Source organism: Zophobas morio, unplaced genomic scaffold, assembly GCF_036711695.1.
Source record: "Zophobas morio isolate AGI-343-1 ecotype UQ-CSIRO unplaced genomic scaffold, CSIRO_AGI_Zmor_V1 ptg000002l, whole genome shotgun sequence".
In the NCBI taxonomy this organism is placed as follows: Eukaryota; Metazoa; Arthropoda; class Insecta; order Coleoptera; family Tenebrionidae; genus Zophobas; species Zophobas morio.
The window spans coordinates 7,790,083-7,934,261 of NW_026972107.1; the positions used below are offsets into that span (position 1 = coordinate 7,790,083).

The window sequence follows — 144,179 nt, forward strand, 5'->3', positions numbered from 1 at the left end:
CAAATTTTGATTAATTATTTGTCATGCTTCCGGTAACCTTAAAACGTTTGCAAGATTTCAGAGCATTCAGTTTTGCATTTTCAAAGTTAGACTGCAACATACAATTTAGAATTTTTCCCCGAAAATCTGGATGTCTGAGGTAAAATTTCAACACGGATTCTTAAATCACACCTCCAGAAGTATGTAATTCTATCAAAATTAAGAACCGTTTATTAGGCAAAAATTGTAAAATGACGTCATCATTTTTAGGGGGACATCAATGAAAAAATGCTGTATACAATTTTTTTTTTTAATGTGAATGCCTAGAGTAAAAACACGAATTTATAAATCACATGTGAAGAAGTATCTTATTTTGTAAAATTGAAATAGTGTTTACTATTATAAATTTTGGAGATGACGTTATCCTATTGTTGGTGGGGACGTTTATCCAAATACAAACAATCGGTCCAGTAGTTTCGGAGATTACTGTCTAATAAAAATACGGAAATCAATTTCGTACTCTAGGGGTTATGAAAACAAAAAGTAGTCGTCCAATGGATTCGATTACAATACTTCCTTAGCTTACGCTCAGGAAATAAAAATCTGGCAACCATCAGTGCAGAGCTCAACTCCTAATGCCCCAAAAGTGCTCTTCCCGTCAGGTCTAAACGGCAACGACCGTCTCCCCCATCGGATCAATTCTGCGCCACTTTCCTCCAAATTTACCCTTTTTAATAGAGCAGTCGTTATAATAGTAAAGCTCGTTTTAAAAAACGCTGCCATAAAAACTCTGGCTGCGAGCGAAAAATGCCTACTACGTGATATCCCACTGACACTGCACCAAGTTATAACACCAGTCCTAAACTATTTTATTACAAAGCACGCGCTTACCCTTATTACTTATGGCAGTGGAACCGAAATTCGCCGCCGCCGAGGTCGGGCCATTACTTGCCGCCGCTTTCGCACGCGGATCCGATTAAACAACGTTCAAAAATTCGAAAAGACCAACGGATCAATGGCGCGGACATCCGAAATGTCCAAAGTGGTCCCCTGGGGACGGACAGACACGAACATAGCGTACACGTCCTGTTCGGAACCATTTTTATCAAGACGTGACGTGAAGTTGATAAATAAACCCGCCGGAGACAAAGCCGGAGGATTTTACGACGACGAAACGTCGGATGAGGTTAAGCAATCAATTAGGACGTGGAATGCACTATTAATGACACATGCGGGCCAGAAATGAAGGAAGAGCGCCGTGGGGAGGATTAATGTATGTAATTACCAGGAACGAGCTACGAAATAAAATAAATAAAAGAGCGTCGCGACGCGTGCTTTTATTACTTCGGGACATATTCGAACAGCTTTGATCGGTTTTCGAATTCTAGCTAAAACTTTTAAGTTACACGTGTAGATCTTGACCGACCGAATCGAAAAACATCGCGGATTGATGGTTGTCATTCAAAATTTTCAAAATATTCGGCTTCAAAGCCAAATTTTTAAAATATCCCAAAATTGTCATATTTCGTTTTGTCGATTTGAAACAAATGGTAGGAATGTTTGATGGAAAATCATGAAGCAACTTTTTCAAAAATGAAATTTTCCATCCTTATGCAAATTTCGATCCATTTTTGACCATTTTCGAAATTTAACTAAATACCTTTTTACAGACTTTGGTCCACAGAATTCACTTCCGGCCTCATTTTTTCAATAACTGAAACCGTTTTTTTAGAATCGACCACTGAAATATCGCAATTTTTTGAAATTTCAAAAAAATTCTAAATTCACATCGGATATTTTGCAAATTGTACGGTTGTTTGAGGACTACACTCCAGAATTATTTTTAACTACACACCCTGCATATTTTTAGATATTTTGAATGACCTCTCCTCAAGCTTACAATCACAGTTTATTTTTGAGATTCTGGTGCGATGTTGCCACGTTATTCCAATTTTCTTAAACATTTTTAGTAATACAAGGGTGCGAAAAAGAAATCCCATTAAGATTATTTTTAACATCAGTGTTAACAATATTTTGGGGCTAAATGCGATTAAATTTTCAAGTACAGAGTGTGTAAAAAAAACAATTACTTATTACAATCTTCAAATATCGATATTTATTTTTTGCATTTTATTGTATTTTTTGTTCCCTTTCTTTTGTTGTCAAGTATTTTTTATATTTAAAGTTGATAGTTTTTTAATAGTGTAAGATACAGTAATAGAACACAGGTATCCTGTTTGCAAAAACTGAAATCTCGATATTTGAAAGTTGTAAAGTTTAAACTTTTCATAGACACTCAGTATATTAAAACTTGATTTAATTGACACTACAACAAAGCGCCTATTAAGTCCGGTGATGCATCTAAAGTTAAAAATTACAGACCGATTTTCCTCCTTTCCAATTTTTCTAAAATTTTCGAATTAATTCTACATTCTTATATCTATCCTGTGGAGAAAAGTTATATATCAGAGCATCAGCATGGTTTTTAAATTGTAGATCAACAACGACAAACGTTTAGCAAAAAAAACATTTAGAAAAATCAGTCTTAGCAAGAATTATCCCCGCCCACCCGCCCTTTTTTATGCAAATTTCAACCCATTTTTCACAGTTTTCGAAATTTAACTAAACACATTTTCTTATAGATTTCGGGCCGCCGCAGTCACTAACTCCAACCGTTTTCGCAGAACCGATCACTGAAAAATCGCAATTTTTAGAAATTTTTAAAAATTCGCATTTCATACCGTAACTTTCGAAAATATTGTTCCGTGACGATAAATCCGCTATATTTTTGGAGTCAGCACGTCAAAATCTATATCCCTGAATTTTCTGAAAATTCTTAGACAAATTTTTCAAAAATTAAATTTTCCACAATGTGTAAATTTCGACCCATTTCGAAACTTACCCATACATACATTCTCTTATTGATTCCTGATCGTAGAATTCACTTCTGGCCTCATTTTTTCGATAACTTAAACCATTTTTCCAGAATCGTCCACTGAAATATCGCAATTTTTTGAAATTTAAAAAAATTCTAAATTCACGCCGGATATTTTGAAAATGTTGATCCGTGACCAGAAACACGCTATAGTTTTGGGATCAGCACATCGAGATCTATATCCCAAAATTTTTTGAGAATTTTTAGACAACTTTTTCAAAAATGGAATTTTCCGGAATGTCCTTACGCAAATTTCGTCCCATTTTTGACCATTTTCGAAATTTAACTAAATACATTTTCTTGTATATTTCGGGCCGCAGAAGTCACTTCCGGCCTCGTTTCTTCGATAGCTGCAACCGTTTTTACAGAATCGACCATTGAAATATCGAAATTTTTTCAAATTTTCAGAACTTGGCCTTTCATACCAAATCTTTCGAAAATGTTGCTCCATGACCATAAGCACGCTACATTTTTGGTATCAGCACGTCGAAGTCTATATCCCAGAATTTTTTGGGAATTTTTAGGCAACTTTTTCGAAAATTATACTAAGTATTAAATACACTTCTGGAGGGCGAAACCAGCAAACGAACTTCCTCCTGGTAATTTTCATACAAAAATCTGTGGAAATTTTAAAATTTTCACGAAGTTATCGACAATTTCACAAAAATTCTGGCATATAAATCCCGATGAGCTGAATCAAAAACATATCGTGTTGATTATATTTTCGAAATATTCAGTTTCAAAGTAAAATTTTTAAAATTTTCCAAAATTCTGGTATCTGTATATTATGAAGTCTAAATATATTTCGAGAAGTCTAAATTAACCAAAAATTTTAGTGATTTTTGATACATTTAAGATTTTGGCAAAGTGTCGAAAATTGCATAAAAAATTTCTCGAATACAAACCCCGACGAGCTGAGTCGAAAAAATTTGCGTGTTCATGGTACTGATTTTAAATTTTCAAAATTTTCAACTTCAAAGTTGAAATTTTAAAATTTTCCAAAATCTTGATATTTCGTTTTGTCGATTGTAGACGAATTAAAGAAATGTTCGAAGGAAATAAGTCTAAATCGACTCCTGGATGTCGAAATGAACAAATGGAATTCTTTTGTAGTATTTGATAAGATAAGACTGATTTTGGTACTTTGGACATCTTCGACCACTTTTCAACTATTTTCTAAAATTAATTAAATACATTTTCTTCTAACTTTCTGTATCCAGAAGTTTTTTTCGGCTTCGTTTCTCCGGAAAATGCTATCGTTTTGTCAGCCAAAAATGAATCTATTTGAATCATTTCCATAGGCAGATTTGTGGAAAATAGAAGGTTTTGACGAAGTCGTCGAAAATTTCAAAATAATTTCTGAAATTCAAATCCTCATAAGCTGGATCGAAAAACATCTCGTGTTGATGGTACTGAATCAAAATTTTCGAAATATTCAGCTTCAGAGTCAAAATTTTAAAGATATCCCAAAATTGTCATACTGAGTTGTATTGATTCTAGAGAAATTGAAGGAATGTTTGAAGGAAAAAACCCTAAGCAAACTTCTGTAGGGCGAAATCCACAAATAAATCTCTTTTGATGATTTTCATACGAAGATTTGTGGAAAATTCACGATTTTGGCGACGTTGTCGAAAATTTCACAAACATTCTGGCGTATAAATCCCGATGAGCTGAATCAAAAAACATATCGTGTTAATTTTTTGTTTGTTTTGTTTGTGATAACATTTTTCAAAATTCTGATATCTGAACATTATGAAGTCTAAATATATTTTTAGAGGTCGAAATTAACCAAAAATGAATCTCTTTTAGTAATTTTCATACGGAAATCTGTAGAATATTTACCAGGTCGTCGAAAATTTCACAAAAAATTCCCGACGAGCTGAGTCGAAAAATATAGCGTGTTAATAGCACTGATTTAAAATTTTCTAAATATTCAACTTCAAAGTCAAAATTTTAAAATATGCATTTCAAAATTGTGATATTTCGTTTTGTCGATTGTAGACAAATTGAAGAAATGTTCAAAGGAAAGAAGTCTAAATCAACTTCTGGATATCGAAATGAACAAATGGATATTTTTGATAATTTTCACACTCAGATCTGTGGAAAATTTAAGATTTTGGTGAAGTCAAAAATTTCACAGAAAATTTTGAAAAATAAATACCGATGGACTGAATCGAAAACCGTAACGTGCTAATGGTCTCACGTGCTGATGCGAGATTTTGAAAATTCTCAGTTTCAAAGTCAGATTTAAAATTTACCAACATTGTTTTGGAAAAAAAGTAGTCTAGAATCGAAAACACTTCTGGAGGTCCAAATCTAGTAAAAATATCTTTCCGTAAATTTCGAAAGAGCTCGGAAAAATGTCAAAATTTTTGTAAGGAGGGAGTACACAAGTCACTTTTAGCCTCGTTTTTCAAAAAACTCCTATTTTTCCAGAATCGCCCAATGAAATATGTTAGTTAGTTTTGGGATTTAAAAAAAAGTAATTTCAAATCGAATGTTTCTACAATTATAAACCGGGACCAAAAATAAACTATATTCTTCGAATCAGTAGATAAAGATGTACATCCTAGAATTTTTTGTGTATTTTTATGCAACTTTTTCAAAAGCTCAATTTTTCAATGATGAAAAATTCGACCCTTTTTCGACCATTTTCAAAGCTTACCTAAAGATATTTTCTTGAAGTTTTCGGCCTTCAAAAGTTACTTTCAGAATCATTTTTATACCGTTTTTGCAGAATGGCTGAATGAAATATGACAACCTTTAGAATTAAAAAAAAATAATTTTAAATCGAATATTTCTGAAATCTAGACCCCGAGACCATAAGCACGTTATATTTTTCGAATCAGCACGTCTATATCTATATCTCAGATTTTTATTATGAATTTTTAGGCAACCTTTGCAAAAACTCAATTTTTCATTACTAATACTTACCAAGATAAGACTGATTTTGGCAAAGACATATTCCCTAAGAAAATAGAGGGTGGGTGGGCGGGGCTAGTATTTGATAAGATAAGACTGATTTTGGCACTTTTGACATGTTCGACCTTTTTTCAACTATTTTCGAAAATTAGTTGTATACATTTTCTTCTAAATTTCGATATCCAGAAGTCATTTTCAGCTTCGTTTCTTCGGAAATTTCTACAGTTTTTCCAAAATACAATTATTTTAAGAAAATAAATACTTGAGGTTCTTATAAATATTCACAGAAATGTTATTAGCCCCAAGCACCCACCCTGCCTCTTTTTCAATGATTAATTTTATCCAGCCTGAATGAAATGAATGATCTTATACTGAACAGAAATAAAATTAGTCGTTAGAATGAAAAGAGGGGGAGGGAAAATTTCGACCCTTTTTTGACCATTTTCAGAACTTACCGAAAGACATTTGCTTGTAGATTTCGGTGTCTATAAATTACTCTCGGCCTCATTTTTTCGATAACTCTTACCATTTTTCCAGAATCGTCCAATGAATTACGGGAATTTTTGAGCTTTCGAAAAAGTTATCAAAAAATCCACATAAAAATCTGGAATATAAATCTCGACGTCCCCGAGCAAGACTTTAGAACTACTGGGATTAAAAATCATTTTTTGAGCAAATGTCGAAAATTGTGGGAGTTTTCAAAAAATCAGTCGTCTAAGTTAATATTAAGTGACTTAATTAATAATTTACAATATACACAATTTAATACTTATCGTACAATTTTCGTGTAATTAGGGCAAGTTTTTTCCTACTTTTCAGATCAAAGTGTTAAAAAGTCGCTGTACCCTAGACTGCGCGGCACAATTTTTTTAGAACAATCATCTTATAATACACAAAACTGCTCAAATATTTCATCACAGCTAAAAAAAATTTAAGCTACATCCTTAGCACACACAACGGGATACTTGCGTACACGAAATTACCCCTAAACTACGCAAATATCGCCCCTTGTTAACGCGAGCAGACAGCTTAACTTTACTCACTAGTTCATACACTCCTCCAAAACCACAAGACGCTTTTATGAATTTTTCATCAAGAAATGTAACTCCCGCATTACAAAAATGGTTATCATATCACGCGAAATGCAAACTTCCCTAGAGGATCCTTCGGCGCGCCGGCCTCGTCAGTCTTGTAGTCTTCTTCATAATAATAATGTGAAATTAAACCCCGGTCTCAGCTTCCATAAAACGAAAATTACACACTTGTGCTAGTTCGCGTGCGTTCCGAAACTTTAAAATATAAATTAGATTCTTTATCTAACCGCACTTTTAATTTAAGTTTATAACAACTTCCGTATATCCTGCTGCAACCCTCTTGCTAAAGCACGAAACGGAATAATAGACTTGTAGCCGGTTTATGTTTTCGGCAAAGAAACTATAGTTGGCTGCCACTCACCAGAAACCATTTAATTTTAACGAGTGGGTTATATCTTTGAACTATAATAATTAGGAAGTTGATTAGTACGATGTAGCGCACACGTTTCCTTTGAAATAACTGACAGATTAATTCCAGGTTTAATGAATTCGATGAGAAATCCACTAACTAAATTTTGTAGGAATTGGAGAGTGCGTCCATGTTGGGTAGAATTCAACTTGTCATCAAATTTAGTTTTTAGTAAGGAAATTTGTCTTGAGCAAGCGGTGCCTGATGGATCGAAGGTGGTGTCAGTTACCTGTCCCATCAAGCACGAACAAGAACGTTTGCATCATGCAGAGATTACTCATCACATTTCGGGTGTTCCTTGATGGATTAATGAGTGAGAGAAGAACGACAACGTTAATTTATTTCGCGCTAATCTCGCAGAAAAAGTGCGTTTTTTCGGGCGACTAGTGTATTTAAATCTGTCGTTTAACTCAAACCCGTCCCACTTCCTCTCGTCGATTAATTTTTTGAATCGCACTAAGAAAAATAAAAATTCTCTGGCATTAGTACGCTAATCAAGAATAATGTTTAACATCCATTAGCCCTTCTTATGAAATAAGGCCGTTTGGGGAATCACGGCCGCCCTCGTTAACCCCCGATATTAATTACAGCAACCACACCCCGCTCGATTCGGCTACCGCAACATTTTTCCTCTCAATTTTTGTTGGACGAAGAATTCTCGACGAAAAGAAAAAGGGCCAAGTTTTTATGCATATTTCGAATAATTCGTTCAAAGTTCGACGTAATAAATTCCCACTGATTGCCATAGCTCGTACATTAATGGCTCCTGGGGGAAATAAAGTCGTTATACATATTGCCTTACAAATTAAAAAAGTTCGATATTGCCGACAAATTCGTGTGAAAGTTGTTTGGCGCAAGAACATGTCCCATGCTGATGGCGCTTCGAGTAAACAGAATAATAAGCAGATGGAGTAACGTCAAACGGGGCAAAAAGTAACATTGAAGACCTGATGTTTACGAAATCTGCTGAATTTATCAACAAAACATTAATCATTCGATCCCGTTTCCCGACTATCCCGATTCCGATGAATATTCAAGCACCCGCATTCGCGAAGGGACGCCGGAATACATATGTCATACGTATCACGATGCGTGGAAAGTCGCGAGTTGTTCACTCTGACGCCCTCTACCCAAGGATAGTTAAAGTTTAATTAATAACTGAATATGTACTACGGAATAACAAACTAAGTTATAATGAACATCGTCGACCAAACGCAGCTCTAATCTCACTAGAGATGACATTAGCAATGTCAAAACAAGAAAAAGAAGGACTGCCAACATATTTGACACAGTAATATCAATTTTCCCCAAAAACAATATAACAAAACAAATTCAACACTTTTGCTTAACCCTGTACAACATAATTAACTTCGCGACTACCCGTTCAAACTCTCATAAACATGCATATGCGACTAATAACTCGTAATTACAAATTTGAATTACGACGCTAGTTATAACTAGAGTTCCTAGGAGTCCAACATACGTCTTTTTAAACGATTTACGATTTACACAGCTTTACTGTCGCCCCCTGGCTGCCAAAAAGTAAACTCATAAAACAAAACAATCGCCGATTCTTTCTCACATCATTTTAAAAACTGAAAATAAATCCTCCCATCTTGCCTAAAACACATATATTTTTCATTCGCCGGATTCGCTACTTATTTTTGGCCGTTTGTTATGAAATATCATGAAAACAGGATCCACTAAAAAGAATGAATTTCATATTTATGCAAAAAAATTCGATGTTCTCCACACTCGGCATGCAAAACACACCATCAACGCGAAGAAGCGAGTCACGCAGTGTTGCCAACCGTATCGATTGCGTGCAGAAACTATTTTTTTTGTATAGGCGTTTCGATGTCAAGGATGTGGCTATATTTGTATTTTATGAACTTGTCGATTCCCGAATATGGGAAATTCTCGCGAAATAAGTTGTGTCTAGACCTGATTTATTTTAACAATCTGACGTGTGTTCGTTTTAAATTCATAGCAAGCGAGTTTCCATTCAGCCGCGAATTCTTTTAATGCTGCTTGTCATACTCCGAAATAACGAAATGTCAGCTTGTGAAAATAAACAAGTTGTAAATTCTAACTAACCAAATTTTATTTTTATCATTAACGCAATCACTTTGTTAAACTATATTTAATATTGCGTTATTATCTTAAGTTATATTTAGACATTGCCAAAATACTGCAGTGACCTTGACCGGATATAATTTATTTGCAATTTCGAAATTATTATGTCTGATTATAAACTAACAAAGATATGCAACTTTAGAAACAAATGAGATAAATGAGAAAGAATAATTACAAACACGTATCAATAACAATAAACAAAATTTGAATTTTCGTCCCCAGTCGTTTCGCTTCGTGCACTGTCGAAAAAGTACGTTTTGTACGTGCTCTAATACAAACTATTTTCAGATGTACAAACTCAACAAAAATAAATATTGATTATCTATCTATCTACAATTAACAAATTATCAATAATCAATTAACAGTCATATTTATAACAAAACAATTCTGGCCAAATTTATATCAGTACATCACTTCGTCTTTCTTAGGTCGACACCGATTCCATCGAATCTGCGCGAGTTCCTTGACCACGTGCCATTTGCTTGCTTGTAAACACCAAACCTAACCTAACTTCGTCTTATCCGGACTTTGTGACTTAAAAACCGCTAAAATGGGGCTGCAGCAAGGTAAGTTCGCCCATTTCTCACCGCCCCCTCTACTAACGCCTCTCTCCAGCTGATGTGGCCCTCTATATCGACGCCGCCGACGAAGCCCACGCCCGTCTACGCAACGCCGCCCCCACGAGCCCGCAGGAGCTGCCACATCTCAAATTAAGCGATTTCGCCACCAACAATATCCACTTCAATCTCGGCAATATCACGGTGTTGGAAATCAGCAATTGTGATCTGACTGAAATCCCCCACAACATACAAAAGTTAAACTTGAAACAATTGATTTTAACTCATAATAAGCTCAAGGAAGTTCCTAGTTGCTTGTATTCCGGGCTGAGTTCGCTTGAATTGTTAGATTTGTCGCATAATTTTCTCACGGATTTTCAAGTGGCGCCGGCGTGTAGAGAAGGTATTGTGAAATTGAAACTTTCGAATAACAAAATCCGGGATTTTCCGCAGTGGATTTTATCGTTGTCGTGTTTGAAACTGGAAGAAGTGTATTATAGTAGGAATTGTGTGGTTAAGTTGGATGTGAGTAGGGAATTAGGGATTAAAAAATTGGAGATGGGTAATTGTCAGTTGATGGATGTAGATTTTGTGTTTTTGAAGAGAATTAAGACGTTGGAGGCGCTGGATATTAGTAATGATACGTCGAGTCGGAATGAAAATAGGTTCAAGGATATCAATAAGTTGTTTAGTAGGACTAGGTGGCAGAAGTTGGCTTCGTTGAATTTAAACAACGTGACATTGTCCATTATTCCAAAAGGGTTATTTTGGCTTGTGTCGCTAAAGGAGCTGCATCTCGTCAACTGTTCCCTAAACTGGATACCTGAAGAAATAGAACATTTACATAACCTAAGAACTATAGACATTTCCGAAAATTTTATATGTTCGCTACCGAAGCAACTAACCTTGCTTGAAGAACTACGCGTTATTAAAGCGCATCATAATTATATTTCTTCAGTTAGCAGATTTCACGGAGACTTAGAAATTTTGGACTTATATGACAACCAGTTAGACTCGTTCACGCAATGTATAGATAACATAACATACATAGATTTAGAAAAAAATGCGTTTGACACATCGATTTTAAACCAACCTAAAAACTACTGTTTAAAACGAGATAAACTTCGCGAGGTGTTGAATTTCCACAACAGAATTAACGGTAAGATTGATTTACCAGAGGATGACCCAGAATCGTGTGATGAAGATTATACGTGTGATCTTTCCTTTGACGAGCCTGACAATAATCCACCACATTATTATCACATGGAAATTGAAGAGGAATGTTGGGATGAAGAAAAGCCCGAAGAAGTGGTACCTTCGGTTACAAACCCAGAAATAACACCCTCCGACGATGAGTGGAATGGAAAAGTAGAAATAATCTACAGGAAGAAATTAACAAACTTGAGTTTGCAATTCGATGCAGATGAAGACTGGATTTTTGCGGATGTTGAAGAAGCAACAAATTAACATTTAAATAAAAATTTTTTACTTATCCTTGTTTTGAATACATATATTTATTTTTTTAATTGGTGTGATACATAGTTCGTTGTGTTTTGTATAAATGTCACTTTTAGTCTTGTTATTTAATTTAGTCTGAGTAATAAATACATGCAGAATTTTTACTTACGCTTATGCATCTGATGAAAAAAACAAACTCCTAGTAGGCCGTGCAATTTGTTTTTAAAATAGTGGTGGCAACGCCTACTAGATCAGTTTTTTTTTTTTCATTTGGTACATAAAATACAGAAGATTAGTTTCACGCCTTTCACCAACAAAGTTGCAACACTGTCGTTCAAATTTTATAGACGGAGTTGCGTCATTATGCACACGCAAATTCCACGTGAAAAACGACGTCAAATAGTTGTAGAATATTCAAAATATCTGTAATCCTGTTCCGCATGTATTTCGTGGTTATTGATTATTTATGACCACCGCAGTGTGTAAACAACAAGGCTATACCGCTGGCTGAGGTCAAGTGATCGCATGTGGATGAGCCAAATCGACATTGAACCAACCAATGAGATGCGAGTTTTCAATTAATGTTAAACGTCTACTCGAAGTAGAGACGAAAGGTGTGAAGCGCCTGCACTTCCAATTGTTGCGAAAAAAAATCGAAATTTCTTTGACGTTTTCTAAGTACTACTCTATTTTGTTTAAAATTAGTGACTAAGACCAATACTGTGTTCATGAACGAGCCGGAAAAGTTCTGTAAACAAATTGACATAAACATCGTTATTATCATTAATGTTTGTGTTGTCAGTTTGGCAACATATCTAAAAAAATTTATGATACCTGATGTCGAATTCAAATTTGGACACCAGTAAGCACCAACTTCTCAGTGATGTTTAGGTGCACTCATCTCAAAATTGACAATAATTGTGAACTGACAATAATTCAGAACTGCCAACCCAAAAATTTTATTCAGTCATTAATAGTCACCCGGTATTTACTATAAATAATGTCAGATTTGTAGTTGGCCCGTAAAAAAATATCTATTTAATTCTGTTCATATTCTATATAATTATTTTAATTATTTTGAAGTGCACATGTAGAGGATTACAAAGTCAGAAAATTGGTCTAGGTTTATTAGATGGAAACGGGGACTTAATTTTTCGTACTCTACGAGTTATGAAATGTCGAGAAAACATGAAAGTAGCCGTTAGTCCGATGGACTCTATTACAATATTTCTGTAGTTTACGCTTGGGACGAAGCAAATTAACCGAATATTTTGTAGAACGGAAAAACGCAGAACAGGAAAAATGTAAGAAAGATTACAAGGTCACTTACGTCAGTAGAAGATTTTATCTAAACGCCTCTGAGATTCTTTTTTTCCCTTCACATACAAAACACTAAAATCCTCTGAGATTCATGCAAACTGTTTAAAAAAAATCACCGGAAGCCCCTGAGAATCTTTTTTTTTTCAAAAACGAAACGCAAGTGGCCCCCTAAATTCTTTCAATTTTTTTTAAAGACGAAACACCAGGAACCCTTAAGATTCCTTCAATCTTTTTCTCAAAAATAAAATACTTGAAATCCCTAAGATTCTTTTATTTTCATTCAAATACAAAACACTAGAGGCTCCCGAGATTCCATAAAAAAAATTCCGTAATGAAACACTGAGGCCCCTGAGATTCTCTCAAACTGTTTAAAAAAACCGAGACCCTCTGAGAATCGTTAATTTTACATTTCTTTTGAACAAAACACTAAAAGCCCCTGAGAATCTTTCAATCTTTATCTCAAAAACAAAACACCTAACATCCATTTTTTTTTCTTCAAATACAAAACATTAGAAGCCCCCGACATTCTATAAAAATTTTTCAGTAATGAAGCACTAAAGGTCCGTGAGATTCTTTCAAACTGTTGCAAAAAAACCTGGGAGCCTCTGAGAATTGTTAATTTTACATTTCTTTTTAACAAAACACTAAAGGCCCCTGAGATTCTTTCAAATTTTTTCAAAGGCGAAACACCAGACGCCCCTGAGATTCTTTCAATCTTCTTCTCAAAAACAAAACACCTGGAATCCCTAAGATCCTTTTTTTTTCTTCAAATACAAAACATTAGAAGTCCCCGACATTCTATAAAAAAAAAATCAGTAATGAAGCACTAGAGGTCCCTGAGATTTTTTCAAACTGTTTCAAAAAAACCTGGGAGCCTCTGAGAATCGTTAATTTTACATTTCTTTTTAACAAAACACTAAAGGCCCCTGAGATTCTTTCAAACTTCTTCTAAAACAAAAGCTCGGGGCATCAGGGTATCCTGCAATTTTTTTAACCAAACACTATAAGTTCCCAAGATTCTTACAAATTGTTTCAATAATGAAGTACTAGAACCTTTTGAGATACTTTCAAAGTGTTTCAAAAAAACTCGGGGTCCTTTGAGAATCTTTAATTTTACTTTTTTTTTAACAAAACACCAAAGTCCCCTGAGATTCTTCGAAATTTTTTTAAAAACGGGAGCCTTTGAGAATCTTCAAGTTTACCTATTTTTAACAGAATACTAAAGGCTCCTAAGATTCTTTCAAACTTTTTCTAAAACAAAAGATCAGGGCATCAGGGTATCCTGAGATTTTTTTAAACAAACGCTATAAGCCCCCGAAATTCTTACAAATTGTTTCAATAATGAACTAATAGAGGCCTTTGAGATACTTTCAAACTGTTTCAAAAAAACCCGGAAGCCTTTGAGAATCTTTAATTTTACTTTTTTTTAATAAAACACTAAAGGCCCCTGAGATTTTTTGAAATTTTTTCAAAGACGGGGGCCTTTGAGAATCTTCAATTTTACCTTTTTTGTTTAACAAAACACTAAAGGCTCCTAAGATTCTATCAAACTTTTTCTAAAACAAAAGATCAGGGCATCAGGATATCCTGAGATGTTTTTTAACCAAACACTATAAGCCCCCGAGATTCTTACAAATTGTTTCAATAATGAAGTACTAGAGGCCTTTGAGATACTTTCAAACTGTTTCAAAAAAACCCGGGAGCCTCTGATAATCTTTAATTTTACTTTTTTTTTAACAAAACACTAAAGGCCCCTGAGATTCTTTGAATTTTTTTCAAAGACGGGAGCCTTTGAGAATCCTCAATTTTACCTTTTTTTTCACAAAACACTGAAGGCTCCTAAGATTCTATCAAACTTTTTCTAAAACAAAAGATCAGGGCATTAAAATATCCTGATATTTTTTTTAACCAAACACTGTAAGCCCCCGAGATTCCTACAAATTGTTTCAATAATGAAGTACTAGAGGCCTTTGAGATACTTTCAAACTGTTTCAAAAAAAACCGGGAGCCTCTGATAATTTTTAATTTTACATTTCTTTTTAACAAAACACTAAAGGCCCCTGAGATTCTTTGAAATTTTTTCAAAGACGGGAGCCTTTGAGAATCTTCAAGTTTACCTTTTTTTTTAACAAAACACTAAAGGCTCCTAAGATTCTATCAAACTTTTTCTAAAACAAAAGATCAGGGCATTAAGATATCCTGAGATTTTTTTTAACCAAACACTATAAGCTCCCGAGATTCCTACAAATTGTTTCAATAATGAAGTATTAGAGGCCTTTCAGATACTTTCAAACAGTTTCAAAAAAACCCAGGAGTCTCTGAGAATCTTTAATTTTACTTTTTTTTAACAAAACACTAAAGGCCCCTGAGATTCTTTGAAATTTTTTCAAAGACAGGAGCCTTTGAGAATCCTCAATTTTACCTTTTTTTTTCACAAAACACTAAAGGCTCCTAAGATTCTATCAAACTTTTTCTAAAACAAAAGATCAGGGCATTAAGATATCCTGAGATTTTTTTTAACCAAACACTAAAGCTCCCGAGATTCCTACAAATTGTTTCAATAATGAAGTATTAGAGGCCTTTCAGATACTTTCAAACTGTTTCAAAAAACCCAGGAGTCTCTGAGAATCTTTAATTTTACTTTTTTTTAATAAAACACTAAAGGCCCCTGAGATTTTTTGAAATTTTTTCAAAGACGGGGGCCTTTGAGAATCTTCAATTTTACCTTTTTTGTTTAACAAAACACTAAAGGCTCCTAAGATTCTATCAAACTTTTTCTAAAACAAAAGATCAGGGCATCAGGATATCCTGAGATGTTTTTTAACCAAACACTATAAGCCCCCGAGATTCTTACAAATTGTTTCAATAATGAAGTACTAGAGGCCTTTGAGATACTTTCAAACTGTTTCAAAAAAACCCGGGAGCCTCTGATAATCTTTAATTTTACTTTTTTTTTAACAAAACACTAAAGGCCCCTGAGATTCTTTGAATTTTTTTCAAAGACGGGAGCCTTTGAGAATCCTCAATTTTACCTTTTTTTTCACAAAACACTGAAGGCTCCTAAGATTCTATCAAACTTTTTCTAAAACAAAAGATCAGGGCATTAAAATATCCTGATATTTTTTTTAACCAAACACTGTAAGCCCCCGAGATTCCTACAAATTGTTTCAATAATGAAGTACTAGAGGCCTTTGAGATACTTTCAAACTGTTTCAAAAAAAACCGGGAGCCTCTGATAATTTTTAATTTTACATTTCTTTTTAACAAAACACTAAAGGCCCCTGAGATTCTTTGAAATTTTTTCAAAGACGGGAGCCTTTGAGAATCTTCAAGTTTACCTTTTTTTTTAACAAAACACTAAAGGCTCCTAAGATTCTATCAAACTTTTTCTAAAACAAAAGATCAGGGCATTAAGATATCCTGAGATTTTTTTTAACCAAACACTATAAGCTCCCGAGATTCCTACAAATTGTTTCAATAATGAAGTATTAGAGGCCTTTCAGATACTTTCAAACAGTTTCAAAAAAACCCAGGAGTCTCTGAGAATCTTTAATTTTACTTTTTTTTAACAAAACACTAAAGGCCCCTGAGATTCTTTGAAATTTTTTCAAAGACAGGAGCCTTTGAGAATCCTCAATTTTACCTTTTTTTTTCACAAAACACTAAAGGCTCCTAAGATTCTATCAAACTTTTTCTAAAACAAAAGATCAGGGCATTAAGATATCCTGAGATTTTTTTTAACCAAACACTAAAGCTCCCGAGATTCCTACAAATTGTTTCAATAATGAAGTATTAGAGGCCTTTCAGATACTTTCAAACTGTTTCAAAAAACCCAGGAGTCTCTGAGAATCTTTAATTTTACTTTTTTTTAACAAAACACTAAAGGCCCCTGAGATTCTTTGAAATTTTTTCAAAGACGGGAGCCTTTGAGAATCTTCAATTTTACCTTTTTTTTTTAACAAAACACTAAAGGCTCCTAAGATTCCATCAAACTTTTTCTAAAACAAAAGATCAGGGCATTAAGATATCCTGAGATTTTTTTTAACCAAACACTATAAGCCCCCGAGATTCCTACAAATTGTTTCAATAATGAAGTACTAGAGGCCTTTGAGATACTTTCAAACTGTTTCAAAAAAAACCGGGAGCCTCTGATAATTTTTAATTTTACATTTCTTTTTAACAAAACACTAAAGGCCCCTGAGATTCTTTGAAATTTTTTCAAAGACGGGAGCCTTTGAGAATCTTCAAGTTTACCTTTTTTTTTAACAAAACACTAAAGGCTCCTAAGATTCTATCAAACTTTTTCTAAAACAAAAGATCAGGGCATTAAGATATCCTGAGATTTTTTTTAACCAAACACTATAAGCTCCCGAGATTCCTACAAATTGTTTCAATAATGAAGTATTAGAGGCCTTTCAGATACTTTCAAACAGTTTCAAAAAAACCCAGGAGTCTCTGAGAATCTTTAATTTTACTTTTTTTTAACAAAACACTAAAGGCCCCTGAGATTCTTTGAAATTTTTTCAAAGACAGGAGCCTTTGAGAATCCTCAATTTTACCTTTTTTTTTCACAAAACACTAAAGGCTCCTAAGATTCTATCAAACTTTTTCTAAAACAAAAGATCAGGGCATTAAGATATCCTGAGATTTTTTTTAACCAAACACTATAAGCTCTCGAGATTCCTACAAATTGTTTCAATAATGAAGTATTAGAGGCCTTTCAGATACTTTCAAACTGTTTCAAAAAAACCCGGGAGCCTCTGAGAATCTTTAATTTTACTTTTTTTTTTAACAAAACACTAAAGGCCCCTGAGATTCTTTGAAATTTTTTCAAAGACGGGAGCCTTTGAGAATCTTCAAGTTTACCTTTTTTTTAACAAAACACTAAAGGCTCCTAAGATTCTATCAAACTTTTTCTAAAACAAAAGATCAGGGCATTAAGATATCGTGAGATTTTTTTTAACCAAACACTATAAGCTCCCGAGATTCCTACAAATTGTTTCAATAATGAAGTATTAGAGGCCTTTCAGATACTTTCAAACTGTTTCAAAAAAACCCGGGAGCCTCTGAGAATCTTTAATTTTACTTTTTTTTTTAACAAAACACTAAAGGCCCCTGAGATTCTTTGAAATTTTTTCAAAGACGGGAGCCTTTGAGAATCTTCAAGTTTACCTTTTTTTTAACAAAACACTAAAGGCTCCTAAGATTCTATCAAACTTTTTCTAAAACAAAAGATCAGGGCATTAAGATATCCTGAGATTTTTTTTAACCAAACACTATAAGCTCCCGAGATTCCTACAAATTGTTTCAATAATGAAGTATTAGAGGCCTTTCAGATACTTTCAAACTGTTTCAAAAAAACCCGGGAGCCTCTGATAATCTTTAATTTTAGATTTCTTTTTAACAAAACACTAAAGGCCCCTGAGATTCTTTGAAATTTTTTCAAAGACGGGAGCCTTTGAGAATCTTCAAGTTTACCTTTTTTTTAACAAAACACTAAAGGCTCCTAAGATTCTATCAAACTTTTTCTAAAACAAAAGATCAGGGCATTAAGATATCCTGAGATTTTTTTTAACCAAACACTATAAGCTCTCGAGATTCCTACAAATTGTTTCAATAATGAAGTATTAGAGGCCTTTCAGATACTTTCAAACTGTTTCAAAAAAACCGGGAGCCTCTGACAATTTTTTATTTTACTTTTTTTTTTAACAAAATACTAAAGGCCCCTGAGATTCTTTCAAATTTTTTCTCAATAACAAAACACCAGGAAGCCCTAAGATTCTTTTTTTTTTCCTTCAAATACAAGAAGCCCCCGAGATTCTAAAAAATGGTTTCAGTAATGAAACACTAGAGGCCCCTGAGATTCTTTCAAACTGTTTCAAAAAAATCCGGGAGCCTCTGAGAATCTTTAAATTTACCTTTTTTTTAACAAAACACTAAAGGCCCCTGAGATTCTTTCAAACTTCTTCTAAAACAAAAGATCACGGCATCAGGGTATCCTGAGATTTTTTTAACCAAATGCCATAAGCCCCCGAGATTCTTACAAATTGTTTCAATAGTAAAGTACTAAAAACCTTTGAAATTATTTCAAACTGTTTTCAAAAACTAAACAAGAACCCCCTGAAAATCTGTCAAAGTTTTTCAAAAATAAAACTTATCGAACTCGTGACACTAAATTTTATTATGTTTAACTGCAATTTTCTCATCGCGTTTCTTACGTGCCCTTATATCAAAATTAACAACCGTCAACTAATATAATAACACTGCTGCCAATACTTTAGAGAGTTGTCAACACAAAAATTTGCTTCAATTGTTAATAGCTAGTCATCGGTAAATTTTTGTTTATGCAACCAACAATATAATTGGAAGTGATAATATGAGTTGAACGTATTTTAACATTTTCTTTTCATTCTATCAATATATTTTGTCCTAATTTCCGACGGTATCACTAGTCAAAATTAATGCCACGGACCGTTAATGGGTCAGTAAAAAAATATAAATTGTGGGCTTCTAAATAAAATGAAGTGTGGCAACGTTTAAAAGTAATGTCAAAAATAGAAAATCCGCAAAATTCAAAAAGATTAAAATTGTAATGGACCAAAGTGCAGTCCAAGATTTCTCAAACGAAATGCCAAAAATCGAAAACCCGGGAAATTTAAAGATGTAATCGAAAATTATGATCATCTAAAAACGGAGGACCTACTTGTGCTGTGAAAACAATATTGAGACATGCTTTTGTGCCCCTTGTTGAATTAAATATATTTTCGTGATGTTTGGTGTTCATTGGAATACAGTGTGTCCCCCAATAGAATTTACAACGGGGAAAAACGGATTTGTGATTTTCCAAAAAAAAATATTTATTTAAAAAAATCTGTATTATTTAAAAGTTTTTGTATGTGAAATATTTTGTGAAGTACAAATAAAAAAAATCTTATATATTCAATCCGGGGACATACTGTATATGTAAATTGATGAGTTTTCTTCCATAAATTAGCTTATTTTTTAAATAAAATAATAATAAAAATAAAGCAAGTCAGTAAAATTTGATGATACCAATGTTACATAACAGTTCACACTTGTCAGAAGTATGATGAGATTGATTTTATAAGTAAAAAAAGGCTGAACGCAGCCATCCCTGGCGGGGATCGAACCCACGACCTTTGGATTAGAAGTCCAACGCGCTATCCTCTGCGCCACAGGGACGATGTTCGGTCCACCGTCCCACCAGTTTAAGCGTGGAGACACGCATTTACCATAAAAAAAATTGATAACACGCACAAAAATAATCAAAAGGCCGAAAATAACCAACCGAGAAAACTCCCACCGCACCACTTTCAAATTACTCGTTCGCAACGAGCCCCTGTTCCGCTCCAGCGCGTTCGCTCCTTAGCTCCACATTTCCTGAGAATTTCACTCCTAAAATCCGTTATATCCCGTCAGCCCTCATCCTTCAGCCCAGGTGCGAAAATTGCCTTAACCGCGTTTTCCGCCGCAAAAAATCATGCAAATCTGCGTTGATTGACGTCCAGGATATTAGCCCCCAGCGGCGGCGCGTCCACCCCGGAAATGAAAGCGTTAATCCGAAACATCCCCAGGGCCGGCACCGAACCGAATGAATTCGGTTTCTTGTTCCATTGGCATGTTTACGTCTTGCCGTAATGGAGGTGTAAAGTTGAATCTAGGCAATAAAATACCTGAGATTAGCTACTTGGCCATGGCTGGAATTCGCAGCCTCATTGGTCCTCTGAGATTCACCTGGGCTATGGGTTGCTTTGCAATTAAGATCCCTGCAACTATAAATCTCGACTTGTCGCAGTGTGTCGTATTCACTACACGGGGGCATATTTGAGCCCACAAATATAGCAGTAATTCCCTACACAGGGTCTATAAACGTAACTGATTTATTTTTGTCATACTGTGAATTGGGTTTAGGACCATTTGTTGGGTGTTCCAGTCGAGTTAAAGTTACTATCAATAATATTTCTATATCAGTTCGACTTTGCTTTATAATATAACGTCAGTTTGGCAGTTCGGTTAGAACCCCTATTTCGATAAGGCGGCAAAAACCAAGACCTACTTGATTTTACATTTTATTTTAACTGTATAAAAAAATTAAAAAAATTGGTCGATGGTTATTTCGACAGAACATCCCTCACTTCTGAAGTGTAACCCAACAAATCTCGCCCTTTGGAAAATTACAAACATCGATAACCTCTATAAAATAAAAACCAGTATTTATTTTTTTGTTTCTTCAATTTTTCGAGTTTTTAATAGTATATTAAAGAACGAGTTTCATAAGGCAAATATTGAGGCACGAATCCAAGTTTATAGAACGAGCGGCGAAGCCGCGAGTTATATAAAGGATGAGTGCCTCAATGGCCTTATGAACGAGTTATTTATACTATTTTTTCTACCGCACACGTTTTTTCCCAAAGTTTAATTGAAATTTGCATTTTTTTTTAATCTGGGGACTTTTGTCGTGGTTGGTGATGGGTCGGTCTGACACTAACCACGAAATATTTGAGGTTCGAATTTTCACAACAACAATTGTAATTCGAACCAATTCGAGTTTTTGTAATTTAAAATTGGTTAAAATGTCTTGCGAAGAAGTTACGCGTCCGGAAACATGGAAAATTTTAAGTTTAGATTTGCCACTGACATTCACCTGAGATTTCTCGTCATTGCTACCAATCTTACCGATCTAAATTACACCAGATCTATTAAAGAACGCCTTTCCTCTATTAACGAACTGCTGTGACGTCATTTGCGTGCGTTAATAGCTCTATTAGAAAACCAAAAAACGTGGGCGGTAGAAAAATAAGTTTAAATTTTTCAGTTTTCCAACTTACGAATTTTTCAATTTTTGCTTTGCAATTTTTTGTTCGGGTTTTTTATTTTCTTTATAATTTCAATTATTCAATTTTTCAATGTTTCGATTTTATAATACATATTTTGTTTTATCGACTTTAATTTTTTCAATTTTTGGATTTGCGATTTTTCAATTTTTAATTTTTTTGTTTCTTCAGCTTTTAGATTTTGCAATTTCTCGAGTTTTTAATTAGTTTAAATTTTTCAGTTTTTCAATTTTCCATACTTTCGAATTTTTTAATTTATCGCTTTGAGTTTCTCTAGCTTTCAATTTATAATTTTTTTTGGATTTTTCAATTTTTCGCTTTTAAGTTTTCCGATTTTTCAATTTTAGTTTTGTAATTTTTCGGTTTTTCAACATTTTTCAGTTTATCGATTTTTCAATTTTTCCTTTCTTCAATTTTTGATTTGCGCTTTTTCTAGTTTTCATTTTAAATATAAAATATTAACTATAATTTTTAAAAAATCTTCACTTTTTCTATTTTACGATTTTAGAATTTTTACATTTTTCAATCACTGGATTTTTAGAAAACTTTTTCATTTATTCAATTTTTCAATGTTTCGCTTTTTAATTTTTCAGTTTTTCGTTACGTAACTTTTCAATTTTTCGATCTTTCAATGTTCTAGATTTTCGACTTTACAATTTTGATTATTTTTTTTTCGATTTGTAAATTTCTCGATGTTTAATTTTCCAATGTTTCAATTTTTCGTTTCTTCAGTTCTTCGATTTTACGCTTTTTCGATTGTGCAAATTTTTGTTTCTTCAGTTTTTCGATTTTTCAATTTTTTTTCGATTTTTCAGATTTTAATAATTTTTCAATTTTTCCGTTTTCCGATTTTTCAACATTTCGAATCAACGAAAATTAAAAATTGCAAAACTGTAAACTGAAAAATCAAAAATAAAAGCACGAAAATGTATAACATGAAAACTTTGAAACATCTAAAAATTGAAAATCAAGAACTTGAAAACTTGAAGAAACGAAAAATTGGAAAGATTAAAAAATTAGAAAATAAATATTGTAAAATCGAAATATTGACAATTAAAAAAATCGGAAAATCTGATAACTGAGAAATTCAAAGACTACAAAAAAAATATAAAAATTGGAAAGTCGAGGAAATGAAAAATCGAAGATTGAAAAATTATAAAATCGAAAAAAATAAAGGAAATGAAAAAACGAAAAAGTATAAAATGAGAACTTTGAAAAATCTAATTGAGAACAAGAACTTGAAAAACTGATGAAATGAAAAATTCAAAAGTCAAAAAATTAAAAATTCAGAAACTTTAAAATCCAAAAAGTACAAAATCGAAAAAACGAAATATGTATAGGAAGATCAAAATATTGAAAATGAAAAAAATCGGAAAATCGGATAACTGGAAATCCAAAAATTGCATAATTGAATAATTTAAAAATTGGAAAATCGACAAAATCAGAAATTGAAAATTTGGAAAATTGAATAAACAAAAAATTATAAAATCAAAAGAAACGTTGAAAAAAATGAAGGAAATGAAAAATCCAAAATTATAGAATGAGAACCTTGGAAAATCTAATTGGGAATTAAGAACTTGAAAAACTAATTAAACGAAAAATTCAAAAATCGAAAAATTAAAAGTTTAGAAACTTTAAAATCGAAAAAGTACAAAATCTAAAAGTACAAAATGTTGAAAATTAAAGAAATCTTAAAATCGGATAAGTGGAAATCCAAAAATTGCATAATTGAAAAATTTAAAAATTAGAAAATCGACAAAATCCAAAACTGAAAATTTGGAAAATTGAATAAACAAAAAATTATAAAATCAAAAGAAACGTTTAAAAAATCAAGGAAATGAAAAATCCAAAATTATAGAATGAGAACTTTGGAAAATCTAATTGGGAATCAAGAACTTGAAAAATTAATTATGTAAATGAAAAATTCAAAAATCGAAAAATTAAAAGTTCAGAAACTTTAAAATCGAAAAAGTACAAAATCCAAAAGTACAAAATGTTGAAAATTAAAGAAATCGGAAAATCGGATAACTGGAAATCCAAAAATTGTATAATTGAATAGTTTAAAAATTGGAAAATCGACAAAATCAGAAATTCAAAATTTGGAAAATTGAATAAACAAAAAATTATAAAATCAAAAGAAACATTGAAAAAATCAAGGAAATGAAAAATCCAAAAAGTATATAATGAGAGTTTTGAAAAATCTAATTGAGAATCAAGAACTTGAAAATTTAATTAAATGAAAAATTCAAAAATCGAAATATTGAAAATTAAAGAAATCGGAAAATCGGATAAGTGGAAATACAAAAATTACAAAATCGAATAGATTAAAATTTGGAAAATCGACAAAATCAAAAATTTTAAATTTGGAAAATTTTGAATAAACAAAAATTTATAAAATCAGAAGAGACATTGAAAAAATAAGGGAAATGAAAAATCAAAAAAATATAAAATGAGAACTTTGGAAAATCTAATTGGGAATTAAGAACTTGAAAAATTAATCAAACGAGAAATTCAAAAATCGAAAAATGAAAAATTCAAAAACTTTAAAATCTAAAAAGTAAAAAATCCAAAAACAGAAATATGTATTGTAAGATCGAAATATTAAAAATTAAAGAAATCGAAAAATCGGATAACTGGAAATCCAAAAATTGCAAAATTGAATAGTTTAAAACTTGGAAAATCGCCTAACTCAAAAATCGAAGATTGAAATTTTGGAAAATTGAATAAACAAAAATTCATAAAATTGAAAGAAACATTGAAAAAATAAAGGAAATGAAAAATCCAAAAAGTATAAAATTAGAACTTTGAAAAATCTAATTGGGAATCAAGAACTTAAAAAATTAATTAAACGAAAAATTCAAAATTCGAAATATTAAAAATTCTGAAACTTCAAAATTGAAAATGTACAAAATCGAAAAAACAAAATATGTATTGTAAGATCGAAATATTAAAAATTAAAGAAATCGAAAAATCGGATAACTGGAAATCCAAAAATTGCAAAATTGAATAGTTTAAAACTTGGAAAATCGGCTAACTCAATAATCGAAGATTGAAATTTTGGAAAATTGAATAAACAAAAATTCATAAAATTGAAAGAAACATTGAAAAAATAAAGGAAATGAAAAATCCAAAAAGTATAAAATTAGAACTTTGAAAAATCTAATTGGGAATCAAGAACTTAAAAAATTAATTAAACGAAAAATTCAAAATTCGAAATATTAAAAATTCTGAAACTTCAAAATTGAAAATGTACAAAATCGAAAAAACAAAATATATATTGTAAGATGGAAATATTGAAAATTAAAGAAATCGGAAAATCGGATAACTGGAAACCCAAAAATTGCAAAATTGAATAGTTTAAAAATTGGAAAACTGACAAAATCAAAAATCGAAACTTGAAAATTTGGAAAATTGAATTAACAAAAAAAATTATAAAATGAAAAGAAACATTGAAAAAATAAAGGAAATGAAAAATCGAAAATGTATAAAATGAGAACTTTGAAAAATCTAATTGTGAATCAAGAAGTTGAAAAATTGATGGAACGAAAAATTCAAAAATCGATAGATAAAAAATTCAGAAACTTTAAAATCAAAGAAACGAAATATGTATTGTTAAATCGAAATATTGAAAATTAAGGAAGTCAGATAACTAAGAGAAAATCAAAAACTGCATAATGAAACATTTTAAAATTGCAAAATCTAGGAATTAAAAATCAAAAATTGAAAATTTGAAAAATTAAATGAACAAAAAATTATAAAAATTAAAGGAACATTGAAAGATATAAATGAAATGAAAAAGTAGAAAACGAAAACTTTGAAAAATCTAATCACTAGAAATCAAGAAGCTGAAAAATTGAAGAAAAATTCAAAAATCGAAATATTAAAAATTGAAAAACTTAAAAATCGAAATAGACCAAAAAGAAAAAAAGGACGAAATATTGAAAATTAAAGAAATCAGAAAAGCGGAAAACTGTAAATCCAAAAATTGCAAATTGAAAAATTTTAAAATTGGAAAATCGAGGACCTGAAAAATTGAAGAGTGAAAATTTGAAAAATTGAATAAACGAAAAAGTATAAAATCGAAAGAAACATTGAAAAAATAATGGAAATGAAAAAACGAAAAATTGTGTTACAAAATCGAGAAAATGAAAAAAAAAATTTTTAAATCTTCCAGGTTTCGTTAATTACATGTTTTAAAATTCATCATTTTCGTTCAAAAAGTAAAGAAAAAAAAATACAGAAAAAAATTGAACAAAAAAAATTGGGCATGATAATTAATTTTCGTTTACAATATACAGACGAAATTACTTATTTTGTCAAAATTATGAATGGCCCACTATGAAAACAATAAACACTGTAGTGATCTAAAGTGAAGTCTGGCAACATTTAAGTGAAATGTCAAAATTCCAAAACCCGCCAAATTTAAAAATTGGGGAACGAAAAACTGATAAATCGAAAAATTGAGGAAAGGAAAAATTCTAATGTAATAAGAACTGCTTTCAACTTATATAATTATCCTTGAAAATCAGACTTACGAATTAAAGCATTTATGATGTAAAAAAAGATTTTCCTCGAAAATGGATGGAAGTAGTCAACGCAGCCGGTGATATTTCTGCCCAGGTATTATTTCTTACGTTGTTCATTAAATCTAAATACGCGCCTAATTATGATGTCACTTTATCTCCCGCTTCCCTTTATGTTAAAATGGCCCGGAAACACCGGAATCCACTTTCTTGAAGTTCCCAAGTATCACAGTGCGACTTATTCACCGGACCCACCCCCTGCTGTGGCAGTCGTGTGGTGTGGTGAAGTATAGTAAAAGGAAATTAAACGTCTAGCGATGGGGTAGCGAGATATGCGGGAAAGAAGGTAATTAAGTGAATATCTCAAAGGGAAGAACATCCCCTCCGAATAATCCAAATTACAAATCCGCCAAAAACAATTATTCGAGCGGAGAATTTGAAATATTTTATTTGCCATGTAGAGCCTGGAACGTCATAATGAAATAACGCAACTAGCACAAAAGTCTTTATAAAAGCTCCGGGAACGTTGTGGAACTAGTTCACGGAGTCAAAGCTTTAAAACTAAGCTGTGTAATCGACAAACATTTGTACAACTCTCACACAACTTTTATATCAACACAAAAGAGAACGAAAAAAAATTAAAACAATAAACAGTTCGTCTTGAAGCGGAACTATAAACAGCTCGGGTTTTTTTTTAACTGCTGCAGCGGGACCAAGTACGTAAATAAGACTTTGTAGGAAACGAAAGAGTTACTTTATAAAAGAATCGAATATCGTTTTCTTTATTTAGAACTGTTTATCTTGTGGTGACCGGTTTCTCTAAGTAACTAGGCATCTTCAGACATTTACAAATTAACAAGAATTGTCAAAGTTGAAAATACATTTAAATAACACCGTAAAGAGTCATAAAAGTCATGCAACAAAAAAATGTAAATATGTATGTACTAGAAATACCGTCATATTTATGGTTGACAGATAAAAATCATTTATTTTGTTATATTTAGAATTTAGAAGGATCAGGAATAATTTGGAAACGATCTAAATAGCACTGAAAAATTTGAAAGAATCTTGAGGATTCCTGACGGTGTCTTTGAAAAAAAACTGAAATTATTCTAAAAAGTCTAAAAGAGGCTGAAAGCATCCAGAGGCATTCGGAATAATCCGAAAGAATCCGACAAAAATGAAAATAATTTAAAAGAGAATCAAAAAGAATCCAAAAGGATTCGAAAGGAAAAATCGTAAAAAAATAAAAGAATCTGGGAAAATCTGAAGGAATCTGGGAAAATTTAAGGAAACCTGTAAGAAAATTTTGAAAGGATCTGGAAGCATCTGAAACGCTCTGAAAGGGTGAAAAATCCTAAGAGAATATGAGAGAATCTGAAAAAAAATTGAAAGAATCTGAGAGAATCTAATGGAATCTGAGAGAATCTGAGAGATTCTGAACGAATTTGAGAGAATCTGAAAGAATCTGGGGGAATCCTAAAGAATTTGAGAGAAATTGGGAGATTCGAAAAGAATCTGAGAGACTCGGACAGACTCTGAAGGGATCTGAAGAAATCTCAGAGAATCTGAGGAAACCTGTGAGAATCGGAAAAAAATTTAAGAAATCTGAAAGAATTTGAGAGAATGTAAGGGAAACTGAGAAAATCCGAGAGATTTCTGAATGATTCGGAAAGAATCAGAAGGAATCCGGAGGATTCTGAGGGAATCTGTGAGAATGTGAGAGAAATTGGGAGAAAAGAATTTGAAGCAATCTGAAGAAATTTGAGGATCCTGTGAAAATTTGAGAGAACCTCGGAGAATCTGGAAGAATTCAGAAAAATTCTAAAGAATCTAGAAAGGATTTGGAAGAGTCTGCAGAAATTTGAAAGGATCTGTAAGAATCTGAAGCGTCTGAATAAAAGTAAAATATTTGAAAGAATCCGAAAAAAATGGAAAGAATCTGAAACACAATAAAACATAATCCAAAAGAATCCGAAAGGAAGAATCGTGAAGAAAATGACAAAATCTAAAAGAATATGGCAGAATTTCTGAGAGAATCTCGAAGAATTTTGAAGAATCTACAAAAATCTGAAGGAAGCTAGAAATGTCTGCTGGGATTTGAAGAAATCTGGAAAAATTTGAAAGTGTCATCTGAAACAATCTGAAATGTAAAAAATTCTGGGGGAATATGACGGAATCTGAGAAAATCTGAAAAAAATTCAAAGAATCTTAGAGAAGAAAGAAATAATCTGAGAGATTCGGAAATAATCTAAAGGAATCTGAGACAATCTGAAGAAATCTAGGGAAATTTGAGAGAACCTCGAAGAATCTGGAAGAATTCAGAAAAATTTTAAAGAATCTAGAAAGGATTTGGAAGAGTCTGCAGAAATTTGAAAGGATCTGTAAGAATCTGAAACGTCTGAATAAAAGTGAAAAATTTGAAAGAATCTGAAAAAATAGAAAGAATCGTAAAGAAAACGAAAGAATCTAAAAGAATATGGGAGACTTTCTGAGAGAATCTCGAAGAATTTTGAAGAATCTAGAAAAATCTGAAAGAAGCTAGAAGTGTCTGCCGGGATTTGAAGAAATCTGGAAAAATTGGAAGCATCATCTGAAACGATCTGAAATGTAAAAAATTCTGAGAGAATATGAGGAAATCAGAGAAAATCTGAAAAAATTTCAACGAATCTTAGAGAAGAAAGAAATAATCTGAGAGATTCGGAAATAATCTGAAAGAATCTGAGACAATCTAAAAAAATCTGGGGGAATTTGAGAGAACCTCGAAGAATCTGGAAGAATTCAGAAAAAATTTAAAGAATCTAGAAAGGATTTGGAAGAGTCTGCAGAAATTTGAAAGGATCTGTAAGAATCTGAAACGTCTGAACAAAAGTGAAACATTTGAAAGAATCCGAAAAAAATGGAAAGAAGCTGAAACACAATCAGAAATATTCCAAAAGAATCCGAAAGGAAGAATCGTAAAGAAAATGAAAGAATCTATAAGAATATGGGAGACTTTCTGAGAGAATCTCGAAGAATTTTGAAGAATCTAGAAAAATCTGAAAGAAGCTAGAAGTATCTGCCGGGATTTGAAGAAATCTGGAAAAATTTGAAAGTATCATGTGAAACGATCTGAAATGTAAAAAATTCTGAGAGGATATGAGGGAATCAGAGAAAATCTGAAAAAATTTCAAAGAATCTTATAGAAGAAAGAAATAATCTGAGAGATTCGGAAATAATCTGATGGAATCTGAGACAATCTGAAAAAATCTGAGGGGAATCTGAGAGAAATTGGGAGATTCGGAAAGAATCTGAAGGGATCTGAAGGAATCTGAGGAAACCAGTGAGAATCTGTGGAGAATCTGAGGTAATTTGGGAGGATCTGAGAGTATCTCGAAAAATCTCGAATAATCTAGAAAAAGATTTTAGAAGAGTTGAAAGGATCTGAAAAGAACTGAACAATTTGAAATAGTTTTGACGATTCATGACGGTATTTTTGAAAAAATCTGAAAATATTTAAAAAAATCTGAAACAATCTAAAAAGATCCGAAATAATCCGAAAAAAATTGGAAGAATCTGAAGGAATCCAAAAGAATCCGAAAAGAAGAGTCTTACAGAAAATGGAAGAAACTGAAAGCATCACAAAGAATCTTGAAGAATTTGAGAGAATACGAAGCAAAGAATTGGAAAGAATCTGAAATGATCGGAAGAGATCGGAAGAAATCTGAAAGAATCTCAGGGAATCTAGACGAATCTACACAAACTTGGAATAATCTGGGAGCGTTTGAGAGAATTTGTGAGAGTTTGTAAAGATCTTAAAGGATCTAAAGTGATCTGGAAAAATTTGAAGGGATCTGTAAGGAGATGAACCATTCTAACGAAATCTGGAGGAATTTGAGAGATTGGAAAAGAATCTGAAGAATCAGAATCAGACAGTATCTGAGGAAACCTGTGGTGAATCTGAGAGAATATGAAAGTATCTCGAAAAATCTCGAATAAACTAGAAAAATCTGGAAGACTCAGGAAGAATTTGGAAGAGTCTATAGGGATCCGAAAGAATATGTGAACATTTGAAACGATCTAAATAAAATTGAAAAATTTGAAAGAATCTAGATCAATCCTGACGGTGTCTTTGAAAAAAATCTGAAATTATTCTAAAGAGTCTAAAACAGGCTGAAAGCATCCAGAGGCATTCGGAATAATCCGAAAGAATCCGAAAAAAATCAAAATTATTTAAAAAAAGAATCAAAAAGAATCCGAAAGAAAAAATCGTAAAAAAATAAAAGAATCGGGGAAAATCTGAAGGAATCTGGGAAACCTGAGAGAATCTGGGGAAACCTGTAAGAATTTGTGGAAGTCTGAGAGGATCTGAGAGTCTCTCGAAGAATCTAGAAAAATCTGGAAGAAATTAGAAGAGTTTGCAGCGATCTGAAGCTATCTGAAAAAATTTGAAAGGATTTGGAAGCATCTCAAACGCTCTGAAAGGTGAAAAATTCTAAAAGAATATAAGACAATCTGAAAAAAATTGAAAGAATCTGAGAGAATCTGAGGGAATCCTAGAGAATATGAGAGAAATTGGGACATTCGGAAAGAATCTGAGAGATTTGTACAGACTCTGAAGGGATCTGAAGAAATCTCAGAGAATCTGAGGAAACCTGTGAGAATCGGAAAAAAATTTAAGAAATCTGAAAGAATTTGAGAGAATGTAAGGGAAACTAAGTAAATCCGAGAGATTTAGAAAGAGTCTGAAGGAATCGGGAGAATTCTGAAGGAATCTGTGAGAATGTGAGAGAAATTGGGAGAATTGAAAAGAATTTGAAGTAATCTGAAGAAATTTGAGGATCCTGTGGGAATCTGAGAGAACCTCGAAGAATCTGGAAGAATTCAGAAAAATTTTAAAGAATCCAGAAAGGATTTGGAAGAGTCTGCAGAAATTTGAAAGGATCTGTAAGAATCTGAAACGTCTGAATAAAAGTGAAAATTTTGAAAGAATCCGAAAAAAATGGAAAGAATCTGAAACATAATCAGAAGTAATCCAAAAGAATCCGAAAGAAGAATCGTAAAGAAAACGAAAGAATCTAAAAGAATATGGGAGAATTTCTGAGAGAATCTCGAAGAATTTTGAAGAATCTAGAAAAATCTGAAAGAAGCTAAAAGTGTCTGCAGGGATTTGAAGAAATCTGGAAAAATTGGAAGCATCATCTGAAACGATCTGAAATGTAAATAATTCTGAGAGAATATGAAGAAATCAGAGAAAATCTGAAAAAATTTCAAAGAATCTTAGAGAAGAAAGAAATAATCTGAGAGATTCGGAAATAATCTGAAGGAATCTGAGACAATCTGAAAAAATCTGGAGGAATTTGAGAGAATTTTGGAGGATCTGAGAGTATCTCGAAAAATCTCGAATAATCTAGAAAAAGATTTGATAAGAGTTGAAAGGATCTCTAAAGACCTGAAACCTCTGGAAACAACTGGACAATTGGTAATAGTCTTGACGATTCCTGACGGTATTTTTGGAAAAATCTGAAAATATGAGAAAGAATGTGAAAGAGAGAATCAGAAAGAATCCAAAAGAATCCGAAAAGAAGAGTCGTAAAGAAAATGGAAGAATCTGAAAGCATCACAAAGAATCTTGAAGAATCTGAGGGAATATGAAGCAACGAATCGGAAAGAATCTGAATTGATAAAAGAGATAGGAAGAAATCTGAGAGAATCTCAGGGAATCTAGACAAACTTGGAAGAATCTGAGACCGTTTGAGAGAATTTAAAAAAAAAGTGAAGAAACGAAAAATTGAAAAATCGCAATTTTTTCTCAATATACCCTTTATTTTTGTGGTGTATGTTTGGCTTGTTTTTGGCTCAATTTGTTTTTAATTTTTTGCCCAATTTTTGCTTAATTTATTGTTCTCTTTTTTTATAGAATTCTTGGTCTATTTGTTTTGTTCGATTTGTTGTGCTATTGGTAATTTGATTTTGTCTTCACCTCTTCGATAAGACAACCTTTTCTGGCCACTCTATATCAGACTAATTAAAACTTAAATCGAAATACAGATTTAACGCTTGAAAAGTTACAATCTTGAAATTTACGAGCGCGACCTTATCAAAGTGAGTGAAAGACAGCTGGTTCGCTGGTTGTCAGACTTGCCAGCATTTATATTTTTTCAGGATTTTCAGCCCTTTGCATTAGCGTTGCTTTCGAAAGTCTAATAAAAAAGTCACTTGCAGGCGCAACCTCTAGAAATATTCCGAGCGAGGTGCGCTTTAGAAATTAATTTTTTTGAGTATCTAAGTAGTTCACATGCAGGCTACAGTGTTCGGGGCTTAATGCAGGTCTTTTAATAAATCTTAATTAGCGCGAAAAATTAATAAATTCCCCGTTAACGAGCGCCACATTAAATGGACGTATTCAGAGTACAAACTTCATTAAAATTTTACGCCCTTTCCCAGATCGGCCCAAACTAAACGCATTTTTAAAATTTATCAAACTGGCGTCATGCGTCGCGAGTGGGAGGACTTGTTCTTTTTAAATAACTCATCGGACGTCCGGATCCATATTCAGAAGGTAAACACAAAAACCTACTAAAAATTTTACGCGGGAGGGTCGGAATTTTTATTAAGGATTGATTAATTCATATAATTTTTATTGGCGCCTTTGCGATAAAAACAAATTGTGTAATAACAATAAATCGGGCTTTTTTATTACGAGTGAGGAACGTGGCGTTAACGCTGAAGCTGGATGGCTGTCGATGATAAAAGTCTAATTTTAGTAAATTGGGTTTTATGGTGCATTGGCCGCTAAATAAACATGACTGACAGCGATGTAAATAACGAAGTGTCATTTCCGGCTTGACCTACGACCTGGGAAACGCCACATCGCCCGAAATTCTACAACAAATATTTTCATGGAGAGTTCTGCTTTCGTGCGTTGCTGTGTAATTCGGAAAAATTAATAAATTGCGTCAAATATTTGCTCGGACCAATTTTGCGGGAAGTTGCAGAATGTTCGTACGTGAAAACACGACGAAATGGGTAAATCACGCCACGAAGGTTTTGATTTTGTTGGTTGGCTCAGTGTTGTTGCAATTTGATGCTAGTTTGTGTTTTCAGGGAGAAAAAAGTGACGCAAAACAACGCAGTAACAACAAAGTGTGGGTGGGTTTCGCATGGAACAGACGGCTTTCAAGGAATAAAAAATAAAATGCGTGTTTACGAAAACTTGTGAATTTTTTTTACCACATAAAATGTGTAACTAATTAAATTTATTTACATTTTTTGATTTTTCACACAATTTACGTACTGTTAAGCTGAAAATTGTACAATTGTTGTACTTATTTTTTGCAATATTTGAAATTTTTGGCAATTTATTTTTGCACTGAGCATTTTTCCATCCCTTTTCAAAAACATATTAATTCAGGATTATTTATTTTTCGGCGACCAGTTTCGTTTAATTAACAAGCCGCCTTCAGGTGTATACAAATTATCAACAATTATAAAATAAATACACATTATATTAACGTTGCAAACAATTATTTCTTTGACGATTCGTGATATCTGACCACATTTTTAAATTTGGCGGATTTTGGATTTTTTACATTTCAGTTAAATATTACCCGATCATTACAGTGTTTATTGTTTTCATAGTGGGCCACTGAAAATTTTGACAAAATAAATAATTTGGTCTATACCTATATTGACAACGAGAACTAATTATCATGCTCAAATTTTTTATTATTATTTTTTTTTGTTCGTTTGTTTCTATGGTTTTTATTTACTGTATTTTTTGTGGCAAATTTGCTCGGTTTTTCTTTATTTTTCTGTATTTTCTATTTGATTTTCTATCGTGTTTTTCTCGTATTTTGTAATTTTTTTGCTCGATTTTTTTTGTATTTTTTGAATGGATATTATTTTAAAACATGTCTTCCTTTTTTGATGATTCGTGATATTTGACCATATTTTTTTGACTTTCAGACTTTAATATTTCAGTCAACTTGCAATTTTCAATTCCTGGATTTTTCAACTTTTGAATTTTTTAGTTTTTGATTTTCAGTTTCTCGATTCTTATTATTTGGATTTTTCAATTTTTCGTTTTTGAATTGTTCGATTAGCAAAACTGTCGATTTGGAATTTTCTATTTTTAATTTTTCAGTTCTTTGGGTTTTTAGTTTTTTGATTCTCAATTTTTGGATATTTTAATATATTTTTTGAATTTTATATTTTTCACTTTTTCAATTTCAAATTTTCCGATTTTTAATTTTTCAATTTCTGGATTTTTAATTGTTTTATATTTCAATTTTTCGTTTCTTTACTTGGTCAATTTAAAAAAAATCCGATTTTTAATTTTTCGTTGCCTCAATTCTTCAATTTTCAGTTTTTTGACATTTCAAGTTCTCGATTTAAATTTTTCAATTTTTGGTTTTCTCACTTCTTCGATTTGCAATGTTTCAATTTTTTCATTCTTCAGTTTTTCAATTTCCCAATTTCTAGACCTTTTAATTTATTTTGCAGTTTTTAGATTTTTCACATTCTCGAATTTTAATCTTTGTATTTTTCATTTTTTTTATTTTTTCGATTTGCAGTATTACAACAAGCAGTTCGGCAAAAAAACGGACAAGAACATCGAGAAAAAGTTGAACAAAAAATCTAGAAAAAATCGAGCAAAAAACAGGAAATATAAAAAAAGTTCAACAAAAAATTGAGCAAAAAAATCCTACAGAAAATTGACAAAAAATGTAACAAAAAATTTTAAAAACGGTAAAAATCAAACAAAAATTGAACATCAAATCACATACAAAAATCGTACAAAAAATTGAACAAAGAAAAATCGAGATATATTTCCATTTTATTCTGTTCGAATTTTTAATTGAAGAAGCAAAAAAAACTCATGAAAAATCAATTCAAAATCGAGCACAAACGGAACAAAAAATCCAGAACAAAACAGTTAAAAAACGAAAAAATACAACAAAAATGTAGCAAAAAAGATAAAAATCGAAAAAAAATCATCAAAAAACAACGCATAAAAAATAGTAAAAATCGGGTAAAAAAAATCAATAAATAAATCTAACATTAAATTCACCAAAAAAACAAAAAAGAAAAATGAAAGAAAAAACTGAGTAAAAATAGAGCAAAAAATGGAACAAACTATAAAAAAAATTACGAAAAACCTCAAAGAAAAAGCAAAAATCGAGCATAAAACGGAGCAAAAAAATCGAACAAAAAAAATCGAAAAAAACTTAAGAAACACAACAAAAAACTCATGAAAAATGTAGTAAACAAAAAACTGAATAAAAAAAATTAAACAAAAAATCGAGCAAAAATGGAACAAAATAATCGAGATGTAACAAAAAATCTAGAAAAAATCGAGCAAGAAAACAAAAAAATACAAGAAAAAGTTCAACAAAAAAAAAATGAGCAAAAAAATCGAACCAAAAAATACACCAAAGCATTGAACAGAAAAAGCGAAAAAAAAAAAAACCCTACAGAAAATTCACAAAAAAACAAAAATCTAAAGAACGGTAAAAAATCAAAGAAAAATTTAACATAAAATCGTACAAAAAATGGAACAAAGAAGAAGATTTGAGATTTGTCTCCATTTTATTCTGTTCAATTTTTTAATCGAAGAAGCAAAAAAACCTCAAGAAAAATCTATCAAAAAACAAAATAAAAATGCAGCACAAAACCGATAAAAAAACGAAAGAAATAGAACAAAAAAATTAAGCAAAACAGAAAAAACGTATAAAAACGAGTAAAAATCGGGTAAAAAATCAATAAATAAATGTAACATAAAAGTCAGTAAAAAACTCAAGAAAAATCTAATAAATGTGGAAGAAGAAAAAACTTCAAAAAAATAGCAAAAAAAGGAACCAAAAATCGAGTACAAAACCGATCAAAAAAATCGAGCAAAAAAATTGAAAAAAATTTAGAAGTATACAACAAAAAACTCTTGAAAAATGTAGGAAAAAACTGAATAAAAAAAATTAAACAAAAAATCGAGCAAAAATTCAACAAAATCGAGATAAAATTACTAGAAAACATCGAGCAAAAAAACAGCAATTACAAGAAAAATTTCAACAAAAAAAAAAAAAACAAAAAATTGCACAAAAAAGCCAACCAAAATACAGTAAAGCATTGAACAGAAAAAGCGAAAAAAAATACAAAAAAAACCTACAGAAAATTGACAAAAAATCTAAGGAACGCTAAAAATTCAAACAAAAATTGAATATAAAATCGCATAAAAAAATCGTACAAAAAATGGAACAAAGATAAATCGAGATTTGTTTTCATTTTATACTGTTCGATTTTTTAATCCAAGAAGCAAAAAAAAGTCAAGAAAAATCCAGCAAAAATCAATTACAAATGGAACAAAAATTAGACCAAAAATGAGCAAAAAATGTAAGAAAAAATCGAGCAAAAAACAGAATCAAAAAAACTAATACAAAACAGATTTTAAAAAAACGAAAAAAATAGAACAAAAATTCGGCAAAAAATTGAAAACACATAACGAAAAATTCACAAAAAAAAGGGTAAAACATCGAAGAAATAATTGACCAAAGAAAACGCACAAAAAAAAGAGTAAAAATCTGGTAAAAAATCAGTAAATAAATGCTACATAAAATTCAACAAAAAACTCGAGGAAAATCTAATGACTATGGAAGAACAAACTAAGTCAAAAGAGAGCAAAAAATGAAATAAACCATCAAAAAAATCTAAGAAAAAACCTCAAAAATATAGCAAAAAAAAAAGGACCAAGAATCGAGTACAAAACGGACGAAAAAAAAAATCGAACCAAAAAAATCGAAAAAAAAATTGAAGAAGCCAAAAACTATAAAAAAAGTCAAAACAAAAAAATCGAGCAAAAACTGAACAAAATAATCGAGATAAAATTGAGCAAAAAAAATGCAGCAAAAAAATAGATAAAAAGTCTAAGAAACTTGTGAAACAAAATTGAACGAAAAATCGAGCAAAAAAACCACACAAGATCGAGCACAAAAGGAGGAAAATTGAACAAAAATGAGAGTAAAAAATTGAGCAAAAAATCGATGAAAAAAAAGGAAGAGGAAAGCAAAAATGGACAAAAATGGAACAAAAAATTCAAGAGGATCTGAAAGTTCCTTTAATAATGTGGACTGTTTAACAAACAATTGAAGAAAAAGTAAAGCAAAAAATGGAACAACAAATTAAAAAGCTTCCGACACAAAATTAAACAAAATATCTAAGAAAAATAAAGAATTGTGCAAAAAAATCGAAGTTTAATACAGAGTGTCCATAAATGTTGGCAGATCGAAGTGGTTAAGATAAAATTAAATTTCAGTTAATAGTTTGATGTGATAAAACGTTTTGAACTAATAGTTGAGTTTTTTCTGTTAAAAACCTACTTTCGAAATTAACCCCCGTCCCTCCGAGAGAGAAAACAGAAAGCTCCTTTATATCCCTCGTGAGCAACGTGCTGTAAATTAATTCCTGGCTTTCGCACGCGTCTCGGCCTTTATATTAAAGTAAGAATAATTTTCTATCCACACAGAACATTCCTTATTCCGCCCATGTAATCTCAGAGCATGCCCCCGTTATGTTTTTCAAATTTTTGCGATTACACCGACGGCAATAACCCCATACAGCCCCTCTTTGATCAACGCGCCACACGCCCAGATGAATCCAAATGAGTCCTGTAATTCAAAGCAGTAAAATTCCGGAGCCTCGGGAGCTGTTTTGGCGAATCCTTAATGCACCCAATCGATTCATCGGCATTTCTGTATTGTCTGTTTCCGAATCTCACCCTCCATTGTTTCGGCGCGTTATTTTAATCAGCGCCGCTCGCGAAAGAAGTCATCATTTTCAACTTTTAGCCTCTCTGGCTCACGGGCCCCCATGTGATTGCGCCAAATCCACCGAGTCGTGGAGTCTTATCTTAATGCATAATTCAACCCCTTGTCGCATCTCTGCGTCCTCACTTCCCCGGACTTGCTAGCGTTTATATTTTTTCTAGTTGTTTCAACCCCTTGCATTAGCGCGACTTCGAAGGCCGCAATAAAAAAGTCACCTGCAGACACAACACGTTTTCGACGTGAATTGTGCGGGGCTAAATAGGGAACGTGCGCGAACGTGAAATCGGGGAGAACGAAGGCCCAAATAATTCGAATGTATATACCCTTTTTTGAGTCTCCTACTCTTTATTAAATTTTTGATAGTTTTCCCCTTCTATTTTCTTTAGGAAATATTCCAGCACTTCGAGATTCGAGTTGATAATTGTATTGCTGGTTGCATACCCAAAAGATAGTACCGTCACGGACATATTTTTATTCAACGCTACGAAAGGAGAACAGTGTTCTTAAAACTTGGACTACTGCTTCATTTAGGTCAATTAAACACTTCCGTTCAATGAAAAATGAACATCCTTACGTTTCAAATATACAAAAATTTGTTTCATCTTGTAAATCAAGTACTTGGAAGTAATGTCCAGTGCATAAAATTTACATTTAAATTAACATTCTCCGTAAGTACCAGCCATCGTCTCCAAGTCACTACCAAGCCGCTTCTTCCACAAGCCTGCACTTCTCAGGTACCATCTCTGTCACTATCAGAACCTTCGATCCATTTCCAAACCTCCCTCGCCCCGCCCCTTCCCTTCAAATTTCAAACCACCACATTCCTCGAAAATTCCTTCTCCGTCCTCAATGTACCCTCCCGCACCCCTCCGCAGACTTTTGAGGTCAACTCTACTCGCGTTGTGGAATTCGTGTTGGGCCAGGCCCCAGCATTCATACCATACCCACTCCATTTCCCTGGTAGTGTTGACGTCTGCTCGACTTGAGTCAGTACCATCGGCCATGTTGACTTACGGACGCGTAGTACCCGCGTTGTCCCAGAAAACCCCCTCATCTTTGTGCCGCGACGCGCCCCAGTGAAGTGAACGCCCCTGCGCCGCCCCCAGTGTCCGTCGACCGCGAAAAAGGCCCCCAAATCAGCGTACGCCCGTCCAATATGTGAGTGCGCCACTTCGCTGACCTACATCGATTTAAAAGCCAGCAGAGTATGTAATGTACAGTTCGCGTTAAGAGGTTAAGGTGACATGTTGTAAACATGTCCAATAAGAAACAGCCGTTCGTATACAAGCCACCAGCGGACTCGGCCAACACTGCACCCCCGCGATACCAGCCGCCGCCGCTGCCCCCGACGACGGGCGGGCAAGCGGGCATACTGAAGCACCACCCGAAAGATGCCAAGCAGTACCCGCCCCCGAAGCTCCCAGAGAACGTGAGGGTGCCACAGCCGGGAAAACCGTATCCGTACTACCCCGAGCGGACCGTCACTCAGGTGCAGGTGAGGGCGCAGATTAAATACCCAAAGGTCACGGTACTGATAAGTGAGCGGTCCCAGATTTTATCAGAAGGTAGTACCTGTCATATTTTAATTTTTAATTATAATTTCTTGTAGTTTACCATTTGGAAAGGTGCTTGAAACAGACCAGAAATTGGGTCTCAGTTGCTTGAATGAGCCTATATCTGAGAATTTTAAAGTCATGGTAGACAGATTTTATTGACCGTACTATCACGCAGGTGCAGGTGAATGCTACCGCGCGTGATGCAAATTAAAGGTGTAAAGGTTAAAGTAATAATGGCATTAAATGGTTGAGCTTTCTTTTATGGATTAGATATAAATGAAAATATTTACCAAAAGGTACTACCTATTAAAATCTAACAAGATGGTACCTAATTATTGTAAATGTGCTGCGGTGTTTTAGATGATTTCTTACACACATTATGCAGTCGTTGACTTTGATAACTTCTTGTTTATAAATTTTATATTCACAGCACGAAAATTTTATGGTCGTACCGTCACGCAGATGCAGTTGAGTAGTACCGGGAGGGATGCAAATTAAACGTCCAAAGGTTAAAAAAACAATAATAAAGCTTGAGCTTTCTTTTATGCATCAGATATAGAGGAGAGTTTTTATCGCGTGGAGGTCCCACACTTTTTCTATTTCCTTCGTTTCCAACCGGATACCTAGAAAATTTTTTCGACCGCATCTTCACGCACATCTAGGTAAGACAGGATGCGGATTAAAACTACAAAGATCGAAGTCATGTAGTGAAGTTTTTTGTGAACGTTGGAAGTAAATAAATACAAGGAAAAAAATGGAAGATACAGCTGTTTGCCATAGTCTGGTTATTTTTATTCAATGCAGCATATGGAAAGTGGCACTTAACCTTCTCTGGACACTCTTGAACTCAACTGTAAAATTCACAAGCGAGTTTATGATGAATTGTTTAACATACTGTCACATAAAACTGTCCTGTTACTGCTCTAAATTTTTACACGATTCTTGGCAAACGTGATCGAAGCAGATCATAAATTATACAGCAAGTTTAATAAGATACGCGGACGTTTATAATTTTTAATTCAAAAGTAGACAAGCAGTTTTTCGAAGATCCTTAAGGGGACTCGCTAGAGGAAGTATTTTTTTTTTCCTTTTTCCTATGATAAAACGATATTAATACAGATATATTTACATCAAACTGCAGCTTTTTTCATGTTCTAAACCCCTGAAAACAGTTCATTCAACTAAAAAAATGTCACAGAGAAATATCTTAAAAAAAGCACCATTGTCCTCTTCCATTGTTTTTTCTATTTTTTGTATGTTAAACATCATAGAATCGCCTGAAAATCCTCACAGTGAGAAAGTAACGTATTTTAAAGGTCCCTGTCATATTAAATATGTGTTAGTAGTACAATGTATTTAAATAATAATGTCTTTATTAAAACCAAAATATATAAATTAATCAAAATACTACCCTAAAGTAATTATTAGCATTCTAGGCCTACCCGCCCTCTATTTTCTCAGAGGGATCTCATTTGCCAAAATCAGTCATATCTTAGCAAGTACTAGCCCCGCCCACCCACCCTCTCTTTTCTTAGAGGGTATGTCATTTGCCAAAATCGGTCTTTTATTTTAGCAGGTACTAGCCCCGCCCACCCACCCTATTTTTGTTAGAGGATATCTCATTTGCCATAATCAGTTTCATCTTGGCAGCTACTAGCCCCGCCCACCCACCCTCTCTTTTCTTAGAGGGTATGTCATTACCAAAATCAACTTTGAACTTGGTCTTTAGTGTTTAGTTGGTTATGCTTTAATTGATTTTTCTTTTGTTGGTTTTGTTTTTGTTTATAATTTCTAAATGTCTTACTAAATATTTTTTTTTTTGGTTTATTTATTATTGAAAAATAACAGCAAATCAACTTACGGTGGTTTTATGACCGATTCCCCATAATTGTCTTCCCTTTTACTCACGTCAGCTCAGGTAGATTTTAGGAAGATTTCTGGTTGCATTTAGGGAACAAATGGCGCCTAATTCAAACTAGCCTGTTGTCTGCGTTCCACCTTAACTCCGATCCAGGTCGGGCATTTACTAAGCCGACACCTTATCTCCGGTCCGACAAATACTCACCTTAATTCTAATTACACTTATTTAGTGTGAGAACCATGAAGGTAGGCGGGAACACATTCAGTTCATTTTGGATTAGGAAACGAAGTAAAAATTAATTTAATAATTGTATATTTGACTAATATTAGCGTTCATCAATTTACAAAATTTGCTATAAATTATAATATAATGCTCTTATGACTTATGAGAGACATTTTCTAAAATCGTATCTAGTTTTCATTATGTCTACTGCAATTTTTTCCCCATTTAGTTTCATATTTGTATATATTTCTTTCTATTTTAAAATTGGAATCTAAAAAAGGGCAGCTAAAATTTATGCAAAATTTACATTCGATAGTCTTATCAGTTTGGACCGGAGTTAAGGCGAGGGTTTAAGGTACGCCAGGTACCAGTGTAACGACATATGATTTTGGACCGGAGTTGATGGGCACCTGTTTTTTTTTTTTGTCCCTGGAATCGATTTTCATGCTTCCACAAAAAAACCGGGTGCTACAACTTGTGTCATTTCCCCAATTGTAAATAACTCCTCACCTGCTTTGAAACTTCGTAGATTATTATAAATAGTTTGGGACCGCTGACTTAGACCTGAAGCCTATCAATTTCTGCATCTCCAATAGTGCCAACAGTATCCAGTATCTACTTACCTAGATTACTGCATTACGACGAATACGATCCAACTGCTTTCAATCGATCGCTTCACTCTCTCTCTTTCCCCAGATCCACCAGCCGCGCCCCCTCGACGAGCCCGGCGTGCCCCAGGTGCAGCACCGGCCGCCCTTGCGCTACGACGACGAGTTCCTGCGCCCGGAGATGCTCAAGTTCGTGCGGAAACCCGACGACCCGCGCCTGGCCGACCCCAGGCACATGCAGAGCATCCTCGGCGAGCTGCGCGCCCTCAAGGAGGCCAACCAGCGCCTCGCCGACGACAACCAGGAGCTGCGCGACCTGTGCTGTTTCCTCGACGACGACCGCCAGAAGGGGCGCAAGCTGGCCCGCGAATGGCAGCGCTTCGGCCGCTACACCGCCAGCGTGATGCGGCAGGAGGTGTCCGCCTACCAGAACAAGCTCCGCGAGCTGGACAACAAGCAGCAGGAGCTGATCAAAGACAATCTCGAGTTGAAGGAGTTGTGTTTGTATCTGGACGAGGAGCGCGGCGGGAACGCGATCTGTCCGTCGTGCGGGAGTGCGCCGAGTGGCAATTTGAGGGATGACGGAGATGGGTCCAGTTCTAGCACCAACGCGGACGAGCCCGCTGTGCCGCAGCAGTTCACCACGGGGGGGAATCCGCCCAGGAGGTCTGCGAGCAGGGAGAGGATTCTCCACGAGAACCTGGCGAGGCAGCGGAACACGTTCAATGGTGGGGGTAATAGGTTACTTAAGCGGGTTTGGGGGTTTTGATTGGAGTAGTGTAGTTGTAAAGACCCACTTGAGGCAGGAAACGAGTCATTATGAAAAATATACTTTTAGTGTAAAAAAAGTGGGACGCGTGGATGCGGTGTTAATTATGAAAAAGTTTTATGGTTGTTTTATTCTACAAATTTTAATAAGGAAGTGATGAAAGTCGCACGTCGGGACATACTTTCTTCTTAAGGTTGATATCTTCCTGATGTCTATTAAAACAGCTAAGGTCTTGCGCATGTTCCATAGGCAACAAATCAGGAGATCAAGCTGGCCATGACAAAAGGGACAACCTAACAACTAGGTCTTGAAATATGTTTTCCATTTATCCTATGGACCCAAAGTTTACTGAACCTGAAATCGATCTCTTGTTTGTAATCATAAGTGGCAGTAGACGATCTTGACGTTCTCGACTAACTGTTCCAACAACTCTTGAAATGATAAACTTCTGTCTCATCCAAATAGTACCTTTAATTGACACAATTAATTGACTTGCAACAGAATGATGGGTTTTATGGTTAGAAAAATAAGACAAGTAAAAAAAAATAATTTTTATTTTCAACCTCTGGGGTGGGATTTTGTTTCTTGAACGAAGTGATAAATTTTCACTTGCGATAAATGTCATTGCGTGGCTTTTAAATGAAAAGTTGGCATTTATTCTTTGCATATAAGCTTATTAAATGCTCAAAAGTTTACAATTACCTTAATTTTAAGAACATATAACTCAGAATTACGATTTTGAACTTCTATTTTGACATAAATTTCGAGGTTATGTCTCCAAAATTTATCACTTCATTCAGAGTTACCGAGAAAATATCACTCCATGAAGACTTGATTTCGTGACAGAATCGAGAAATGTGACACAAATGTCGCACCAACTCAGCCTCTCAACCAATCAGCAAACGAGATTTTATCGCTATCGAGTTTTTTTCGATCGAGAAACAAAATCGCACCCCTGGTACATCTTTGAAAATTTCATTAATTACTACCACGCAATCGAAAAGAGAACGAATTAAAGTTGGCTGTGAGGTCAATTGTATAGGTCACTTCATTCTACCAGCTGACAGGTCTGCCACATGTCAACGTCAACAATTAAAGGCGTGGTTATGTGGCACCCAGTGACGAAGTGATTTGTTAAAGGTTATGTTGATTTACGTCAAATGGAAGACAGTAGCACCATCCAAAGCTTCATAGGCAACGCCAACTATAATTCATTTAATTTACGATCACACGGTACTTAAAGCAGCTACTGTAGAATAAAGAGACTATAAAACTTTTTCATAAGCATCTAGTCACATTTTTCTGTTAGTTTTACGGCCGGGATACAGTAAGTACGCCAATTACATGTTTAAGTCGGAAAATGTTGTTTTGATTGGAGGAAGTTGATCACGTGATCGGCAAATTGAGTGTTGTGTCCGACAACGGAGTCTAAGACAGTGATTTGCAAATACATACATTATTAATAAGGAGTTCGTGACGTCATATGCTCCACTGGAGTCCATGCACTAGATACGCGTTATGCAGTGTTGCACAATAGAAAAATGACGCTACAGTTTTGATAAAATAAGTTTTGTTGGAAAATGGACCAAATAGTCACATAGATGATTAACAAAAATTAATATTTTTAGTAATTTATACAGGGTGATGAAAATTGACGTATAAGTGTGATGGTACGTTTTTACGCAAAGTTTTGAAAATATTATATATCCCTAATTATTTTATTTATTGTCATTTTTGTTAACTTTCATCGGAATTATAGACTGTCAATTAAATTCACATTAAAAAGTCAGAATTATTAAGTTAATTCTTCAACTTTCGAGCTTATACGTCATTTTCTCATCACCCTGTATGTTGGCAACATTTAAAATTTTATGGTGATTTATGATCTTATTAGCCCTAAAGGGCGCTTATGTCAAAATCGACAATTGTAACTGACATCCTAACATTGCTGCCAATAATTCAGAATTGCCAATCCAAAAAAAAATTTTACTTATGACATGACCTGTATAAACAAAATGACATTTTACACTAGAGAGAAGCCTAAATTGTTTTTAACGAGTAATAGTTTAATAACAATAGATGAATTATATCCTCTGTGAACTGGTTGAACAATTGAAAGTTGTTCATAAATCCCACAAAATTTTCACTACTTTATTGATATGTCAAACATAAAAATAATGGTTAACTTTTACTAGAGAAAAGAGTTATTATTACTTGTACTAATAATAACTCTTAGGTAGGTTTCAAAATTAAAGGTGGATTTATAAACTTGTCGTTGACGTTGCCCTCGTAAGATAAATACGCAGCGAAGGTATGCGTCGTTTATATCATCCGTTGACATTGCCGTTGAAAGTTGGCACGCCGTTGGGGTGACGTTTGAAATGACCAACTTCTAACTTTCGCCGTTACATTGCCGTTGGGTTTTCAACCAATCAAATTGCGGTAGTGTGCCAAAAAAGATTAGGTATTATAACTGCAAGGACTTACATTTTGCCCTTTTTTCTTACTATGTGTATTGTGTAGTCCCCTTTTCACAACAAGAAAGGTAAAACATGTTTAAAATGGTATATTTTTGTAGGAGAGTATCGATTTTCCAATTAGGCTCCGCCCTTCGCTCTGACAACGAATGAAAAATTCATCACAAGTGAGCTTGGGATGGATATGGGTGGGGCTTAATTTTTGGCTTGTTTTTTTCTTAATATACATAGTATTCTTCGAACAACACGATACTCAAAAACATGTTTTTTACTTCTTGTAGAGAAATAAGGATTTTGCAATTAACCTCCGCCCTCTTGGCTCACGACGAATAAAAAAATCATCACAATTAAGATAGGGCGGGTGGGTGGGGCTTACGTTTTGCCGTTTTTTCTTAAAATGTGTAGTCATCTTTTCACAACAAGAAACGTAAAACATGTTTAAAATTTGCATAGGGAAATATTTATTTTGCAATTACGCTCCGCCCCTCGGAATGAAAAATTTATCGATCGGAACGAAGAGGTGGGGCTTCTCTTTTGGTTTTCTTTTTTAATTAATATATTTAGTTTTCTTAGTATAACACTATTACTTAAAAACATATTTGACATGGTAATTTCTCATAGAAAAATAAGGATTTTTTAAGCTTCGCCCCTCGGCTTACGACGAATAAAAAATATCATCCGAATTGCGATAGGGCGGGTGGGCGGAGCTTATATTTTGCCTTTTGTTTCTTAATATACATTGCCATCTTTTCGCAACAAGAAACTTGAAACATGGTTAAAATGATCCATTTTTGCAAGGAAATATGGCTTTTGCAATGGGGTGGAGCCTAATTGCAAAATCGATATCTCCTCATACAAATTTTCCATTTTAAATATGTTTTAAGTTTCATGTTGTGAAAAGAAGTATACACATGGTAAAACAAAAAGGAAAAATGTAAGCCCGCCCACCCGCCCTATCTCAATTGTGATGATTTTTTTTTATCCATGGCGAACCAAGGGGGCGGAGTTTAACTGCAAAAATACTTATTTCTTTACAAGAAATTAAAAGCATGTTTTTGAGTATCGTGTTGTTGAAACAATACTATAATGATTAGGAAAAAAAGACAAAATATATAACCCGCCCACCCACCCCGTCCCGATTGTGATTTTTTTTTTCTTAGAAACCTAAAGCACGTTTAAAATGGTAAATTTTTCGTAGAGGAATAAGGATTTTGCAGTTAAGCTCCGCCTTTCTAGCTCACGACGAATAAATAAAATCATCACAATTGAGAGAGGGTGAGTGGGCGGGGCTACATTTTGCCCTTTTTTCTTAGTATGTGTAGACTTATTTCGACAACGAGAAACTTAAAATATGTCTAAAATGGTAAATGTTCGTGAAAATCAACTTAAATTCGCCACTTTTTTTCTACATTCCCTTTAAATACGGCAAAAGTTGGACATCAAAGTTACTATCAACGGCAACTTGGTAACGGAGTTTATAAATGACAATTTTCAGCTCTAAAAGCACCGTTAGCGGGAACTACCACGTCAACAGAAAGTTTATAAACCCCACTTTAACCTAATAAACGTCAAAGTGACACTTTTCCTATGTAAATCTCAAAAGTCTATGCATAAAAAATTGTTTATATATCTTGCTTTACATAGAGGTTTGGCATTGGAATAAGTTGCGTTAACGACATTTCATACACAGGAGGTAATGTAAATTTCAAGATTTCGGTCAAATTTGGGAGAATTACGTATAAATGACTTTCTCTACACAGAAAAACATGTGTCTAGTGTCTAGTCGCAACGCTATGGGAAAAAATCAGGAGTGCTAATTGTGAAAATGCACGAAAACGAAACAGAATTAATGTTTTCTTATTTCAATTCACAAAACAATGTATTCAGAGTACAAGAAAACGGGATGTAAATTGTATGCAGTCTCAATTTCCGTAGTAAGATGCAAATATCCCAAAGGCCTTTGTTAATCTGTGTATACTACGTGCATCTGCATACGTTAATCGAAAGATAACGAAACAAATTGAGTAAATTTGCCACATCTAAGTTATAGCAGACGGTTCATAAATCTTACTCCGGAATTACATAGATAGCATATATGTTGAAAACATGATTTCGCAACATTTATCACTGCATTTTTAAGAATTTGCCGCTTCAGTGAGATAGGTACAAACTATCATCAGGCAGTTGCTTAAAAAGTTAGGTTATGATTGACATTAATAAAATTATGACAATTATCACACCGAGGCGGCAAAAGCGCCGTATAATAATGCCCAAATTTCGTACAAACTGGATGAACCGAGCAAACAGACGTACGAACTCCATACTCCAAGTGTATATAATCATAGACTACATCGAATGAATAGCAAATCCTATACAAAATTAACCTCCCACGAAACTTGCCCGCTTCGAGTTTCAAACAAACTAAAATTTTCATTTTCATCAGAATCGCGCCGAAATTAGCCCAACACACCAAATTAATAACGAATAAAACAAAGATGTCTTCGCCCGAGCGTACATTGCAGCAATTCACTTTCACACATCGCTTCCTCCAGTGAGAACCTTCTTTTCCCACTGCATTCTACCCATAATTACTCTCCCACAATCCGCGCTTCCGGAATCTCCAGTTCCGCGATGTAAACCCCGAATTATTCATACAACGACAACCCAAATTCTTGACCTTTTCATCCGTTTATCGTTATATCGCACTCCATAACCGAACGGGTTTTTTTTCCAGACCAAATAATGCAATACGTTCGGAATCTGGAACAGCGTGTCAAGCAGCTGGAGGAGGACAAACGGGCTCTCACGCACAAGATCAACCAGATCGCGGCGACGACCGGCGACCCGAGTCTGGCCATTCCCCCGGACGCGGGAGTCGGGGTGCTGAGTGGACGTCCAGAGGCCGTCGTGCGAGCTCTCCAGGTTCTCGAAGTGCGGGAACAGCTCGAGAGGGAGGGAAGAATGCCCGCTGAAAGGGCGGAGAACTTGTCTGACAGTACCTCTCAGGATATGGACGATGGGGAGAAAGCTCTTGTTAGGGAAATGTGCAACGTAAGTTGGTTTTTGCTTTGAGGGTCTTAAGGGGGCTGGGTCTGACGCGAGTTTATTTTATTGGGGTTGTCGGGAGGTTTCAAAGGTGCATCCACACAAAGGACTACGATCTTTAGTGGAACGCTCGCAACAGCGGCTGAAGTTCTATGATTTCGAGCTCTAAATTTACTAAAATCTAAAAGTATTTGGCCATTAAGGGTTCGGTTTTACCATATTTTGTAATTTGGTAGACCATTATTACTGTTAAAAATTAGTATAGGCGGGTTTGTTTGATTTACTTCCGTGCTAAAAGCACGATCGGTCGATAGAATGATTACCAATTTTAGTAAATGTACGATTTTTATTTGTTTTGTTATTAACACGTTCGCCGGCAAATCGGTCCCATGGCACTCCATATACTGCAAAACCGATTAGCGTTGTAATCCTTGGGGTCTATTTGGCGTTTGTTTAGGATATGATTTAATTCAGTTTGGTAGAAAAACGATGAAAACATAATTATACAAACTGCTTCACCTGGTTCAAACATAGTTTATATTGTACTTTGACATTTCGTGATTTGTCGCCGCATTGTGATGATGGACAATCAATATATTAATCTAATTTGCTTAAGCTTTTCCAGTGTGTTCGTGATAAGTAGGCAACCATTTATTAAGATCGCATGATAGAATGCTACCCAGCTTAAGAGTTATTTCAAAACTAGTAAAAATTGACCTACTCAGTTAAGTAGAGGATTTTCCGGACTCGTGAGACCAACATTAAAACAAAAATTACCCACAAAAACATCAATAAGCCTTTGTGAAACGTTTTTCAAACGAAAATTCTACTACTTAAAATGTAGATTTATACAATCAGTCTCTTTGTCGAAATTAAGCCACGAACGTGTAACAAATTATGCAACAAAAAGATGAAGTTGCGAAGTTCATTATTTAGGGCTCTTCGACCACCAACCTTACTAACAAAATTATAAATGTCTAGTGGCCAGTCAAACGCTGGTATGTGTAGTGGTACCTTAAGGCGTCGAAAAATCACTATGGAAATTTGATCCATTATCTATGCTAATGCGACAGTTTAGTTTGGCTGCTTTATTTAAATACAATCGCCTGTTATCTTGTATCTACATTTTGAGCTTGACTTATGAGAAATTACGTTTTTGAGATGTTTATTGTTAAGCCCATTTTAAGATTACCATTATTGTGTCAGTAAAGTGGCAGCGCTGATCTTGATCTTCTTCCGTAATCCTTGGAGTGTATGCTAAATTTAATTAAGAAACTGTACGATATGGAAATATTCTTGGCAATTCGACTAGAGGAACGACCAAATTTAATGTACTAGCTTGTCTTGATGTTTCCTACACACATAGTATTGTTTTAGTTACTCTGACTGAATACTGCAACATTTATAAATTTATCAGTGTCAATGCAGACGTCGCCATTTAATTGCATTTTTTATATACGCACAACTTTACTCGATAGTGGAGTTTAGGTCGAGCGTGTACTTGTGGGTTCTTACGTACTTACGTATGTATAGAACTGTAAATGATGAATGAAAAATGCGTGTTATTTAACGAGGAAGTTCGTGCTGTAGCAGTGGTAACACTGTGAAGGCAACTAAGTAGTGATTCAACTTATAATCCTGGGTAATAGCGTGTGGCTCTCCAAAGTGGACTAATGCATAGCGTGCAATCTGTACACTTTAAAATCTCTTCAAAGCCCTTTACCCTAAGACTCCGGTATTTTTGTTATATTCGATATATTATACATTGAATTTAAAGCCCCTTATTCAAGGTACTTAGAATGAGTACACTAAAGACCGTGTACTAAGTAAAACGCGACTGAATTTGTAAATTAACCTTAATATGTACAGTAAAGTGGGATTTATAAACTTGCTGTTGACGTTGCAGTTGATAGTAATTTACAAAAATTTACCATTTTAGACATATTTTAAGTTTCTTGTTGCCGAAATAAGTCTACACACATTAAGAAAAAAAGGCAAAATGTAGCCCCGCCCACCCACCCTATCTCAATTGTGATGATTTTTTTATTCGTCGTGAGCCAAAAAGGCGGAGCTTAACTGCAAAATCCTTATTTCTCTACGAAGAATGAAAAACATGTTTTTGAGTATCGTGTTGCTCAAAGAATACTATGTATATTAATAAAAAAATAAAGCCAATGATAAGGCCCCACCCATACCCGCCCCCAACTCAATTTTCATTCGTTGTCAGACCTAGGGGCGGCTCTTAATTGCAAGATCCATATTTGTCTACAAGAATTTACTATTTTAAACATGTTTTAAGTTTCTTGGTCTGAAAAGACGACTACGTATATTACGAAAAAAGGTAAATATATGCCCCGCCCACCCGCCCTATCTCAATTGTGATGATTTTTTTAATCAACTAGAGCCAAAGGGGCGGAATTTAACTGCAAGATCCGTATTATTTCTCTACAAGAAATTACCATGTAAGACATGTTTTTGAGATCGTGCTATTCAGAAAATACTATATACATTGTACATATATTAAGAAAAAATTAAAGCCAAAGGTTAAGTTGAAGTTTTCATTCGTTGGCAGACCTAGGGGCGGGGCCTAATTGTAAAATTCATGTTTCCCTAACAAAATCTACCATTTTAAACTAGTTTTAAGTTTCTAAGAATAAAAAAAACCATCACAATTGAGATGGGGGTGGGTGGGCGGGGTTTATATTTTGCCTTTTTTTCTTAATGTACATAATATTCTTCTTGTTGTAAAGAAATAAGTATTTTGCAGTTAAGCTCCGCCTCCTTGGCTCACGGCGAATGAAACAATCATTACAATTGAGATAGGGCGGGTGGGCGGGCTTACTTTTCGCCTTTTTGATTTAATATATGTTAATAATAAATTTGTATAAGGAAATATCGATTTTTTAGTTAGGCTTCGCCTCATAATTGCAAAATCCAAATTTCCTTCGAAAATCGTACCATTTTAGCCATGTTTCACGTTTCTTGTTGTGAAAAGGTGGCTATGTATATTAAGCAAAAAAAAAGGCAAAATATAAGCCCCGCCTATCTCGATTCTGATGATTTTTTTTATTTGTCGTAAGCCGAGGGGCGGAGCTTAATACAATATTTATTTTTCCACGAGAAATGTCATAGTGCGTCATTCAAAACAGAAAATTAAACAAAACAAATTGTCATTTATCAACTCCGTCGCTAAGTTGGCGTCGATAGTAATTTTGATGTTCAACTTTTGCCCCATTTAAAGGGGTAAGATTTAGGTTGATTACTCCAAAAATTTATCATTTTAGATATGTTTTAAGTTTCTTGTTTTCGAAATAAGTCTACTAAGAAAAAAAAAAAACAAAATGTAGCCCTCCCCCCATATATCAATTGTGATTTTTTTTTATTCGTTGTGAGTTTAACTGCAAAATCCTTATTTCTCTACGAGAAATTATTAAAAACATGTTTTTGAGTATCGTGTTGTTCAAAGAATACTGTGTACATTAAGAAAAAAATAAAGCCAACGATTCCCACCCCCAACTCAATTCTCAAAATTGTAATGAATTTTTCATTCGTTATCTAATCGAGGCCTTAATTGCAAGATCCATATGTATTTGTTTACAAGAATTTACCATTTTAAACGTGTTTTAAGTTTCTAAAAATAAAAAAATATATATCACAATTGAGATAGGGTGGGTGGGCGGGGTTTATATTTTGTTTTTTTTTTCTTACACAACACGATACTCAAACATGTTTTTAATTTCTTATAAAGAGATAAGTATTTTGCAGTTAAGCTCCGCCCCCTTGGTTCACGGCGAATAAAAAAAATCATTACAATTGAGACAGGGCGGGTGGGTGGGCTTACATTTTACCTTTTTGTTTTAACATGTGTAGATTTTTTTTCACAACATGAAACTTAAAACATAGAAAATTTGCATAAGGAAATATCCATACCATTTTAACCATGTTCTAAGTTTTTTGTTGTGAAAAGATGGCTATGTATATTACGAAAAAAAAGCCAAAATATAAGCCCCGCCCACCCGCCCTATCTCAATTCTGATGATAATTTTTATTCGTCCTAAGAGAAATTACCATGTGAAATATGTTCTTAAGTAATTGTGTTATACAAAGAAAACTAAATGTTATAATTAAAAAAGAAAACCAAAAGAGAAGCCCCACCCATTTACTATGTACAATTTTGAAGTGACGTCATCACATTATTTAGGGGGATGATTAGAGAATTTTTGGTTAGCGTTTTACCATCTAGATGATCTTCCTAATATAAATACAAAATTTGACGAAACAATCGGCCCAGTACTTGCGGAGATTATCTGTTTAATAAAAATCCGAACCGACGGCAGACAGGCAGACGGAAACAGGATATCTATTTCTTGGTACTCTAGGGGTCATGAGAGGTCGAGAAAATGTAAAAGTAAAGAGTCGGTCGACGGACTCGATTACAATACTGCCTTCGCTTACGCTCGGGCCCTACATCTTTTACATCTTTTGTTTCCAAAGCCTCCTCTTAATATGTATTTAAATTAAAAAAAAAAACATAGTAATAAAGAAACACTTCGAAGTTAGGAATTAGAATTACTGAAATGTATTTAATTTTTATTTAAATACAAATTACTACAACTAGTATTTTTTGTCCTAATATCTTCAGAACGGGTAGTGGATTGAAAGTTTGGACATTGACATTTATCGTTGTTAAATTGTATTAGAGCCATGAACAGTTACAAATTTTAAATAACACGAACTATGTATTTACACAAAATAAAACAGAAATGACGTGTCGAAGAATTCGCCACTTCACAGATTAGAAAACCGTTAATTAATTGGCTTTACACTAATAGCTCGACTGTAATTTCGAGTTCAATCGTGATGAATTTTTGTCCCCCCTACTTCGGACGATTTTCCTTCATATACTACTACAATTTGGTTGGTTGAAAACCCAACGTCAGCGACAAGTTTATAAATCGACCTTAGTTTGCGGAAAATGTCGCGATTCAAGCATACGAGCGCAGCGAGCTGTGAATTTCCTACCTTGCAATGACTAAAAGTTCCCTTGTATAATGGTCCAACTCTGACTTCGTTTTTATGGCACTGCAATCTCAAGTATTTTTATTGCAAGTATTAGGAACTCTATTGAAAAATCATCTTGAGGCCTATTGTGGAACACTTAACTTCTTCACAATAGAATGCAGTCATAAAAACGAACCAGCAGTTGGAACACTATACCTGAGTTCACAGCACTTTCAAATTGTATTTGAAGCTATTAAAACATTTTACTTATTTATCCAAAACAACTATTCAGTAAAATATAAGAAAATGATATAATTGAACCTCGCAAATTACGCAATAACAGCATTGTTGGATAAGTTTACACTCTAATATTACGAAAGCATGACAATGTAAGACACGATTAAATAAAACTACAAAACTGCATAGTTTAGCATTTATAAGGAATTGATTAACATTGAATTTCTGAGTAGAACACTCCTTTTTTCATTATAGACACTTCAAAGAACACTTAAAGTAAAAACTGTTCCAAAATTCGGTCACAGTCGAAGAAAACTTACAATGCACACAGTGGGAAAAGTACACCTTAAATTAAAAATATTTATTCTCGTCACGGAAGGAAATACGCTGCAAAATCCCCAACCTTGTAACAATCAGATGACGTAATGGCCAAGGTTTTTAAAGTGCAACTTACGGTACCCTTCTCTGAAAAAACTTGTTTTCTAAAGATTGAATTCTTTAGTTTTGGTCGTCACTTGTTATTGTATGCTTTATACATTCAGCGCAGTGTTACTTTACCTGCCACTTTTTGCGAAATACCGGTTGACTATTTAATATTTTGATGTTTTTTATTAAGTTGGCAACATTAATTCAGAGTTACCAACTGAAAATCAATAGTCACCCGTATTATATAACTGTCTCATTCAAAGTGTTTTTGTAGGTTGTCTGGCGAAAGTTGGAAGAAGGTCCCTCCTCCAGAAGATGAGCCGATTCTTGCCTAATCTTGCATAGTACAAGCGTCTTGCCATTGGAACGACGTTACACATCGAATTATGTATCTTGAAGAGTATTATTTTAAATATCTATTTATTTTTAATCTATTAGGCCCGTTCGAGGCGCCACCAAATTGGACTAAATTTGGGGCGAACGTGATGCGTCGCGTTCGTGTCAGATTTATTTATAAATTTCGTGTCGTGCCGAACGGGCCTTACAAGTACCTAATTTAGTGTGGTTGTAAGCATTGTTATTTTTGTACAGATTTTTTTGAAATAAAACTTTATCATATGACGCGCATTTTCACATCATCGCTAATTGTTTTATATTTAGAGCTTATTATCCTGAAGTAATTGTTGTTTACGATACCAAGACGATACCGCGACCTTCAACACGGAATTAGTGTTGTTTGTCGCGTTTTGGGTAATGTGTGCGATGAAGCGCTGGGGAGGTATGTACGCAGCCTTTTTCCTATGTAGTTTTTATTTTAAAATGACATATAAATCCTTAAAGTGTTACAACAAAACTAGGATCTTTGTTTTATACACAAAACACGGTACTAGCGGTGTGTACCCAAAAAAATAAAATAAAACAAACAAAAATAGGATGATCCTCGCGATGAAAGCATCAACACCCAATTACTTGAAAAAACGCACACAAATGGAAATGCCAAAAAATTACTCATTATAAATACCCCTTAAGTATTCAGTCATCATCAGTAACGATGACGGCGACTGCTCCTGCGGTAGTCGTCGTACCTCCGCGAGGACCTTTGATGTCTTCTACCATAGTCCCTCTCGTAGTAGTCACGGTCTCTGTCTCTGTGGCGTCTAGACCGATCGTAGCGTGAATCGTAACTAAAAATATTGATACCATAATGAGCACCATACTCTGACTCATACAGGGCCAAAAAGCTATGTCAGTTCCACACCAAGTCACCAAGTGGCATATATGGACACCCATCAAACAAATCCATATAATATGCTTAACCAAACCATATAAATTAATACCATGTGCCTGACAAATCACAAAACAACAATTAGGTAAAGAGTTTTGGTGCACTTCGAAGGAAACAGAAACGCCATCACGAGACAAAGCAATCTGCACACACGCCCTCCAAGCGGTGCCTCGGGCTCGGCTTGTAGGCCCGAACCGAAAAATCTCGGACGATCACCCAGTACATATCCGCATCTTCAACCTGACAACCCCGTTAAGGCGAAATTTGCACAAACACACAGATTGCCTTTCTTAAAAAAATCAGTTGCTAGTTGGGTTTCATTTTGCTACACGAGCCCGAACTGACTTATCAACCCGTGTTGCTAAATCAATTACCAATCACGTAAAACATCTCCAAGTGCATCAATATTCAACTCCAAACTCAAACACCCTACACTTCATACAGACCCGGATATACCGTATCTGTGTATCCGGAAACGGGCCTGTAAACCAAGCTTCACACGCACCCCGATGCTTTGTCCCGTAATCAAACAAGTGTATGTTTACCGTGAGTCTCGGTCCCGGTCCCTCTTATCTCCGCCGCCCCCGTTCAACTCCGGGCAGTCCCTGTAGAAGTGCCCCGAATACCCGCACTGATAGCACCGCATATTGCTATTAAAGAATCGTCTTCCGGATCCTCTGGTCCTGGGACGGGCGTGCGTCACCCGTATCCTGCTGCCTGCCACCTCCCTGCAACCCCAAACGTAACAACAGAAACACAACCCGCTCACCCTTACATCCCGTCGGTGGCCTTGAGGGCTGCGTTCGCCGCCTTCTTGTCCTTGAAGACCGCGAAGCCGAAGCAGGGCGTGCTGTTGGTCATCCACACCTAGTGGCGCAGAAGCGAGGAAAAATTTACAAGAAGTGTTGGCACTGAACCAGTTTAAACCGATTTTTTGCGGTTGCCAGTTCGTTCAAAGCACCAGTTGCGAAAGTCTGTAGACGTTATAAAAACTCTACAATAAGGCTCAGTTTTATTGAACACAACAAAGCGTACCTGGTTTATGGCTCTATAAAATATTGTAACAGATACGTTTAGGAATATTTTTTACGATAACCCGTGCGAGTAAAAGTAAAAATATTTTCCCGCTTAAATTTTGTACAAAAGTTTGCATTCCAGACTATTAAAGTTTCATTTTTCCATCTGGGGGTTTAATCACGGCTATGTTGGCAGCAGTCAGACCTAATGACACCAAAATAGACAAAGCTATTTTTTATGTTATAATCAAATTAGAAAATCAATAAAAAAGGTTTGGCTATTATTAGTTTTTTTATAGCAATTTCCATGTGTTTACCCCCACCTGTGCTGACATACTATAGATTTTGTTGATTACAGCGCCTCACACTGAACAAAAAAAAAATAGTAAAAAAGTAGTAGAAAGCTACATCAGCTATAAAAATATCCTCTTAATACACGATATCACTTATCCAAGGCTCGCAACAAACAACTTGTACAGAATAAAAATTAATCGGTCTGACTGGTTCTCTAAAACTAACCACATTTGAATCAATATCATCGAACTAACCTCTTTGAGCTCCCCAAACGGGGCAAAAACCTTCTCCAGGTCTGACTTCCTCACATCATCGCCTATGTCCGCGATGTGTAGCCTGTACCCGTCCGGCTCGCTACTCCTGCTGCGGGACCTCGAACGCGACTTGGAGTAGGTCGAGCGGCTCTGTTTGCTTTTGTTGCTGTTCTTGCTGCTGTTCGAGCTGCTTCTGCTGCGCCTCTTTTTTTCGATTGCCTCTGGTGACGGGGACTTTTCCTGCTCGTTGTCCCTCATTATCGCCGTCAGACACCACGAATGATAAACAACAGGCAGTTGTTTCCGGCGTGCCTAAAATGGCGGCCAGCGATTAGATTAATGGCGAAGGGGGCTCTACTCACCGTAATACTGGTTTTGAGGGGCTTCCTAGAGCCTGGGCTATCGATTTGATGTTATTGAAGGCGTAGGGGATTTTTTCGCGACGCCAGGAGACGCCACGTCCGAAATCCTTGAAAAACCCCAAGACGGCGGTGGCTAGAGTCACGGCGCACGCGGCAATAAACAATCGGTGACGTAAACAGCAGCGGCCTTGGAGTTATCTTGTCAACTGTCAAGGTTTTGATAAGGAAGGCTTCACGCTGGGTACTGGTTTGAGCCGGGTTGGATTGATAAATGCGTGACGAGCAATTGAATTGTGCGAAACTGCGGAGTAATCAGTAATTAGCGCGGGTATTGATGAGGCGAGCGGTCAGGGCCGGCTCCGGAAAAAATGTGTATAAAAATGTTCAGAAAATTATTAAATTGCTATATAAGAATGCTTTGTTACTGGCAATACCAATGTCATACCAATAATTACGTTGGGTGCAGTGTGCAGTATAAAAATATATATGATATGGGTCACAAAAATCCAGTCCGGGTGCAGTTTGGTTGGTAACAATGTCTTTTTACTTAGTTGGTCATTTAATTTAATTTGGTAATGTTGATAATGCTGCTAATTGGTGGATAAAAACTAAACTCTTTCACTCATTCTTAAACATGAATTGAAAAAATAAAGACAAATCAAACAGTAATATTAGTCTACAGTAGCGGTCATTTCTACGGAACCACTCGATAAAAAGTCAAGTTGGTAGCCCTGTCATCTAGTACTTTACGCCGAACGCGGTTGGTAGCGGTAGTTGATATGGCAATCGAAACTAGCACAACACGAATGTTTCGGTTGCCCTCAGTTATGCCGCACTGTATCCCGTGCAGACTGTATGTTCTGTTAATCTATTTATTAAAATAAAATATCTACATTGACAATGGGGCCATCTAACCTGTCAAATTTTTGACACATATGTTTTCCCCCAGAAACCCGTCAAGGTCACTTACACCAAACAAATTTTGAAAATTTACACTAGGGAGTGGTTCTATAGAAAAGACCGCGACTTTACACTCAAATTTAGGTTCGCAACAATGAATCATTTGGGCTGATTTTCCCACATAAATTTGGTGCCAGTAAATCCTAGGTGAAGATTCATTGCTGCAAACTTAAATGTGAGTACAGACAAATTTTAACATGATTTTGCAAAAGGTCTACTAAGATGTTGAAAACAAGAGTGACATTAATGATAGTTTGCAATGACACTAGTAACTAGTTATAATGACAATGACGTCACAAATATCACCAGAAACCATATTTACACATTACAATAAATAAAGACAGAAAATCGGCGGTTTCGTTTTGCTTACAACAGTCACATTAACACTGGGGAAATTTTTGTAGGTAGGTTAAAAATGGATATATGCAACTCGTGTCTATTACCACTGTGTATATAAGATATACTGATATTAAAACATGATCTAAGGTTAAAACCCGTTTTTAGTTAAATAAAACGCGTTTTCTCTAGTTAAAACTAGTTTTTACTAAATGCCTTCGTTACAACTAGAATTCAATGGTAATCAGTTAAAACTAGTCGTAACCAGACACAACGCGTTTTACTTTTTGTTTTATGTTTGTTTTCTGTTAAGATTGAAGCTATTTTTTACGTTCCTTTGTCTGATTATTTCAGTTACTTTAAATTAATATCCATTGTTGCCATAGCACTACTATTTTGTTTGGTGAGAACTAGTTTTAACTGATGACAGCAGTTTATTCTAGATGCAACAAAGGTATTCAGTAACAACTAGTTTTAACTAGAGAAAACACGTTTTCACTGAAAACGGGTTTTACTATTCATGTAGAGCCAATGAGGTGTAATTGTAAACATCGTCTCTCATCTCCAGACCAATGAAATGATTTATTAAGATGGAGCTTGTGCGAGTGGGAGGGGCATCAGATATATTGCTTTTTAAATATGATGCTCACGTCTGGTATACTTATTTAATAACAGCTTAATACCTTCAAGATTCTTTGTTTAACAACTGATTTATTTTCTCACCAACGGTTTAATGGATTTGCCTAAGATTCTAATAATATAATAATGTTATCGTTAATTAACAGTATTAAGAGTAGTCACTACAAAGAAGAGGGGGTGGGTGAGTGGGGCTGTTGCCTCTTTATAAAAGACTCATTATGGAAAAGTTAAACTTAGCCCCGCCCATCCACCCGTCCATTCTCTTTTTTTTCTTCTGAAACAAGAAATACATTTTTATACAAGAAATTACTTTTTTAGTTCTTTTACTTTGTTTTAAATCTTGGATTTTATCGCTTGTTAAAAATTCAATTCCCATTTTACAGTAAATAAAATAAGCCAGTCAGCGAAATAGGGAGATGAGATGGGCGGAGCTGAGTTTAGCTTTTTCTAAAGAGTCTTATAAGCAACCAGAAACCCCGCCCACCTACCCCCTCTTCATTCCAGAGACTACTCTTAATATTGTTCAGTTTCATCTTAGTAAGTTGTAGTCCCGCCCACCCGCCCTCTCTTTTCTTAGAGGGTATGTCATCTGCCAAAATCAGTTTTATCTTAGCAGATACTAGCCCCGCCCACCCACCCTCTGTTTTCTTAGAAGGAATCTTATTTGCCAAATCGGTCTTACTTTAGCAATAACTTGAATTTATTACATGTCACGATTGACATATCTGTCATACAACATACAACCACTTCCGTTGTGCCAACATTAAATGAAAAGCAAGAAAACTTCACATTTTTGTTTAAAAAGTACTGCCAACAGACCCAGTTATTTCTGATCGCGCGTTAGTAATATATATACAGGTTGATTAAATTTGCAAATTGTCAGTTTTCTCACCTCTATTTTTTTAGAAGGACATTTATTTGCCAAAATCAGTCTTATCTTAGCCGATGCTAGCCCCGCCCACCCGCCCTCTATTTTCTTACAGGGAATGTCATTTGCCTAAATCAATCTTATCTTAGCAGGTACTAGCTCCGCCCACCCGCCTTTCTTTCTTAGAGGAAATATCATTTGCCAAAATCAGTCTTAAGATGTACATATTATATACATTTATGTTTATAAAAGTGAATGTTTTCACATTTACTGTAATACAGTCGTTTCCAAAAAAATTTGGGCAAGATGAGCAAATTAGATTCTCGTAGATCCAGTGAGAATATGACTTTCATGCCAATGTCATTTGCCCGAAATTTTTACAATCGCGGCAAAAAAATCTTGGACGTTAATGTTACCTTTCAAGAAGTGTGAAACACCTTCAAGTATTATTACCTAATTTTTTTTTAGTTTTGTTATTTTTGACACTGCGGCCATGCTGACACTGGGTGTGACGTGATCAAACTTTTAAACTTTAAACGACAAAGTAATAATAAAGCATAAACTACATCAAAAATTTCAAAACAACAGAGAAATGACGTCCAAGATTTTCTAGCTCTAGCAATTCTGAAAGTATTATTTTGTGCTGCTATTGCCAAACCTGATTCAAATGCTTGCCTAATCAATGGCAAATTTTGACGTAAATTAAATGTCACTGTCAACCAATCTTAAGAAAAATTCATTGCCACCAACTGAAACAGTACTTAATGATCACACTGCAGTAACTTCACGTTTCTTAGGTTGTCAGCCAGCTTTTAAAACTCCACGAGGAGCTTTAATTGCTGATAATCAAATCTTTTGCGTTCTTGAAAACAATCTTAACAAACGCTAGCCTCAACTTGATTTGATATGTCAGAATAGTCACCAAAATAAATTACTAAAAGCCAGGTTTACAATTAAAAATCCATAGATACATTGTGGACTACCAAATTTTTCACTGTGGGTCGATTTTATACGGGTTTTCATTAATATCTAGTATCTAGTAGGCCATGGATTTTGAAAATGAGTTGGTACTGCGCATTGCTTAACCTGAAATTCTAATGTCGAGTGTCAAACAGAAAAGTAAAACATTTATAGCCCAACTTTTTGTATCAGTAACCAACAAAATTCCAAAATCACAGCACATGTTGTCCCTCAGGAGTCAATTACAGGTTTATTCGTCCAATCATATTGCGCGACTTTGACACCAAACGTCAAATTTTACAATTTTCACTAGTACCAACTTTCAAACAAAATGCATGGCCTTCTAGATATCAAACATTAATGAAAATCGTGTGTATTTATATGATATAAAAATAAGTGACAGCTGGAGCCCTTCTGATCAAGAGTGATTGATTTTTCTCATTATTTTGGCTTTATTGTTTAAATTCCCGGATGATGATTTACAACGAAGCAAATTGGGTTGGCAGTTCACAGTTGTCAATTTTGACATGACTGCGCGTAAAAACCAATGGGAAGATGGCAGCTACTAAATTCGATTTGACATAATAAAATTTTAAAAATGTTGCCAGCCTGACAGAAAAAAACATAAACATTGATAGCCACTCGATACTTTCTCTTCGATCAAGAACAAGAACGTTTTCCAAATACAGCAAGTATTCATATGCGTCTGGGTGTCTTAAAATTTTGGAGCCGGCCCTGTTGGCGGTGTTTACTCTCCTATCGGCACTCTAATCCCGTCCGTAGTCTCCGTAGCTTTAGCCACCTCCGGCCTTGGGCTTGAATCTGTCACCGTCAGCTGTCAAGAGCCCCCTACGCATAGTAAATAATTGATTAATAAATGTACCACAAAATCTGACTTAATCATCAAAATGGGTAACGCAGGCAGTGGCGGGGCGCCCCGCGAACGCCCAAAACCCGGCGAGGCGGCACCTTCATCACCCACAAAAGAAGGCCAGGCTTTCATCTTCGACAAAAAACCAGAGAACAAACTAGTGTTTCAAAGTTCGCAAGACGACGAGGAGCCCTATTTCACGCGCCCCGCTATGGTAGAGTACGAACACCAAAGGCCTCGCTCCAACACCGTGTCCGAAGGGACGAAAGTCAACACCAGTGATAAAACCCCCACAGTCTTCCGATGGGAGGGCGGCGGTAAGGACGTTTACGTCAGTGGCACATTCAACGAGTGGAAAACCATACCCATGGTGAAGAGCCACGGGGACTTCGTGACGATAATTGACCTGCCGGAGGGGGAGCACCAATACAAATTCTACGTGGACGGGGAGTGGAGGAACGATCCGGGGAACAAAACCGTGGAGGACCAAAGTGGGGTTAAGAACAACTTGATCACGGTGAAGAAGTCCGATTTTGAGGTGTTTCAAGCGTTGGATAAGGATAGCGAGACTGTTAATAACGCAGATCCGAGTCAGAAGGAGTTCTCGCAGGAGATACCAGCGAATAAACCGTGGGAGAAGGTCACGGGGCCCCCGATTCTACCTCCGCATTTATTGCAAGTCATTTTGAACAAGGACACACCGCTTTCGGTAAATTGATTGGGGTTGTGGTTTGGTTGTTTTGATTGTTGTTTTTTGCAGTGTGAACCTACGCTTCTGCCAGAACCTAACCATGTGATGCTGAACCACTTGTATGCCTTATCCATCAAAGACGGTGTTATGGTGCTCAGTGCCACCCATAGGTATCGCAAAAAATACGTCACCACGCTTCTCTACAAACCAATATAATTGTTATTTATATATATTTTTTTTATTAGGGTTGTATTAGTTGGTTTGCTTACAAACTTAATTTTCATTAACTTTGTGATAATGTAAAAACTATAGGTGTACATAAGTCTTTTATTAATCACGTAAAAAATTAAAACTACGAAGTATGTTTGGATCTTATATGTGTAAGAAGCGACACTTTCTGTGGAAAAGCCATGGGACAGTATTCACAAATGTAGGGCTTCTCATTGGTATGTTGCCTTGTGTGTACTTTGAGTGAGTAAGTACTGGTGAACCCTTTCATACAATAAACACACGAATAAGGCCTCTCTCCTGTATGACTGTGCATATGCTTTTTCATATCTCTAACTCTCTTACCACACAGCGTACACATGACTTTACCAATCTCCGGATCTGGAAAAACAAAAACTGAAACCCAGAACTTACCAAAATCAACCCCACCAACCTACATGACTCTTCATATGCCTCTTATACTCAGACTTTACTTTACACATCCTGCCACAAATCTCACATGTATAAATAACCCCCTTGTGAATCAACATGTGCCCCCTCAACGATTCTGAATTCTTAAAAATCTTCCCACAATCTTTACATTCAACAGGCTGCGCTAAATGCAGCTGAATATGTCTTTTCAAATTATCTGACCTAACCACCATGCCACAAACATTACACACACCAGGCGCCACATGTTCTGTCCTTTTATGACTATACAATTTGAACCTCGAAGGAAAAGTTTTATCACATATATTGCATTTGCACCTTTTCATGTCTGCCATCGCTTTTTTCACGCTTTCTTTCACATCAGTTTCACATTCTTGCTCATCTTGAGTCTGGCTTGAAGATTCGCTACTTGGGTCCAGTGGAGCCATTTCAACATAAAGTGGATCAAAATGCTCCTTTTTAACGATTGGTGTTTTGCTAGTTTCCGCGGCTTTTTGAGGACTGCTCTTTTTCAAGCGCTCTAAGGTGGCTGCACGTTCTTGCAGTTCTTTGTCGCTGTTAATTATCACTCTGCGAAAGTTATATAAAATGTTTACGTTTGTTATGCACTCCTGGCATATGTTGGAAGGGTAGTTGTCGTCCTTTATTACCTGTAAGCTCAATTTAATGGGCTTGTTTGAACGAAATTGAAATTTACCTGAATGGAGGCGATTGTTTCGATTTTGCTGATCAAGGTCGAATTGACATACAGGGGGGTTAAGTTAGTGGGGACCCGGAGACAGGTTCGGCATACGTTATCCATTTTATTATGCCGAATTTGGTTTTCAACGGTAAAAAAATAAAATACAAAAAAAATTGGTGGTGGAATGACATTTAACAGTTGACACTTGACAGGTGACTAGGGCTACCAACCTTAGCATATATTTTTTGAATACACATTGTTATGTACGAAAAAAATTGTTAAACTTATTAGTTTTAGGTCCTTTTATAAAGATGTGATAGTTTAAATAAATTAAATAACTTGATTATTTGAAAAATTAACACTGGAAGTTTCATTTTTAATTTACCCGCCATAAATTTGCAAATTCAAAGTTACTCTAGTGGCTGAATCATACAGTTTCTAATGTTATAAATAAAAGAAAAAGATAACTAAAGTGAGGCATATAAGGTGTAAGTTCACCTAAAATTTCAAGTAAGTTCAAGTTAATTAGGAATAATTAGCAATCGTTAACTTGCACTGTCATTTTGACATTTATAATTGGGTCACCAAATCCCAATTACAATTTAAATTTCGAAATGTAATAGCAGAATTAATGGTTTTAAAAACTAGTTGTTTGTAGAGGAGTCTGTAGCAACGAGCTCCGCTAAAATTTTAGTTGATTTATTAAATTTCAGGAAATAGGTAAAAAAATCAGTTTACAACAGTATTGTGGGTTGCCTATAGCCCAAATTAAAAAATAAGCATCTAAAAAAACACAAACTAAAACCATTGTTTAAACCAAGCACACAAATAAATAATGTAAAATATTGCAGTACTCTGCACCGTGTAGTTGTGTAATAAAAAATGAATGAATGGTAGAACATCTATAATTTCAGGACGTGACTTTTAGACTAAATGGTTGGTACCTTGGATTCGTTTAAACAACTCGTTTTTTTTTTATACATAAATTAATGTTTAATATTATTATATTTTGGAAAGGCACATAAAGCGTAAAGAAACAAACTAAAATTGTGTTGAATTATGATGGAAATATTTTGTGAAATAGAAAACAAAAGAATAAAAACGTATATTTTTTGAAAAATTTAAAACAGTCTTAAGGTTCTAGGCATCCCTGTTTGAAAGTGCTTTGCAGCTGCTAGCCCCGCCCGCCCACCCTTTTTTTTTTCTTAGAGGGCATGTTCGCCAAAATCAATTTTATCTTAGCAGGTACTAGCCCCGCCCACCCACCCTCTTTTTTCTTAGAGAATATGTCATTTGCCAAAATCGGTCTTATTTTTAGCAGCTACTAGCTCCGCCCACCCACCCTCTCTTTTCTTAGAAGGTATGTCATTTGTCAAAATCAATTTTATCTAGCCCCGCCCACCCACCCTCTCTTTTCTTAGAGGGTATGTAATTTGCCAAACTCAGTTTTATCTTAGCAGGTACTAGCCCCACCCGCCCACCCTCTCTTTTTTTTAGAGGCTATGTCATTTGCCAAAGTCAGTCTTATTTTAGCACCTAGGTACTAGCCCCGCCCACCTACCCTCTCTTTTCTTAGAGGATATCTCATTTGCCAAAATCAGTCTTATCTTAGCAGCTGCTAGATAGAATCGAAATGTCCAAGGTTTTTTGCGTTGCCTGCGTTGATAGTTGGGTTGATAAAGCCGAATAGCCACTTTTGATAGGTAATTTTGTTTTATTTTGTAATATTGTGTTTTAATTTATGTCACCTTGTCCTGTTATTGGGCTTTAAGCCGTTGGGCACTGTATTGAAATAAATAAATAAATAAATAAATAAATAAATAAATAAATAAATAAATAAATAAATAAATAAATAAATAAATAAATAAATAAATAAATAAATAAATAAATAAATAAATAAATAAATAAATAAATAACCCAGTAGTTACTTTTGACGCCATTTTCCTTATGAGGGCGTTAGTTACCTTTGAATGACAGTTCAAATTTGAATTTGATGCAGTTGTTGTTGGTATGTAATTTTTGTAATTTTGTAATAAAATACGATTAAAAAAAATGTTGTATACCATCTTGTTTAAACAGTGATACACATTTCACCTACCACGAATTCCCATCGCAGAAGCAGAGATTTTCTGCGTAGATAAAAAAGTATCACTCTTGGGGAAAATCTGAAAGGTTTGCATTCTTTAACTATTAAAAAATATTATAATTTGCTCTTTCTTCTTAATATACGTATATATCTTCTTTTCACAAGAAGAAACATAAAATATGTTCAAAACGGTAAACTTTTGTAGGGAAATATGTATTTTGCAATTAGGCTCCGCCCCTCTGTCTAACGACGAATGAAAAACATTTTTTTTTTCTTAATATCGGTATATAGTTTTCTGTAAACAACATAATAATTAAGCATGTTTTCAGTTTCTTATTGTTTTATCGGGAAAAGAAGTCTTCGTATATTAAGAAAAAATGTATAAAATATAAGCCCCGTCCGCCCACCCTCTCTCAATTGTGATGATTTTTTATTCATCGTGAGCGGAGGGCGGAGCTTAGCTGCAAAAACCTCATTTCTCTACAACAAATTAGCATGTAAAATATGTTCTTGAAAGAGTAAAATTTTGCAAAGAAATATGCATTTTGCAATTAAACTCCGCCGCTGGGTCAGCCAACGAATAAAAAAAATCATTACAAGCGAGATAGGGTGGGTGGGTGGGGCTTATATTTTGCCCTTTCTTCTTAATATACGTAGTCTTCTTTTCACAACAAGAAATTTAAACATGTTCAAAATTTTTGTATTGCATTTTGCAATTACGCTCCGCCTCTCGGTCTGACAACGAATAAAAAATTCATCACAATTGAGATCGGGACTTTTTTTGTTACATATAGTTTTATTTGAACAACACGATAGTTAAATAAGTTTTCAGTTTCTTGTTAGGAAAAGATTTCGTAAGTATATTAAAAAAAATGTACAAAATATGAGCCCCGCCCACCCACACTTTCTCAATTGTGATGATTTTTTTTATTCATCGTGAGCTGAGGGCGGAGCTTAGCTGCAAAAGCCTCATTTCTGAACAAGAAATGACCATGTAAAATATGTTCTTGAAAGAGTAAAGTTTTGCAAAGAAATACGCATTTTGCAATTAAACTCCGCCGCTGGGTCAGCCAACGAATAAAAAAAATCATTACAATCGAGATAGGGTGGGTGGGTGGGGCTTATATTTTGCCCTTTCTTCTTAATATACGTAGTCTTCTTTTCACAACAAGAAACTTAAACATGTTCAAAATTTTTGTATTGTATTTTGCAATTACGCTCCGCCTCTCGGTCCGACAACGAATAAAAAATTCATCATAATTGAGATCGAGACTTTTTTTTGTTACATATAGTTTTATTTGAACAACACGGTAGTTAAATAAGTTTTCAGTTTCTTGTTTGGAAAAGATTTTGTAAGTATATATATTAAAAAAAAATGTACAAAATATAAGCCCCCCCAACCAACCCCTTCTCAATTGTGATGACTTTTTTTCCTCGTGAGCTGAGGGCGGAGCTTAGCTGCAAAAGCCTCATTTCTGAACAAGAAATGACCATGTAAAATATGTTCTTGAAAGAGTAAAATTTTGCAAAGAAATATTCATTTTGCAATTAAACTCCGCCGCTGGGTGAGCCAACGAATAAAAAAATCATTAAAACCGAGATAGGGTGGGTGGGTGGGGCTTATATTTTGCCCTTTCTTCTTAATATACGTAGTCTTCTTTTCACAACAAGAAATTTAAACATGTTCAAAATTTTTGTATTGCATTTTGCAATTACGCTCCGCCTCTCGGTCTGACAACGAATAAAAAATTCATCACAATTGAGATCGGGACTTTTTTTGTTACATATAGTTTTATTTGAACAACACGATAGTTAAATAAGTTTTCAGTTTCTTGTTAGGAAAAGATTTCGTAAGTATATTAAAAAAAATGTACAAAATATGAGCCCCGCCCACCCACACTTTCTCAATTGTGATGATTTTTTTTATTCATCGTGAGCTGAGGGCGGAGCTTAGCTGCAAAAGCCTCATTTCTGAACAAGAAATGACCATGTAAAATATGTTCTTGAAAGAGTAAAGTTTTGCAAAGAAATACGCATTTTGCAATTAAACTCCGCCGCTGGGTCAGCCAACGAATAAGAAAAATCATTACAACCGAGATAGGGTGGGTGGGTGGGGCTTATATTTTGCCCTTTCTTCTTAATATACGTAGTCTTCTTTTCACAACAAGAAAATTAAAACATGTTCAAAATTTTTGTAAGGAAATATGTAGTTTGCAATTACGCTCCGTCCCTTGGTCCGACAACGAATAAAAAATTCATCATAATTGAGATTGGGACTTTGAGTTATAGTTTTAGTTGAACAACACGATAGTTAAACATGTTTTTAGTTTCTTGTTGGAAAAAGAAGATTTGGTGTATTAAAAAAAATGTATGAAATATAAACCCCGCCCACCCACCCTGTCTCAATTGTGATGGAACAAGTTAACAACTGTTAATTTCGTACGTTGCTAAATCGATCATTTTAGAAAAATTTAACCAAAATACGCAGAGCCCACTGTTAAACTTTCTGAGTAAAATTTCATTTTTATTTCATTACAATTTTTTGTCGTGATGATATGTAACGCGATTAACAAGTGTGTAAGAGAGAGGTGCAAGAAGGTGTGTAACCGACCAATAATCAATGAAAAACTTCACCAACAAACCAGCACAGAACATCATAAACCAACAATTTCTTCTCTACTGTCAAATTGGCCAAATGTCAATGAAGGATAACTAGCGCCCTCATCAAAATGTGTCAAAATTTTGCACAACTATCAACTCAGGCGAAGGTTTTTTGTCACCAGAAAAATTCATTCATTGGATGTAATCGTTTTCACTTATACAAGCGCTGTTATCCCATAAAATATGGTTGCGGTTTTCTTTTTTTTTTTCGTAAATTTTGACGATATTACGAATGCTACATTTGTTAACACTGTTTCCCTATTTGTCGATTTGTTTTGTCGCGTTACCTCTAAATAGATTGATATTTAACACTGTTTTATATCTTTTTATAATATTAATAAAAATGTAAAAGGTTTATTCTGATTTTTTTAGTGAAGTAATAAAAAACTCACGAGCAATTTTTACAGTTAGTTTTATTAATTAAATATTCGTTTCTACACTGTTGGACTTTTTAGTAAAAAACTATGTACACAAGTCTTAAGGATAGGAGGACGCATCATTTAATGCTAAATTAATTTACATAAAAAATTACAAAAATATGGCAAGAAATTACAAAATCCTTGATACAAGGTTTACTGCTTCGTTAAAATTGATTTAATAAGTCTTTGAATACGGCACTATAAACTATACATATTCCTCGGAAGGCTTGGGCGCATTCGTCAGCCTTAACGAGGATGGCACCCTTCCATTCACAGAGTCAGGTAACTCGGCAATGTCTTTGAACACACCCGCTAAGCTCTGGAAGTTGGGGTTCCAGTTGAGATAGAAGTCCCAACCCAACCCTGTCGTGGACGGCGACCCCGTCGACGGCCTGTACAGCGGTCCCTCCAGCTCGTCGTCGGACGCCACCAGCGTGCTCATCGAGCCCCTGTACGAAGAATCGAACCCGTCGTACGACGGCAGAGGTATATTGTTCTTACTACCCGAACTGGAATCGTTCCTCCTCGAATCCGGCTCGTTGGACTTATACTTGTCCCCCGCCAGACTGGCGTTGTCGTACTCTATCTCCGAGCACGTGAAACTGTCGTTCCCGCTTTCGTCCGTCGTGGTGGAGCTGTGGTGCGTCGCCGGCACCGGCGAGTGGTGGAGGTGATTGAGGTGGTTGTTGCCGCCCCCTCGAGGCGCCTCGCTCGAACTAGAAACGGCGTCTAGAGTCGACACTAGACTGGAAGTCCGAGGTCTCGAGTTAAGTCTTTCGATCTCTTCGGCAGTCAAGCCCATTCCGCTCGAGGGGTTCGAGACGGGAGGAGGAGCCGCCGCTTTCCGACTACTGGAACTTTGCCCGCTGAGCTGCGACATCACGGGACTGTTGAGACTCCTCTCGCTGTTGCTGTGGAGGACGTCTTTCCCGACGCCCCCCGAGCTGGACGTCGTTGCCAACAGGGCGCTCTGGAGGGGCTTCCCGCTGATGTCGTGCAGAGTCAAGATGCGCGGTTGCTGGGCGCTCATCTCGCTGCTGGGGCTCAGACGAGCCAAGGGAGTGCTTTGGTGGGGCCTCGAACTGGGACTAGTGACGGGGGGAGCTCGAGGAGGGTACCCCGTGGGGTGGTGAGGTGAGTGGCGGTGTTGGGCTTGCGCTTGCGCACCTGTGTGCTTGTGGTGGTAACCCGCCACCGGAGGAGGCGTCGCTTTATATTTCCGAACCCCTCCTGCCTCCCTGTATCCTTTGTAGTGGTACACCACGTCGATGTCTGAGGGCGCAATGGAACTTGCATTCTCCAAGTCGTAGTGTTCGGGGATTTCGGAGTTTAGGTCGTTGGGTCCGTGGTCGTGGCTGTGGTTAGTCGTAGGTGGGAGTGGCGGGTGGTGCTCTTCCCTCATCGGGATACTCTTGCTGACCACCTCTCTTTCGATAATGTCGGGTCTCTGCGGTCTCGGCAGCTCCCCTTGACCGATGTCCCTCTCTTTGTACTTCTTCGATAACAGTTCGGGACCTACCAAGGGATGGCCGCCAATGCCTCGTATCACGTCTCCATTCTCCGAGTGGTACCCCATGGAGTTATCAGCGGTGTGCAACCCTCGACCTAGTACGTTGTCGTTGACGGTGTTCAATCCGTTGGTACTCATCATGGTTGTGCCCCCGTTCTGTTTACTGTGCATTCCGGACGGGCTTCCCGGAGCCCCTCCTTTTTCTTTGTGTTGTTTTCTCAATCTAAAAACTACGAACGAAACTAATATGGCAACAAGTAACACCACAAAGAAAACGATGACGAGGGTGATTCCGATGCTGAGGGGATCCGTAGAGGGCGCAGCTCCGACTCCGATAACCCCGTTGCATTCTCTCAGAACTTTCCCTTTGAAGACTACTTCATGGAAGATGCTTCCGGATCCATTAAACGGTTGGATTTCGTTGTTGATCGTGAAGTTGGTTACGCAACCTTCGAATGGTTGCGGAACCGAATCGCGGGCGTAATAGAAATTGCGTTGAGCACCCCCCACGGACAAGTACGTGAGGTATGGATCTAGGAAATCGTGAACTCCTGCTGTGTCTAGTTCGTCGCCTAATCGGACACCGTCGAGAAGTATCTCAAGTCCACGACTGTGCGAGTGAAGGGTTATGTTATGCCAATGCCCATCCGTCACGCTGGCATGGCTATCAGTCATATTAACACTACTCGACAATTTACTTATGTACACGATTTGACCGTTGATTAGTTCTACTGAGGTATATTGTTTATTGCTGGTGGCGTAAAAGATCACACCCTTCGTCTGTACCGTCCTGAACAACAAACTGACACTTTTCGCGGGAGAGTCATTCGACCGTTTGCGCCTCTTCCACAGGGTTGAACCCCCGTACAACGATTCCAGCAACTGCATCCTTTTGTGCTTCTTCGAGATGGCGAATTCCACGAAAGCACCGTCGCTGAGACTGACTGGTTGGAGGGCGCTGTGACAATTCGGTGCGACGAGGTTGCTGCCGCAGGTGCAACTAACCGAGCTCCACCGGTCCAGACAAGTCCCGAACCCGAGACACGGATCCGAGGAAACCGCCGCACACGAGCCTCTTCGTGCGCACGTGTTCTGAATACCCTCCGCTTGCAGAGGGTGCGTGAGATTGAGGAGTCTCCCGTTCACGGACACGCTGTGCACGCACCCCACCAGGTCGTCGGAGTGGATTTGGCCCGGACGCTCCAGAACGGGATCGGCGCTGTTCAAACCGCCAATCAGCAGAAGCTGATTGTTGAAGTTCAAAGTCCTGGAAAAGAAATGTTAGATGGGAGCGGTTGATTAATCGACAACTTACCCCGCCGGTCCAATATCATCAGCGTAACAAGAATTGTCACCGGGACGGCATTCTTCACATACATCACCGTGTTCCATACATGGAGCGACACTTAATGACACCACTCGGCCGTTCCTAGTCGCGATGATCTTGTGCCAGCTGCCATCGGCCAGGTTGTTGTTCTTGCCTCCGACGCTGATGGACGTTACAGCCGTTCTGGCACCGCCGAAGGAAAAAACGGCACGTCCGTTCACTAATTCAACAGCCACGAAGTCGCTGCGGCCACCAGTCTGCAAGCCGTAGTTGTACACGAGCAAGGAGTTCGGCTTCGTTGTCGAAAAGATGAAAGTGATGTCGTTGGTGGCGGCGTCTAGCGACGGGAACGCCATGTACGACAGTTCCTGGAAGCCGAACGTGGACTTCTCGCAATGTCTTCCGTAGCGGCCATCCGTGCAACTACACTTGTACCCGGGCTTCAAGCTGACGCAAAGTCCGCCGTGAAGGCAAGGGTTGGGCCTGCAAGAATCAGCAAGGGCTTCGCATTGGTTGCCGCGGTAGCCGGGACGACACAAACAGAAGAAGGAAGAACCGTCCGGACTTTCCCGGCAGGAACCACCGTTCTGGCAAGGATTTTCCGAGCAAGCGTCCCCGCGTTCCATTTCGCAGTACCTGCCGTCTTTGGAAGGAGGGCAAATGCAGTGGAAGTTGAAACCTTGACGGCGGCACTGACCGCCGGATTTGCAGGGGTTGGGTTGGCAAGGGTCTTGGCGTTTGTTGCAGTTCTTGCCGGTGAAACCGTCGGCACACTGGCAGTTGTATTCATGCACGATCAAGGGAGAAGTGAAGACAATGTTTTGACTGTCGGTGATTTTAGTATTGCGTTTGACGCTGATTTCTTCGGTGCAGATACCTCCGTTCTCGCAAGTGTTGTCGTTGCAGGGAGAGAAACCGATTTTCACGTCGGCGGTTTGGAAGAGGCTCACGATGCTTTCGCGTTTTTTGGATAACTTTTCGACGACGTAGTCTCTGTTGCGGTAGGTGATTCCGTTTTTGACAGCTACTGTCAATTCAAGACCTTCGTCTGTGTCGTGGAGACCGTACAGGAAGAGACTTTCACCGGAACTGAGGGATACTTTGAGGATATCGAGAAGACCTCGGTAACTTTGGGCTAGGAATTGTTGACTGGTGACGTTGCCGATTCGAATCGTGATGGAATTTTCAACCGTTTCGTTGGTGAATCTTACGAATTCCACAGTGACTGTGGATACGACGTCGGAATGTTTGCCGTCGTTGCCGGAGACAGATAGTGAATAACCTTGTCCCGGAGTTACTCTAGATGCGTGTAAATTGCACCCTGATGGTACCGATAGTACCCCAGAAATGGTAGGCCCTTGAATCACCTTACATTTATAGTCTCCAGTAATGTCGAGATCGTTGGGATGCACGTCTGCGATTTTACCAACAGGGAAAGCCCCATTGAACGCATAGACTAGTACATGAACCGATCTAGAACTCGATGGGCTATCATTTTGATCCAGAACTTCAATCGTGACACTATGCTGAGATTTCATTCTCGGGGTACCACTATCTTCCACTTCCACCAAAATATCCAACTGAGGAATTGCCTCCCTGTCTATCATTTTCGTAGTAACAACCATCCCTGAATGTTTATCAATCCTAACATAATCTTTGTGTTTGCCTCCTATCAACTTATAGGTGAAGGGTGCCCCATTTGGAGGTAGATCTGGGTCTTTGGCCGACAGTGTCATTATTCTGGTATTCGGTGGTTCATTTTCCATAACTCTTCCGATAACTTGAGGAGGATCGAATATGGGCCCGTTGTCATTAATATCAGTGACATGGATCTTGACAGTCGCTGTACCCGTTTGAGGTGGCAGCCCAGTATCAATCCCTCCAACAACCAAAGAGTACACCGGAATCGTCTCTCTATCCAGAACCCGAGCGGTTTCAATTTCGCCCGACTGAGGATCGATTTTAAAAGCTTGTTCCGTGTTACCTCCAATAATGGAGTAACTAAACTGGTTATTCTGCGGACGCACGTCTTTATCAACTGCTTTGACAATAGTGACTTTCGTTCCTATGTTGGCACCTTCAGAAATCTCCACCTCGTACAGATTTTGGAGGAACTCAGGCGGGTCATTACCGTCTTGGACTTCAACGATGACTTGGGCTTCATCCGTGTCGTTACCCCGAATACCACCAGCGTTTTTAGCCATGACTGTGAGCACAATGCGACTTTGAGTTTCCCGATCTAGGTTCCTGGACACGCTTATAACTCCAGTTTCGGAATTGATATTGAAGCCTTTATCGTTACTCGAACCCACGAAGAGGTAGTAGACTTTGCCGTCGTCCCCTGAATCTTGATCGGTCGCTTGCACGGTACCAATTTGTGTTCCCACTTCCGTGGATTCGGAAACGTCAAAGTGAAAAGCTGGTTGGATGAACCTGGGGTAGTACTCATTGACGCCGTTCACGTGGACGCGAAGCTCCGCGGTACTAAACATGGGAGAGTCGGGGTTGCTTGCCATTATATTTAGTGTGTAGAGGTTGTTTTCTTCGTAGTCGAAACTATAGCGTGCGGTTATTCTACCAGTTTTTTGATCAATAGCAAACATGTCTTTGTCGGTACCATCTGAAATCGAGTACTGGATGATCGCGTTTTTGGGAGAGTCGATATCGGTGGCTTTGACTTGGTAAACGAAGCTGTTTGGAGGAAGGTTCTCCGAGACGTAGGCTTCGTACACCGATTGATTGAACGTAGGTGAATTGTCATTGATGTCTGTCAAAGTAATCGTAAGCATAGCTGTGGTTTGATGGGCTTTGAACCCTAAATCTTCCGCTGTGATATTTAGGTGGTACTCTTGTATCGTGTCGTAGTCTAGAGGTTGCAGTATCGTAACAGCCCCTGAAATGGCATCGACGGCAAACTCTTTCCTTTCGTTGCCTTCAGATATCTTGTAGCGAATCATGCCGTTAGGCCCTTGGTCTCCATCAGAAGCGCTAACTGTTAAAATCGTGGAACCTAACGGTTCGTTCTCCGGTACGATCACTTGGTAACTCAAGGCGGTAAAAACTGGCGTGTATTTGTTTTCGCCGGTTACCACCATCGTAACAGTTACTTCGTCTTGCTGAGGCGGTACTCCCCTATCCACCGCTCTTACTCTAAGTATGTATTCTTTGCCCACTTGAGTAACGGGATCAGTCAGAGTTATCCACCCGTTGTATTTGTCGATAACGAAGTTCTTAGAACCATTTCCAGCGACAATCGCGTATTGAATCTCCGCGTTCACGCCAAAGTCTTGTTCGTCTCTCGCCGTCACCTTCAGCAGCAGTTGTCCTTCATGAGCGTCGTGTGGTACCGGAGACAGGTACTCCGACTCGTCGAATTTCGGCGCGTTGTTGTTCGCATCCACAACGTTAACAGTTACCAAACATTCCGAAGACATGGGCGGCTTTCCATTATCGGTGGCCAGAATCGTAAGCGAATACATATTTTCAGGTGAAGATTCCAATTGGGTGTATTTATACCGCAAGCTGCGCTTACTGAAGATATCTCCAGACGCCGGATCGACCGTGAAGAGGTCGGATGGCTGCTGCAGTGAATAACTTATAACGGAATTGGGCCCCTGCTTATCACGATCGGTCGCAGTGACTTGCCCAACGAAAACAACATCTCTCTGAAGTTCAGGGAAGTTAAAACTGTAGAACGAGTGTTCGAATTCTGGGGCGTTATCGTTTTGATCTTGAATTGTGATGGTGAGAGGAGTTTCGGCTTTCCATGCACCATCCACGGCGGCTACTTTTAGGAGGTACTCGTCTTGTTGTTCGCGGTCTAAATGACCGACGACGGTCACGTTACCGCTGATGGAATCAATCTTGAACTTCTCACCCGGGTTTTCTGTGAAACTATACGTAGCGTTGGCGTTTTCGCCGATGTCTTTATCGGAGCTGGTGACCTGGATGACGAAGGAGCCGATGTCTGCGTTTTCGGTGACGTTCACGCTGAAGAGGCGACTGAAACGCGGAGGGTTGTCGTTTTTGTCGAGGACTGTGACAAGAACCGTCGCAGTTCCGGTGAGCTGAGGGACCCCTTGGTCCAGAGCTTCGACGACTAGTTCGTAGTTGGGGGTTTCTTCGCGATCCAGGCGTGTATTGGTGTAGATTTCTCCACTTTCCGAGTCAATTTCGAACGCCCCTTCGAAATCATCCATCAGTTTGTAGGTGACTTGGCCGTTTTCGCCCGAATCTACATCGGTCGCTGAAACTTTGACCACCAGTTGTGGTGGAGCTTCTTCTTCTAAGATGGACGCGTTGTAGAGGAGACTGTTGAGGACCGGGGGGTTGTCGTTGGCGTCAGTCACGTTGATGGTCAGTTGCAAGACTGTTCGTAGTGGAGGCGTGTCTGAGTCTCTAGCTTCGATCCACACTTCATACTGTGGAGACGTTTCGTAATCGAGACCTTTCCCGGCCACTTGGACTTCTCCCGTGTTCTTGTCCATGGTCAAGGCTTCGCCTACGTTACCCCCGGCGATGGCGAAGCGCACGTTGCTCGCCGCTCCCTTTTTAGGCGAAGTAGCCTTGAACCTCGCCACTAGCTTCCCCGCTTCAACATTTTCCGCAAGAACGAACCTAGTCTTGGCCGGCGATGTGAAAGACGGGAAAAGATGGTCCGGTTTGAGGAACACTCTCAGTTCCGTGCTAGCCTTCTTCGGGATTTTCCCACCATCCTTCGCTTCGATTTCTAAATTGAAGACGTTCGTGGACGACCGAGAGAGATCTTGCGACGCTTTGATCACACCGGTCTCTGGATTTATGGTGAAGTTTTTAGCGTGTTCTCCTGCTAGAGAGTAAGTGATTTTGCTGTTGAGACCGACGTCTTCGTCTGTGGCTTTGGCTCCGAAGACGAAGTGTCCCGCTTTGGTCTTGTCGGAGATGTAGACTTCGTATTTCGTGGAGGTGAAAGTAGGCGAGTTGTCATTTTCGTCAGACACTGTGATGGTTAGATTGACAGCTGCTGCTCTAGGGTCCGTCGCGGAGCAGTCTTGTGCCATTAACGTGAAGTAGTAGATGTCGGTTTCTTCTCTGTCTAGTATGGCCGACGTGGTGATGACGCCGCTGTCTTGATCGACTTTGAACCTGTCGACTTTGTCTCCTAAAAGGCTGTAGCGTATTTTGGCGTTGAGGCCCACGTCTTTGTCTGTGGCCGTCGGTGTGAGGACCCATGTGGAGAGTGGAGAGTTTTCGGCGACGGTTGCGTGATAGGATTGTCTTCTGAATTCGGGGCTGTGATCGTTGACGTCTTGGACTATGACCTTGACGGTTCCAGTTCCGGTCAAAGGTGGAGATCCTGGAAAGAAACGAACGGTTGAACAACTTACGATTCTGTCGGTGTTAATACTAAGAATATCGATTTGGCGTTGTGAATGTAAATAGCATGATGAGTGACAGTCGGTGTTTAAGACCGGAGTGCTGTTTAGGTCCCACGGCCTTCGCTGGCGAGCACTTGAATGATAATTATATGAAGAGACCGCGAGACGGGGATTTGTTGTTTTTCGCTGTTGGATAAATAATGGGTGTAAAATAACAATTTTATTAGGCACGTTGTTTGACAGTTTAACTAATGATTCCGACTTCCGCTTCGGATGGATCGTTTAGCATGTCTACTGCGACATACGTAAAAACCTCGCACCCATGAATATTGATGGTGCTGCATTACCCGCCGACAATTAATTACAATAATTTGTTGGAAGTAATTGCGAATACAAGACGACAAACCGAGAGTGTGCGCGAAAATCCCGCGACATGACTAATGGCCCGTATTGGAGAATTTATGCATGCGTTTTGGTTTTGTTCGGTCAACGACAAGGCATCAACGTCAAATATAAATGCAGTTTAATTCCCGGTTTGAATTAAGACGGATGGTGGCCGCTGGGGCGGAGTCTCGAGATGATCGCTCGAACCTGTCCTCTGACGCCATGTTCCCCGCTGGATGAGCGATCGAACAAACATCTAAGGGACGAACGCACTACTCCACAAACATTTCAATTTCTTTATTGCCGGCAACAGCTGGATGTTGACCTGCGAACGGCGCGACGACATTTCCACGCAATCAACATACCTCCGACTCGCGAAGGTTTGTGCGTTTCCGCTGGATTTCGGGGCCCCGAAATGCGTGAGAAATGCCAGGCACGGCACAGGTGCGTGTGTGATCTGTCGATGTCAAAATAAACGGCCGTAATGAAATAGCTGATGCTCGCCAGCCCGGAAGGGTAAGGCGGACAATTTTCAACACGTAAGGCCAATTAGAGTCCCGGCGTATGTTTGCGTATGGAAAACGTGGACACTCTCGTACTGGTGGTCCCCAACACTCCGCTCCGAAATCCACCTCATTCGAGACCGTTTCGTTAATCTCAAAACTTCTGGATACAAGTCGACCCGAAAATTCTTAGAGCCCTAGGGTTTACTTTCCCAAGTACCGCTGCTATTTTTCCTAGGGAGATGTTCATTCATGGTTTGAAAAGGTAGATGCCCTGATCTTGGTCATCCCCGGGCGCTATTAGGGTCCCACCGTATACTTAGCGCCCGAAAAGGTGGACTTCGTACGGTTATCGTCCCGTAGGTTGTACCCTAGCAATGATACTATCTTTCTTAAAGAGAATTGAGATCCCGAGATATGCTCATTCACGTTTTTAAAGGGTAGGTTCCTATTATTATTAGTGGAAAAGGTGGATCCTGTACTGTTACGGTCCCGTGGGTTGTCCCTAGCACCGCTACTACTTTTATTACAGAGAATTAAAGTCATATGTTCGTTCAGGTAGATGCTCTGTCGTCGGTCGTCACCAGGCTTTCCGGAGTGTTCGATCGCTGCTTCGCTAATTCCGGATCGGCTGTCCGCGGTTTGTTTCCGCTTATCATAAGACCCCTAGCATAGCACGCATTCCGCTGCGCCTCTGAAGTAACGGTGCCTTATTGCAGGTACATGCTAAATACGGTCCCTATTTATCTATCGCACATCCCATTACACGAGCGCGAGATATGACGGAGTTAGCAATTCCGAGCCGGAGGGCGAGCAGGCTCACCGCACATAACTAGGTTTGCACTTTGAAATTCATTCGCGGGTCAGCCGGGGTCATCCGCCCCTACAGCCAAAGCAAACAAACGCGGCAACTGTTCGAGCGGTTTCGTTTAACCCCGGAAGAAGGGAAATTCGGAAAACGAGTCCCCGAGTCATCATCCCGCGAGCAGAAAAAGCCGAACGCTTTGTCTCTCCACTTCGTTACGATCTCTGTAATGTAGATGCTAATCGCAGCATCGTGAGAACTCCGCTTCGTGACAATTCATGTTAGTTTAAGTGACGGCCGCTGGGGTACGTGCACTAAGGAGACGGCGTCCACTCCGGCGTTCTCATGATACACGGTTGCAAAAACGTAATTGGGGCGACGGCAGGTAGGTTCGTGTTGTACGGCTTCAGTAAGGGATGGTTTACGTGATGGTTTTCTTTAATAAAGTATTCTGTTGTAGCGGACACCTGCATTCGAAAGTATACGATTCCAAGGCGGAGGAATTTTGACGATGCTGCTTTTGTCTACATGCCGATATCTATGATCTTGGAGGTAAAAAGTGACGGTGGTTGGCGGGACTGGCGGCGTTGCCGCTTCTGTCTACCACATAACTTTCAATTTTGAAGTTTGTTGCTTTAGATTATCTATACGGCTAGAGTGAATGTGGATCTTCCAAAAAAAAGGTACTTGTCGTAGCTAGTTGTTTGTTGTTGATGGAGTAGGCCACTAGGGTATGACAGGAACTTTCTTTTTAAGTGGAGCGAGGAAATGGAAAACAAAAACTGGAAAAGTAACGACAACGACTGAAAAGAGCAAAAAATAGAACACGACCGGTAATGACGTACGAGAGAAAATCTGCTCCAGTTAGAGAATCAAAAAAGCGAATGCCGGAGACGCAAAGTGAAGCGAAAGAATAAAAAATGTGTAACATAAATGGAGCTATTAAAAATGGCGGAAAAAATAATTCAAGGTTAAGTAGTCTGCACAATCTACATGTAAATCATGGGTGAGATTCCTCGTGTTTATCAGATGGAGAACTCTTTAAAGCTACCACCTTCAGAAAGTGTAACGAACCTGCCGTGTTCCACAACATTAGTAGTAATTATGCAACAATTAACTTCCAAACAATGGTCGATTGTAATTGCGCCAGGTATGCGGACGTGCATACCCTCTTCTCCGACGGAAATGCAGTGCGTGTGCGTCCAAATGGTAACTCTACATGAACATTTCGTGAAGCAAAACGTGGACTTGCTCCTCACGAATTCTGTCCATCTAGTAGTCGATTTTGATTTACCCATGAACTTTTATGGATCGTCCACGCATGAGTGCCCAGTGAATCTGTAATTCAGTGGGGGACCAAAATGAATATTCATGAAAAGTCGATGTTAAGTGTTCGAGAAACCGACAATTGCAATTCCGTTTGACGTCCGAAAGTGTCCCAGGGTGCAAATCGGACCATAAATCATTTTCGGGTGGCTCCGCGTTACGTGGTACCACCGGTGGACCTTCTGATGGAATTTCGACTAGACCGTCCGCTCTTTTTTCCCCAGCTGTCCTTGTCTGTGTTTCATCGTCAGTGACAGAAGGTTTGCGATAAATAATCCTGATACGAATCGGACTCGGCGGTATAGAAAAGACATGAAGAAAAAAAACTTATAAGAGTACTTGACCCGAGTTCAAATCTATAATAACTTGAGGCAAGTATAACAATACGCGCGGTGCACGATCTGTCTTGTCTCCATTTAATGTAATGTTCTTGGTTTATAGATATTGCCGATTGAAGCCCTCGATTTAGTCCGATATCGCGACGGCCATGGGTCTCGCTTCCTGGTACTAACGCAGCCCCCCGTCGACCGTAATAGTGACAAATTGCGATATTTTATCGACAGATCTGGCCGCATAACCTTACTGTTTTCCCAGCTCGTATTCATTATTTACCCATTAGATTTAAGCCGCTGCCGCAAATCATTTTGATTTATGGGTATACGCAAGTACCCGTCCAGTCTGGCGACATATCGCCGAAATTTTCCACTCGCGGTTGACGATCTCCGGGAAAAATCGGCCGGTCGAGCTCGTTTGATAAATATTTTCATTAAATCAAACGCAGCGGTGTTGACAAGAAAATGACTTTTCATGAGACAAATGCCGACAACATTCAGCCTGCTTATTACTTACCATTCTAGCGGAATATATGCGTACTTATAATAATAAATTGCTCGCTGGAATAAAATCAAGCGGACAAAAAAAGATAGTGTTGCCGAGCTACTGCATTTCTCAAATACTCATTTCTACTATTGGCGATATATTTTATGACCTGTGCCACTTGCTTTGATCAGTGGCGGAACATGAAACGCAGGAGCAAAGGTCAATCGAGAGGTGTGACAATAGCCAGCTTTGTGGTTTTTACAACATCGCGATGACCACTCGGAGGCACGCACACTCACCGACCGTCACGCCAGGACCAACATTCTGCAGCCGAAAATTGCCCGATGCATGCACTGTTAAGACACTCATCTAGGAATTTCTAGGCTTCTCTCCCATTACGGAAATACTCATCCGATCCCTAAGAGTCGGACAATTTTTCTGCTGCAAAACATCGGTCCCATAGTCTTAGAAAACGTCCAACCCTTACCGGTGTCCATAGCCCCCAGCGACAGCGTGTACTCCGCCTGCACCTCCCTGTCCAGCGCCCTCAGCAGCGAGATCTCCCCCGTGGAGGCGTTGATCCTGAACGTGTCCGGCTTGCCCTCCTTGATGAAGTACCTCACCAGCGAGTTGAGCGGCGGCGTGTCGGCATCGTACGCCTGCACCGTAATAACGTACCCTCCGTTGGGCGGGATCGTGTTCTCCATGACGTACGCTAAATACGGCGAGTCCAAGAACGTGGGCGGATTATCGTTGATATCCGAAACGGAGATGACGATTTCCGCGGTGTCGGACCTCACCACGTCCCCGTTGATGTCCTCAGCGCAGTCTTCCGCACGTACCGTCAGCACATACCGCGATTTCCTTTCATAATTCAAGTTTTTAGCCACACGAACAACACCTGTGTCTTCTGCGATGCTGAAGTCACGGTTGGTGTCCCCGGAACTGATCGAGTAGCGCACGCGACCGTTGAGGCCGTCGTCCACGTCGGTGGCGGACACCTGCAGCACGCTGGCGCCGATCGAGGCGTTCTCGGCGATGGACGCGCTATACTGCTTGGGGTCGAACACGGGGCTGTTGTCGTTCTCGTCGAGGATGCGCACGAAGATCTGGGTCTGGGTAGCGCGAGGAGGGTCTCCGCGGTCGCGGGCGGTGATGGTGAGGGTGTAGTTGCTCTTGGTCTCGCGGTCGATGCGGCCGGAGACGCGCAGCAGTCCGTCGACCGGACCCAGGGAGAAGATGCCAGAGGTGAGGGGGTCGTTGGAGAGGGAGTATTCGATGTAGCCGTTACGACCTTCGTCTTTGTCCACGGCTTTGACGGCCATCACCACGGTGTTGACGGGGATGTTCTCGGCCACGGAGGTCTCGTTAGGGGTGATGAACTCAGGGGACATGTCGTTGACGTCTTTGAGGATGATGGTCACCTGAAAGGGCGAACATTTGCTATTAGTAGGGTTTTAGTGATTGATACAGTGTCGACAATACATACAACCCCTCGATTAAGACAAATACTACTGAGGTAACAAAGAAAAGGTGAAAGATGAAATGAAAAGTATAAAAGATTTAAGTTCCCTGGGGCAAAAGGAAATGCTGAAGAAGACTACTCGAACGAAATACCCAGGAAGGGATCTTTGGGCTTAGACTAAATATGTCAGAAGGAAGTTGCAAGGGAATGGAAAGCAAAAGAATGAAATGTGGAAGATAATATAAAGAAGAAAATGGGAAAACATGTAAACAGTTTGGTATGGATAGGTGCGGCAGCGGCAGAAAGCAGATGGTCTACAAGAATATTAGCATAGATTCCACTGAAGAGAATTAAAGGAGGGAGACCATGAAGGAGGTCGAGACGGTACTTCGGAAGCATGAACTTGAGAAATCCGTAAAAATAGAATCGTGAAGATAGAAGAAGATGGCGACTAGGTGTGGTGAGACGGAACAACTTAAAATTCGGCAGGTAAGGTGCCACAGGAGGAAGAGACCCAAGTGTGCATTTATTTTTCTTGAATGTGGTGTTGTTCTTCAAGTGAGCGATTTTATGGCGACTTTTTGCGAAATATGTGCGTGGTGGTGTTGAATATTAAGAGTTTTACGGCTGAATAAGCAAAAATCAACATGCAAAGTCGTAAGAAGGAATGACTCCGTTGTAAATTAAATGTCAATGGACTGTGTCTAATGTACACACCTAACGCAAGAAAATCTGAAATTCTCGGTTCGGAGTCCTTGAACCCTAAAAAGCGTCTTCGATTTTATTGCTTAATTAGTTTGATTGTTTCCAAAAAGCAGGAATGTCTTGATAAGAGTTTAATTGCCGGCGATGGTTTAATCCGAGCGTAAAATATCGGCAACTTTTCAGAGAAAAAAGCTCCGGTTTAGTGTTGCGTGTTGTCCATAAAAATTGCTTGACAATACGAAAAATTTTACGAGTATTAATTTACGAGACAAAATCCGGAATTTTTATGCATCGTAAAAGTTAAATTTCATAACTTACAAAAACGAAGCAAAAAATTGTTAATAAACATGTCAAGCCTTAAATAAAATTTGGTAGAGCTACCGAATAAATGCGCTCGTCAAACACGTCTTTATGAAGAACAGATTTTATAGAGCCGAATTTATAGATTGGGTTGGTATAAAATTGCATAATTTATTTAAAGCTGACTTTATTAGATTCCTAATTAGAATTGGGCTTTGTAGTTTTGGTTCTTCCCACACGTCGCGCTGGAATTTTATACGTCCATAACCACAACAATTTCAAACACTCGAAATTTCCTCGAACGTGCCGTCATCAAACAACATACGGACAGTTACCAAAAGTACATGCATCTGAAAACTCGTCTGCTGTTCACAATTAAGTCTTTGGTAAACAGCAGAGGTGCCAGGTCATTAAGTTGGTTGATTTACCCATGATGGAGTGTTTACTGTGTCAACAACAACCTCGACGTGTTAACACCCTTGTACGCTCCAATCCTCGACATGTCTATTTTTCGAACAAAAGTCATTTCTAGCGATTTACCTGAACCGTAGACGACAGACGTTGATCCACGGGCAAGGCCTGATCGGTCGCCGTCACCACCAAGTTGTACAGCCCCTGCCGCTCCCTGTCCAAACTCCTCTTAGTGACGATGGTACCGTTGGGTACCACTTCGAAGTCTCCTCGTTCATCTCCCGCCGTAATGCTGTACACGATCTTGCCGTTCTCTCCTGCAAGCAAACACTCTGTTAATGGTACAGATTATGATGGTTTATGGGCATTATTGGAGAGTCCATCGCTTCTGAAATCCGCCGTGTATATTAATGCTCTTTAATGAATATTCCGGGTGTCCAGAACGACTCATTACGTTATCTCGACGGCTCGAATAAAGCAAATGTAATTGGGATATGCTTTAATGGTCTTAATCTGGCGACATTTATTCGCCGATAGGCGCTCATTGACCGCGCCCTCGACAGGACAAATAGAGTAATTAGTACCAACTGATGGACACACCAAGGCGCAGATCCGACATGGTACCATTTAGGGTCGTGTGCCTAAGTAACTCATCACGCCCAGAAAAACAATTTTGAAATTTTGGTACTACCACCAGATCAAACTAAGTTCAAAGTTAGTTGAAATGAATGGGTTAACTGATTTGCCCCAGTTCGGCCGACCGGGTCCCAAGAGTCGCAAATGTGCCAACCGGACGCCATCCTCACTTCTTTATCGTCACTTTCGGGGGGCGCCAAGGGCACTCTCGCTCGAAATTTACATATCTTAATCGAATCGGCTCGCGATTTTTGCCCGCCTTTTACGTCTGTGCGACCTCGAGGTCGCGACCATTGTCTGTAATGTCGTGTTATTAGACACAGTGTTGGTTTACGCGGCCGATACGACCCTGTAATCTGCGAGCCGACCACACGACACTCCCTTCGTCACGTTATTATTTCCCATTGCGGAGAAAAAATACCCACCGGAGTCCAGGTCTGTAGCGCTGACGGTGACCACAGGGGTGGCCACGCTCACATTCTCGAAGATCTCGTTGGTGTAGGACATGGGGTCGAAGAGGGGCGTGTTGTCGTTGAGGTCCAGGACGTTGCAGTAGACGGTGAGGGTGCTGGAGAGAGCCGGGTGGCCGGCGTCCTGGGCCTGGACGACCAGGATGTAGTGTTGGACCTGCAAGAGAACCATAATGTAAAGGTTGTGGAAACGCCAAGGTTGAGGTACTAAAGTTAATTTGGTCCTAGATTTATTTAATAGTGAAGTACCGTGTGAGAAGAATTTCGGTTTTTACGCAAAGCTTTCCTGGTCACACCTTCGTAAATAACAGCACTCTCTGTTCGATAGCCTTCCAACTTTTATGGCTAGAAAGGCATTTAATAAACTCCACGTTTATGGATTCTTTTCCCGAAAAATGTAGTTTTTATGACAGTTGTAGGACCCAACGCTGAGCCGCTGCACCGCCGTCTTTTAAGCAAATAAAAATGATTTCTCGTGGCATTTAGTGATTTTATTGGCTCATTATGGATGGAGCAACGACGGAAGCTGATCTCGATAAGAATTTTACGAGCCGGTAATTTCAAATTACGTTAATTAGTGCGTTCGTTAAACTTTCGGGGAGATTTATTCGACGGGGACTTGGTGGCACGCGGTTTTCCATTTTTCCCATTTTTGTTACGTTGACAACCGACCGACAACATATTTCACACTTGTTTTGTTGCGTTGCTGCACTGCTCGCTCAGACGCATTTCTCTTTTAATTGGAAATTTATTAAATTAGTGATGGCAGAACAGCTGATTTAATTAATAGGCAGGATGAGAAATTTATAAATTTATTGCTTGTGTGTATCTAGTGCGAGCAGCCGGTTATTACATACAATGTAATGATTATGCATGAGGGGGCTCTTTGGACACCACCGGCAAATCCGGACCGCCAAGATCCTTTTCCGGCTTTCGGGTAATTTTACGCTTACGGTGCCCACAGCGACCTCATTCGGGTGTTTTATTGAAAAAAATCACAAGATGGTTGAAGAAAACAAAGTAGATTCAACACAGCTGCCTCGCGGGACACCAGATGTAGCAATAAAAGTTTTAGTGAGAGAAATTGGGTTGAATCACAGGATGTGGATATTCGTACTTCGACTAAGTGTGAAGATTCCGTGATTACTTCTAAAGCGCGCCCCAGGGCTGCTCCTCGGGACATTTTTTTTGTTTTCGGGTAATTTCTGGGTGACGGGATCGCGTTGCTTTAGTTTGGCGCTACAGAAATGGCTATGGTGTCGCGAGCTGCGTTCGCATTCGAGGGCGCCCCAGGGCGCGGCTTCGGGGCCTCTGTTGTTTCGTTTTCCGCGCGCCGCCACTGATCCGGAGCAACCCGTTCCCGCAAAAAGCGCGATAAATTCCTGCGAAGAGGGATAGTGTGGAAGTAATAAAGTGGACGCCTCAGAACGGAGCTGCGCTCGCATCCGTATGTGACAAAAACGGTGAAAAAGTCGTCAACGAATCAATCTATATTCTATTAATATAATAGTACACGGGCTCGGTGCGAGCGTTTGAAATTTATGATTTTGCCTTTTCGAGCTGCGCTTATGATGACAGGACAAAATTGTCGTTTGCGTAGACGACGCATGTCGCCGACAAAAACCCGGCCGACGGAGTCGAGCACAACAGTTACCGGAACCTGCTGAAGACTTCGCAGTTTCTAGTTTTTGCCGCCGAATCGGGCGGCGAGTTCCCAGCGCGACGAAACGCGCAGAGGGCCCTGGTAATTAAAAGCTGCGACATCTTATCGAATATATCATCCACCTCCGTGGCTATATTTCATTTTGCTGCATAAACGCTAAATTAGCTCCGATAATTATTCTCTTACAATTACTCGGAGCAAGTGGTCTGGTGCCCACGCAGCGGCCTCCTTGGGCTCCGCGTTATTATAGATCACGCTAGCTCTGGGCACACGCCGAGGAAAAGGGCCTACTTTTTTCCGGCTGCGCCATCTTCGGCGTACGCGATTTTCGCCACTCATTGCTATTCGACACCAGCCCATCTTGGAAGAACCTAACGGTGTTCGGGCGAGGAAGGATTATAAATTCAGTTTTATATTGCGATAAATCTGTCTTCGCAGGTGAGTGGTCTTATAAATTCTGCCGATTATGCTAAGTACTTTAACATATTCAAAGTTTTTCTATTGTTGAATTTCAAATCGGCTCTGTTTCAAGAATTGGTGAACTCTTGAGACTGTCAGACGCAGACGCGGATGATTGGTATTCTTTGTGTTCGCGTGTGAAGTGCAGGTGATGGAAATAGATTTGTAAATAAAATCACGTTACATTGAAACTCTTAGAACCGAGTAAGTATTTATACAGGTGTTGCAAAATTATTTGGAGAGGTGACGTCACTTTGCAACAATTTGTCGGTTTTGGTGTTTCTTATTGTAGAAAATCTCCCTCATCTTGGTCCAACAGTGTCAACAATTTGAGAAAAAAAGATGCATTTAGTTTTATGGATTCTTTTCCATGAAGAATTGAGCTTAATCAGAATAACACGCGAGCAGGCAAAAACCACAGAAAACCGCCAAGTATTCTTGTCCTTGCTTGCATAGCCATAGAACTATAATTACTCATTGATGATCTGTAATCATTAGGAAGCAAAATTTTTATATACCTATACAGGGTATTATTTCTCAAGTGGACGATGGAATTATGCAGATACTTACTTCACAAATTCTGTTTTTAGAATTGGAAATAAATTATACTATAGTGGCTTTTTTTCTAGAAATTTTATAAACCTTGTTGGAGGAAGTTTCGGGTATCAGAATTCTATTAGTTTTGTTGGTTTATGTCCGCGCCGGTCCCATTCAATTTGACGTTCCAATTTGGTTGTGAAAATTAGTTGCGATGGCTAACAAAATCCCGTCCATCCACCGGCCTTCGATCTTGGCCCGCAGAAACCATAAGTCTTCCCAAGTTAAAGACCTGCCGTCCTTCCTCCATACCTCCCAGAAATTAAAATAATAAACTTCATTGTCCTTCCACATCCACGGCACGCGTAATTTATTCAGGTTTACGGCAATATTTCGCCCGATTTGACATCGCCAAGGCCTTCGAGCTCGAAAACTATAACAACATTTAATCATAGGTGGTCTCCTTTCGCAAAAACGAGCAACAATCATAAGTCAGCGATTTTTCCCGAGCCGTTTACCGGCTTTCGGTTAAAAATCAGCTCCACGACGGTGCGTTGACAATAGTTGGCCTTTTTGCTCTTGGCGGCAGGACCCTGCGCAGCGGAGACGGCAGAGGGTGCTGAAATACGGCGGTGTTGCGAGGACAATGTTGTAGAATACATGGAGCGGTTGTAAATAAAACCGGAGGTTTTTATGGAAATAAACAAAGTTATAGAGGTTTGAGCCGTTTCGTCGGTTTCATCTTTCTGTAATAAGGCTTCGGATGCGTGCTCTGACGAAAAAACTACTAATTAATACTGAAAAACACTAATCGACTCGGAAAGGTGGAGTGAGACCGGAATACAAATTAAAATGTTGCCACACAGAGAGACACGCTGGTGGTGGATCGAGTAGCGTTGGAATTTTAGAAAAATCTCAAAAATGGGAGGCATAAAATGTGTTTGTAGAAAATGTGAATGTAATTAAAATGTGACTGATTTAGGAGCGTTGTTATTCACTTTTATGACATTTAGTTTGCAAACGTTTTAAAAATAGCAAGATTTATTTGTAATTCCCTTCAAGGCAACCTGTGGTACTGTAGGAGGCAAGGCGTTTCAGCCCGACACCAAAGACGTTTTCTTCTTAACTATTTCGCAATACTTAAACACAAATTACGAAGGATTAGATAATTGTTTAAGGCATGTACTGGATATAAATCTGTGGTATTTCTTACGCGTTTGTTCGCCCATTCTAATACCATTAAGTTCCTATTCAAGGTTTTCTTCTAGCTTTTCGATCTACACATTTTTTCCAAATCGTATCAATATCTTTTCTATAAAATGGAGACCATATAGAAGAACAATATTGAAGATTTGACTGCACTAAAGAAAAATACAACGTTTTAAGAGCAGAGAGAGATAATGTACAAGCATGCTTATTGATTTATTAAAAATATAATAAAAATGCTCCTAGAACGTAAGTATCCATTTATATAGAGTATTAAGGTCTAATTGAAATTCTAAAGGATCACCAATAAATTGAATAGTCCCGAATAATAGAAGTTGGAAAATTGAAACAATGTAGGTCCACAATGTGAACCTTGCGGCACTCCAGAAAATGCGAAGTATTGAGAAGGCAATTTAAAAATAAGTAAGCTATGGTTGAGTTTATCGAATGCCTTCCAGAAATCTGTGTAAAGTGAATCAGTGGCGGCGCAGACTTTTGTACGAGGAGATTGTTCGAGCATTGTCCTAAATGACATTTATAGGCTATAAAATTTTATTAATATGCAAACATAGAGTATATAATATAGCTACAACAATGAAATAACATTTTTTAACAATTTTAACACTACTTAAATAGTAAATGAGCATCAACCTACTCAAGCAACCTACTTTATGATGGCATTTTGACAAATTGTTGACAAGGTTTAATTGTTTGTGCACTCCCAAACAGCCGTCATTCTATTTAAAAAGATCTAAATTCCTGGTTCAAAACAATTACAAGCTAACCACAATTATCGTCGAATCCTTGCGAATAATGCCTCCTATGGGTATTGCGCTGCAATCAATTTCACCGTCATTCAGCACAATGATATTATTCAATCAAATTTCTAATCTAAATAATAGCGAAACAGTTTATTACGCCTTTGTCAGAAATCGTATTCCGCCTTCCTCTCCCGCCTTTTCCATCCATAAACTTTAATTCTAACCTTTCACACTCCAATAAATTACGAAAGCACTTGTGCCCACAGCAAACGCCACACAAACAATTCTCTCTTCCACGCTTTTATTCCCCGCTACCACAAAACTCCGTCCACTTAAAAAGCAATAGCTTAAAACTCCTCAAACCGGCCTACCATTGTTATTAATTTCAATGGCGTCGAGTTCCCGGCCATTATCCTTGGATCCAGCGCAAGCAAAAAGGATCATTTCCTCTTCCTTTCCACATTCTCGATTTATTGCGAGAACAGCGCCTAATCGTGCCCGAAAGGCCCGAGCTCGAACTTATCATTAAATCGCAATAAAATCGAACCTAGATAAGGGTCGCGGACCCGCGTTTTGCAGGTGGTCGCCTTCTCGTTTTCGGGTTTGAAAAAAGCGCGCCAAAAGAAAAACTGGAATCGTTAAAGCGACAGTTCTCGGTACCAGTAAATACACATACATATTTTGCCCATAATGCGTTCGGTTAATGAAAATACGTGAGCAAAACAATCCCGGCTACAGGCTTATTTTAATGAGTTATTGTGATACCGATACAAGAACCGTGAATAATCGAACATGACTATTTCTGTATGGCGAGCACTGCAAATGCCATTGTTGCCACAATTACAGATGTTTTAACATAATGGATGGCGAGGTGGATTCCGTCACGGAAACATATTTGAATAATTGGGGAGAGGAATGCGAGGCGTTTGGGGATTCGGCCGGCCGAGTTTGACAAGCGACAGAACGCTTTGTTTGCTGCTAATCGGGACCAGAAGCAGTAGGAGTGAAAATACCAGAAACGAGAACAATAATTAGCGACTCGAAGGTTGCACTAACGTGAAAAGTGACTACTAAAAGCGAGGTTTCCCTCCGGCCAAACTGAAATGGTTTCGTTATTATCATTAATAAAATAATTTAGAAACAAAAATAAATAAATAAATCATTAATTAATGTCTAATCTGTTTCTTCCAGTTCCCGTTAAATATTCGATTTATACAACAATCTCTCTTGTCTGACTGATTTTACGTTTTTTCCTTCCTTTTACAACCTTGTATCGCCTCCAGTTAGGCGAGCGATTTAACTCTACTACGTTTTCTTGCGTTTCCTCTGAATTTTTTTACAATATAGTTCGAAAAAATTAAACAAACATTTTTTAAATACCAAACAAGATTTGTCCAGCTTAAAGCATTATTTATTCATATATGTTGAAAACTCTAAAAGCAGATTTAATTTCATCTTTTTTTAAATATTAATGTAAATCGTAAACCACAATGAAACCGCAACTTTCTATAGTATTTGTGCTTTTCAGCAGCTTAAATTCACTCACGATTGGCTCGTGACGTCACAACAACACTCGACCGATTGGGGATGTATACCAAAACTATCAGACTACCACCTAATTGACAAACGTACAGAGTTGCACGTTTTTTTTGCAACGAGAATACGATTAACTTTTATCTGAGACAACCCAAATGAAAATAAAGTAGTTATTTACACTTAATTTTCTTCGCTTCTGAAGCGCGACCAGTTTACACGCATCTTAAAGATTTAATAATGCTTGCAGAATTGTATCATTATAAATGCGATGTAACTTTAATAAGTTTCCGTATTGGGTTCACACGTCAGTCTTCACAATTTTACAATTGTAGTTCTTAGAATACAAGCAGTTACATGAACTTTCCGTCCTCAGTAGAGATATTAATGCCAGATGGAAAGAAAATTTCATTTTTGTTTGTTTGCACTGTAGAAGTCGTAGAAAACAAGACTGCAGATTTCCATTTTTCCGTAATTTCCGAAGATTTTTTAATGTATAGTCTCCCAAGTTATTTTATTATTCATCCTGTCCCAAAAACAATGACGTCAAGAGATTCTTTAGTGTTGTAAATCGCCGGAAATAAGCAAAGTGGCTATTCTTGCGATGATGACGTTTTGAATAAGTCAGCCCAGATCAAGTTAGGTTAAGTCATGTTAAGTCAGATTGTGTCAAGTCAGGTCATATAAAATCCAGCTCATGTATCAAGTCAGGTCGTGTTAAGTCAGGTAGTATTAAGTCATATCATATCAAGTCCATGTCATGTTAAGCCGGGGTCATGCTAAATCAGGTCATATCAAGTCAGGTCAAGCCAGGCACAGACGACGCTTTTATAAGAATAGAGTATTTAATTTAATTTGTCAATTTCATTTTAATGTCGTTTTTTCATTAGAAGCCCTGGAAATGCAGAACTGTTTCGAAACTGACAGATAAAGAATATACAAGGTGAGTTACTAATCGCGCGCTCCTCGATATCTCATTAATTATCATAAATACAGGGTGTTATTGAAAGGTACGTACAACAAAATGGACAGTTCTTCGCGAAGTCTAAGAAGTCGGAAAAACTTATTTTGTCTTATCAAAATTTTAAGGGGAAAATTAACCCTTATCCAATCTTTTTAGACGCTACTGAAGGATAAATAGGTAAAATTAATGTATTTTAGTAAATCCTAGCAACTGTAACAATAAAACTTTTGTCAAGACTAAATGTTGCTATAGAAACGAAAGATGATCTTTTTATCAGAGGCGTACAACGAATTTGGACATAAATTTTAATAATTTTTATCTCTTAAAGGAGAACACTTTTACCTGAACTTTTTTTAACTTTTAGCACCCATACTTCGAGACCAATTGCCGATTTTATTTTGTACGTACCTTTCAATAACAGGCTGTATAAAAGGTCTAAAAGCCGATTTACGAAAGCTCAAGGAAATATTTGATTGTTATTAAACCGTTGCATTAAAGTACCACGTGACCGACTCTACGCCAATCAGATGTCGCTGAACACCTCTATAAACTGGTCCTTGGACTAACGTGGCGGTACAACAACACGTTGGTAAGCGAAGAAAGATAAGCTGCTCTGTAGTCTAGTGGTCAAGGCACCTGCCCGGCCGCACAAATTAGGGTTTTTTCGCAGAAAACTTTTCCTTAAAATCCGAATTTCTTAATGTACAAATAGTTAGGCAACCAGATATACACGTATCAATTAAACAAATGAAGTGCTTTCATGCGCCAATTCACCAAATATGTAAAATTATTAGCTAATAGTATAGTCTAGTGCTATAACTTTGTTAATAATTGTAAAAATCCATAACTTGAATAAACGTCTGTTGAATTTTTGCCAGGCAAGCGGGAGACGTGTGGTTCGATTTCCACCGGGGCAGCACATTTGTCTTTGCTTACCTTCAAAAGTTACATTGTAAAATATTGTTAGACAATGACGATTTTTTTTTTAAATCTGGATGCCAAGATGACGTTACAATTTTTGGGGAAGGCCTTAAACGAACAAATTTTGATTAACGATTTATCATGTTTTCTATAACCTTAAAACGTTTGCAATATTTCAGTATATTCGCTTTTGCAATTTTCAAGTTAAATTGTAAAATATAATTTTGAATTTTTTCTCAAAAATCTCGATGTCTAGAGCAAAAACTCAACACGGATTTTAAATTACACATACATGAAGTATGTAGTTCTAGAAAATTTAAGAAACACTTGTTCTACCAAATTAGGAGTATAAAATAACGTCATCATTTTTTAGGAGGCCATAAACGAAAAAAATTTGATTTACGATTTACCATGTTTACGATAATCTTAAACTCGTGTTTTTAAAGCATTCGGTTTTATAATTTCAAACTTAAGTTGTAAAATGTTACACAGTTTTGATTTTTTCCCCAAAAATCTGGATGTCTAGGGTGACAACTCGACACGGATTCATGAATCACACATACTAGGAGTATGCAATCCTATAAAATTAAATATATAACATCAAAAAAGGGACAAATTAGTAGTAAGTAAAATGGTTCGATTCACCCCACATTTTGTTTTTTAATTTATTATAAGGCCAATTTTGACGTTGAACTGATTTTTTTTATTTTTTTATAAACATTTCAAAGTCGGTGATTTCTATATGGATCCGTCCGAATCAACTTTAAAAAAGAATAGCCTTAAAAATGGGGTCAAATGTTAAAAAAAATTCATTAACAAAACTTCACGACAAAAATTGACTTTTTTTATATTATAAAGAGTCAATAAAAATCTTCAACGTCAAAATCGGTCTGTTTGGTTAAAAACAAGATAAAGTACCTTCAAATAGATGAAAAAACTGGTAAAAAAGTTTAAATAGATAAAAAATTACTTTCTACTAGTTTCAGTTTAGAAATTTGATCTAAAACGTCCGGTAATCCAATCCTTAAACCCGAGTCATTCAGATGAGAACTGGATTTGAAATAATAAATAGTGCTTTTGGAATCACCAAAAATTATATTTGGTAAATTTGATTAACGATTTACCATGCTTGCGATAGCCTAAATCGTTTCCGAAATTTCAGAGCAGTTCAAATTAAATTGGAAGATGTTGTAATTTTGATTTTTTTTCTCCAAAAATTTGGATGTCTCGGATAAAAATTCAACAGGGGTTCATAAACCACATGTGCAGGAGTATCTTATTTTATAAAATTTAAATATTTACTAATGTAAATTTGGAGATGACATCAACAAATTGTAGATAGGGATGAATAGCCAAATTCTGGTTCAGTAGTTTCGGAGATTATCTGTCTAATAAAAATCCGGACAGATGGCAGACAGACAGACAGACAGACGGAAACGGGCGACCTATATAATAAAGACTTCTAACGAAAGGACCAAATTAAAATTAAATTAAAAATTTAAATTAAATACCAAAGACTTTTTTTCGAATTCTCTTTACATGGTAAGGGCATCGTATTTGTCCGACTTAATCTGACCTCACCTAAGCTGGCAGTGCCTGATGAAGATAGCCTGACTTGACATGACCGGACTTGACATAACCTGACTTGACATAACGTGACTTGACACGACCTGACTTGACACGACCGGTTTTGACATGAAGTGTTTTAACATGGACTGATCTCGCTTGTTCAAGAACGACGTCATTGCAAGAATAGCGTTTCCGAAAAAACAAAAAGAAAAAATATTAGTATTTAGTATGATTTATAATACTTTAACACTGCCCGCTTTAGAATTCCATTTTTAAAAATTCGTGTGTTGTACCCAGCTATTAAAAACTGCTCCACTTTCTTAAACGCATTCAGAAAGTGTACTTTCTATTATCTTGTGTTGTGTTGTTTGTTACACTTGTTACACAATTACCTCCTCATAATCTTGTAGTTCCTTGGAGAAAACATCCTTATTGTCGAGTATTCTTCGTCATTCTTAAAATGCCTTGCGCTCAATTCAGAACTCAGAACAAACTTTAATAAACACACAACATTGTAATTGCGATAAAATATTATGCGAAATTTATAATCTCGCGAACCGTGGTAAGGCGTGTGATGGCCGCTTTATTTCAACCGCAAGCCCGGCAAAAAGCGCCGGAGTCAAGTTCACGGTTTGTTTATATCGTTTTAGAAAGTGACTATTTTTAGTGGCTTTTGACAGCGAAATGAGATTTACGGATGCGGTTTCGGTCGCTGCTCTTACCAACAATGCCGGTTGATGGACATTTGACTATTTGAGAGATTGGGTTCTTTATGAATATTTATTTGTGAAAAAAAAATTGTGTTCAGGTTGCACTTTCGCAACGCGCCTCGAAATGATTTATCGATAACTATAATTAACTGCTTATCGCGACCGCGACCATTATTATTTAACAATATTTATAAGCGGAACATTACATAAACCCGTCACTTTTAATAGCAACAAAAAACACCTCGATGGGTACCATTTTCGACGATTTATTCTAAGACCCGCCATTAAATTCAGAAAAATATGGCGCGTCGATTTGTTCGTCGGACGTTCGGAAAACAAGTTGCCTCGAATAAACAGAGCGCACCAACGGCATGATGGCAAAAGATTACTGTTTTTAGTAACTCATCTCATGCCGTCCATCATCTTCTTTCTTTGTCGTCGTAAATAAAACAAATATGCAAAAATATATATAACGTTTCAACAACAATAACTTATAAACGGACCACCTGTACAGTGGAAAATATTTAGATACAACACCTGTGCGAATCTATTGCAATGAACAAAGCAAGTAAGCTGATCATTTGTACGGAATTTGAAAAGCAATGACGGTAAACGAGGACGGATCCCTGAGGGACTCCGTATTTTAATCTGCGATCGAGTGACTCACCTCTTCGTAGTCCAGGCGCGACGTGAGTGTGAACACCCCCGTCTGGGGGTTGAGGGAGAAGACGTCGTTGGCCCAGTCGCTGATGACCGTGTAGGTGAGATGAGCGTTAATCCCCAGGTCCGGATCGGTGGCCTTGACTTGGCCCACTCTGGAGCCCCTCGGCGCGTTCTCCGGGATGTCGAAGGAGTAGGCGCTCTCCAAGAACGCCGGGGGGTTGTCGTTGGTATCTGTGATCTGAAACAGATCACGCGTGTGCATGAATTGAGGCTGAAATGCGGAACTCGTTTTGGGCGAAGGAGGCGTTCTCCACCATTATGCAGTTACCGTGGCTGCAGTTTATCATAGTTGCCACCGCAGATGCAGATCCGACAGATTTCATACTAACTGCGAGGGAGCAACGAACTGTAATTGTCGATGGCACTGCTCGATTATTCTATACTGACGCGATTAATGGCGGCCGAAGAAAAAATGCGAGGAATCCGGACGGACAGATGGCAGGAAGAGGCGCAGGATTTTCCGGGAACGAGGCACGGAATGGGGGGATTTGTAGGAGACATCGATTCTACCTGAGGAATTTTAAAGAAAAAATGCGCCACGAGATTTTGATTTGGTCGAGAACGAAACGATTTTGCACTGGTTGCATGTGCTTTTTGTCTTGGTTTTATTTTGCGTTTCCTTTTAGCAATATTGGCACATCTGTATTTACAGTATTATAATTATCTGTCATTAGCTGCGCCCAAGCTTCGTTGGGAAGGACCTCAGTACTCATTTCCAGAAGCAAAACCATCTGTTTATAAAACAATTACCGACAAATATCTAGTTTTGACATAACGCTTACTCGTATCATTAAATATGAGTACCTTTATTTATACCATGTTTCTTTCTTTTTTTTTCTAATTCACAACTTTCAAGTTTGTTACTTATTTTAAGTGGCAATGGGTTTTGAAATCGTAACAATATTCTCATTTTTTACTAATTTTGTCGAACGTTATGATGCAACCACTAGAAATTCTTGATTTAACAAAATCTTTATTGCTCAGGTATCATATACAAGTCTGGTTTTAGGTCAGGTTGGAAGCTTTTTCATACTTTTCTTACAATCCCGTTCTAACTACTGACTCATCACTCAACAATGCTGTCTTCACGTAAATGCTTTATAAATCTGTCAAAAATAGAGAGTTAAGATGCTGTTTTTTTTCCAAATGATATACGTATTCCAGAACTTTCTCGATTGGTCACCACCTGATTTCTCTCTTTCAGACTAATCCTCACTATAAAATTCAAATTTCATTAATTGTTCTTGCTTTCAATTTTTGTTAAATGTCATTTCCGGTTTTGGATGTTTTATTGTCTGCTTTTCCAAAATTATTAACATAGTCAAGATTATCTTGCAGAGTAACTTCTAAGTCCCCAATTTTATGACGAATACTTAACAATATATTTCTTGACTAGAATTTTCCAAAACATCATCGAAGATTTTATTTATTTATACTTTATGTCTTGGTCTCTCTGCTTCATTAAAGTTTCTATCTTTTCATTAATTGTTTTCGTAGAGCTTCCGTCCATTTTTCCATTTAATTATTTCTTTGACTTACCTAGTTCGTCATTCGTCTCCCATTCTTTACACCATCGTTTCTAACTTCCTTATTATTTTCTTTCTTCATTTTAACTCTGTATCGGTATAGTTTCTCGAAATAACTATATCTAATTTATCTTTCCGTTCTGAACCATTTATTATGTAGAAACTTTTCTACTTCTACTAGTACCTTGACAATTTTTTTTCAGGCTTATATCTGGTCTCAGTTGTTCTTCAATCCTTCTAATTCATTTCCGATTTCAAAATTTTGTATTCCAATATTTTTCTCTTCTTTTTATTTATATTTTATGCCTTAGTTTCTTTGCGTCATTCTTCATTAACTGATTTTTTTCACACTCACAAGTGAAAATTCCTAGAATGACTCTTTACAAAAGGGATCCTTCTAGAAGTTTTCAAGGAAACTTTCATGTTTTTGTCAGTTATTTTCTTTCTTCAATTCAACCTTTTGTTGGTAGCTTCCGGACAGGAACCTTTCGGAATCCTCAAATTAACGATTTCTGATTTCTCTTTTCAATCTGAACCCTACATTTTGTAGAAACTTTTCTTCTTCTTATGGTACCCTGACCGAACTTTTTCAAACTTTCTCTGGTCTCAGTTGTTCTTCAATGCTTCTAATTTATTTCGGTAGTGTGTCCATCATGTGTAACATTTCATTTCAAAATTTTTTGTTCTAATATTTTTCTCTTCTTTTTATTTACATTTTATGTCTTAGTCTCTCTGCTTCATTCTTCATTAATTGATTTTTCTTACACTCACGAGTGAAAATTCCTAGAGTAAATTCTTACAAAAGGGTTCCTTCTAAAAGTTTTCATGGAAACTTTCATGTATTGATTACCATGGTACGACGATTTTCTCAAAATTTTGTCAGTTAACTTCTTTCTTCAATTCAACCTTTTATTGGTAGCTTCCGAACAGGAACCTTTTGGAATCTCCTCGAATTAACGATTTCTGATTTCTCTCTTCAATCTGAGCCCTATACTTTTTGTAGAAACTTTTCTTTTTATAGTACCCTAACAGAACTTTTTTCAAACTTGCTCTGGTCTCAGTTGTTCTTCAATCCTTCAAATTCATTTCAGTACTGTGTCCATCATGTGTAACAATTCATTTCAAAATTTTTTATTCCAATATTTTTCTCTTCTTTTTATTTATATTTTATGTCTTAGTTTCTCTGCTTCGTTCTTCATTAACTGATTTTTCTTCACACTTACGAGTGAAAAATCCTAGAATAACTTTTTACAAAAGGAATCCTTCTAGAAGTTTTCAAGGAAATTTTCATGTTTTGATTACCATGTTACCCCGATTTTCACAAAATTTTGTCAGGTATCTTCTTTCTTCAATTCAACCTTTTATCGGTAGCTTCCGAACAAGAACCTTTTGGAATCTCCTCGAATTAACGATTTCTGATTTTTCTCTTCAATCTGAACCCTATACTTTTTGTAGAAACTTTTCTTTTTATAGTACCCTAACCGAACTTTTTTCAAACTTTCTCTGGTCTCAGTTGTTCTTCAATCCTTCTAATTCATTTCAGTACTGTGTCCATCATGTGTAACAATTCATTCCAAAATTTTTTATTCCAATATTTTTCTCACCTTTTTATTTATATTTTATGTCTCAGTTTCGCTGCTTCGTTCTTCATTTACTGATTTTTCTTCACACTTACGAGTGAAAATTCCTAGAATAACGTTTTACAAAAGGGATCCTTCTAGAAGTTTCCAAGGAAATTTTCATGTTTTGATTACCATGGTACCCCGATTTTCACAAAATTTTGTCAGGTATCTTCTTTCTTCAATTCAACCTTTTATCGGTAGCTTCCGAACAAGAACCTTTTGGAATCTCCTCGAATTAACGATTTCTGATTTCTCTCTTCAATCTGAACCCTATACTTTTTGTAGAAACTTTTCTTTTTATAGTACCCTAACCGAACTTTTTTCAAACTTGCTCTGGTCTCAGTTGTTCTTCAATCCTTCAAATTCATTTCAGTACTGTGTACATCATGTGTAACATTTCATTTCAAAATTTTTTGTTCTAATATTTTTCTCTTCTTTTTATTTATATTTTATGTCTTAGATTCTCTGCTTCAGTTTTCATTAATTGATTTTTCTTCACACTCACGAGTGAAAATTCCTAGAGTACATTCTTACAAAAGGGTTTCTTCTAGAAGTTTTCAAGGAAACTTTCATGTACTGATTACCATGGTACGACGATTTTCACAAAATTTTGTCAGTTATCTTCTTTCTTCAATTCAACCTTTTATTGGTAGCTTCCGGACGGGAACCTTTTGGAATCTCTTCGAATGAACGATTTCTGATATCTCTCTTCAATCTGAACCCAACATTTTTTAGAACTTTTTTTCTCTTTATAGTACCCTGACCGAACTTTTTTCAAACTTTCTCTGGTCTCAGTTGTTCTTCAGTCCTTCTAATTCATTTCGGTAGTGTGTTCATCATGTGTAACATTTTATTTCAAATTGTTTTTATTCCAATATTTTCCTCTTCTTTCTATTTATATTTTATGGCTTAATCTTTCTGCTTCATTCTTCGTCAAATAATTTTTGTTGACACCCACGAGTGAAATTTCTTAGAATAATTTCTTACCAAAGGGATTTTTGTTGTAGTTTTCATGGAAACTTCCCTACTTTGATAGCTATGGTACCTCGACTTGCACAAAATTTATCAAGATTTTTGATTTCTCTCTTCAATCTGAACACTACATTTTGTAGAAACTTTTCTTCTTCTTGTAGTACCCTGACCTAAGTTTCTTCAAACTTTTTCTGATTTCAGTTATTCTTCAATCCTTCTAATTCATTTCGGCAGAGTCTTCATCAGGTGTAACATTTTATTTCAAAGTATTTTTATTTCAATATTTTTCCCTTCTTCTATTTATATTTTACGGCTTAATCTCTTTGCTTCATTCTTCGTTGAATGATTTTTCTTAAGATTCACGAGTGAAATTTCTAAGAAAAATTTCTTACCAAAATGGTTCTTTTAGTAGTTTTCATGGAAACTTTCACACCTTGATAGCTGTGGTACCTCGACTTGCACAAAATTTTATCAATTATCTTCTTTCTTCAATTTAATTTTTTATCGGTAGTTTCCGAACAGCAACCTTTTGGAATTTCCTCGAATTAAAGATTTATGATTTCTCTCTTCAATCTGAACCCTACTTTTTGTAGAAAGTTTTCTTCTCCTTGTAGTACCCTGACTAATATTTCATATCAAAGTGTTTATATTCCAATATTTTCCCTTCTTTCTATTTATATTTTATCTTTTAGTCTTTCTACTTCATTCTTCATCAACCTAGTCTTCTAGGAGTTTTCAAGGAAACTTTCTACCTTGATGGCTGTAGTAGGTACCCCGAGTTGCACAAAATTTTGTCATTGATCTTCTTTCTACAATTCAACCTTTAACCGGTCCCTTTCGAACAGGAATCTTTTGGAATCTTCCCGAACTCACTATATCTACTTTTTGTCGTACCCTAACAGAACTGTTTTCAAAATTTTTCTAGTCAGAGTTCTTTTTCTATTCATCTAATTTCACATTTGCAATTAGGCCAGACTTTTTATTGACCTGGAATTCTGTTTACACATTTATAGTTTCTGCAATGATTCCATTTCTCAAGATATAGATCGCCAGAACACTCTCGATTTTAGTAATTACGGGTACTTTGATTGCTTCCTCGTGCAGAGGGATTGTCGTAACAATATCGTGTTTATGTTAATTAAGCAGTCAGAGACATATACAAGCTAATGCAAGTTACGACAAACAAAAGTAAAATTATAAATAAGCAATAAAATATTTATTTTTGAAAAAGGAAGGTCACTAACAATAATTGATATTCCCATGAACCTAAGATAATACTAAATTCCCATCAATAAAATCTGCCCATTTTGCATCCTAACTCTCTGATCGTGCGTTTGAAGCAATCTATCTTACCTCAAGTCGGACGCTAACAAGGGTTTATAGAAAGTAAATCAAGATTACTTTCAATAATAATTTAATGCAGTCAAAGGCTCTTAATCTTCTCTTTAACACTACAATAGTCGCCTGCACATTTGTGACACAATTTCTCTATTGTATGTATATAGCCTGTTATTATTTATAGACTGAGTTTATCACGGCATCAATTTACATTTATTATTTGATTGTTTAATTCAATCATTCCGATTAATTTACATTTTAATTGTAATTAGAAACGAATATCATTACAACTATTATAATTATTACCGCGAGTCTAGTCTGGCTGATTTATGCCATGTCAAAGATCAAAAAAGGCATTCACCAATCCCTTAAAACGCCACGACTTAATTAGACTATCCCTCAGCCTGCATAGTGCAGCTCCCAACGCAAAAATCACTAATTGCTTCTAACTCATTTTGTCAAGCCTATGCATCATATTTTTCCCCTGTCAACGACTTTTAATTACCGTGTCGTTCGGAAATAATTGCACAGTCAAAGGCAACTTTCCTACAACACAACAAATCACTTCTCCCAAACCCTTCGTTCTTATCCATTAGAAAGTCCAGCGACGAGCTCGTAAAATCCCACTCATCTCAAATTTAATCACCTGGTAAAATTGGGTCGAACGCTCAATAATCGTATATAAAAGAACTAATTAATCACTTAGTCCGCCGTATAGATTTATTTACGAGCAATTAAAAACCTCTTTAACCAGACTCAAACAGTGCAACAACCGCGTATAATCGCCTTAACGGCGTTTCCATTGTCCATAACACCGACCAAATTGATTTTTCCACATGTTCAAGACGATGGGACACTCACCTGCACTGTCAGGACGGTGTCGGTGTGCTGGTTTCCGTCGCTGGCCCTCACCGTCAGCTTGTACACGTCTTTGGTTTCCCGGTCGAGGGAGTCGATCAAGCTGAGGACTCCCGAGGTCTTGTCGAGGAGGAAGTGCCCGTCGTCGCCTTTGATCAAAGTGTACTCCAGCTCGCCAATGGTGTCGGGATCGTCGGCTTTCACCGTCGCCACGGACTGACCGGGACCCAGGTCCTCGGAGATGGAGAAGTGCAAAGGGGTGTCCTTGAAGGAGGGAGGGCTGTCGTTCTTGTCCAAGATGGTAATCTGGACCTGGAACGAAGCAGATGATTTAAAACCGAGCTCGTTTTTGACAATATTGTCATATAAGGTCACGCTTTAATCGAAAAGGAAGTTATGAATTTAACAAGAGTTTTCTACGAGTGAAAATGGCACGCGTGTATCGTGGTCTCGGAGGAATTGTTTTAGGCAAGGGAAAGTGAAGACGATTGACTCGTCGCGGTTGCCTTTTTAAGGAGTTATTAGTTTTCTTGTTGTTAAAGTGCGATTTTGCTTGTGCGTATACGTCGCGTTTATTAGTGGAAGCAATCTCGCGATTACATCGTCGATAAATACCTGATTTTCTTGTCGTACTCATTTTAATTCGATTGCAATCTATTGGATGGAACTAATTGGTCCGATTGATTTATAATAAGTCGGCAAGGCCGCCTTATTGGTTTTCAAATTGACGAGACGCTCTACCCTTCCGGAAATAAGTGTTGGGCTGGTAATTGGACGGGAGTAATTGAGCCGAATGGGCGAATTTATTGGCGAGGAATTCGGTCGAAAGCAGAGGTCCGAAGCGGAGCCTTGGGGAGCTCCGGTCGGTGCCCCGGCACAGAAGTAAGTTATGGGATGTGTTGTGTTTGCGCTGGGGCACGCACATTTGGAGAAAATATGGCCGCTTTCGAAATTCCCGGGAATGATAGATGCTGCCTCCATCCTGCTATTCTCATTTAAATAGTTGCGTACGTAATGGTGTTAATATATCGTGGAGCAGTTTGATAAATCATAAGCCGCGGCATAACACAGACATCACCGTGTCGTAGCCCATGCCGGACTCCTACTAGAAATGTTTTTTTTTTCGAGAAAATCCAAAGCTCGCGCCTTAATGCGTGATTAACATATTCTATGAATCATGCGTCGGTTAGTTTTACCGGTAATTATATTGGTTATTTTTCGTCGGGTCGGTCGTAAACATGTAACCCAACACAAAAATTATGTTAGCCATCGCTTAAATCATCGTTCGCTCCTCAAGAATTACACAATCAAGGCTCTCGGGCCGATGTTTTATTCATGATATCGATAGTTCGGAGCGCATACATTAGGCCCCGTCTGAACGCCCCTGAAATTGCACCAGAGGCGGAGGGCCGACGGACGGACGGGGGCATTCTTCTAATTGCCCATTCGTCCAAATTGGATCCCACAGAAGCCGTCCATCATTCCATAGTGTCTGCGTCTCGTCACGAATGCGCCTCAAAAAATCGACTTTCCGAGAACAGAGCGGACAAGCACCGAAGTGACGAAAACAAGTATACATTTAGTTAATACTCGGGTCCCTCATTAGTATTCTCCGCGAATTAATCCAAAAACAGAACGGCAAAAGATACCGACAACATTCATCGGCGTACATTCCGACTCAGCTCATTTCAGCCGCTAAACGACGTCAACCAGCACTGCAAATATTTCAAAATCGTACTGAAAAACTGCTCGGCCGAACGGACGAGACTCATAAACATCCAACGGGGAATGCGTGCGCAGGGGCGGACTGGGACGACCACCAGCCCCACCAAAGACCCTCCGATCCACAAAAAAACAAAACGAACCGCCAAAAACCAAACGGCCGAGCTTCCAAAGCTCCCGAGAGCTTTTCGGCAGCCCGGAACATGTTAATTAAGCACCAGGAAAACATTGCTACTCCAAGACCGAGTCGACTTTAACGAACAAAAAGACACTACACGATATATCAGAATAGTGAGTAGCGAAAAGTGTAAAAAATTATTTAAGGGAAACACTACTGGCTTTAGTTTCAGAAAGATGATCCTGGGCACTAGCGGTTACATATTAGGCCACAAAATTCTTACCAGAATACTTTCGGAGCCCCGTGTCGGACATAGAATGAGTTATGGTGTCCCTCGAGGTAACTCGCAGGACCTCCACTCTCGATTTTTGCGTAACTGGGAAAATTGCCCAATGGAAAGAGTAATTTACGTGACCATGGCGCCGCGACTTTCTCCCAAACGCGCAAAATTCGGACCTCCGTCCTGTCGACGATTAATCACGTCCCAGACAATGTCCGCGATAACAAAACCTATTTGTTTAGTGAATTTTTCGCCATCGCTAATGACTAAATCTTGTCTTATTATAATTCGCCAGGCCTCCGTAGCCCACGATCTGACCCTTCACTCGATTTGTCAATCCATCCAACATTCCTAGCAATATTTTTTCGAAAGCGGAATTCGAATCCGTTACCGAAAATGAATCGTGGAGTCCGTTATTCCGCAACTTTGAATGGAACTGAAGCGTCTGGAGGGAAAAAACCTAAATGCTGAGTCTATTAATAATAAAGTTGCCTTATTGCTATCAGCAGCAAGTCATACCGGCGATGTAATTTGTATAATGGGATACATTATTGTCAATTGAAAATGTATCGCAACAATCGCTCCCGATATTAATTATGTGTCGTGAGTGAGTGTTGCGGAGGGTCATTTCGTTATTTATTTCATGCGACGAGTTGGGAAATATTCCGAACATGCGGAAAGGTAATAAAAATTCTCTTCCTTTTTCGGCGCGGTTTTCTTAATTCGTGCCTGCTTTTTGTTTGTTTTTGGGGATTAGCATAAGAAGGCGACAGGTGAAAGCTCAGCTATCAGAAATAAAAAGACCGTTTTGTCATGTTGATTATTCACGGTTCAAATTTCCAGCGCGCGCTTTTCGAGAGCCGGGTTTTTAGCACATCCGTAAAATTTAGTGTTTGTTGACATTTCTCATTGGTTCATTGTTGCCGAGGAATGTGGCGAATTTGACTCGTGAATCATAACTTCTTCCAGTTTTGCCGGTAGTGACCTGTTCCGGATTCAGAACTAGTTCGGGAATTTGACGAGATAATTTCGAATATGTTTCGGGTTGTCGTAACTTGTAACTTCCTGAGCGGTCGGCTACATTTAGATAAAATCACTTAAAACACTACAGCGTTAGCACGTTTCAACCTTCATCCTTATCTTGCAGGTTCAGATTATCATCTTCGTACGGATCTATACTTGACATATTACAAGCAGGAGATTCATTGTTCCCGACTTGCTAACCTTCGCATTTCAAAAATTGGATAAAGGAGCTAGACGAAATAACAAATTGCACTTCATGCAGATAAGGATTTATGAAATCAGTGACACAAATCGCCTACTGATGTATTAGTTGTAGTTTCTGCATTTCCAAACTATCAACAGATTTTTGTCTTCGAATTAGGCCATCGATAAAATTCGAAAGTCGTTCTAGATTCGTCAGAGACAAACAAGAGATTCCAGACTGTGATAATTTTTTCATTTAATTCGATTATGCATTGTGCTCTTTCGACAAACAAGAGAAAGCTGCGACGATAGGGACAACCCCGGGGCGACCTTTCTGACGCAACGACAGCAAGGGTTCAGGGTACCAAAGTACCACCACATAATTTCAATCCGTTGAGTCACTTGATTGAGATTTTAGCGGTTGCATTCTTATCACATTCATTTCTAGAAGGTGATTTCAGGTACGAACAGTACCGACGACGTATATCCCCATGCAATTTATTGTGTGGTCACCGTAGTACCTTTTTAAGGTGTCAACTATTCGATGATGCACTTTGCCGGGGAATTCCGCCGCTGCACTATCAGATTCAGCGGTACTAACAGTACCAACACGCCCATATCTATTTCCGTGGATTTTAAGGATTTTTAATTGGCGTGTTGTGTGCACATCGAGCAAAAATTTATGCTAATCGCGTCGGCTAGTTTTGCCCGTATTTAGACATAATCCGAATATTTCCGATGAAACTTATTGATCAATTAACGTTTATGCAAATTGGACTAACTGTAAAGTTAATTGAAACGTTTTTCCTGACGTATGGAAAACGGAGCTTTCGTCTCTCTCGATCCCATACAGATCGTCCACATTGTCATCCACCTTGCTTGGCTTACCGTTGCTCAGGTGCCCAGACGGGTTATACGGGTCAAGGGTACGACTTGTTATGTTGGTAACAATGCGGCCATGCGATATGACTGTACCACCATGCAAATAAATAACTCATTATTCACTCCATCAATTGGGCTTTATAGCGTGTTTAAATCATACGATAATGGCACAATGATTCTCGGGATTTTTAAGGACGGAAGGGTGGAGAGGCCGTCGGCAAGAGGTTACAGCAATAATTATTATTAATTGGTCTAATGCACCATGATGGATGGGTTCGCCGCAGAATCTTGATTGGAAAAGAAGAAAATGGCAAGCTGCAGCTAGATATACGTACTGATTTCATACATAATCATCAGATCTCGAATGTAAGTAAGTACGTTTCTCACACAGGTACCATCTTTGGACGAATCAGTAACTACATCAAACAGTTATCCGACTCTGCGACTTTCCCAAGTTATTAGTCATTTTTCAAGTACCGAACGATCTCAATAAACATCCTTCGGTACGACCCGACTTTTTAAAAATTTCCCGACCCACCGAAGTCCTCCGTGCCTCTAATATTTCACGTTTGTCTCAAGGCAATGAACTTTTATTTATTAACTTAATCGTAGGTTTGGACCCGGGCATTCTATTCAAATGCAGATTGTTTTTCGATAAATTTCATTGCGATACTAGCGGATTATTCAAATAAGAATCTAATTGCTACACAATGTCCAATTAAGCTTACCACGAACGTCGCGACACCTCCAGCCATAACCCAATTTGCACGGCCCTCTGGAGCCGTTATTACCGTTTATCGAACCCGGTGATGTATGCCCGTCGTAAGACGCAGCCTCTGGTAACGTTCAACTATAATCTTTCTATCAAAAGCGGAATGCAACGTGATCTATTGATTGCAGTTTCGACGATCGAAGGACCATTTTACATAATTCCGACCGAAATTGTCCGCCACTGGGGCTCTTTCCGAAAAAAACGCGAGTGGTACGACCTCAGGAAGCGTACTCTTCTCTTTAGTGTGAGTACGAGCTGTGAGTCAGAGTGGTAATGACATTGCGAGGAAGAGATAACTCATTGGAACTCGTTTTCGCTTGATTTTCCTTTCGTTGCTAATTTTAAATGGTACGACCTCACGAAAACTTGTATTTCGAGAAACATGTGTTCGTTTAGTATTCCATATTAATAATGACTCGGACTTGCCGAACGAACAGCTAGGAGGTTCTCTTTTTGGGATATATAGTGTTTTCTGCGGTACGACTTTGTAGAGAAACAGCTTCTTTAAAAACTTGTATTTTTTGTCTTGGTTGACTCTTTCGCGCAAAAAAATCACCTTGTTTGCATCTGGTTCTACAAGACTTTTTTTAAGGATTGATATTTAGTCGTTCGAAAACTCAAATTAACAACTCTTTGTTAAGAAGTTTTGAAAATTTTGCTTTTTTTTTAGTATGAGTGTGTGACATCTGGGGTTTTAATTTTATGTGCTGCGGTACTTTCTCATAACCGTCCGAGACACGTTGACCCTTGAAATTCTGGTCTTCATTCTCAAAATAACTATGTTACAAATACCAGTACCAAAACAAAGAAGCAGTAATTCCGTTTGAACTTGTGCGTACTTATTGATTTTCATTCGTTGCTAATTTCAGATAGTACGACCTCACAAAGACTTGTATTTCCAGAAACATCTGTTGTTTAATATTCGATATTAATGCCACAACTTGTCCAGCGAAGGCGAAGCCGATAGTTTTTCTTTTTGGAAATTATAATTTTTTGCGGTACGACTTCATTAGGAGAACTTCTTTAAAAACTTGAATTTTTTGTTTTAATTAGACTTTCAGAAGAAACCATCCAATTTGTAATCGATTCTAACTCTTTACATGTTTTATGTATATATGAAATTATCGCTGTTTTTAGGTACGACCTCAGCGACTTGCTTGTTACAGCCAGGATTCTTATCGTTTTTTTGCATTTATGCGGTACTACCTCCATAAACAAGACATTCTCGTACGGTGCCACCTCACCTCTTTATTTTTCCACTACCGAGCTTCTCGTTTCTCAAAAACGTAACATTTTTGCTCGGTACGACCTCATTCCTCGAAATTTCAACGGGATGTCGATCCGCTCTCCTAAACGACTTCCATCACCATCGTCAGCTCTTTTAATTGCCTCCAATAGACGCTGCCGGTCTTTGGGAATGTCACCCTGGTAATTGTCAATTACCGACAAACACCGCGCGGTTACGGTTTTCTTCATCCGCGATGTTGTTTTCGCTCATATTAGCGGCAGTCCTTTATTTATGTCTTACTCGACGCCCTGTGGTCGCTTTCTTTTAGCGTACAGTGCGGTTAGCCGATGCAAATTGTTGTGATTAAGAGAGAGCTGAGGGTTAACACCTACGAGTACGACATAGTTGAGCGGTACTACGTTTTAGCCGATTATTCAGATTAATGTTACAGCGAATTATACGATGATTCTTATCGTGTTATTGTAAAGTGCCGTAATTTATACCTTTTTGCTCCTTTATTATTGAAATTATCACGTGTTATTTTCAGCGGCACGCTATTCTAGACGTCGCTTTGATGAGTGGAAGCACAGCCTGAAAAGATTTGATGTGAAAAATTTTAGATGAGTGCGGTTCGTGACCGATCGTTGAGTCTCTACAATGGGATGAGATGTTCCGTTGCAGGTAGACGTACAAAGGTGAGGAATGGCGGTACAACGCTATAAAAAATTGGATAAATGGATGGGAAATTGGCGGAATGCGTGAATGACGGCGAAATTGTCGCCAAAAGACGTCAGACTTTATATTTGCTTTATGCTATATTTATGTAGTCGTCAAACGACGAACAAGGCCGAGGACTTTATTTGCTCTACTTTACAACGAATTTAAGTGAGATGTCACTAAAGGTCGTGGATAGTGATAAATTTATTAACTTGTTAATGTTTCTGTGTAGCTGTGTATTATACTTTCAGTATTACGAAATTATTTTATCTTGAGTGAATTATTGACGAACAACTATTTTCGCAACTATCATATTTATGTAAATTTGAAAATAACAAGCGTCATTTATCACCGAGTGACGAGGATCTTTACCAAGGGGGTTGTTCAAGCATTAACATAATTAGTGTAAAATTTTTATGATGAAAACGTTTCAGTGTAATCTTGTGTGTATAACACGTGGTCGATTTTTAATTTAAAGAAAAAACAGCCTTGCGAGAACAGGATGCTACTTTTTTCAAAAATTAATTTTGCTCCATTTTCGGGTCGGTTGTGGCTGTGGATGACATTGCGGTTCAATTGTGCGAAGAGCAGGCTTGAAGAAAACCGGGTCGTGAAAAAGTCCGGTCGATACGTTAGAAAATTAATTAGAGATCTTATCCGGCGCTAATTTAAATCGCAATTAAATAAAAAAATGTCGGTGTCCGTCCGAAAAAGCGGTCCCTGCCGTATCTAAACGGCCGCGTTTACTTAGAATAATTGGCAATAAAGGCGAAGTCGAGGGTCGATAATTCAGTGGATGCAAGTGGAAATTGGATTTAATAAAAAAGCGGGCGGTAGTAAATCTAAAGTAGCCTTTCTTGTACATTCATAAAACCTTCAAAATCGCAGATTAAAATAATGTATTCGATAAACAGATTCCAATAAATATTTGATAAGCACTTGATACACGAAATGCTACTTAAAATTACTCCAGTAGATTATCTCAACAGGCCAGAGCTAAGGATTCTTTGTGATTACATGCAGACCGTTCGTTCGCGATTCTCTCGAAGAATTAACGACTTTTATTTCTCATTTCGGGTTGTCAGACGCATAATGTTAACATCGTGTCTTTTATCGAGTGTGCTCCACCGACTCGAATTATTAAAAACGGCCACTTTCACCGGACTGCCTGATCAAATATTCCGGTCCGACTCACATAATTAATACTATTTAAATGCGTAACGATAATGGCGACGATATTTTAGATTAATTAAACGGCCAATTAATTACACGCACTAATCAAAATTAACAGGTCATAACCCCGCCGGAACCCACATGGGAGTTTCAGCCACCAGCCGACTCCGCCAAAACGGAGAGGCCTTGACTGCTCTGACTTAACGTTATTTCCAAAATAAGTAAACAGCACGCGCGCATCGAACGAACGCCAAAATATCCACGAATTTAGTTTTACATTGACCCCTGCGGATTTGCGGCTAACTCGACTACATAAAATTATAAAATCTTTATGAGAAGCGATAAAAACAAAAGATAAAAACATACTAGGATAAATTACGAACCTTGCATTCCACTAATTTTATTGCTTGTAGGGGAACCCGGGGTGGAACGGGGTACCGGGGCGGAATGGGAAAGCGCCACGACGCTCGCCACAAATGACGGAGACACATGAGCATCACGCACAACGTTGTGTCCGCTGCGCCGCATTATATGGAGTGGTCGTTGTCAGTGTGAGAGTGCGTTTGATTTGGATTCTATCGAAGGTCAACAAAAAAGCTTGCGAATTCTAAGTTTTGCTATGCGACACAAAGGTAATTACATTGTACACTATTTTTTGTTCGGAAATGGACATTATATGTTTGCTTCAATATACTTTTGGCTATCCAAAACTGTATTGATAACTCGAGTTCAACAAACATAACCTCCCATAATACTGATGTGTATGTGAGCGGTGCTTCGGGGCGCAATGGGTGGGGCACAATGGGGTATACCCCATTCCGCCTCTGATCATATTTGTACTTCTCATATTAGTAGGTATTATTGTTCCTACTGCATATATAAAAAAAACGAGCCGGTAGTCCTGGTCTACGGATGCTATGAACCAAGCTGTGGATGCGGTTATTAGTGGACAAATGGGATACATGATGGCATCTAACCGATTTAACGTGCCCTCATCAACACTGGAGCGATATGTTCAGAAAAGACGGAAGAATCCAGGAGCTGATAAAACGTCAGGAAAATATCACACTGTTTTCACTGCTGAGCAAGAGCTAGAGCTTGTAGCTTACTTGAAAGATATGCAAAAACAACTCTTCGGCATGACTATGAAAGAGTTTCGTAGACTAGCATATCAGCTAGCAGAAAAGAATAATTGCAGCCATAAGTTTAGCAAAACTTTGGAAATGGCGGAAGAAGACTGGGTTAGGGGCTTTTTGACGCGTCACCGTGATTTAAGCCTTAGAAAACCAGAAGCAACATCTGGAGCAAGGGCTATGGGTTTTAACAGAGTAGCTGTATTGCCATGATTTATACTCTAACTCCAATGAAGGCTGGTGTTGTTGTACTATCTGTAAGAAATGGGCACATTTGACGTGTGCTGGTCTAGACAGTGATGACGATGAAAGTGTTCTCATCTGTGAGCTGTGCCAATAATTAGTACCCCATTGTACCCCGGGGAGTGGGGCAGAATGGGAAATTTCCCTTTTTTTTTCAAACATAAATTTTTAATAGTAATTATTAATTTAGATAAGTTTAAATACAGAGTCTTGGTAGAAAAAAGATTAAATAAACCTACAAAATGGCAAATAATTGTGTAGTTTCATTCAAGCTCTCACAAATTGCAACCAAAGCTTAGGTATCCCGTTCCACCCCGGGTTCCCCTATCTATTGTTATGAAAATTATATGACTTCATAAAAACCTTTTTCAAAAGGAAGCGTGTCATTTTCTGTCTGTAGTGGTGGTTTGAAAGATTTTATTAGACTTATTTTGCTAAGATTCACAGGAATAAAACTTCACTCAACGCTACAATGCAAATCAAAATAGATCTGACAGATAAACCGTAAAACTACTCGAGTCTGGGTCAGTTGTGCGCCACGGTCAGAAAAATGTGCATGTAGTCGTAATCCCACCGGACAGTAGCACGCAACGGTCAAGTGCTCTATGACCTTTTTGGGGGTTAGACCTGCCACAGGGGCTAAACTAACCGTGATGCGCAAGTGACCAGCACTCAAACCTTTCAACAACTACTTCTTAGCAATTCTATGCAGTGTATTGCACCACAGGATTAAAATCGGCTAAGTGCTTAATGTAATTTTATTTCAAAACATTTTAATTTTTCCACAAAAAATCATAACATAATCGTGTTTCTGTGAACATTTGAGTTCAAATCACGAAAGCAAAATTCATATATTTACATATAAAAAAACAATTTCTAACGACATCTAAGCAATTACTGAAAAATGAAGCTAGTAATTTGTCTATGTGTTTTATTAACACTACTCTGTATATAGAACTTTTGTGTTTCGTTAACTGTGTGAACGTAGCGTGCGATCAACAAAAAACGAGCTCAAATTGGCACTCGATGTTCGACTACTCCGTAATTTACCCATTTCAATTGCAACCAATTTGTCAAATTGATAGTTCCAGTTGAATTTCAGTAGTAAGCATTTTGAATGTTGGCGCAAAACTTCCATGCGCCGCCGGCCGATGGCCATGCAACCTCTCGATTACATTCAGCACATGAGACGAAGAGATTTTGATTCAAGCCTTAATGACGTAATTATTAATGCCATCGGCAGGCCTTTATGTCAAAGATAGGTCCGCAAAATTTTTGAAAATATTGAAAAAAATAGTTAAATTTTTTTGAAGTACCTATCTACTAGTACATAAAATAATAATAACACATCCTGGGACCAGTTTTGTGACCTAGACGAAATCGCTGTAACAAAAGCCCGGAAGTCTAAGCTCCCATTTCCAAAAATCCAAACAAACCTCCGCCGCCCATTAGCCCCGTCCATTCTTCACCTCGACAAAGCGCATTCCTTATCTTTGTCCACGGCCATAAATAACTTTTACCTGTCCCATAAACGGCCCTTATGGCCCATAATCCTTTCTCGGTACGCAAAGCGCTTCGTGGCATATGAATGAAGATGGCGCGACGTTCGCATCGATTGACATTTCGCATGGCGATGTTTGGCCAGAGGAGAGCATCGCCGAACACACGTCCTCCATCGGTAAACGCCGAGCAATTCGTCTCGGGACATTAATCAACAGATCCGAGACTTAAAGCGTATTTCTGTCAACGCCAAAAAAACAAATTACTCCACATCTCAGTTCGCAGCTGAGACGTCTCTGTCAGCCATTTTGAATTCGTTTCGTCAACAATGGGCTTTTTACCGTGCCGTTTCCATGGTTACCCGGAGAGGAATTCGCTTTTTCTGGCCCATGCCCGGGTCGGAGCTTTTAATTTATTCGCCACCGAAAAGGCAGAGGTAGGCGGTTATCGGCTCTAGGAGAAAAACCGACCGGATCGCGGCGGACGTTCCAGACGCACGACGACGAAATTCGCCTTCGGAAGGAATAAATGGTGGACGCCAGAGATACCGTCCCGTGAACGAGAATATGCAGCGGACGCGAAAAGCGCCGCCTCGTGAAAGTGTGTATATTCATTAGGGAGCGTCTGGCGACGAGCGTCTCGGTCCTAACGGTCCGGCTCTGGAATTTCTCGTGTCTAAGGCCTCGTTCTTTATGAAATATCAAAATACATATCTCGAGTCGTTAACGATCTGAAAGGAACGATACGAATCGCTACACGGAGTCCGTCGAGTGCAAGTCATCTTCGTGGTTCGCCTACGTCTCGTTTCGTTTTAATTTTGCCGAACGTCGTCGAAAATTCCGATAAATTAGACATGTTAATGCAGCCGGAGACGTGCAGTCAAAATAAAGAACAAGTTTTAATTGTTAGTCGACAGTCATTCGAGTTAATTGACCTTTTTCTTTGTGATATTTTTTACGACTCCCCATATTAATTCGTGTAATAAGATTTGGTAAAGACTCTGATTAGGTCCGCATTGAGAGCGCGACCACAGACGAATTCCAAATTCGAAAATGCCATTCAGAGAGTCGCTGGACCGGCACCTTCCGGCGTGGACTGGCATGGCGCGGTCCCGGATTCGACACGGACAGACGATGGGAAAATCGGATACGCAAACAAATCGACGATGAAAAGAGCAACTCCTAGAATTCATAATTTATCAGGAAGAGAAAAAAATGCGACGAAGTTTCGCCAGATAGGTCACACAGGCTGAACACATTGTCATTTTAAATAGAATTTTGGTCGGTCCGCGACGCGGTTCCTTTCCACTAAGGCCGTGATTACATCAACGGTCGCTTCCCAGACGAGGTTGACAAACACCGGACTAGCTGAATCGCGACCCAAGAACGCGTCACAAATTCATTGTAAAAGTTTTCTTTTTAAGCTCATGTACAAAAAAGCTCAGATTTTAAGAGCAAAACATATTTTTTTATCAAGTCGATGCTATCATTGTTCTCTCGTCTACAAACTTTATTTTCTTTTACATGTTACGTTTATGTGTGGTGTGTTATTTTTGTTGACTGATAAAAACCACGACAGGTAGCAACTGAATCTTTGTGATATTTAACTAATTTTCTCTGTGGGATGAAACCCCAACCGCTCTAGACAGTTTGTAAAGCTGAAGATGGTCTAATAAAGATCGAAACATCGGCGAAATTACTATACATATCTCAAGTCAGATCAGGTCAGGTCAATAAAGCGATAGGGAGAATAAAGTGATATGGAGAAAATCCTTTAAAAAGGCTAGAGCAGTAGTAAGAATAGAGCGATAGCAAGAATACACAGATAGGGGGAATATAATGGCAGTGAGAACAGAACGACAGGTAGAACACAGCAATAGGGAGATTAAAGGAACGGGGTGAATAGAGAGACAAGAAGAATAGAGCCATAGAGGGAACAGGACCAAATAAAGAATAGAGCGGCAAGGGAAATGAGAAATGCTGAGAGTACAGTGATAGAGAGAAAAAAGCGACAGGGAGAACAGACTGACAGAAAGAACAGAGCGACATGGAGAACAGCGCGATGGAGAGAATAGAGCTACAAAGAAAATAGAGCGATAATGAGAATAGAACGTATGTAAAATAAAGCCATAGGGAGAACAGAGCGATATTCAGAATAGAGTGTTCGGGAAAATGGAGCGATGGGGAAAATACAGAGATATGGAAAATAGAGCTAGAAGGAGAATACAAGGGTAGGAAGAACAGAGGGACAGTGTGAACAAAACAACAGGCAGAACAGGGCGAAAAGAGAATAAAGCCGATAAAGAAAAAAAATGCTACATGGAGAATAGAGTGATATGGAGAAAAGAACGATAAGCAGGATGAAGCAATGAGAATAGAGCGAATGAAACATAGAGCCATAAGGTGAATACAGCGATATAAAGAATAGAACGATAGGCGAATAAAGCAAGAGTGAGAACAGACCGGCAGAAAGAACAGACTGACAGGGAAAACCCAGAAATGAAGAGAACAGAGTTATAGGGAGAAAGGTAAAGAGAAAAGAACAATAGGAAGAAAAGAGCCCAATTGAGAAAAGAGAGACGGGGAGGAAAGAATGACAAGGTGAATGGACCGATAGAAAGAATAAGGCGATAAAAAAATAAAGCGATAGAAAGAACAGAACGGCAGGGATAATAGAGAGACAAGTAGGAAAGAGAACAGGGAGAAAAGATTGACAGGAGGAGAAAAGCAACAAGGTGAACAGAGCGACAGCGATAATAAAACGGCAAGGAGAATAGGCGATAGGGAAAATACAACGACGAGGAGAACAGAGCGATAGAGAGAACAGAGTGATAGGGAGAATAAAACGGCAGGAAGAATAAAACCTTATGGAGAAAATATTATAAAGAGGATAGAGCACTAGTGAGAATAGAACAACACGCAGAACCGAGTGATAGGGAGAATAGAGGAACAGGGTGAATACAGAGACAGAGAGAATAGAGGGATAGAGAGGATATAGTCATAGAAGGAATAGGGCGAAATGAAGAACTGAGCGACAGGGAGAATATCGCGATGAAGAGAATAGAGCTACAAAAAGAATAAAGCGATATGGAGAAAAGAACGATAAGGAGGATAAGGCGATAATTAGAATAGAGCGTGCGGTAAATGGGGAAAATAGAGAGGAAGGGAAAACAGAGGTAGAAAGAGAATATCTACAAGGCTAGGAAAAATAGAGCTGCAGAGAACAGACAAGCAGAACTAAGCGATACGAAGAATAAAGCGATAGAGTGAATTGAGAGACAGGGAAAAATGAGAGATAAGGACAAAAAAAATGAAAGGAGAATAGGGAGATAAGGAAAATAGACCGACAGCGAGAACAGGACGATAGAGAGTACATGGTTATAGGGGGAATAAGGTGAAGTGAAGACAGAGAATTTAGGATTGAGAAAAAGAAGTGAAATGGAGAACAGGCCGATAGTGAGAACAAGAAACTTAAAACATGGTTAAAATGGTTTTTGCAAGGAAATATGGATTTTGCAATAATGGAGCGGAGTTTAATTGCAAAATCGATATTTCCTTATACAAATTTTCCATTTTAAACATGCTTTAAGTTTCATGTTGTGAAAAGAAGTCTACATATAACAAAAACACAAAATGTAAGCCCGCCCACCCGCCCTATCTCAATTGTGATAATTTTTTTATTTGATGTCAACCAAGAGCTTAACTGCAAAATACTTATTTATTGTTCAAGAATACTATGTATGTATATTAAGAAAAAAAAAGGCAAAATATAGACCCCGCCCAACCACCTCATGTCAATTGTGCTGATTTTTTTAATTCTTAGAAACTGAAAACACGTTTAAAACGATAATTTTTGTAAGGAAATATGGATTTTGCAATTAGGCTCCGCCTCTAGGTCCGCCAATTTTTGGCTTTATTTTTTTTTTCTTAATATACATAGAATTCTTTGAGCAACACGATACTCAAAAACATGTTTTTAATTCTTAGTAGAGAAATAAGGATTTTGCAGTTAAGCTCCGCCTTTTTGGCTCACGACGAATAAAAAAAATCATCACAATTGAGATAGGGTGGGTGGGCGGGGTTACATTTTGCCTTTTTTTTTAATGTGTGTAGACTTATTTCGGCAATAGGAAACTTAAAACATTTCTAAAATGGTAAATTTACTCAAAAAAATGTCTTATATGGTAATTTCTTGTAGAGAAATAATAAGAATTTTGCATTTAAATTAAAAACAAAAATCTCGACGATTAAAAAAAAACATCACAATCGAGATAGGGCGGGTGGGCGGGGCTTATATTTTGCCTTTTTTGTCTTAATATACTTAGTCATCTTTTCATAACAAGAAACGTGTTTAAAATGGTAAATTCTTGTAGACAAATATGGATCTTGCAATTAAGTCCCTCCCTTCTATATGACGACGAATGAAAAATTCATCGCAATTGAGAATTGAGAACGGGGCGGGTATGGGTAGGGCCTAATCTTTGGCTTTATTTTTTTTATAGAAATAGGGGGTAATTTCAAATTGGATTTGCGAAATCGCTTGCGATTGTGCCGCTGTTGCGATTCGCGATTTGATTCGCGACTGCTGTCATCGCATCTTCCATGGCAACGGGGACTTGCGAAATCAATCGTAAATCCAACTTGAAATTGGCCCGAGAGTATTCTTTGAACAACACGATACTCAAAAACATGCTTTTAATTTCTAATAAAGAAATCGGGATTTTGCAGTTAAGCTCCATCCCCTTGGCTCTCTCGAATAAAAAAATCATCACAATTGAGATAGGGCGGGTGGGCGGGGCTATATTTTGCCTTTTTTTTCTTAGTATGTGTAGATTTATTTCGACAACAAGAAACTTAAAACATGTCTAAAATGGTAAATTTTTGTAGTAATCAACTTAAATCCTCAAAGACAGCAATGTGAAAAAATGCCTTTTAGGAAATTATTAGGGTTGTTTTACAGAATATTTTAATTGTGACTAAGTTAATCAGGCACTTAATGAGGCGCTTAGCGACATCTGATTGCGTTAGAGTCGGTCACGTGATACTTTAATGGCGCATAAAAAATTTAATTGTAGTCAAATACTGAACAGAGCTTTCGAAAAATCGAAAAATAATAATTAGATCAAAAAATTAGAAGAAATAAGAAAACCTTAATTTTAGTCAAAAAGAGAAAAAATAATTAAAAAAAGATAACTACGACAACGTAAAACCTACAGGAAAAGAAGAAAGTTATGACAGGACGGTAGATATGGATGAAAGAGGTTCAAATGGATTAAGGAAACATACAAAATAGACGTAAAAAGATAAAGAAATGTAATTTTATGTAATAAGAAGGTCTCATTTACAGCATTGTTATAAAATAAGAATGACTAGTTCAAATAATTCTCATTTCAGTCAAATCATCTTGAACAAGACATGTAACAAGATCTTATTTACTCTGCCTTTCGCATAGATTATTCGATTATTACATCAAAATTTTGTTACGTTTTGACAGATAAATGACATTATTATCATCTCATTAGTTTAATTTGTCCATATTCGAACTTGGTTTACTAAAAAAATGAAAATGAAGCTAGGAGGGCTTTAAATTTCAAAAATTTGAAATATTTTAGTCATTTCAATAATATAAACCTTGTGTGAATTTTTTGTCAAAAATCAAACACATTAATAAATTATTAGGTGTTAAAAATTTTTGAAACAAGCCTACCTGAAGACATTTATATCTACCCAACAAGTTAAGAAATAAAAAAAAATGTTTGTTTTTCAAACTAAAGAGTGAGAAATTATTTCCCCTCGTAAAATCTGACTACAAACACGCTCAACTTTTCGCGAATAAACATTTCTTCTTTGACGACTATGAATAAACAACGCCACCTTAACGACACCGAAGACACTCCACGTTATTGCCCGAGCCATGCCTACGAATTCGACTCTCGTCTCGTCATCGCGATGTAAAAAAAATAAGTACCCCCATTTATAATTTCTGAGCTGCTCGAATCACTACTCCGGCCGACGCCGTAAAGCCTCCGAAAATTTCGTCCCGACTTTTATGAATCTTGTTAGGGCAAGCGAGAGGCAGAATCGAATCAACAATAAATTCGACGAAATTGCTCCAGCGCTCGCCTGCCCAATAAATATGTAAGATAATACGCGGCGGGCACGTCGATCCGAGGGGGGCGGCGGGGGGCGGCTGCCATTATCGGCAGCATTGACAGTTACTAATACTTGTCGAGATATCGCGGTGGTCACCCAGCCGAGAAGAAAGACAATAACTAACGAACTAACGGTTAGAATCTGATAAAGGACGCATTGCGGACATTCCGGCCCCCGCGCCGCCCCCCGACGCAGCCGAAATTGAGATAATTGGAGTGTAAATAATCGCCCGCATGGCCAATTAAAACACCATCAATAATTGCGTCTCGGAGATCCGAGTTTCTCGCTCTCGGAACACGAATGTGTTGGTTATTTTTTTGTTGTGTGGTGGAAAGCGACACCCTCCCACGTGATAAGAGGGCAAAAATACAGCGAGCGTTTTATTGTTAATCGTAAATCATAGATTATGCTCAAACGCGCAAATAAAATGAACGCACAATTTATAGTCACCGCTGTATCGACGGCCAACAGATCAAAATCGAGTCGAAAGTGATTGCAATAGGTGAGGCATGTGATACAATCGTAGGGAAGATTTTATCCGCGCTGCGAAATTTTTGATCTGTGCGTGCAATAAGTTTTTATGGGGCTATAAAGACAACAGATAGAGTAGATGGGTTATATAACAACAAAGGCATTATCTTTCGAGGAACGTGAGAGAACTATTTGTAAATAACAACTGCGTGGGGAACGATATAAATGGGAAGATTTGTTGGATTCTTACGGTGTTGACTCGGGGAGGGTTCGTCGCTTGTTGTCACTGGAGGCTCCGTGTGCGGGCCGATTTTTAAACATCTTTTGCTTGAAAGTTATTTTGTGGTTTCCTTAAAGCACATTTTAAACGTTTCATTTCATTGTATGGCTTTCCTGCCCAAAAAAATTCGTCTGGCGAGCGGAGGTTCGTCGCCTACTCGCGTTGAAGTCTCCGGCGTGCTCTTCATAATTTGTTTTTTATATTCTCAATTTTATAAAATAACGTACTCCTGTATTTGTAGTTTATGAATCCGATTGTTTTTACCCCACAACCGTTAATACCACTGTAAGACGAACGCGGTATAACATTAGATATATACCTATTTTTTTGTGGATCAAAGAATTTTGATTAACAAAAAAACTTCTACTAAGAAAAAAAAGTGGTGAGTGAATTTCTGAGATGTTTTTAATAAGAGGTGGTTTCTAGTTTTCCAGCATATTTCGCAATTTTTCGAACATTTTTTCTCTTACCGAAGCTTTCCTGCTTGAAAAAGTTGTATGCTTTAATTCTAAGAACGTGCGTCGTTTGATTTTCACCTGCTACTAAATTTTTATCTTACCTTAGGTACTCTAGATATTTTTAATACCTAATAAAAAAATTAATCATCCAGGGTTCGTTTGGCTGTCTATTGAGGTTACAAATTGAATTCAACTTATTGTTTGTGGCTTCTTTGAACAGTATTTTTACCTTCTCGAAAAAAAATCTCCACTTTAAGAGTTACCTAATTGTGTTAATTTGCAAAGAATTCGTTTCTTAATGTTTACAAAGTTTGAGTGAATTTTTAAGAATGTTCCTAATGAGAGGAGTTAATTTTTAGTTCTCTTAAGAGTAATGTGGAACATTTTATCTCATACCTAATTATCTACATTTTGGAGCTTTCTGTTCAAGAAAAGTTATTTCTTATTGAGTGGGGCAATTTTTTAAGATTATTTATAAGTATTAAGAATAAATTCACTTGTTCTTTTTAGTCATATCTAATTTCACATTTTGTTCTCGTTGTAGAAGTTTATATTTGGAAAAGCTTATTTGTGTTTAATTAAAAAAGGATGTATCTTTATAGCGTCGTGTGTATAGTCAAGTGCGATGTGTTAGTGGATTTTTAAAAAATGTTCCAGTAACTGCTATTTTTTAGTTTCCTTTATAGGCAACCTAGAACTTTATTCTAGAAGCTTTCCTATACCTAAACAAATACCTACTTGTCAAGGTTTCGTTGCTTATCTATTGCTGTTGATGTTTTCAATTACATTTAACTGTGTTCTTACAAAACTTGTTTTCCGATTTTTTGAAACTACATTAGAAAAGGTTTTCAACCTGGATATTTTTTCCAGAGAAATTTTTTGCTGGATAAGACAGAATTCTTAAGATTTTAATGTAAGTCAAATTTAGAATAATTCATCTTCTGATTTATCTGTATTTTACAAGCTTTCCTACTAGGAAAGATTATTTTTTTGGCTAGGAGAAAATTGTGGCTTATTATCGCTAAAATTTGACTGGGATTTTAAGTTTCTTTGTGTAAAAAGTACTAAAATTTCTGTTTTAATTTTCATCATGACTTCAGATTTTCTTTCCAGGCAATCTGATAGAATATTTTATATTATTCTAGAAGATTTCCTATTATCTACATACAAAAACGGCTCGTCAAGGCTTCGTCGCTTATTTTCGTTGATGTCTCGAACATACAACTGGATGTTGACCATGTTCTTATAAAATTTGATTTTCGGTTTTTTTGGTTCACATTTTTGAACATTTTATAGCTAGCATTAGAAAAGCTTTTCCAATTGATGAAATTTTTGTTTTAGTTCGGAGAAAATTCTTTGCTGGATGTTTTGAATGAGTATTTTTAAGAATTATTAACTATAACTATCTTAATTAATAATTAAGCTAGTTATTTTTTTCATATCTATCTAATATTGATAGATCCGATTAATAGGAAAATTTCTGTTTTAATTTCAATCATGACTTCAAATTTATACGAAATCTGGAATATTTTATATTATTCTAGAATATTTCCTATTATATAAAAAAAACCTCGGCAATGTTTCGTCGCTTATAGTCGTTGATGTCTTCAAGTACAAAAGGATTTTGATAATGTTCTTATAAAATTTACGTTCCGGTTTCTGTAATTCACATTTTTGAACATTTTATGTCATTAGAATTAATGAAATTATTTGTTTTGATTCAGAGAAAATTATTGGGTGAATGTTTTGGAGGCAAATTTAAAAATGTTCATAAGATAGTTATTTTTTGACATCCAACATAATTCATATTTGGAACAACTCATCTTATGATTTATCTCAGATTTTAGAATATTTCCTATTAGGAAAAGTTATTTTTTGCCTACGAAAAAATTGTGGCTTGTTGTCACTGAAATCTTCCACCTGAGACTGGGTTTTTAAGTTTCTTTGTATTAAAAGTACTAAAATTTCTGTTTTAATTTTAATCATGACTTCAAATTTATAGGAAATCTGGAATATTTATATTATTCTAGAATATTTCCTATTATATTCTAAAAAAATTCCACAAGGTTCGTTGCTTACTGTTCTTGATGTCTTCAAGTACAAATGGATTTTGATAATGTTCTTATCAAATTTGAGTTCCGGTTTCTTTAATTCACATTTTTGAACATTTTATATCATTAGAATTGATGAAATTATTTGTTTTTATTCAGAGAAAATTCTTGGGTGGTTGTTTTGGAGGCGAATTTTTAAAAATGTTCTTAAGGTTGCCATTTTTTGATACCCAACAAATCATATTTAGAACAACTTTTCTCATGATTTATCTGTATTTTAGAAGATTTTCTAGTAGGAAAGGTTATTTTTTGACTACGAAAAAATCGTGGTTTGTTATCACTGAAATGTTCCACTTGCGACTGGGTTTTTAAGTTTCTTTGTATTAAAAGAATTAAAATTCGTGTTAATTTTGAACATGACTTTAAATTTATAGGAAATCCGAAATATTTTATATTATTCTAGAATATTTCCTATTATATTATAAAAAAACTCGACAAGGTTTCGTTGCTTACTGTCCTTGATGAGTTCAAGTACAAATGGATTTTGATAATGTTCTTATCAAATTTGCGTTCCGGTGTCTTTAATTCACATTTTTGAACATTTTATGTCATTAGAATTAATGAAATTATTTGTTTTTATTCAGAGAAAATTCTTGGGTGGTTGTTTTGGAGGAGAATTTTTAAAAATGTTCTTAAGGTTGCCATTTTTGGATACCCAACAAATCATATTTAGAACAACTCTTCCCATGATTTATCTGTATTTTAGAAGATTTTCTAGTAGGAAAGGTTATTTTTTGACTACGAAAAAATCGTGGTTTTTTATCATTGCAATCTTCCACTTGCGACTGGGTTTTTAAGTTTCTCTGTATTAAACGCACTAAAATTTGTAGATATTAATTTTGGACATGACTTTAAATTTATAGGAAACCTGGAATATTTTATATTATTCTAGAATATTCCCTATTATATTATAAAAAAAACTCGACAAGGTTTCGTTGCTTACTGTCCTTGATGACTTCAAGTACAAATGGATTTTGATAATGTTCTTATCAAATTTGCGTTCCGGTGTCTTTAATTCACATTTTTGAACCTTTTGTGTCATTAGAATGAATGAAATTATTTGTTTTGATTCAGAGAAAATTATAGGGTGGTTGTTTTGGAGGCGAATTTTTAAAAATGTTCTTAAGGTTGCCATTTTTTGATACCCAACAAATCATATTTAGAACAACTCTTCTCATGATTTATCTGTATTTTAGAAGATTTTCTAGTAGGAAAGGTTATTTTTTGACTACGAAAAAATCGTGGTTTGTTATCATTGAAATGTTCCACTTGCGACTGGGTTTTTAAGTTTCTTTGTATAAAACGCACTAAAATTTGTGTTAATTTTGAACATTACTTTAAATTTATAGGAAACCTCAATATTTTATATTATTCTAGAATATTCCCTATTATATTATAAAAAAACTCGACAAGGTTTCGTTGCTTACTGTCCTTGATGAGTTCAAGTACAAATGGATTTTGATAATGTTCTTATCAAATTTGCGTTCCGGTGTCTTTAATTCACATTTTTGAACATTTTATGTCATTAGAATTAATGGAATTATTTGTTTTTATTCAGAGAAAATTCTTGGGTGGTTGTTTTGGAGGCGAATTTTTAAAAAAGTTCTTAAGATAGCTACTTTTTTGATACCCAACATAAAACATATTTATAACAATTCTTCTTATGATTTCTGTATTTTAGAAGATTTTCTACTAGGAAATGTTATTTTTTGACTACGAAAAAATCATGATTTGTTATTACTGAAATCTTCCACTTGCGACTGGGTTTTTAAGTATCTTTGTATTAAAAGAACTAAAATTCGTGTTAATTTTGAACATGACTTTAAATTTATAGGAAATCTGGAATATTTTATATTATTCTAGAATATTTCCTATTGTAGGATAAAAAAAAATCGGCAAGGATTCGTTGGTTTCTGTCGTTGATGTCTTCCAGTACACTTGGATTTTGATAATGTTTTTATCAAAATTTGAGTTCCGGTTTCTTTAATTCACATTTTTGAACATTTTATGTGATTAGAATTAATGAAATTATGTAGGTATTTGTTTTGATTCAGAGAACATTCTTGGGTGGATGTTTAGAGCGAATTTCTTAAAAAGTTCTTAGGATAGTCATTTTTTGATACCCAACATAATAGAATAATTCTTCTTATAATTTATCTGTATTTTAGAAGATTTTCTAGTAGAAAAGGTAATTTTTTGACTACGAAAAAATCGTGGTTTGTTATCACTGAAATCTTCCACCTGCAACTGGGTTATTAAGTTTCTTTGCATTAAAAGCACTAAAATTTCTGTTTTAATGTTAATCATCACTTCAGATTTTCTTTACAAGCAATCTGATGCAATATCTTATATTATTCTAGAAGATTTCCTGTTAAATAAAAAATGTTTCCTCAAAGTTTCGTCGCTTATTGTCGTTGATGTCTTCAAAGTACAAATGGATTTTGACCATGTTCTTATAAAATTTGATTTCTAGTTTCTTTAATTCACCTTTTCAACACTGTAGAAGAGGTTTTCCAATTGATGAAATTATTTGTTCTGATTCAGATAAAATTCTCTGCATGATTTTTTTGTCAACTTTTGTTAATTTGGTCACTTTCTCCTGTATTTTGGTTTGAAAAGCTTTTTTATTTGGAAAATTTGTTTTTATTGATTGTTGCGTGATGGTTTCTTATTTAGTCATCGAAATCTTCAAAATGCGAAAGATTTTGTAGTAATAGTGATAAAAACGTTCTAATATAAATCACAATTTAATACATTTTATTTGATCGTTGTACCTCTTAGGGCAAGAAAATTTAGATGAATCAAACGAGGTTTGTCGCTTTTTATCGTTGAAATCTCCAATATATAACTGGATCTTCCGGGATGTTATAAATAGGAGTCGAGTTTTAACAACACTGGAAACTTTAAGCCTTTGTTAACTCGAAGAGGTTTATCGTGTGACGATTTCGAAGATGTCCTCGATAAACATTAACAAATTCCCCTCGAACATTTACTTAGTTAATTCTAGAAAAGTCCTCGTCAAAAAAACTTGGCAACGGTTGTCCTGATTGTTGCTGATGCGTCCGATGTGCCGATAGATTTTTAATAGAAATGTGAGTTGAATCTTAAAAGCTCAGTCTCCAACATACATATTTTTGGGTGCCATTGCCCTCTGATTGCGAGATTTTTCTGTCAGTTTTTTATCAAATATCTAGAATCAAAAAACTGGAGCTAACTTTTACACCAAAATTAAGTTTCTTAAAAGCTTGTATTATTTTACAAAAACCAAACAATCGAAAAACGACCTCGAGCTAAAGCCACTTAAACCTTGCAAGCTCGACAAAACGAGTTCGAAAATCATTCAAAATCGCATATTTATTCTATCGTTCCATTTTCCTCGAGCTTCTCGACGATTTGGTGCGTTCGTCGTTCTATCCGCCGTCGAAGTCTCCGCTCCTTGCATCTAAATGAGATGTTGTGCGTTTCCTATGTAAATGGCGCATAGTCTCGCGCTTATAAATTCCTCCGAAGCGACTATTATGACCGTTATTACATTGTAATTATTCAAGTCTGCTTTTAATGTAACTCTGCGTTGTCGTTTCAGTGGCGTGACGGAGTCCGCTGAAAATCCGGTAATTGACCAATCCGGTCTTAATTTATGCGCTTTCTGGACGTTTCAATTCCACAATAGTGCTTGTTACATGGTTTACGTGGCGATGTGTTTTATTCCACGAATCGAACGTTCGTCGATGATGTTATACATTTCCACCTTGTTTTTATTGTTCTATTGTTGGCGATGTTTCTATCGTCTGGGGTCGTGTGAAAGAGAAGAACGAACATCGAGACGAAAAAAACACCCAATCACAAATAAACCATGGGCGAGCAGGTTCCCAAATTTCAAAGTGGATCTGTGTCGAATTCGGCCAAGACGTTGCCCACAATGCCCACCGTCAAGGCCAACGCCGTAATGAAAAGATTCGCTGTCAGTCAGAGTTGAAGAGGGAAAGACTTTAATCTTCGCTCTATCGGACTATCTCACCTTGAAAAGAGGCCGCAGCCCTCGCTTTTCTAGGAGTAGAGGAGACCAGACCGAACCGCACACCAAAAGCATCGGACACTAAAGCCGCAATCGCGCTATTCTAGTAGTAGAGGAGACCCGCGCAAAACCGAAATTTAGTGCGCTTGGAGACAATATTATTAGTACTATCTATACAAAGTTACAAAAATTATTAAGCTACAAAACATAAATCACATAAGTTAAAAGTTACAGGTCTATAGCACCTTCTCTGCGTGACTTTGCGCGGGTTTCCCCTACTGGATCGACAGGTGTTGCGGATTATCAGATTACCACAGTCATAAAAACTTTTATTATGTCCGTTAAAATCAAAAATTTTATTTCGGGGGGGCCGCACAAATCAACAATTAAACGATTTTTAAAGGCGGTTGAGGGTCAGCAGGATTCCTGTCATGTCGTACGGATCATGTTACAAGATGGGGCTTAACACGCCCACCGTGAACCAATTGATGGGTTTTGGAGGATTTTAGCGAATGTGATTGTCGATGAGATAGCGATTGGGAAGATCCATCATGGAACTGTTGATGGCGGAGAGGTGTATTATCAGAGGTCTTAAATTGGAGGAGATTATCCAATTAATACAGGTTCTACGAAGATTTAGAGGTCTGCGTGGGACACCCTGTAATTTTAGAAATCTAACTGTAAACCCTGAAATAAGCGAGATTTATGTGGAATCTGTTGTGCAGTGTCGGGGATACGAAAGGGGCTCACGATCCGACCGGCGAAGAGAATTCTCACATCTCTGACTCACACTCTTTAATATTCAAACATAAATAAAAAAAATACATCGTCAAGTAGTTGCAATAAATTCAAACCAAAAACGACGTCAAGTAGACACTCGATGAACACCGGAAAAAGGGAGGATTATTTATTTTTAATTTATTTGTACACAGGAAACTTCAACGACAATAAAATACAAACCTTTTTGAAACTGAAATTCGAATGAAATGAAATTGTGTGAAAAGTCAATTTCTAAACGCGGCGTCGATTTCGGCACGCACAAACCGCTCTCTAGCCCATAAAGTGTCCGTCTTCCCCCCAAAAGCGCGCAATTAAACAGGGCCCACGGATCAAGGTCACTCCCATTCGTTGACCCGCCAAAAGTCGGATTTCGGTATCGTCTACGCCACCCATGATCAAAAATTTTCATCTATGGGCCCTCCGGTGATTTAATTGCCCTCATCGACCGGTTCCTCCGTCATCATCATTTTTCCATAATTTGATTTAAATCCGGCGCTGGGAAGCGAAAAAATGGCCGCCGTCCGGTGTCCGCGCGTAATTTTCCTTGACGTTTCGGCTCGGCGCCATTGTCGTGCCGGCGGCGGCGGCGGCGGCGCGCGCAGAGGCGGGGCGCTTTTCGGCGGTTCGCCTGGATTTTCCGGGCGTACGCTCCGGATCCGGTAGCGTAGGAGGCCGGCGCTGTGTTTACAAACCGTGACAAGAACGCCTAGAGGCGGTCCTTTGCTTAAATTATCATAACTTGAGGCGCTGATACCGGCAGATTTACGGCTTTCGGCGAGGAAACGAACACGTGGGATAGTTTGGGATGGGTTGTGCTTGGATGGTTAGCGATTTTTGGGGATTTGGTGGAGTGGTGAGGGAGAAATGGGGCCTTTGTTGTTTGAAGAGTGAAGTCTGAGTAGAGTTTTAATGAGTACCGACAGTATCCGTAAAGTGCAATATTAATCTTAACGGTGCTTGTATACAGAGGTTCAAAAAAATTCAATAAACCATTTATGAAATAATATAGAAAATGAAACAGTTATTAAATTAATTATTTTGAGTGAGCTGGCGTGAGCAATTCTGCAAAATGAACCCATACTACTAAAATATTTATGGTGTACTTTTCACAAATAACAATAATTAATGTGTAATTATATTAGATTTAATTTAATAAGACTACGATTTAAAACTGTAAACAGTTAGCGGTTTTCGGGTTCTCAAGCTTCAATAAAGTATAGCGAAACCTCGGCAAATAGTGTCATTTTTGTTCAACTAACCCGATACTGCGTGATGACAATAATTGATTTTTGACGTCATCAGTTTTATGAAGAAGATGAGAAGTTTGGGTTCATGTTTTTTAATACATAATTAAGGAAGTAAATTTGCATTGAAAGATTCAATTTAAAGTATGATCACGCGAAAAATATAATTCAAATACGTTCAGTTACAGTTGAAGCAAAAATTTTTAACTCCATAAATTTGATGCCTTATCACTGATTATCAAAATATTTTCAACTATAATATACGTATAAGTCAATATTTTCTTTAAACTGTATCCATCTGTAAGTTTTGTATACATTTATATTGTTTACATTTCACAGGCATTCGATTTCTTGAACCTTTCTAGTAACAAATTTTTGACCCTAGCATGAAGTGACAGGAAGGTGTCATTTTGGGTCAAACTCCTTTATTCAAATTTAACAAGATATAATTCCCAAACGGCTCAAGAATCCGCATCATCGTTCCAAGTATTCGATCCTTAAAGCTTTCTCGTACTATAACTAAATTTTTAAACTGAATGCTCGATCCATTTAATATGAAGTAACGAATTTGTAAGGAGATGTCATTTTTGAGTCAAAAAAGAGACTTTTTTAGACATAACTCTATCTAGAACGGCACAAAAATACGCATTGCGGTTGGAAGCATTCGATTCCGTGAAGCTTTCTAGTTCTATGAGCAAATTCTCAGATCGGATATTGGATCCGTTTAATGTGTAGGGAGATATCATTTTTGAGTCAAAAATAAGTTTTTTACAAATTTAAAGGGACATGAGTTCAGAACGCAACAAAAATCTGCATTTCGATTAAAGTATTCGATTCCTTCAAGCTTTCTAGTTCTATGAGCAAATTCGCAGATCCGATACTCGAGCCGTTTAATGTGGAGTGATGAGTATGTAAGAAAGTGAAATATTTTTTGTACCAAAAAAGAGCCTTTTTACAAATCTAACAAGACATAACTCAAGAACAACATAAGATCCGGAATTGCGATTTAAAGTATTCGATTCCTTAAAGATTTCTAGTTCTATGAGAGAATTTTCAGATCGGATACTTGATCGGTTTAGTATGAAATGACGAATATTTGGAAAGGTGTCATTTTTGAGTCAAAAACGGGACTTTTTACAAATTTAACGGGATATGACTCCAGAACGGGACAAAAGTCCACATTCCAATTTCAAGTATTCGGTTCCTTGAAGCTTTCTAGTTCTATAAGTAAATTTTCAACTCCGATATTCGATCCGTTTAATGTCGAGGGATGAATATGTAAGAAGGTATCATTTTTGAATCCAAAAAGAGCCTTTTTACAAATTCCAAAAGACATATCTCAAAAACAACACAAGAATCCGCACTCTGGTTTCAAGCATTCGATTCCTTGAAGATTTCTAGTTCTATGAACAAGTTTTCGAACCAGATTCTGGATCCGTTTAGTATGAAGTCATGCATATGTAAGAAGGTGTCATTTTTTGAGTAAAAAAGAGCCTTTTTACAAATTCAACGAAGCATAACTTTATAACAACACAAGATTTCGCATTGCAATTTGAAGGATTCGATTTCCTGAAGCTTTCTAGTTCTACGAACAAATTTTCGAATCAGATGCTCTATCCGTTTAATGTGAAGTGATAAATATGTAGGAAAGTGTCATTTTTGAGTCAAAAAGAGCCTTTTGACAAATTCGACGTGATATAACTCCAGAACGACAAAAGATCTCGCACTGCGGTTTGAAAGATCGATTTCCTGAAATTTTCTAGTTCTAGAAGCAAATTTTCTAGTCAGATATTCGATACGTTTAATGTGAAGCAATTATACGTAGGAAGGTTTCATTTTTGAGTCAAAAAAGAATCTTTTCACAAATTTAATGGGTTGAAGCATTCGATTTCCTGAAGCCTTCTACTTCTACGAGTAAATTTTCAGATCGATTATTAGATCGATTTAGTATGGAGTGACGAATATGTAGAAAGGTGTCATTTTTGAGTTAACAACTAGCATTTTTACAAATTCGACGAGACATAATTCCAAAACGACACAAGTTTTCGCACTTAGGTTCGAAGCTTTCGATTCCACGAAGCTTTATATTTCTATGAAAAAATTTTCAGATATGATACTTGATCGGTTTAGTATGTAGGGACGAATATGTAGGAAGGTGTCATTTTTGAGTCAAAAACGAGCTTTTTTACCAATTTAACAAGGCAGCACTCAGAATGGCACAAAAATCCGCATTTGGATTTAAACTATTCAATTCGTTGAAGCTTTGTAGTTTAAGAGTACATTCTCAGATCCGATACTCGATCCGTTTAATATCGAGTGATAAAAGATATAAAAAGATACCATTTTTGAATAAAAAAAGAGCCTTTTTGGGAATTAAATAAGACATAATTCAAGAACGACACGAGAATGTGCACTGTGGTTTTAACCTTCGATTCCTTGAAGCTTTCTAGTTCTATGAGCAAATTTTTAATCGGGATTCTGGATTCATTTGATATGAAGTGATGAATTGTAACAAGGTGTCATTTTTGAGGCAAAAAAAAGGGTCTTTCTACAAATCTAACGTGACATAATTCCAAAACGACACAAATTTTCGCAGTTCGGTTTGAAGAATTCGATTTCCTGAAGTTTTCTAATTCTACGAGTAAATTTTCAGATCGATTTATTTGATCGATTTACTATGGAGTGACGAGTATGTAGGAAGGTGTCATTTTTGAGTTAAAAACTAGCATTTTTACAAATTCGACGAGACATAATTCCAAAACGACACAAGTTTTCGCATTAAGGTTTGAAGCTTTTGATGCCATGAAGCATTCTATTTCTATGAGAAAACTTTCAGATATGATACTTGATCGGTTTAGTATCTGGTGACCAATATGTAGGAAGGTGTCATTTTTGAGTCAAAAACGAGATTTTTTACTAATTTAACAAGGCAGCACTCCACAATGGCACAAAAATCCGCATTTGGATTTAAAGTATTCGATTCGTTGAAGCTTTGTAGTTCTAAGAGCACATTCTCAGATCCGCTACTCGATCCGTTTAATATCGAGTGATAAAGATATAAAAAGATACCATATTTGAATCAAAAAAGAGCCTTTTTGGAAATTAAATAAGACATAACTCAAGAATGACACGAGAATGTGCACTGTGGTTTAAAACATTCGATTCCTTGAAGCTTTCTAGTTCTATGAGCAAATTTTTAAACCGGATTCTGGATTCGTTGCGTATGAAGTGATGAACCTGTAACAAGGTGTCATTTTGGAGTCAAAAACGAGCCTTTTTTCGAATTTAACAAGCCAGCACTTCAGAATGCTACAAAAATCCGCATTTGGATTTAAAGTTCGATTCGTTGAAGATTTTTAGTTCTATTAGCAAATTCTCAGATCCAATACTCGATCCGTTTAATATCGAGTAAATATCTAAGAAGGTACCATTTTTAATCAAAAAAGAGCTTTTTTACAAATTAAAAAAGACATAACTAAAGAACGACACGAGAATCCGCACTGTGGTTTAAAACATTCTATTCTTTGAAGCTTTCTAGTTCTATGAACAAATTTTCAAACCGGATTCTGGATCCGTTTAGTATAAAGTGATGAATATGTAGGAAGGTGTAATTTAGGAGCCAAAAAGAGTCTTTCTACAAATCTAACGAGACATAATTCCAAAACGACACAAATTTTCGCTTTTTGGTTTGAAGGATTCGATTTCCTGGAGCTTTCTAGTTCTACGAGTAAATTTTCAGATCGATTATTCGATCGATTTAGTATGGAGTGACGAATATGTAGGAAGGTGTCAATGGGACAAAAATCCGCATTTGGATTTAAAGTATTCGATTCGTTGAAGCTTTCTAACTCTATGAGCAAATTCTCAGATCCGATACTCGATCCATTTAGTATCAAGTGATAAATATATAAGAAGTTGCCATTTTTTTTATCAAAAAAGAGCATTTTAACAAATTTAACAAGACAACTCCAGAACGACACTGTGGAGTGATGCATCTGTAAGAAGGTGTCATTTTGGATTCAGTAAAAAAGAGCTTTTTTACAAATTTAACAAAACATAACTTCGAAACGATACAAGAATCTGTATTGAGAATTCGATTCCTTGGAACTTTCTAGTTTTATGAGCTAATTTTTAATTACAATATAGCAATCAATATTTTCTCTAAAGTACCGATCCTTTCTTTTCGTCTACACCTACATTTAATTGCCCTGTGGAGGCAACGAGTAGATAATTAATAATTTTTATACAACAGGAGAAAGTCTTGCCCAGACAAGCGAATTTACTTCCCCCATTGTAAAATCGCAAAAAAGACCGCAAGTTTAGTAGCAATTAAGCGATAAGCGCACTACATCCTTCGTTGAACTTAAATAGATCTTAAAAATACGTGTTACATGTCGAATTAATACAACGAAAGTGTATCAAACCATCAGCACTAAGAAATGTGGATTCTGACATTTTCAAAGCAAACTAAAACCGATTACGTGATCCACGGGCATACCGCCTTAAAAATCACCTGGGACATCCTGTCCAAGTCCCGCTTTCAGTCGCCGCTGTCGCATTAAGCCTCAACTCCTTATAAGCATACCCACAAACCTTAAACACTTCAATGGCAAATCAGCGATTTGGATCAGCGATAACCCGCATAAATCTCCCATTGAACACCTTGTTCCAATAAAAACACGAGCATATGTGTGTGACACCGGTTAGTAGGACAAACCCGAACTTCGGCGTCCTTTTTCCGTCCCGAGCGCTACCCAACCAATTTTTTCGACTTTCACAGTCCGCAGACTACGAAAACGCAACTTTCCCGTACAAGTAAGCACACGGAAAAACCGAAAGCTTTTTTCCAGGCAGCTTCACGTGTACGCGCCACACGAGCCGTTTATTGCAGCCGTTTTATCGCTTTATTAGATGGCGAGGTCGTCGTAAAGTGTCACACACGTTATTATTAATCTATTAATTCCGAGCACTCGAAGAGACGCCGTAAATATATAACATTGTGAGGAGCGTAAACATCGCAGCATTAATTAGACATTTAATTGCGAGCTTTCCGCTCATTGTTGCAATCATTTCATTTGCTTTATTGCGGCTTTCCGCGTTCGCGGCGCTCGCAAATAACTCAAAACGATGCGTTTTCGTAATTAATTGTATTCTAATTAGCCGAGAACTGGTTGGGTCGATGTGCGGAAGAGTGCAAGGGAATATGCAACGAGCTGATTTGTTATTTATTGGGGCCGGATCGAGACTGTAAATCAGCTGCACCTGAAAATAATTAACTGGTACATGCGAGCTTTAACTGTTTTCAGTGTTCGGCGGCCTGGAGTTTTCCGGATACCGAGAAGAACGGGCGAAGCTGATGACCCGACACTGTCGGATCTTATGCCCTTCGAGCACTTGTTGACGGTTGCTCATGCTCAATTCCCGTTTCAGAAAAGCGAATATAAATTGAAAAAGTAAATAGTGTCTTACCACTTCCCTTTCTGAAGTAAAACTAATTGATTTTTCAGTAATTTAAACGACTGGACACTCACCTGAAACAAAAAAGAAAGTTGTTAATATCATAAAATAAGTAATTTTTACGTACTAATGTAAATGGAAACGGGGGACCTATTTTTTCACACTCTAGCGGTAATCATGTAACAGTTGTGTTTAATGTCATTTTGGCATGAAAACTATCTTTGTATAGGTATATATAAAAATGTAAATCTCTCCGAATTTAACGAATTTATGTAATAAAAAATAAATCATTTAAATTTCTCACATTTACATGAATTTCAGATTTGAACATTGACCACACTAAATTAAATGGCACAAAAAATTCATTTACTTAGCCTAAAAGAATCTTAAAACTTGACATAATTAATTACAGCCGAACATATTAATAGTCACGTATTGTTTATGCAAATATATGCAAATGGTCGTGTTCTTTGATTTGTTAAGTTCAAAGCTCAATGTTAATGTAACAATTTCGTCGTTTAAGCCCTTCTCTAAACCAAAAACTGTCGCTACGTCGTTAATTAAAAACAACTAACTTTTCTCCGACTTTTCTCTTTCTAATGTGGTCAATCGAGCCAATTACTCGCATCCATCGCCTAATTACGATCATTACATCCTGCCTCCGCTGATGACTTCGTCGACTCCATCCAGGGTAAATAATCCGTCAATTTGCAATGCTAATAATAAGCGAAGCACTAGCCAAAGTTAATATTATAAATAATTACGAAGGCGTTCCTGTGCCGTTTAACAAGCAACAAGGAAAAAACCGGCGCGCTCTATTTTTTGTTAATCCAATAGTCCGCAGGTACAAACCCAGGTATGTTTTATTTATGAGGGTGTCAGAATCCGTGTGCCCCATCCCTTCTCGACGGGGTGTCACGTTCAAGTCGACTTTCCAGCATTACATCTGTTCTAAAAATAGACCGAAAAAAAGCAACAAATGCCTGACCATTATGTCTTTTGGACGTAGGATGACACGCGATTTCGACTGATCGACGACAAGTAATTGCTTCATTTTGGCAAAACGCTGTTTTATTAGACACGACATGCCCACACAGGGACGGACTCACCGTAATGACGGCAATTTTCGAAGCAAAACGAAGGAAATTGGTGTTTGTTCAATTTTTTTCCGCCGCGCGGATAAATACACAGTGGTTGAAAAAATGCATCTGGAGTGCATTAAAACCCTGGGAAATTATTATTGTAGGTCGAATATTAACGATTAGGTGTTTATTTAGCCATAAATGACTTCAGGTAAATAGATAATTCCAGTAATACGTGACGTCCGCCGCGATTGTTTATGCATTCATTAGGTCCTCAAAGACTGATAAAAAAATTGATATGGTAAACGACACTTTGTTCAACGTTGTCAGACAGCCAGAACTTCCATTAATATGTTTCAAGAACGGATTGAACTGCTGAAATTTTGTGACAAACGAATTAATCTTTTTGCTTGAGATTTTATCATTTTTTGACAGCGAAATGTAAAATAAAACTGTAAGTGTGTTTTATCACCGTAATCAGAATTTTAATACAGTCAGTTATAAAAGTTAAACATATGTTACAGAAAAAATATATAATTTGCTCCGGTTCCCTTCAGGCTAAACACACTGGCGTTCCATAATTTCGGCATCTCAATCCGTAGAGTGAAAAAATCCGGTGTTCTTTTTTGCAGCGCAGTGTAAATAAGTTTCGTCTTCCTGGGCAGTTTTAATTTGTTGCCACTACTAATGGGCGGTTTAGGTGCGCCTGACCTACCCGATCTAATTCCTGGCCATCATCTTGGAAATAAAACGACCGTAAAAGCCCCTTTATTACCGCCCGTTTTTTACCTGTTGTTTTCTCCTCATTCCGCGACGAATACCGCAGATCATCCTCCAAAAAATAATGGTGCTATGTGGAGATTTCCCGGGTTGCTGACCGGAGCTATAAATACCTCGTTTTACGACCCCACCTGTTTTCAAAATTCGGTTACACTCATTCAGTTCGAGTGACTTGGCGCAAAACAGACGATTGTTTTCGTATAATACTGCATTAGCTTGTTTTTCCCCGGAGATTGTAGCGTCAAATCGCAAATTATACTACTTAGGCTTTTTGCTCGACACAATTTTCTTCAATTACGGACGAGAAATACTGGTTGGGATGATTGAGCAATTTTTCTTATTTTTCCGAGCCGGGTCATCAGCGGCCGCGGAAAAAGTTCTTCAATTGAAACGTTGGACGGAGTAAAAACGGCAAATGGCGTGGAAACGGAGGCTTGATGGTGAGGAATTTTAGAGGAGGAATTAGACGATATAGCCTTGTTTGATGTTCCATTGGTCTACGTTTAGATTTTTTAGTTCACTCTATAGATTTTTATATACGAGCATAAGCTATAGAGAGGCCATTGTATGAAACAGGATCGTTGTAGTTGTGCTATTTTCATGTATTTTATCGAGCCACAACTCACAGAATACGAAAATTAATACAAGTTTCTTGGTGGAGGTTAATTCCAAAATTCCTATTTCAATATTCAATTTTTTGGAATCACGAAAATTACCCATGTATCCACTGATTTTTTCTTTTAGCCAAGACCCTTACGTCAGCAGTATAATTGAAACGGCTGATGTAAGCGTCATGGCTAACTAGAGCAGAAATTTAAAAATTCACCCTATATAAACCCAGATAAAACTCCGCGGCCTTATATCTTGAAAACGAATGGAGATATTGACATTCTGTAAACTCCACTGTTTTTAGCTCGAAGAGGGAAGCTTAATTTAGTATACTGCAAATCAGAAATATATATGGCGTCGGTGTCCCGGAGCGAATTTATATTTGCAACGAATCTATTTTCAACTGTTTTTTATAGATCATTATTATTATTACTATTATTGTCATCATCATGACTTCCTGTATTTTTCTAACTTATCTATAATTTATGAATGAAATATAATGTGTCTACTTACACTTTTTGACTATATTTAGAATTCAAAATTTTTTCTTCGTCCGGTTAAAAACGCATTCACTGACTATTTTTTTTAATCTGAAAAGTTTGCTTAATTTATCAAAATATGTTGATATAGAAAAAAGCCAAGGACTAAAACTGTTTAGTTTTTTCAGTATCATGCACTAAAATTATTTTTAATTATACAGAGTGTTCTGTTTTGGAGACCTAACATTCATTTACCTTTTTTAAATGGAACACACTATATATTTTTAGATAATTTAATTGTGGGTTACTTTTTAAATTTTGGTTCGACGTTATTCCAATTTTCTTAACAATTTTTAGCAATGCAGGAGCTCACAAAAATCGCAGAAACTATTAACTTTAATTATAGAAAATATTAACAATAATAAGATACAGGATGTCCTATTTGAAAAGACTGAAATATCCATATTTGAAAGTCGTTATATTTTTAAGTTTTTTTTTAATAAAACACTATGTATTAATACTACAAAAAAGTGTGTCCATTTTGTTTATCTATTCACAAAATATTATAATTTTAAGATTTTAAAAATAAAAGTAAATAAAAAAATGTGTGAGCCATGGCTAAAAAAGTTCAAGAAAATGGTATAATTTTTCCTTTCTTCAATTTTTCGGCTTACAATTTTTCAATCTTTTAATTTTACAGTTTTATAACTTTTTCCTTTTTCAATTTTTCTTTTCTACAATTTTTCGAGTTTTCAGCTTCTCAATTTTTTAATTTTCAATTTTTCAGCAAAAAACAAAAATTTTAAAGCTGAAATTTTAAAAAATTGTGAACAAGGAGATTTTTTTTGTCCTTTTATTTTCTTTTTATTTTCCCCAATACATTCTCGCACAAACACGATCACCCTGTAAAATCGAAAAATTGAAAAATTGAAAAATTGAAAATCGAGAAAATAAAAAAATTGAAAAATTTAAAGTTGAAATCAATCCAATGAAAAATTTATAACTGAAAAGAAAAATCGAAAAATTAAAAATCGAGGAACTGAAAATCAAAATGTGGTAACGTTACATCATAATAAAAAAAAATAGACTTTAATTAAAATTAATTTAGGTAGGTGCTAATATTGTAGAAAATTAATTGCATGTTACGCGTAGGCTAATGCATTATTATCACACTCGTGTGATTACACAAATAGACTGAAACTACACACTCGTAGGCAGAAATGTATTTATCCCACTTGCAGCATAAATAACTACCACAGAACTCAATCTAAAAATGTTTTCACTATACCGAGTGTTCGTTAATTACATGTTGCACACTAGCAAATAACCACAGAAATTGCATAATATATAGAATTTAAGCTCCTCATTCCTTCAGCACGTTTTCACTATAAATAACCCAAGACTCAAATTTGTAAAAATATATAGGGTGATCTATTTAAACTAACAGAATTAATGCGTAACGACTACTTTTTACATTCATTGTTTGTTGAAATTGTTAAGCAAGTTTCCTTTTCTTTGGGCTTCGTTCTCGTGGCTGCGCGGCGGCGCTCTTTCGTGTTTACTTCTATGGGTCGGCTTAAACGCTACATATGTAGGTAAGGAACTTGATACCAATCCATTCTCCTTAGTGCCTATGTCTAACGTACCATGAATTTAGTCAAAAATCCGGTTTCAGTTCATTTAATTTGTCCGCCGGCAGGCGAGTTTGAGCCTTACCGCGCCGTCCATAGCAGCTCTTCCATCCCGAGTCCCTCGACTCTGTCGGATATTGCGTTCGTTCGCAACACACGCGCTTAAATCACCCGAAGAATTCCTCGTCCGTCCGAGCTTTCGATTGTTTACTTTGATTATGGAAGAGTGGGCCACGATGGTTCCCTATGGTCGTAAGGTTTTTGATCGAGGCTCTCTCTCACAGATAAATTATTTTCCGGGGACCGGAGCTATTTTAATGGTCGGGGTAATTGGGCAAGTATCGGGTATCCCACGTAATTAAAATCTTTTAAAATAAGTTATGGGTAAGTAATGTGTCTGATTTACGACGGTATAATTCTTTCAGATTGACGATAAAATTTCAGAATGATGTTTAAAGTTGTTTGTATTTTATTAGTCTCACTTCTCCGGGCTGCGTGATTATTTGATACCGGAGTTGTACGGTGGCGGCTGTGGCGAATCGAGCCACCGCGCAAAATAAACACAAAAATTTTAATTGAAAAAGCCGTGTGCTACATAGAAATGGTGCCTCCGCGAGTTTAATTTCGGTTTTATGGTCGGACAAACAATAAACATGAGTATGTGTCACTCCGGGCAAGATTTAAGACAATGAAGTGGCTGTAAATCTCGGGAATCGCGCGCCTAGACGGACGCTCCGGACGACAATTATTACGAACAGACTCGGCGAAAGTCACAAAATGTTTTTGAGTTTAGGTCTTTTTTGGGTGTTGTTTTTTGCTTTTTCGGGACCGGCGGGTTGCGACTTAATTAAAAAGATTCAAAGGCCTGCAGATTTTGCGCTGATAAAATTTATACGCGGCTTCATATTATTTTCTTAATTATGTGACACTTAAATTTAATTTTTTGAAACTAACATGAAGGGTAGCACTCTTGACGAACTCGAAAACGTAGCACAATTTTATTGAAGAGAAACGAAATGTCTGAGCACAAAGTCTCCTAGCTGCTATCCATCACACTTCTATTCAAATGTCAAAAGTAGTGTGACCCAAAGTTTTTACGTAAACCGTTACTTTTCTCATCTACATTTTAAATTTTCTTGAATTTTTCTTATCTTGTCAGCAACACATTACGCTGATGATACACAAATATGTATGTTAATTTCTACCCACATGAGGCAAAACTAGCAGTGACTGCCTTTAATTTTGAGCTTAAGAATGAAGTTATTGTCTTAACTGTAATTTTAATAAGTGTGCCACTCTAACCTTCGACTGATAAATTCTCCTGTTTTTGAACTGCACAGGATGTACATTGTTAAAATCAAATTCTCTCTCAAAGTAAATAAATAAAAACAAAATAGAAAATATTTTTCAATAATTGAACTTCCACTTATTTATTTTTTTTCATACAGCCTACCTTTACATGTACAGTGCAAAAATAATCGATTTAATTTGAATAAAAACATGTTGGCAACATGTTTCGAAATTAAAATTAATTGCAGCCTTGATATCCAAAAATGCGCAAATCATATTCACGTAAATTTATCTTAATCCCATTTATAACACGATATGACATTCTTAAAAGAGAATTGCCAACTGAAAAAATTCTAAAATCGCCGCCAACACTAAATTGCTTCTTATGTTAATCGTAATATACTTTTCGATGTATCTAAGCGACAGAAATTAATGCTACTAAGTCAGTGAACTCAGTTCATTACCATTTTACTTCCCCAGCGTAATCCTAATTTCGTGTTTTCCCGACATTTCAAGACTCCTAGAGTATGACAAAGTAGGTCCCCCGTTTCCGTCCGCCCCTCATCTGTCTGTCGTTTATTGGCGATTGTGTTCAAAAATGCTGGAGTGATTGTTATGAAATTTTAAAATTTAAAACACTAATTAGAATTTGTTGGAACGTTATTTCTGTATTTACTAAAATTTTTTGACATGATTGTGAGTGTTGGGCGACACAGTATCAGGGTTAGGACGATTGTAAAATGATCCGGACTTGTTAGGTCCCATTAGATCAGATCAGGTTCATTTTGAAAACCCTAAATTATGGATAACATTTTTTGGGTAGAATTTCTCTAGAGACAATGTTTAACCCTTTGCATAAAGCAGTCTAAATGATTTCATTTCATAGTATTTAGTTTTGATCCTGTAGTATCTGAATATTTAATACCTAACGATTATCCGAAGCAAAAATTGATCTAAAGTTTTTAGACACAACTTTCCTCACCTCTGAAGTACAATCATACGAATCCATTTTCTTAAATAAATTAAATCAAAGTTGATTTTTAAAATACATCAAAAATTTCATAATAGTCTAATAGTTTCGGAGACGATAGAGAATAGTCAGATGGAAACGGAAGACCTACTTTTTCAAATTCTAGAGGTTCTGAAACATCGAGAAAACATTCGGCAAACGACTAATATAAGATTTGCACAAGATTTTTTAGTCAGCTTGCTTTAATATACCTACGAGTGACAAATTAAAAAAATATGTATACTGGTAGATTAAACTTGAAAATTGTCAGTTTCCTTTGTTTCACATAGAGCATTTCTATTTTCTTAGAGGATACGTCATTTATTAAAATCAGTCTTATCTTATCAAGTACTAGGCCCGCCCACCCGCCCTCTATTTTCTTAAAGAGTATGTTATTTGCCAAATCAGTTTTATCTTAGCTAGTATTTGCCCCGCCCACCCGCCCTTTATTTTCTTAAAATCCGAATTTTATATATAGATATACAGATACAGATTCTATATATAGATTAAACAGCCTCTCAGGTTCCGATCTAAATTTTTCTCGCGCCTGTACAGTAGGTACCAAGCGCCCCTGATCACGGAGCTGCGAGATTCTTTGAAATGACTTCAAAAACAAGATAAGGGATCCCCATATTTTTTCGAACTACTTCAAAAATAGTTCAATTTTTTAAGTATCACCGGGATTCTTTTAAATTGCTTCAAAAACAAGAGAAGGGATCCCGAAGATTCTTTCAAACTACTTCAAAAACAAAACAAAAGGGGTCCCCGAGATTTTTTCCAGCTACTTCAAAAACCAGACACAAGGGGTCCTCGAGATTGTTTCAAATTACTTCAAATCAAGACAACTAGTTTCCGAGATTCTTTCAAACTGCTTTAAACCCAATGTATAGAAAGATGTCCGAAATTATTTTAAATTACTTCAAAAACAAGACAAGAGACTTCGAGAATTCTTTCAAACTATTTAAAAAACCAGACACAAGATATTCCTGCGATTTTGTCAAATTAATCCAAAAACAATACACAGAAAGATCACCGAGAATCTTTTAAATTAATTCAAAAATTCTCTCGAATTACTTCAAAAATAAAACAAAAGGGGATTCCCGAAATTCTTTCCAACTACTTTAAAAATCAGGCACAAGAAGTCACCGAGATTCATTTAAAAGACTTCGAAATAAAACTATTTTTTCAAAATACAAGGGTTCCAGGAGATTATTTCAAATTACTTCAAAAACCACGCACAAGAGATTCCCGCGATTTTGTCGAATTGATTCAAAAACAATATACAGAAAGATCACTGAGAATCTTTTAAATTACTTAAAAAATTCTCTCGAATTACTTCAAAAATAAAACAAAAGGGGTCCCCGAGATTTTTTCCAGCTACTTCAAAAAAAAGACACAACTTCCAAATTGTTTGAGAAACAATATTTACGCAGAAAGATCCCTAAGATTCCTTTAAAAGACTTCGATCCCTATGATTCTTTCAAACTACAAGGGGTCCCCGAGATTCTTTCAAACTACTTCAAAACAAGACACAACTAGTCTCCGAGATCTTTCAAATTGCTTTAAACGCAATGTATAGAAAGATGGCCGAAATTTTTTTAAATTACTTCAAAAACAAGACAAGAGACCTCGAGAATTCTTTTAAACTATTTCAAAAACCGGGCATAAGATATTCCTTCGATTTTGTCAAATTGATCCAAAAACAATACACAGAAAGATCACCGAGAATCTTTTAAATTACTTCAAAAATTTTCTCGAATTACTTCATAAATAAAACAAAAAGGATCTCCGAAATTCGTTCAAACTACTTCAGAAACAAAACATAAGAAGTTCCCGAGATTCTTTCAAATTATGTACTTTAAAAATAATATACAGAAAAATCCCCGAGATTCTTTCAAACTACTTCAAAACAAGACACAACTAGTGTCCGAGATTCTTTCAAGTTGCTTTAAACCCAATGTATAGAAAGATGTCCGAAATTCTTTTAAATTACTTCAAAAACAAGACAAGAGACCTCGAGAATTCTTTCAAACTATTTCAAAAACCCGGCACAAGATATTCCTACGATTTTGTAAAATTGATCCAAAAACAATACACAGAAAGATCACTGAGAATCTTTTAAATTAATTCAAAAATTCTCTCGAATTACTTCAAAAATGAAACAAAAGGGATCCCCGAAATTTTTTCCAACTACTTCAAACCCCAAACACGAACAATCTCCGAGGCACAAAAAGGCACAGAGATTCTTTTAAATTGCTTCAAAAACAAGAGAAGGGATCCCGAAGAATCTTTCAAACTACTTCAATAATGATGCAAAAGGCGTCCCCGAGATTTTTTCAAAAACCAGACACAAGGGGTCCTTGAGATTTTTTCAAATTGTTTCAAAAACAATACTTACACAGAAAGATCCCCAAGATTCTTTTAAAAGACTTCGAAATAAAACAAGGGTTCCCCATGATTTTTTCAAAATACAAGGGGTCCCGGAGAGTCTTTTAAATTACTTAAAAAATTCTCTCGAATTACTTCAAAAATAAAACAGAAAGGATCTCCGAAATTCTTTCAAATTACTTCAGAAACAAAACGTAAGGAGTTCCCGAGATTTTTTCAAATTATGTACTTTAAAAATAATATACAGAAAAATCCCCGAGATTCTCGGAATTCGTGAACATGTGAAATCGTTAATCAAAATTTCTCTATTTATCCCCACCAAAAACTTGCTGACGTCACCTCAAACTTTAGCTACGTAAA

General features: G+C 37.0%; 6 protein-coding genes and 1 non-coding gene across 11 annotated transcripts in view; 3 read left to right on the top strand and 4 right to left on the bottom strand.

Moving 5' to 3' along the window:
• The first annotated feature begins 9,836 nt into the window (after positions 1–9,836).
• On the top strand, positions 9,837–11,654 carry LOC135141598 (leucine-rich repeat and death domain-containing protein 1-like). Its single transcript, XM_064072882.1, has 2 exons — positions 9,837–10,041; positions 10,091–11,654. Exons 1-2 carry the CDS (start codon positions 10,026–10,028, stop codon positions 11,497–11,499), a joined length of 1,425 nt encoding a protein of 474 aa, XP_063928952.1. The 5' UTR covers positions 9,837–10,025; the 3' UTR covers positions 11,500–11,654.
• An 8,286-nt stretch (positions 11,655–19,940) lies between these two features.
• Trnar-ucu (transfer RNA arginine (anticodon UCU)) lies at positions 19,941–20,013 on the bottom strand. The gene has a single exon. It is a non-coding gene; the product is annotated as a tRNA-Arg (tRNA).
• An 18,614-nt stretch (positions 20,014–38,627) lies between these two features.
• On the top strand, positions 38,628–54,807 carry LOC135126557 (coiled-coil domain-containing protein 85C). Its single transcript, XM_064052592.1, has 4 exons — positions 38,628–39,481; positions 42,322–42,961; positions 48,214–48,530; positions 54,463–54,807. Exons 1-4 carry the CDS (start codon positions 39,242–39,244, stop codon positions 54,505–54,507), a joined length of 1,242 nt encoding a protein of 413 aa, XP_063908662.1. The 5' UTR covers positions 38,628–39,241; the 3' UTR covers positions 54,508–54,807.
• A 71-nt stretch (positions 54,808–54,878) lies between these two features.
• On the top strand, positions 54,879–63,046 carry LOC135126588 (5'-AMP-activated protein kinase subunit beta-1-like). The gene is made up of 3 exons (XM_064052617.1): positions 54,879–54,966; positions 62,084–62,742; positions 62,794–63,046. The coding sequence occupies exons 1-3, from the start codon at positions 54,942–54,944 to the stop codon at positions 62,938–62,940; spliced, it is 831 nt and encodes a 276-aa protein (XP_063908687.1). The 5' UTR covers positions 54,879–54,941; the 3' UTR covers positions 62,941–63,046.
• Positions 54,981–57,644, bottom strand: LOC135126596 (uncharacterized). Of its 4 annotated transcripts, XM_064052632.1 has the most exons (6): positions 57,400–57,638; positions 57,038–57,349; positions 56,249–56,340; positions 56,019–56,201; positions 55,210–55,372; positions 54,981–55,156 (listed from the first exon to the last, which is right to left on the bottom strand). In XM_064052632.1, the coding sequence occupies exons 2-5, from the start codon at positions 57,293–57,295 to the stop codon at positions 55,231–55,233; spliced, it is 675 nt and encodes a 224-aa protein (XP_063908702.1). In that variant the 5' UTR covers positions 57,296–57,349; positions 57,400–57,638; the 3' UTR covers positions 54,981–55,156; positions 55,210–55,230. The 4 variants fall into 4 exon arrangements, with proteins under 4 accessions (XP_063908702.1, XP_063908712.1, XP_063908695.1 ...); XM_064052642.1 differs by having other exon boundaries at positions 54,981–55,372; positions 57,408–57,638; XM_064052625.1 differs by having other exon boundaries at positions 54,981–55,372; positions 57,400–57,637.
• On the bottom strand, positions 63,038–64,315 carry LOC135126569 (zinc finger protein 260-like). 2 transcript variants are annotated; one of them, XM_064052599.1, is made up of 3 exons: positions 64,079–64,311; positions 63,386–64,031; positions 63,038–63,333 (listed from the first exon to the last, which is right to left on the bottom strand). In XM_064052599.1, exons 1-3 carry the CDS (start codon positions 64,181–64,183, stop codon positions 63,077–63,079), a joined length of 1,008 nt encoding a protein of 335 aa, XP_063908669.1. In that variant the 5' UTR covers positions 64,184–64,311; the 3' UTR covers positions 63,038–63,076. The 2 variants fall into 2 exon arrangements, with proteins under 2 accessions (XP_063908669.1, XP_063908676.1); XM_064052606.1 differs by having other exon boundaries at positions 63,244–63,333; positions 63,390–64,031; positions 64,079–64,315.
• A 4,928-nt stretch (positions 64,316–69,243) lies between these two features.
• Positions 69,244–144,179, bottom strand: part of LOC135126616 (cadherin-related tumor suppressor) — a 183,178-nt gene continuing 108,242 nt past the window's right edge. Inside the window, exons 2-8 of the mRNA XM_064052658.1 lie at positions 102,613–102,921; positions 96,238–96,471; positions 85,203–85,404; positions 84,271–84,458; positions 81,748–82,684; positions 72,055–77,401; positions 69,244–72,006 (exon numbers count right to left, since the gene is read on the bottom strand). Coding sequence (XP_063908728.1) covers positions 69,435–72,006; positions 72,055–77,401; positions 81,748–82,684; positions 84,271–84,458; positions 85,203–85,404; positions 96,238–96,471; positions 102,613–102,921 — 9,789 coding nt within the window. The 3' untranslated portion in view covers positions 69,244–69,434. The remainder of the gene's footprint in view (positions 72,007–72,054; positions 77,402–81,747; positions 82,685–84,270; positions 84,459–85,202; positions 85,405–96,237; positions 96,472–102,612; positions 102,922–144,179) is intronic.

Bases quoted from the DNA above. Each gene is read 5' to 3' on its own strand.
- LOC135126569 (XM_064052599.1), bottom strand. From the start codon at position 64,183: ATGGATAACGTATGCCGAACCTGTCTCCGGGTCCCCACTAACTTAACC. The intron at 64,032-64,078 runs GTAAATTTCAAT...TTGAGCTTACAG, and splicing joins AAACAATCGCCTCCATTCAG to GTAATAAAGGACGACAACTA. The intron at 63,334-63,385 runs GTTGGTGGGGTT...TTGTTTTTCCAG, and splicing joins GCATATGAAGAGTCATGTAG to ATCCGGAGATTGGTAAAGTC.
- LOC135126557 (XM_064052592.1), top strand. From the start codon at position 39,242: ATGTCCAATAAGAAACAGCCGTTCGTATACAAGCCACCAGCGGACTCG. The intron at 42,962-48,213 runs GTGGGGGTAATA...TTTTTTTTCCAG, and splicing joins GCAGCGGAACACGTTCAATG to ACCAAATAATGCAATACGTT. The intron at 48,531-54,462 runs GTAAGTTGGTTT...GTGTTTTTGTAG, and splicing joins TTGTTAGGGAAATGTGCAAC to GTTGTCTGGCGAAAGTTGGA.
- LOC135126596 (XM_064052642.1), bottom strand. From the start codon at position 57,295: ATGAGGGACAACGAGCAGGAAAAGTCCCCGTCACCAGAGGCAATCGAA. The intron at 56,202-56,248 runs GTAAGGGTGAGC...TTGGGGTTGCAG, and splicing joins CTCAAGGCCACCGACGGGAT to GGAGGTGGCAGGCAGCAGGA. The intron at 55,373-56,018 runs GTAAACATACAC...CAATATTTTTAG, and splicing joins GACCGGGACCGAGACTCACG to TTACGATTCACGCTACGATC.
- LOC135126588 (XM_064052617.1), top strand. From the start codon at position 54,942: ATGTGTGCGATGAAGCGCTGGGGAG. The intron at 54,967-62,083 runs GTATGTACGCAG...TGGGTAACGCAG, and splicing joins TGCGATGAAGCGCTGGGGAG to GCAGTGGCGGGGCGCCCCGC. The intron at 62,743-62,793 runs GTAAATTGATTG...TGTTTTTTGCAG, and splicing joins ACAAGGACACACCGCTTTCG to TGTGAACCTACGCTTCTGCC.